This window comes from Mytilus trossulus, chromosome 11 (assembly GCF_036588685.1).
Source record: "Mytilus trossulus isolate FHL-02 chromosome 11, PNRI_Mtr1.1.1.hap1, whole genome shotgun sequence".
Classification (NCBI taxonomy): domain Eukaryota; kingdom Metazoa; phylum Mollusca; class Bivalvia; order Mytilida; family Mytilidae; genus Mytilus; species Mytilus trossulus.
Window position 1 is genome coordinate 40,978,137 of NC_086383.1, and position 144,179 is coordinate 41,122,315.

At 32.8% G+C, this 144,179-nt stretch overlaps 10 protein-coding genes across 19 annotated transcripts in view; 6 read left to right on the forward strand and 4 right to left on the reverse strand.

Moving 5' to 3' along the window:
* Nucleotides 1-2,066: 2,066 nt before the first annotated feature.
* On the reverse strand, nucleotides 2,067-8,597 carry LOC134690051 (uncharacterized). The gene is made up of 6 exons (XM_063550023.1): nucleotides 8,329-8,597; nucleotides 6,207-6,428; nucleotides 5,813-5,912; nucleotides 5,099-5,132; nucleotides 3,501-3,571; nucleotides 2,067-2,241 (listed from the first exon to the last, which is right to left on the reverse strand). Exons 1-6 carry the CDS (start codon nucleotides 8,488-8,490, stop codon nucleotides 2,069-2,071), a joined length of 762 nt encoding a protein of 253 aa, XP_063406093.1. The 5' UTR covers nucleotides 8,491-8,597; the 3' UTR covers nucleotides 2,067-2,068.
* A 2,530-nt stretch (nucleotides 8,598-11,127) lies between these two features.
* On the forward strand, nucleotides 11,128-14,731 carry LOC134690362 (uncharacterized). The gene is made up of 3 exons (XM_063550330.1): nucleotides 11,128-11,298; nucleotides 12,890-13,019; nucleotides 14,335-14,731. Exons 1-3 carry the CDS (start codon nucleotides 11,250-11,252, stop codon nucleotides 14,510-14,512), a joined length of 357 nt encoding a protein of 118 aa, XP_063406400.1. The 5' UTR covers nucleotides 11,128-11,249; the 3' UTR covers nucleotides 14,513-14,731.
* An 8,517-nt stretch (nucleotides 14,732-23,248) lies between these two features.
* Nucleotides 23,249-45,825, forward strand: LOC134691107 (cysteine sulfinic acid decarboxylase-like). 7 transcript variants are annotated; one of them, XM_063551351.1, is made up of 12 exons: nucleotides 23,249-23,351; nucleotides 37,022-37,356; nucleotides 38,144-38,234; nucleotides 38,641-38,747; nucleotides 39,749-39,864; nucleotides 40,916-41,050; nucleotides 41,828-42,009; nucleotides 42,462-42,540; nucleotides 43,329-43,528; nucleotides 44,115-44,166; nucleotides 44,438-44,527; nucleotides 45,441-45,825. In XM_063551351.1, the coding sequence occupies exons 2-12, from the start codon at nucleotides 37,035-37,037 to the stop codon at nucleotides 45,612-45,614; spliced, it is 1,548 nt and encodes a 515-aa protein (XP_063407421.1). In that variant the 5' UTR covers nucleotides 23,249-23,351; nucleotides 37,022-37,034; the 3' UTR covers nucleotides 45,615-45,825. The 7 variants fall into 7 exon arrangements, with proteins under 7 accessions (XP_063407421.1, XP_063407422.1, XP_063407420.1 ...); XM_063551352.1 differs by lacking the exon at nucleotides 23,249-23,351 and adding an exon at nucleotides 23,775-23,906; XM_063551350.1 differs by lacking the exon at nucleotides 23,249-23,351 and adding an exon at nucleotides 23,801-24,143.
* A 6,930-nt stretch (nucleotides 45,826-52,755) lies between these two features.
* On the reverse strand, nucleotides 52,756-53,556 carry LOC134690052 (transcription intermediary factor 1-beta-like). Its single transcript, XM_063550024.1, has one exon. It carries the CDS (start codon nucleotides 53,554-53,556, stop codon nucleotides 52,756-52,758), a length of 801 nt encoding a protein of 266 aa, XP_063406094.1.
* A 4,680-nt stretch (nucleotides 53,557-58,236) lies between these two features.
* On the forward strand, nucleotides 58,237-59,949 carry LOC134690053 (uncharacterized). Its single transcript, XM_063550025.1, has one exon. It carries the CDS (start codon nucleotides 58,237-58,239, stop codon nucleotides 59,947-59,949), a length of 1,713 nt encoding a protein of 570 aa, XP_063406095.1.
* A 9,327-nt stretch (nucleotides 59,950-69,276) lies between these two features.
* Nucleotides 69,277-71,624, forward strand: LOC134691109 (uncharacterized). Its single transcript, XM_063551357.1, has 2 exons — nucleotides 69,277-69,995; nucleotides 70,485-71,624. The coding sequence occupies exons 1-2, from the start codon at nucleotides 69,335-69,337 to the stop codon at nucleotides 70,685-70,687; spliced, it is 864 nt and encodes a 287-aa protein (XP_063407427.1). The 5' UTR covers nucleotides 69,277-69,334; the 3' UTR covers nucleotides 70,688-71,624.
* Nucleotides 71,625-75,252: 3,628 nt separating this feature from the next.
* On the forward strand, nucleotides 75,253-81,627 carry LOC134691111 (acireductone dioxygenase-like). The gene is made up of 4 exons (XM_063551362.1): nucleotides 75,253-75,463; nucleotides 77,639-77,749; nucleotides 79,537-79,716; nucleotides 81,364-81,627. The coding sequence occupies exons 1-4, from the start codon at nucleotides 75,344-75,346 to the stop codon at nucleotides 81,481-81,483; spliced, it is 531 nt and encodes a 176-aa protein (XP_063407432.1). The 5' UTR covers nucleotides 75,253-75,343; the 3' UTR covers nucleotides 81,484-81,627.
* Nucleotides 81,628-82,236: 609 nt separating this feature from the next.
* LOC134691110 (uncharacterized) lies at nucleotides 82,237-111,044 on the reverse strand. Of its 3 annotated transcripts, none has more exons than XM_063551359.1 (5): nucleotides 110,504-111,044; nucleotides 91,343-91,409; nucleotides 88,779-88,925; nucleotides 84,973-85,224; nucleotides 82,237-84,211 (listed from the first exon to the last, which is right to left on the reverse strand). In XM_063551359.1, the coding sequence occupies exons 1-5, from the start codon at nucleotides 110,579-110,581 to the stop codon at nucleotides 82,278-82,280; spliced, it is 2,478 nt and encodes an 825-aa protein (XP_063407429.1). In that variant the 5' UTR covers nucleotides 110,582-111,044; the 3' UTR covers nucleotides 82,237-82,277. The 3 variants fall into 3 exon arrangements, with proteins under 3 accessions (XP_063407429.1, XP_063407431.1, XP_063407430.1); XM_063551361.1 differs by lacking the exon at nucleotides 110,504-111,044 and adding an exon at nucleotides 104,259-105,313; XM_063551360.1 differs by lacking the exon at nucleotides 110,504-111,044 and adding an exon at nucleotides 99,481-99,591.
* A 6,843-nt stretch (nucleotides 111,045-117,887) lies between these two features.
* LOC134690363 (DNA ligase 1-like) lies at nucleotides 117,888-122,720 on the forward strand. The gene is made up of 5 exons (XM_063550332.1): nucleotides 117,888-117,985; nucleotides 118,471-118,610; nucleotides 119,755-119,828; nucleotides 121,866-122,085; nucleotides 122,457-122,720. Exons 2-5 carry the CDS (start codon nucleotides 118,478-118,480, stop codon nucleotides 122,639-122,641), a joined length of 612 nt encoding a protein of 203 aa, XP_063406402.1. The 5' UTR covers nucleotides 117,888-117,985; nucleotides 118,471-118,477; the 3' UTR covers nucleotides 122,642-122,720.
* Nucleotides 122,721-139,178: 16,458 nt separating this feature from the next.
* The window catches only part of LOC134691112 (zinc finger and BTB domain-containing protein 17-like), a 17,792-nt gene continuing 12,791 nt past the window's right edge, over nucleotides 139,179-144,179 (reverse strand). For both annotated transcript variants that reach the window (XM_063551363.1, XM_063551364.1), the window contains exon 5: nucleotides 139,179-140,542. In XM_063551363.1, the coding sequence (XP_063407433.1) occupies nucleotides 139,182-140,542 (1,361 nt within the window). In that variant the 3' untranslated portion in view covers nucleotides 139,179-139,181. The remainder of the gene's footprint in view (nucleotides 140,543-144,179) is intronic.

Below are 144,179 nucleotides of genomic sequence, written 5' to 3' on the forward strand. Positions count from 1 at the left end.
TATCTAATATATATGTTCCTGATATCAGATACATGGTCATTACTTCATATCCAGGGAGAAAAAATGTAGTATGAATCCCACGCAGTTTTATTGTAAAAAAACATCCAAAGTGTGATTTGTACTTATAAAGTTAGTTGTAACGGATTCAATACCTTCCCATTATTATTTGAATACTAAAGTGGAGTTGGTTAGTACGGTAAACAATTAAGATGTCCAGCAATGTGCAGTTGAAATACTGGGGTTTGTACAGTTAATGCAATACATTTTGCCAGTTTCTTGCTTATGGTATTGAACAGTTAGTTTTCTGGGTTTTTTTTCTTGATCTTAAGGCCCATGCAAGCTGATGTCATCAATTTACACCCTTCTGTCTATTATCTGTGTTCTGTATTTTAAAAAAAATTATAATATTCTTTTGAGACTTAATAAAAACGTTAAGTAACAAAAATACCGAACATACAGGAAAATTCAAAACAGTAAATGACAAATCAGAGCTCAAACAAAAAAATGATAAAAAAAAATGGAAAACAACTGACACATTCAATCCTGGACATTATATAGTTGCCCCTCCTTTTTAATCCTAGATTGGGATCCCCACCCTTTTTCAAAAAAAATTTACAGGTCAAAGAATGGTCTTCAACACTGAGCCTTTGCTCACACTGAACAGCAAGCTATAAAGGTCCCCAAAAATAAAAAATACTTTTCTTTGAGGAAAATTCATTATTTTGGGACAATCTAACGTTGTTAATACACCAAAACCCATTATGGAATTAGAAGAAACTTCTACGACAGCTTATCAAGAACGATTTGTGAAAAAATAAAACCCGAAAACTAATCTTCAAGACATTTTACAAAACTTTAACAGATACTTCCTTGTATGAACCAATAGATAGTTAGCTTCCTTAGTAATGTTGTTTGATTTAATTTTTTAGAAGATTTGGGTGGTGTTTTTTTTGCAGTTCACAGTACGCATTTACAATGACAGTGCTCAGCGAATACTTTCAGATCATTTCTTATGTGCTATTTGCTGTTGGATGTATAGATGGCTGTCACATTCAGTCTGTATTTTCGTTAGATGTTTTCAGCTTTGTATTGATCGGAAGGAGTTGAGCCCCGTTTTCAACTGATTTTTGTCGAAAGCTCGACAAAGTGATCCGGAGGCGGCGTTAGCTTACCTCTTTAAACGCTTAAAATATTTCAGAAAGCATCTTCGCTAGCTAATGGTTACGATCCACTTCTCCACTGTGTGGGGAGGGGAGTGTATCGTAACCCTTGGATAGCAGAGATGACTAAAATGATGCAATTCTATCCTTTGGTGTAAGTCCCCAACTTTGGCACCAACTTTGAACAAGACAAAATTATGTATGGACCTGCATTAAATGATTGGTTGAGTTAACATATATACGGATTCTTAACGAATTATTTCCTATTTCAAACAAATTTCAAACTATTGGCAAACAGTTGCTGCACAACAGATGTATAATGCTAGCTAACATTTGGAGGGAGAAGAGGGAAGTGGATAGTAACACTTGGCTACCCCCCCCCCCCCACCACCACCAAAGCCCAAGATAATATATATTACTGTATCACATGATTTATATCACATGGGAAGTTACATCATAATAAACTTAGTACCGAATTAAAGTACAATTAAAACCGTTATGTTCAGCACTAATTTTCCTAAAATATAAATAAAACAAAGTCTGAAGGCACCTAGAAGAAAAAAGAAAATTCTTGTGTTGCAAAGGGTATGGGATGGGGGTATTATCTCAGTGTCCAAAATATACATGAAATATTTGCCACTGCACCATGTCTGTTCTATGAATTTTAACCCTGAACCTTTTATAATATATCCTGTGGCAAATCCAGAAATTTTCCAGAAAGTGAGGGTTCGCTCCAGTCATGATTTAGTGATTCCCAATATCATCAACCAAACTTTTCACGGAAAGAGAGGGACCGTGGCCCTAAAAAATTTGTAACGGTCAGAAAGGATAAAATGACAAGATGTTAAAACAATAACCATTTATTACATAAATATATAAAACTCAAACGATCGATCACATGATCATATCTACTTTGACTTTTTGCCGCCTTTCTTTTCTCTGATTTTTTCACATCCCAATGCAATAGCGCCTGCAGCAAAGCAGATCCCACAAACGATCTGCAATCCTTCCACGTACCAGTCGGCCCATGATTGTCCTTGTATTTTTACTAATTCAATATCAAATCTGGCCATAGCATTTGCTGTAAAGATATGAATAAACTCATCATAGATACCATGAAGGACTAAAATTGTGAACGCCTTTTATATACACGCTTTCCGTCTACAAAAGACGCTTAAAAACAGACTTTAAAATTGAAAGCCAAAATAAGTACGAAGTTGGAGAACATTGAAGGAAGGGTGATTGCAAACAAATCTATCATCTTTTGACCTAAAAAAAAATAAAAATAAGTTCGGATTTTGCACTTGGTTGACACTTTATGTTCATTGGCAAATATGACACACAGACATGAATCATACTTCTGCAATTGAAATCGTTTTTAAAATATGTGTATTTTAAAACAAGTGAGAAAATATATGTTAATTTGCTTTTATAACTCTTAATTATTACACCTCTTTTTTTTTTATTGAAAATGATACCATTTATGATTGTTTTTAATGTGAACTTTAGTAGCGATCATAGTTTACTTGTAACCATGGAACTGTAGCTTTTTTATATGATCTTTGTGATATTGTTTGACAATTTTTTTTATCTTTAGAGTTTATTCAAAATGAAGTTTTTACCAAATATTTTCCGCTGGAGTAATCTAAGTGACATGGCTCCTGTTGGAACTGACAATAATCCATATATGTATTTGTCTGATTTGTTTTCTGTTTTATAAATCAATTTTCTCGCATGTTGAATCAACAAATTGTTAATTAAATATCACAAGAGCCACACTACTCTCCGTGCAGCAGCTCTCTTGTGAAGAACTGTGATTTTGAAATGAAGAACAGCAATACAACCGCTGTTCTTTTGCTATTTGTGTGTGTTTTTTTTTAAATTTTTAATATTTATTTTGTGCCTGAACTGATTTTTTGTCAAATAATTCCCGCAGAAACTATATTTGAAAAAAAAATCATTTTAAACAAACACTGTTGCTTCAGAAAAGGGAGAGATTTGGTAGTAATAAAACATTTAATCCTACTGCAACAGTTTGCACCTGTCCTGAGTCAGGAATCTGATGTACAGTTTTTTTCGGTTTTTTTTTGTAATTTATACGTGTTTCTCGTTTCTTTTTTTTTTATAAAGATTTGACCGCTGGTATTCCCGTTTGAATGTTTTTACACTAGCAATTCCTGTGCCTTTTATAGCTTGTTGTTCGGTGTGAGCCAAGGCTCCGTGTTATAGGCCTTACATTGACCTATAATGGTTTATTTTAATAAATTGTTATTTGGATATCTTTCTAATGGTTCGCAAATTTTCAAAAATTATCTATTATCATACCGAAGATGAAATTACCTGGTATTATTCCTGGGATACCCTTTTCTCCCCAGGCCAGCTGTGGAGGTATTTTTATGGACCTCTTCTCCCTGAAACAGACAATAATATAATGTTTTATTAAATGACCAGCTGATACACGTCTCGAGGTGCGGGAGTTTCTTGCTGCATTGAAGACCCTTTGGTGGCCTTCGGCTGTTGTCTGCTCTTTGGTCGGGTTGTTGTCTCTGACAAGATCCCCATTTCCATTCTCAATTTTAATAATGTATTTTAATCTCAGACTGGATTAAAATTGGTGTTATGTCTTTCATGTCCATCATTTATGCAGTATACAGGTCTATTCAGTATTAAAAAGTCATTCTCACTGAGGCGAGTGAATTCAACAACTGCGTGACAAGTACACACATATGAATTCTGGTCTTTTAATTATATTTGTGGTGTAATAATTATAAGTCATGTGTTATTTTGTTTTCACGTGTGCTATCAGCCCCATTGGGATATAATAGTTATAGCGCAAACGTAGTACTAATTCGTGCAACCGTAACGCGCGAAATAGTGTATTATTTAAAAAAATATTATTAATAATTTCTTTAAAAAAGCGTATTACGCCCATATGGGCCACTGGCTTACAAACATATATACATGGGGTATGTGTTGCCCAAACTATAATTTACAGTGAAGTGTTTTTGTAAAGTTGTTTTTCTGTTCTTTTTAATTGTTTGATCATAGTGTTGTTGGCATCTCTTTCCCTTTATTTGTTAGTTTGAAATGTCATTTCATGAAAGCAAACCACACTAATTTTTACGAGTGGCACATGTGGAGCAGGAACTGCTTACCCTTCCTGAGCACTTGAGATCACCCCAAGTTTTAGGTGGGGTTCGTGTTGTGATATCTATAGTTTTCAATGTTGTATCATGTGTACTATCATTTATCTTTCTGCCTTTTTTCTTTTTAGCCATGGCATTGTCAGTTGATTTTCTATCTATAAGTTTGACTGTCCCTCTGGTATCTTTCGTCCCTCCCACAAGGACTACAGAGATGAATCTTGAATCCTCACATGCATGGACTCGGTTAGTAGCTTTATTGTGTTTTCGTATTTTCTGTCTACTGTACACGTATTAAGTTTATCAACGTTTTGTATTTTCTGTCTATTTGTGCCAAAATTTGTATTTTATATAGCAATGTGCAGTTTAGGGAGCTACCATTTGATTTTTATGGGCGGGCTAGGATGAAAAATTTTGTCCTGCATTTTTTTTTAGTTGTAATCTCTGTCCTGCCTTTTTATTTTTCACTCCAAATGGTCCTGCTTTTTTTTTTTTAGTTTATCCTGACTTTTTTTACATAAATTGTCATCCTGACTTTTTTTTTTTTGCAAGTGTCTCATCCTGCCTTTTTTTTTTTAACTCAAAACTGCTGTCCTGCCTATTTTTTTTCAAATTTCATCCTAGCCCCCCCATAAAAATCAAATGGTAGCTCCCTTACTATATTCATTTCTTAATACTGAACCAAATCATCAAACGGCAACCACTGAACTTGTTTGAAAATAGTCTTAAAAAAATAACATGTTTCGATATTAAAACAATGAAAAATTGTATTAATTATTGTCTAAAATAACTTACCCAGGACACATTCCAACAACTCCTATATCAAGACCTACAAAATATCAAGTATAGATGAATAAATGAATATTAAACAATAAGAAAAAGGCAAGCAGTTTACAGTTCAATCATGTAGCATGGTTGACGGTAGTTTCAAAATGGCGAATAAATGAACAAAGAACAGTAAATGAGCTGTTATAGATTTTGGTAAAATTTTGCATACAATTTTTTTGCTATTTAAACTTTAACTGAATTAGAAAAAGAAATGAATTTATCTCTTTTATTTGTTGAAATATTACTGATTGAATTATTTCAAAATGACATGCATGTAATATTTACCACTGGACGTTAAGCAATCAAAAACCAATCAATCAAAATAGATGAATATTGGTATAGAATGCACATTAAATCACCAGGAAATGTTCTCAATTTATAAAAAAGAAGATGTGGTATGATTGCCAATGAGACAACTATCCCCTAAAGACCAAAATGACACAGACATTAACATTTATAGGTCACCGTACGGCCTTCAACAAAGCCCATACCGCAAAGTCAGCTATAAAATTTGTTTTAAAATCCTCAAATATCGAATTAATAATGGTTACATAAGAATTTAGTTTATACATTTATTAGTCTTATGGAGAGTTGTCTCATTGACACTCATACAATGTACCACATCTTCGCATATCTATTCTAGGTGGTAAATAGAAATATACAAAAAATATCTAGACAAACCTGAAACAACCATTCTTTTACCAATAGTAAATTCGAGCAGTCCAGCAGGCATGCCCTCTGTTTCTTTAGATGTTTCTTTATGCTCGTCGTTCACGTAAGCCTGAGAATAAAAAAAATATGTGTCTAACTTCTATATTGACTTTAAAATTTACAGATTTAACTTGATATCTAAGAGCTCAATTAAGTCCCTTAACTCGTTAAACAAACTAGAATATTTTCAAAATCAAAAGGGATCTTCCTTAAAACAATCTCAAAATTTGAGCAAATCAGTTATAGTTCAAGATAGAGTTTAGAAATTAGTTTTAGAAAGGGGGAAATCATGAGGAATGCGAATGGATATATTTTTTCGCATAAGTATAGGTCACAACGTACATGCGAGTTAAAACATAATTGCTATCAGGAAATTGAGAATAAAACTACAGATTTTCCGTTTTAAAAAATCAGTTTTTAAACGTAGAAAACTGAAAAGGTAAATAAGAAAACTTATACAACGTACGTCATATGCTGACGTAACGTTTGGAGATACAGTAACACTAAATAAAAAGGAGCATACATCATACTCTAATGTGATTGTGTCACCTGTCTTGGTCACTAAGGTACAATCTTCTGGCAAATACTGAAATGGAAATAAAACATATTAAATAACTGTATTACTATGATGATGTAAATTCATATTCGAAATTTTATTGTCATTTACACTGAATAAGTTTGATGCTGTTTTAAATATACTAATAAAGATCAATAAACTAACCGGTGCCAACCTTCACCCTAACCTGTAACAATAGCGTAACCGCATCACACCATTGATAGACACACAATAATTATCACCATAAAACATGAAATTAAAACATAATGACATTTTTTAAATAAATGTAGTATTTATATTAGAGTTCATGAGTTACTGTTTCACCTTTTACCACGGAACGTGTGCTCTGCATGAAGTAACACAAATTTAAGACTGCGTTAAGAAAATGAAAGGTCAGTGAACCCCGGTGTTCGAAAGACATACTAATTATTCTCTTAGACACGAATTTAATATTTCAATTTTGGATCCATGAAAAAGAAAGTGGAATGTTATTTATAAATGTTAATATGCAATAGTATTTTTATTATTTATCAGGCATTTTTGTCTAAGGGCGATACAACAAAATATGTGTAAACAACCGAGAACCCTTCGGCAATGACGTACTTCCGGGAGAGATAATAAACAAATCACATGTAATTTTCTTAAATAAGAGTTGATCATTCAGTCGGAAAATAACACAAGATCATTGAGAATGATAACAATGTCAATCTGCATTCCATTTCTATTTATAAAAAGCGGGGTCAATATTCAGTTCGAACTTTGAACTTAAGCGTAAATATTAAATTAGGTCACAACTCCTTCGTTATGTTGAACGTGACATATAAAGTAAATATGGTTGGGGGAAGAGATATATCTTCCATAAACTTAATTTCTGTCAATTACTCAGTCTAAATATAAAAAATGCGAAAAATTTCATATGATTATAATATCAAATGGTGTATAAAAAAGAAGATGTGGTAGGATTGTCAATGAAACAACTATCCACAAAAGACCGATATGACACAGACATTAACAACTATAGGTCACCGTACGGCCTTCAATAATGAGCAAAGCCCATACCGCATAGTCAGCTATAAAAGGCCCTGATAAGACAATGTAAAACTATTCAAACGAGAAAACTAACAGCCTTATTTATGTAAAAACAAAATGAACGAAAAACAAATATGTAACCAATAAACAAACGACAACCACTGAATTTACAGGCTCCTGACTTGGGACAGGCACATACATAAATAATGTTGCGGGGTTAAACATGTTAGCGGGACCCCCCCCCCCCTAACCTGGGACAGTGGTATATCTTCCATAAACTTAATTTCTGTCAATTACTCAGTCTAAATATAAAAAATGCGAAAAATTTCATATGATTATAATATCAAATGGTGTATAAAAAAGAAGATGTGGTAGGATTGTCAATGAAACAACTATCCACAAAAGACCGATATGACACAGACATTAACAACTATAGGTCACCGTACGGCCTTCAATAATGAGCAAAGCCCATACCGCATAGTCAGCTATAAAAGGCCCTGATAAGACAATGTAAAACTATTCAAACGAGAAAACTAACAGCCTTATTTATGTAAAAACAAAATGAACGAAAAACAAATATGTAACCAATAAACAAACGACAACCACTGAATTTACAGGCTCCTGACTTGGGACAGGCACATACATAAATAATGTTGCGGGGTTAAACATGTTAGCGGGACCCCCCCCCCCCCCCCCCCCATAACCTGGGACAGTGGTATAAAAGTACAACATAAAAGCGAACTACAAATTGAAAAAGGCTCATTTTTTTTAAAAACAAAAATTCTGCCTTTTATATTTATTTTTATCTATGATTTATTGAAAATTTCAGGGGTGAAAATGGGTTTAGATTTTGAAACTAAAAGGATACCAAAACTAGAATGCAAAGAGAAATTCTACTTACAGTGGTTTTGATATCTAGCTCCGATTTTATTAGTATTTTGCCGTCACTAGCTCCCGGATGTCCATCTAGCACAGTTTGTTGTCCAAACATTTTCTGAAATTGTCCATTTGAAACAGAAAAACTGAACAACAGTAAAGCTAATGTAAATTGTAAACAGGTCATTATTAAAGCCTAAAACTAACAAAAGGAAGATCGGAATATCAAGCCTGGTTTTATGTTTTCAAAATTTCCGGGTACACGTAGATTTCAGTACCCATCAATCAAAAAATCACGCAACTGGAACATTTGACATCCAAGCCAAAAATCGCTTCCTATTTTGAATGAATGAATGCATCACTATTTATTTGCAAAATCTTGCAACAATTACAGCATTGGACATATATAGTATATGCATATACATGTATACTCTTGAATTAATTAAAACGAATCTATAATTAAATTAAAAGACTTCGAGAAACCTTCAAGACGAAACACCTCAATAAAAGTGCTAAACTGCTAATTACATATGGTTTCTTTGTTCATCCAAAATGCAGGCCTAAAAAGAGTACGTTACTAAATCATTTTCAAAATTTATTTGTTCGAGGAATTAGCAACAATAAAAATTGAAATGTTTACTTGTCAATGCCATGTAAAGTTAACTATAAATTTATGACAAGTAAGACGTTATGAAAATAGAACACTACTGAATTTTGTTCTATATTTGAAACAAAATCAAATCATATACTGGTTTATTGTAAAATCGAATAGAAAAGATTTATCAAACCAAATATACGCAAACTAATAGCATGCTTAGGGAGCTACCATTTGATTTTTAGGGGGGGGGGGGGGGGGCTAGGATGAAATTTGAAAAAAATAGGCAGGACAGGAGTTTTGAGTAAAAAAAAGGCAGGATGAGACACTTGCATAAAAAAAGTCAGGATGACAATTTCTGTAAAAAAGGCAGGATAAACTAAAAAAAAAAAGCAGGACCGGTTAGAGTGAAAAATAAAAAGGCAGGACAGAGATTACAACTAAAAAATCAAATGGAAGCTCTCTTACATATAACTTTGAGTTTTTTTGTTTTTTTTAAATAACTATACAGCATTTTGTTGTCTTTGTAGGGGCGTATGACATTTGCGCCGATTTTGAAATTTTTCATTCTTTCATTTGCGCCGATTTCATTTTTTCATTTGCGCCGATTTTATATTTTTTCCTAATTGGATTTACAGGTAAGTTACAGGTAAGTTCATACTTTTACATTAGCTGAGCACAGAGTATACAGACAAATCAAGTGACATTGCAATTGGCAAATGGCTATCCCAATGTTTCGGGTTACCCTAAATGAAATCGATGACTGCTTGTCATACATTCTTAAACAACATACAAGTACACATTCCATAACAGTCATCCAATTTGTGATGGCGTCCAGAAAATTAACGAAGGGATGAATTCAACTTCACCATTTGGAACTCTTGGTTTAATAGCTTACTTGTGAGAAAATGCGAGCCCCCACAAGAACGTATGCCAGACAAAGAAAAGATGACCTTCGTTATTGACAATAAAACAAAATATAGAAAAGACGAAAGCATAAGAAAGGAATATATTAGATGTGTTGCCTATACATACTCGGCAAGAACAGATTTATGATTTGAATGTATTCCGTTTTTATGGATTTGAATGCTGTACATATATTTTTAATTCGTCATTTAAGTATAAACAAAGTGCTTTTATCTTAGGGTTTTACTTCTTTCTTGATTTTAAGCAGGAGACCACCGTTATATACATGTTATGATTGACAATTCATAACATGTACAACTGGCTAACAGAGGAGGTCTTTAATGATAAATGAAAATAACATTACTGGGATGGAGAGTTGTCCCATTGGCACTCATACCACACTTTCTTTTACCATTTCACCTGTATTTACCTGTTATTTACCTGTATAAAAATCGGCGCAAATGAAAGAAAAAATCGGCGCAAATGCAAAACGCCGCTTTGAAACAAGAACAAACCTACTGGGTTTATTCCAGAATAATAAAAAAAAGAAGATTGACTACGACCCTTGAATCAAACAAGAAAAAATGTAACTGGGCAGAGTACAATAAATTACAAAGATTGTTTAAACAATTAAGAGACCATTTAGGGAATAGTAAAAAAAGATGTGGTATGACTGACAATGAGACAATTCTCCACAACAGACCAAACGACACAGACATTAACAGATATAGGTCACCGTATGTCCCTCAACAATGAACAAAGCGCATACCGCATAGTCAGCTATTCATGTAAAAGGCCCCGAAATCACAAATGTAAAAATAATTCAAACGAGAAACTTTCTAACTAGGTTATTTTATTGTTGTTGTTGTTGTTTTTATTCAAATCAGTCGCGTGATTGTTCGTCAATATATCTGTTAAAACTCAAATAAATATTTTATAACTTATAACACTAAAATATTTTCAAAATGTTTACAAATTTAATAAACCATAAACAAATAATCATTTTTTATCTCTAGGTGTTAAATTACATTGTAAAATATTAACGAAAATCTTTTTAAGACGTAAAAATGTACAAGCTGTTTAGAAGCTCCGTGACCTGATAGCAATCTTGAACTTCGTAGATTGTCATCGTAGCTATTGGCTAAAGACATTCAAAGCACGAAATTGACGAATGGGCCAATTTAAGGGTATCGAAACATTTCGATAAGTTTTTTGAACTTTTCTTTACACTCTTTTTTCCTGTTCCGATATAAAGGAACATGCTAGGTTAATTTTCATTGGAATTATTTTCTATACGTTTCGCAAAATTGTGTTTTTGTTATTAGTTATACAAACCCCGTGGAGGTACCCCTAAAAGAATCCAGATGTTTAGGTCTAATTTACTATATAAAAAGAAACTATTTTGAATAAGAGAAAGTATCGGTAAAGACAAGGAAAAAACGAAAATGATGCAAAGTTTAAGTTTATCTTTTTTGGTGCTTTTTTCCATCTCTGGTAAGTACAGATAGATGTTTAGACCAAATTACTATTTTAATAAGCTACACTTTTTTTATTACTTTTCACAGGTGAAACAATCGGTATGGGTTTTGCTCATTTTTGAAGGCCGTACGGTGACCAATAGTTGTTAATGTTTGTGTCATTTTGGTCTTTTGTGGATAGTTGTCTCATTGGCAATCATACCACATCTTCTTTTTTATTATTTATGCATATATAAAACGGATAGTGAAAGATTTGTTTTTGGACAAGTTTGAATATCTTTTTGTCCGAAATATATTTGTACGATTTGACCTCAGATGAACTAACTTGTGGTCCAATTTACAGATTTTAAAATTTTAAAATTTATTTAAAATATTTCAAAAAATCCGTTGTGAATTCCTGAAAGTTTCAATAGTTATTTTAAATTCCCAAAATACCAATAATAAATTTAAAATACTCCACTAGCATATTTTTGAAGCAGCAACCTTGGATAGGAAAACATAGTGATTCGAAATATTCAAACATTATATAAACGGTAAATTTACATAAAATGAACGCACCAATAATATTTCAAGTCGGTAATTAAATGCGTTCATTGTGCAAATTATGCATGGCTACGAACATATTTGGTCTGGTATATCAACCTCATCGGTTTGCAATTTTTTAATGAACAGTAAATGTCATTAAGGGCATACAATACAGTTTTGATCCCATATTGAAATTTTGATGAACATTTGCATATAGACTATTTTTTACCTGATTAAATCAAATATGTAATTAAATATATACCTTCATGTGCTACTTTTTTTAGAAAATGAGGTCGAAATTTCAGATATTTGCACAAAATTCGGATTTGTGGACGTATTTTTCCTTTCGAATGAAAAACATAACTTTTTTCATTTTAAAAGATAAACACAAGCTGTTTTTTGTTAAATTATCTGTAATTTATATAAAAAAATGTTCTTCAAATCTATGCATTATATTTTTACAAATAACTCATCTTAATCAAATATTCATGAATGTAGAAAAAACGTAATTTTTTGTGTATATTTATCAAATTAAAAAAAAAATGCATGCTGACACTTTCTTGAAAATTGGTACAAATAATCTTCATACGTGATCAAACCAAAGTCATTTTAAAAAAGAGGGGTTCATGAACTCAAATTAAATTAGCTTGAATGATAAAAAAAAAACTGTCGAAAAATGCATCTTTTCCCGATATGCACACAGGTATGTTCATATCATATACTAGTACACGAAGCACTCATAGTACGTTGGTCAATATAGCCTGAGGCTTTGATATTAAAAGCAATGTCTAGCTAAATAAAATCTATGAACGGTCGGCACTGATGTAAAGTAGTGTCTTCTCAATGTCAGACAGTCTTGAACATTAAAATTCAATATTAAATAAAAGACACTGCTATTTTCTGTGTTTGGTAAAGGTTGGCTATCACTGTGCACAACAGTGGAACAAAGAACCCTATTGGGGAAAACATAAAACTCTTTTTGTCAGAAAACACTGTCAAACATCCAAACATACTTTCCACACTGATCTGTGTCCACACTTGTAATTTATGTAAATTAATGTGTAACAGTTGTTTACTTTCAGCAATACATGGCGCTTCTGTGCGTTCAAAAGAAACGCTCGGACTGTTACGCTTACTTGATGATTTGAAAGACTATAGTCGCAGGGATATGATCAACACTAAATTAAAAGAAGAACGTAACACAGAATCACGGTAGGAATTACTCCGCGTTTACAAGTACCCGGTTTTGAAATATTGTCGTTTGATTACCAACTTCGCTAGCCAAGGGTAACTATCCAATCCCCTCCTCTCAATCCTAGCGAAGATTTGTGATAAAAGACCAGCGCATTTTGGCACTGGAAAATGAAATGTAAGCAGAGTGTCTGTGGGGGAGGCAGCCATTTAGAAGCTGAACGATTATATAATGTAGTAAAATTCTTATTGTAAAAAATGTTTTATAAATTATTTGTAAGCACATGCGTACTATGCTACACTGAAGTGTTGCTGACTCTTTTTCATGACAAGATTAGACGAAATATTTACCGCAAGGTCATCATAAAAAAATCTTAATTATCATCATTATCGCATTCAGAAGGCTAATTTCTGACTTTTTCACAAAAATATAGTTCATGAATTGATTTTTGCCCTTCCGCCCCAATATGGAAAAAAATATGAGTTTGTTTTTATGATGGCCTTATTATTTAGCAGACGGTTTGTCGAATCCAGCTAAATGACCAATACAGGCCAATATTAAATTATTTCTAAATATGTAGGGTTTTATGTTGACCCTTTCTTTGTTTTCTGTGTTGTGTTTAGTTGACTGTTGTTTGTCCTTTAACGTGAGCCTCATTGTGGGTATTTTATTACCAGACCAAATATTTCATGATTACTTAATTATTTGATAATCTTGGACTCTATTTTTAATTATTTGATGATCTTGGACTCTATTTTTGATTATTTGATGATCTTGTTTAATGATTATGTGATTTTATATTCGCAAAAAAATGTGATTATCAGTATGTGAATATATATATGTATATAGTTAACATGTCCCTTTGGGATCTTTTGTGGCGGCCAGTTTATATAGGCAGAGGAAGCCGGATTGCCTGGATAAAACCATCAATCTCCGGCAGAAAAACTGTCAATCCTAGTCAATTAATAATGCAGTGGAATACACCTGCAACATACAGGGTTTGAACACACAATCTCAGTATTACTTATATGAGCACTGTACACAACTTATGGTATAATTAACGTGCGCAAAACTACTTTTTTCAGAAATAACATATATCTATTAATTCGAGACCAAACAATAACGATTTGGGAAGCCAAAATAATTATTGGATAGCAGCAAATATACCTATAAAATGTGAGCGTTAGTATCGACCTTAGCTTTATCCGACAAGAACATAATTTTGCCGGTGGACATGGAATATGCAAAAAAAAACCAACTGTATAACATGTACTATGTTTACCAGCATATAACACGTTTATTTATAAATCTAATTGCATGAAAATATATTTTTAGGAAAATGGACGATTTACTGATGGATATCTTCAAGAAATCATCTCATTGCAAAAACACAGGGGACAGCTGTAATTATGACTGGCAATGCTGTTCAAATGGGGACTGTGAAACTAGCAACTATGACGCTTGTTATAGCGGAGCAGCATGCAGATGCAGAGGTGCTAATATTTCCAAGTGAACTTCCGAGGTTTCCTACATATATACTTTCAGAAATGTAAGCAGAACAGAAGAGTAATTCTATTTTAATTGAAAATTGACATTTTAAAAAAGTCACTACAAACTGAAACGCGAGTTTATAACATTTGTGTTTAAACATGACCAAAAAAATATTATTGTATATTGATTCATGTAACAGTGGTAATTGGAATTCAATTAAAATAAGATGTGTTTTTTTAAAGATGTTTTTTCATTCGCATGTAACTTTTGATTATATGCAACACTGACTGGCTGCCAAAGAGGGGAAATGCTCCAGTCATGATTCAGTGATTCCCTATATTTCCCACATAAGAGGGGGGTCGGGCACCCTATCCCCCTTAATCCGCCTCTGTGTGTGTAACCAATATTTTGACTATTTTATTTATTGTGTCTTGTTATTTAACGCAACAATGTAAATATAACGGAATTTGATGAGACTGTCATTAAAGTGAAAGGGTTAGCGCTATAGAACCAGGTTTAATCCACCATTTTTCTACATTTGAAAATGCCTGTACCAAGTCAGGAATATGTCAGTTCTTGTCCATTCGTTTTTTATACGTTTTGTTATTTGATTTTGCCATGTGATTATGGACTTTCCGAATTGATTTCCCTCTTAGTTCAGTATTTTTGTGATTTTACTTTGTATACATGTATATATATGCCGGAATTTTCAAATTCAGAATTGTAAATACTATTCGATCATTTTTCCAATGAGTATATTTATGAAAAACATGGCTTCGGTGACGGAGTTAAACTACTATCTCATTAGCCTGTAAAACCTAAGTGAGTTCGAATAGAATTAAGACTGGAAACGAAGTCTGTTAGAGACAACAACCCGAACAGAGAGCAGAAAACAGCACAACGCCACCAAAAACAGAAAATCCAGCACCCGAAAGCGGGCTTCAGCTGGCCCCTAAGCAAAAATGTGAACTATTTCATCGAAAATGGGCGTCATACAAAACTACGAAACATGTAAATGAACCAAGATTGCTAAAAACATATGGTTACCTATGAGCTGTTTCAATGGCAATAATACCGAATCTTGACTTCTAACTTGTATTTTATACACAAGACTAACAAAGGGCAGTTGCTCCTGACCTGGGACAGGCTTAAATATTTCGGCTGGTTTAAACACGTTTTGTAAGATTTCAATCCTCAGTCCCTCTATACATCTAGATAATGTACAAGATTAAACAAACATACAGCGTGAAAACGTGTATGAATAAAGTGTGCTCGGTTCCAATCTTATTGGTCAGGGTTGCCGGTTTTCTTGTCGACAACTACGAATTCTCACATGTGGAGCAGGATCTCACCCCAGTGTTTGGTGGGATTCGTGTTGCCTTAGTCTTTAGTTTTCAATGTTGTGTCTAGCTTGTGTACTATAATATTAATTGTCTGTTCGGCTTTTGATTTTTTGGCCATGAGGTTGTCAGTTTATTTTCGATCTATGAGTTTGTCGGTCCTTCTGGACAGTGGTATCTTTCGCCCCTCTCCTTTATATGAATGGGTACTTACTAGTAGTATCTCTTTTCTTTTTATTTTTCTGTTAGATGCATGTTTGTGTTCTCTGTTTCGATGAGACAAACCCTATATATACACCATCTTCGCTACCTAAGGGTTACGATTCACTCCCGCTCTCTCTTCAAGCGAAGATGTATATACAACTGATGTTTCTATTTTCTTCGATAATGTTGAGCTGTATATATCACTGTCCAGAATATGTGGGTTTGAACACATACAGAAAAAAACAGTCTGTGTGTTTTACTTTTCATTCTTCTTGTTCAGACATATAAATAATCATGGATTTTTGATTATGTGATTACTTAGCCATTTTTAAAGTGATTATGTGATTACCTAGCCGTTTTTAAAGTGATTATGTGATTACTTATCCATTTTTAAAGTGATTATGTAATTACCTAGCCATTTTTAAAGTGATTATTTGATTACTTAGCCATTTTTAAAGTGATTATGTAATTACCTAGCCATTTTTAAAGTGATTATTTGATTACTTAGCCATTTTTAAAGTGATTATGTAATTACCAGACCAAATATATCATGATTATTTGATAATCTGAGACTGTGGTTTTAATCATTTGATTATCTTGTTTTAAAAAACAATCAATGATTATGTGAGTATATTCATTTGGAAAAACAAATGTGATTTTGTGATTACTTGGACACCCCATGAGGGGCCTCATCACTTAGTTTACCCAAAAATATATGTTTACAAAAATAAGTTTTTAAAAGCTTTTTACTAAATGAGGAAATAGAAGTCATATCTTGAATTACGGAAAAGTGGTCCACTGTCTGGTTAAATTTTCTGTTTTAAAAGCTTCTTATATAATCATACTGCATATTCTCGAATCCGCTTACACTGTTCAACAAAGTGTTGTAGTCAGCCAAGAACCAGCTTATACATATATTGCCTTGCCGCAAGTTAGTCTTGAATGAGGCGGGTGTTTTAAATTGTTCCGGGGTCGACAAACTTCAGACTTAGCGGGTGTTTATTTCAGGCATGAGCACCCGTTGCTAATATTATTAGATATTACTATGTTAGGGCGGAAAATTTGAAGATCTTTGAAAGTTTAGTGAAAATTATCAAATGCAACGTGTCCAATTAAATGAATGGATAATATAAAAAAAATAGCATTAAGTATAGAAAAAAAAACCGCTTAATTTTATCATGGATTAATTTATAATCTTTACTATTTTACAATTTTACAAATAACACTTGTTAAAAGTAAAGAAAGATCATATTTTTCCAACTCATTTACCTTAACTATAAGATGCGTTATCGGTTGATGGAATCATGGGAAATACAGAGTAAAAACAATTTAAAAAAAAAAATTATTACGGGGTTGGTGGGGGGGTTGAAGTAAGATGATATTTTTCCAATTCATTTACTTTAACTATAAGATGCGTTATCGATTGATGGGATCATTGGATATACAGAGTAAAAAACAATTTTCAAAAAAAAATATTAAGGGGTTGGGGGGGGGGGGGGGGGGGGTCCATGAATATGTTTAGTTACCTCCTATACATTAATGTCCTAGGAATGTAATTGGTCAAACGTGCCCTGTCATGGAGACCGTGTATATTTAATATTAGGTTAGTAGGGAGGCGGGGCTTATCTCATACACGGTTAGTATTGGTGTTACGTCCCTTTATATTCCATATAAGGTAGTAGAGAGGCGGGGCTTATTTCATACACGATTAGTAGTGGTGTTGCGCCCCTATATAAAAACAAAACGGTACTAAGAAAAAAAACCGTGAAGGTTTCAACAGACGAAGAAATTGATGATTCAGATTGAAATAAATTCATAAAACACATTTATACCTAACAAGTTGTTATTGTTGGTATCTATTTTTGTAAGATTAATGGAAGTAGTTTCTTCAATGCTAACAGAATTGAAGACTTGCTAAGTTTGATAGGTCTAAATTTTAAAAGTTAAGATAGTCGGTAAGATAAATTCGTTACATATACTGTCCCAGATAGCAAACATGTGTTGGGCCCACGTTGGCATTCTGTTGGCAACATTGTTGGGCCAACGTTGGAAAACTATGTTGGGCCACCGTTGGAAAACTATGTTGGGCCACCGTTGGAAAACTATGTTGGGCCACCGTCATTTTGGTCATCGGCCCTTCGTTGGGCCAACATGTTGGGTCTTTGTTGGGCCAACATCAGTATGCCAACAAAGTAAACTATTTGCCAACAATCTGCCAACAATGTTAACTGTTTACCAACAGTCTACCAACGTAGTCTAGTTTTGGAATTATGTTGGGCCATAGTTGGTTGTATTACAGTTTGCCAACGTTTTATTATGCTTCCCTTATTATATTTACTAGAACACACCCGCGAAATCGCGGGCATTCAGAGCGTAGTTTAAAGTATGTAAAGTGTTGTTGGAAGAATTTTGTAAAATATTGAATGACTGGAGAATTTCAGCAAAAGTATCATAAGTCATAGGTTATTGGGGACGGAATTTTTTTCCCCTCCTCCTTTATTTCCAATATTCCCATTTTTGGGTTTCTATCAATTTCAATATGAACATACATTTAGTATGTTATGAACATTCAAGTAAGAAGCCTGTAATTCAGTGGTTGTTGTTTGTTTATGTGTTACATATTTGTTTTTCGATCATTTTTTTGTACATAAATAAGGCCGCTAGTTTTCTGGTTTGAATTGTTTTAAATTGTCAGTTCGGGGCCTTTAAAGCTGAGTATGCGGTATGGGCTTTGCTCGTTGTTGAAGGTCGTACGGTAACCTATAGTTGTTAATATCTGTGTCATATTGGTCTCTTGTGGAGAGTTGTCTCAACATGGCAATCATACCCCATCTTCTTTTTTTGTAATCAATGAATTTTGTAAAAGATTTATGACTGGAGAATTTAAGAAAAAGTATCAAAAGTTCACATGAACATTTTTAGCGCTTTTCTGTATATTATGAACATTCATTACTATATGAATATAGTGTATTTACTTTCCATTCGAAGTTTACTAATCATAGGCGGATCCAGGGGGGCATTGGGGGGCCCGCCCCCCCCCTTTTCGTAGGAAAAATTTGGTTGATTATATAGGAAATCATTGAAGCATGACTGGAGCGGGCCCCCTCTTAGGTCAGTCAGTGGGCATCCACCCTTAGGAAAAGTTCTGGATCCGCCACTGCTAATCGATCCATAGTGGTCATTGATATAGTATACAGACCCTCTCTATTTAATAAACTCTGTGACTGCCATGGATAGTAAACTTGAAAATGATAGCAGATAGAATTCTAAAAATACACTTTATTATTTGTATATATGGTCTATATATGTACAGAAAAACGCAAACCGGAAGTCTAATCTGACTTAAAATTTCGTCCAATGACGGGACAATATCCGGATGCCTTTTTTCTTGTTTTTCTCCAAAAATAACTCAATCTGATTAATCATATGAATGGATGACAAATGGCACTATGCACTGTACCTACAGGACACAGAGGCGTGTTGATTAATTTATTGTGGAAAGAAGAGAAGCGACAACCAAAATGAGGTCTTCTCGTTTAATAGCATAGATTAGTAATCAGTATATTATGGTCAATACTGTATTGTATATTGTATATTGATATAAAATATACATCCGCCTATCCACTCGTGTCAATTGATCAGAAGAATGTAATGGTTATTTTTCAAATGAAACTATGTTCAAATTTAATTTATTTGTTTGGGCTGGTTTTAAATATTTTTTATTTGCGCAAAAAAATATTCAAACATTAAGATAAATACATTTAAATGACTACACAGATTTGAAAATATTAGATAAAGAGAATGAAGAGCACATCTTTTTGTTTGCACTTTGGAATAATATTTAAAAAAAATAAAAAAATCTGTGGTATAAAATGGGGAGATAAGTACTTAATACGTTGGCATATTGTTGGCACAATGTTGGCTTATATTTCAATATTGTCATGAAATATATCCTAAGAATGAGCATTCAAATAGAGTTTGTTTAAAATTGGTTCAGTGGGATCAGTCAGAAGATCTTACACTGAACCAATGGACGACATAAGTCGAATATCATTGGACCAACTACTTAAATAACAGTTGGTAAGAAAATGTTGGGCCAACATTTGGCCAACGATACAAAAATGACAGTTGGTGCTATTTAAAGTTGTTGGGCCAACGAGGGGCCAACAGTGTCAAAATAACTGTTGGCTGAATGTTGTTGGACCAACACTGGTCTCTTGTTGTCCTGCCAACGCCAACTGTTTACCAACTGTGCCAACTAATCACCAATGTTGGCCCAACAAAGTATTGCTATCTGGGGTGCTAGTGACCAAATACGTTATATATGGGGTCACCCCATATGGAATTTACTTACCCCATATATACCGTATAAGGTCACTAGAACACTATATGTAACTAATAATAATAGAGAATAATTGGGAATAATGATATAGAAAACCTAAAATTAGTCTAAAATTGACAATCAAATCTGGTATTTCTCAGTTATGATAAAAAAAAAAGTGTACACAATCGTTTTACCTACACTGTCAGGTAGAAATGGTAGAGAAATGCATTAATTGTTATTCGACCTTTTTTCCTCAATTGATACTCTTCAATTATGCTGAACAGGCATTCTATTCTTTTCATTTACTAAACAAACGCAACCCATCTCCAGCTTATGGTCAATTTAAAAGGCCGCATTGAAACTGATTCATATAAACATAGTGGCGGATCCAGAAATTTACATAAGTGGGGACCCATTGACTGACCTAAGAGGGGGCCCGCTCCAGTCACGCTTCAATGATTCCCTATATAAGCAACCAAATTTTTTCCCAAAAAAGGGGGGGATTTTCCCAAAAAGAGGGGGGACCTGCCCCCCCCCCCAAAAAAAAAAAAATCCGCCTCTGATATCATAGAATTATTGTCATTGACTTGAATCAGGCAGCTTGTGAGTTTTGTGTTTTTTTTTCAAATTTGAACCAAACTAACTGTTAAAAGGGGGGGCAAGGGGTATAACTGTTATGCTGTTATGGGGCATTTTAATTCTTTGTTATCTGTTATTCTGAAAATATATTTACTGTTAGTTGTTATTGTCTTATTCTTTGTTAGCTGTTATAGGACTATTATCTATTTTGTTATCTGTTATTGTGAGAATCTATTTGCTGTTAACTGTTATTGGAAATTGGAATGTTAGCATTTTGACAGCCAATCTTCCGTAGAAATTGAAGATAATTGTAAATTGTGATTTGAACAGGATAAAAAAAGTGTGATTTGAACAGGATAAAAGTCTCATTGGCAGGCTTACCACATCTTCTTACAATGTATATCTATTGGGATCTTTCTACTGGTGATATCGGGAGGCCCTGTATTTGCAGGAGAATTTCGGTAACATAAATCACATAAACATATTAAAACCAATTGGACCCTGGACCATTCCAGTTTACATTATTATTATCCTTTGTAATAAAATCCGTTGTCTGTGAACATGTAGCATTTTGTACAAATCATAATTCACTTTTTACTTGTACAATAACTTATAGTATGAATTTTGTTATAAAAAAAAAGCATTAGTACACCCTATAGATTTTTTTTTCAATGACCACATAATAATCATTCTGTATGTGCCTATTTCAAAGTCAGGAGCCTGGATTCAGTGGTTGTAGTTTGTAACTGTGTTACTAAGGTTTCTCGTTCACTATTTTGTGGATGAAGTAGCCAGTTAGTTTTCTCCTTTGAATTGTTTTACATTACTATTAAAGTGGTATGGGTTTGAATTATGGCTTTGTGAATTATACAACATCTTTTTCTTTTAGCATTTATATTATAAGTGCTACTCCCTCTCTTTTCATTTACATGAAAGAGAACCCTGACCACCATATTTTTAAAGCTTTTTAATTTGTGACAAATACACTTTTAAAAATCCTACAGCTTCTCCAATGCTGTACCCAAATTTTCCATATTCTATAATTTCACATAAGATGCATGATTGGTGTTTCACCTGATGTCATCCAAATTTTCACTTGGTCCAATTTCTATTATACTATCAGAATTGTCACTTGAGTCAATTTATATTATCAGAATAACCATAACTGGCATCCGTGTGTCAGTTACATGTCCCGTCTCCACTGATCTGGGTATTTTTGTGTTTTACAAGTAAGTTTTATCTTGAGATCATTAAATACAAAATATACATTGTGCATCAATGTTTTTTTTTTATTACTTGTAAAAGTAGAAATAAAAAATCTAAAAATCAAATTAATATGAAAGTGTCACTGGCTGCACCTACTTTCAAAAATTAATTTAAAAAACTTAAATCATTAAAAAGTGATCCCTCAAATGCCCTAGATTAAAGATATCCCTATATCAAAAGCAGGAACTAGTAATTTCTTTCAGAAAAATTCAACATCCATACTATAACTTATTGCCACATGTGGAGCAGGATCTGCTTATCCTTCCAGAGCACCTGAGATCACCCCTAGTTTTTGGTGGGGTTCGTGTTGTTTATTCTTTAGTTTTCTATGTTGTGTCAGGTGTACTATTGTTTTTCTGTTTGTCTTTTTCATTTTTAGCCATGCCGTTGTCAGTTTGTTTTAGATTTATGAGTGTGACTGTCCCTTTGGTATCTTTCGTCCCTCTTTTATTGTACAAGTAGAAAAAAATCAACCATGGGAGAACTGCCCAAACGGCCGAAACGTCTTGTTTACACAATACAACTTTCTAGGTCCATACCACAAGTTATATATACTAAGATCTACGAGATATCTACTGGATTGGTCCTGGACAGACTTCTTTTCATATTTCATTTACTGTTATCTGTTATTGTCCCTTTTCAATTCCTTGTTATCTGTTTTTCACCAAATCAATTCACTGTTTTGCTGTTATGGGGACCCCTCTTGCCCCCCCCTCTTAAAATAGCGAAATATCATTTCAATATAACTATATTTGTTTGTCTACATCTTGCTTATGTCCCTATAAAACCTAGACCGAATTTTTCCGTCTCCTGTGTCCATTTTTCACCCTTCCAATATGTGTCTTCCCTCATTTGAACCTTTGATAAATTAAAAAAAAAAAAAATCGTTTTAAAAAAAAATGAAAAATCCAAATGATAAATAGCGATTTAGGAAATATAAAATGTCAAAAGACAGATTATTCGGTCTATATAAAACCCTGCTACTCTTTTTATGAACTCTGTGGTCACTAAGAAAATCTACAATATCCCAGTAAGTTTCCATCGTTAAATATAGAATATCTTGTCCTAAATCTAGACCATAAAAAAATCATTACTAAATCACGTGGAATCTCGAGAAGACCGGTGAGGAAGGTATCGCATTGTACTAGGTGAGTACATCATGCTAAAATATTTAAAAAATTAACAATTTATAACATATCATTTTTCTATATAATAAATGTAAAATAATGTCGTGTAGTCTTGTCCTAATGGTAGAACGGACTTGGTTATCAGGGAAAGCCACGTACTGGTGTGACCGGTTATTAGTTAAAGCCGACAAATTACTAAATTATTTTTGTGTGCCGAGTACCGAACTCAAAGTTGTATGTTTAGTATTATTTTAACAATATAATAATTAAAGTAATGAATATTCGGCTAAAGGGCATATTAAATAGAATAAGAACAATACATATAGTAATCGCTTTTGACAAAAGTGCCCTTAAAAAGAGCTTTAAATTACACTGCACTCATGCATTGCAGTTCAATAAATAAAATATATTACATAACTTAGCGACTAGTTTTAACCAGATTTAACTAACACCCAATATTTGTAACGTTCTGTGTGCTGTTTACAGTGAGTTCTTTGTAAAAACGGTCTTCACCGGTCGTTGCTGGAAATAGCGAGACGAAGAACCACAAAATATTTTACCGAGAACCAATGAAAGGTACATATATAGGAGACGAATATCAATTAGTATAATTACCATGGTTACTCATAAAGTTTACGGAGCTATTTGTATAAAAACATCGTTACATTACATAGGAAAAACCAGTAAAAACTCTTTCAGTAGAGTAAAAAGACTGTCAAATCTGTCTCTAATATCAAACCAGGGGACACCACTTCTTAGTTTAGATTGTGAAAAACTCTGTGGAAGTCTTGGATGAGCTACAATTCTTTGAAGGTTAGTTTGGCAATAGTGCTATCATTGGCAGTAATCATTACTCTTATAATTTACTAGTATACACAAACATATCTCATATTAGTCTATGCTCGTATTCTTATGTCCCTCTTATGTGAACTTGCTGTCTATGCCGTCCTTTCGATATTGTCGAAAATGTACTGATGTATTCCTATATTTGCTATGAATTACTAGTGACTGCAAAGCTTTATACCCCCTCCCTCCCCCAAATACCACTTGTAAAGTAATTTCAACAACACAAACGTATTAACATCGTATGTCTGTTAGTAATCAGTGTTTCTAAATATCGAATGAAAATCAGATCGGATGTACTCATTGATACTATAGTATTAATAGAATATTAACTTAGAAAAGCTGCTACTACTTCCTGTGTGCATGGTGAAGGTCAAGACACAAAAGCCGATAGATGGTGCTGTAAATGCTCTTATGTTGTTGTACTGAGATATCCTTAGCCCTGATGAATCCCAATCCTGCGCCAAAAATATTTAAAATGTTTAACCCAAGTACAGTGTACCATCACTCGGAAAAACTGTAGTACCAGGATGAACATGATGAAAAAGGCTGTCTAACACATAGAGACAGGTTAACTTGTGTCAAAAATATATTGACCTAAGAATCAGGAATATGATGTATCCACTAGAACTCATTATCCCTGAATCAAACGTAATTATAGTGATAGTGAATCATTGACCTTGACAAGTCAATAGATGTTCACATACCTAGTCTTTCCTGTTGTTAATTTTACCTTCCTTGAAAGGGATGTGCCATCGTCTCCTTTGATTGGGTTTGTATATTCCTTAGTTGATTGAATATGTGTGGGTTGTGGTGATGCCTCAGATTGTAATTAAAATGATATTTTTATAAGCATGTTAAGTACATAAACCTTTTACTGCAGGGATATAGATATTAAAGATTAGACAAAACGTATTCCTAATTTTATCACAAATACAGTATACTTAAAAGAGTGTTTGGTTGCAGTGGCGGATCCAGCCATTTTAAATAGGGGGTCCCAACCCAGAGTAAAGGTGGTTTCAATTATATGCTCTCATACAAATGCATTGATCGTCTAAAAAAAGGGGGGTTCCAACCCCCCGGACCCCCCCCCCCCCCCCCTTTGGATCCGCCATTGGATTGCATTAGGATTCCACATGAAAGAACTTAATTGGTATAAATAAATGACTATTATAGGTACATGTACGCCTATATATACATATACAATGTATATAAATAATTTCAATACTTTCAACTTGTAGTTATGAGAAAATACAATGTAGTTATTTATATCCTTCAGGCCATTTAAGTCTTTATATAGAATGATCGATTTCTACTTCATTGTTTTTTTTAAGAACGTCGGGTTTCAATTAAGGTCGCATGTACTTTTAAATGAGACGTCGGGTCCGAAGATCGCTCTTGAAAAAACCAAGATCAGAGGTCGTATAGATTTAATCATGTTTCAGTCTCAATGACCGGGAATAGCTTTAATGAAAGGTCTAACTATATCAATTTCTATAAACAGAGCTATTCTCATCACTTGGCGTCCATCGTCGTCCGTTGTCCGTTGTCCGTAGTTCGTCGTCGTCGTTAACTTTTTACATTTTGAACTTCTTCTAGAGAACCACTGAATGGAATGGAATCAAACATGGCATGAATGTTCCTTATGAGGTGCTGACCAAGTGTTGTTACTTTGTAGCCGATCATCATCCAAGAAGACTGCCAGCAGGGGGACTTAGTTTAGCATAGGACCCTGCGAAAAATACATTAAAATGTCTTCTTTTAGAGAACCATATAGAATGGAATGCAATAGTAAACCAAATTTGGCCTCAATCATTATTTAAGTATCTGTTATCTCTTTTTATAGGATTTCAAAAACCCAAGTAGAGTCAGGCGAGCGACACAGGCTCTTGAGAGTCTGTAGTTATATTAATTAGACCGTTGGTTTAGCTTTTCGATTTGTTTTACAGTAGTCATTTTCGGGCCGTTGTCTCTTGTTATTCGGTGTGAGTCCATGCTCTGTTTTGAAGGCCGTACTTAGTTATAGTTAACTATATTTGTTAACTTTTTAAACACTGGTGGAAAGTTGTCTGATTGGTACTCGTACTACATTTTCTTATTTAAATTTAACACGCTGTGCGCGTTCCTGCGACCTAAGAATCATATTGTGCGTTATGATGCCCAAGAGGAAAATAGCTATTTATGTATGAAAGATGAAAAAGCACATTGCGTTTAAAAATGTCATTGTAACGCAGGTATCATGCAACGAAACTATACCATGTTCTGTTCTTTGTAACGTTTAGAATAAGTACATTCGCGAAGTGCAGAAGTACAAAATCATGAAAATGTAATAAGCACTTCACATCGTTTTAACTCGGTGTGGTCTATTAAACTGAGATACCGATATATACATGTATGATATTAGTCCAAGATTCGACGAGCCGCTTTTAAAGATCTAACTATTTCAGGTACACCCAAACCAATTAAGTAGCACATTTCTAGATTTAGTTTTATCAGGATCGCTCAAACAATGTCAAACTAACAACAAAAACCAAAGCCAATCTTTTATATTATAAGTTCTCAAGTACGCAAGTAGTTTATTGACCAAATAAACTAAAGAGAATTAAAAGATTATGACTACTAGAACCACTGATAACCTTATCGATTAGACTTGTAGTTGTAAGGCAGCAACCATTTGATTTTCTGGGGGTGGGGGGGGGGGGGGGGCTATGATTTTTTTTTCTGTGCAAACTTTTTTTTTCGCCTTCGGCGAAGAACAATCTATTTTTTTAGCGACAAACCGTAAACAATTTTTTTCTTTCACTTTTAGCATTACATATAGTGGCGACTGAGGGTGAAACAAACATTTTTTTTCTCAGGGTCCAAAACAAATTATTTTTTTCACTTTAAACTGGAAACAAACTTTTTTTTCCAAAAAAAACCATAGCCCCCCCCCCTCTCCTCCATTTTGAAAATGATCACTACTAGATTAACCGCGCCTGAACAATACATGTAGTGAACTTTACAGATAGTTTTGCGTGCTATATTATAGTTGAATATATAGACATTTTCACTTATCGTATAATGTAAAACTATTCATTTATTATTCATTAAAACTTCCGTCAATATTGAATTCAGGTACACTATCTTACGCTCAGATCTCACGGATAGACTTACAACTTAATATGCTTCCGTGGTTTAATAACTTTCAACGGTTGTGCAATTTTCTCAAGCATAAAGGCCTTGACAAATCCCATATTTTCGAACTTGAGTTAATCTGCTTTGACTAATGACATTTTGAATAGTAATAAGATTTTTTTTAAACTTTAAAGTTGAAGAATTCGAAGGGGGAGGGGGGGGGGGGGGGTAATTAAATATTAAATGTTGTGCAAATATATTAATAATATATAGATTAGCTTTTGCATGTTATATTAGTTATATTATAATCTTTGTTGTCACTTAAACATATATTAAAACCTGTTTGTGACAAACTAAGGGGAAAACCCATTATATAGTGTGACAGTGACCCAATATGATACATTAGATAAGGGGTAGTAAATTCCATATAGGGTGAGTGCGAAGTCAGATAATGGCCTATTTACTGTGAAAGGTTGTGCAGAACAAAAGACGTACGTATAACAAAATATGTATCGGGGAAAACTTATAAAAGTTTTAAAGTAGCAGTTACAAAAGAACATAAGTGTTACACGTGAACGATTTCAAGGTTACAGTGTAACCTTGAGATCGGTCATGTTTTGATAATGAATTTATTCCAAGGCTGGTGAATAAATGATATAGATGTATTATTGAATTTTTTCACAATTAAATGTCACAAGAAAGTCAGCCATAAGTATACGTTCATTTATATGTAAATGCAGTTGAAGCATAGTTTAAGCATGTCAATTATGAAAGGGTATCAAAACGTAAAGGCACAGACATAAATAGAAATGAAAATATATGGTGAAGGTCACATATCAACCGTACTCCGTAGTATGCATACATACATTGCCAGAAAATACAAATATTTGTATTGATATACCGTATACACAGTTCACCACGCAAAAGAAAGTGGATTCCAATAAGGCAGGTATATTTTGAATTTATTATTTATTTTATTTTATTTATTATTCATTTAATTTTTTCATATGATACATTGTTTCCCTTGGTAAGACAGCAACCATTAGATTTTCGGGAGGGGGGAGGCTAATGATTTATTTCCCCGGACAAACTTTGTTTTCCGCCTTCGACGAAAAACAATCTATAACATGTTTTTTTTTCTCAATTTTAGCATTACATATAGTGACAGCTGATGAGGGTGAAGCAAACAAAAACAAATAATTTTGTTTCTCCAAAAACTGGGAACAAACTTTTTTTCCAAAAAAATCCATACCCCCCCCCCCCCCCTAAAATGAAATGGTTGATGCCTAATAAATCATGTAAACAGTATCGTCCATTTTACTTTTCCAGAAAACTCAAACGTTCATAATCGTTTAAAATTTTGGTTTTAATAAATACCTTTGCCGCCACTCTCTTTAGTGATTCGAATATGTGCCAGAGGGAGTAGCGCGATAAAAGTCACTAAGGAAAGGGTGGTTATCTCCGTAAAATATTCAGTATGCCTTCTGAATACACAAAATCACAATGTGTTATAAAAAGAACACAAAAAATCACAATGTGCAAAAGAAGGAATACAAACAAACACAATGTGCAAAAGAAAGAATACATAAAAACACAATGTGCAAAAGAAAAAATACATTAAAACACAATGTGCAAAAGAAAGACACACCGTGTGCAAAAGAAAGAATACAAACTTGAAACACAATGTGCAAATGAAAGAATACAAAAAGCACAATGTGTAATGAACATTAGCGGTATCAATTTTCCTGCAACAGATGCGCATTTCGACAATACATGTCTTTTCAGTGACGTGGCCAAAATATTTGTAAGTAGTAAATTAAGTACACCATGATTTTGAAGAATTGCAATAACGACCGGGTACCAGTCTATCACTAGTAGAACACGAATCTCTTTCCTTTCCGGAGCACCTTTAGACCAATCCTATTAGGTGGGGTTTACACTGATAAATCTTCAAACTTTATGTTCGTCTGTTCCGATGATCGAATGAGTAGAAAAAGTCGAACTTTACCCATGGTGAGCATCAATCTAATCAATATTTTAATTATAGATTGGGTGAGCATCTTCAATCTTCGACTAAATTGTCTCTACTTTGATCTTTCTTTAATAAAATTCCTCTTGAAAAATAGGTATCTTCTCAATCAAAATACGTCCTTATAGTGGAGTGACAAATCAGGAAAAGTCGCTTAGCTAAGGAGTTTAATGCACCGAAATACCTCACGGCTGAAAATGCACATGAAGATAGAGTTAACATTATACTTTTATTTTAGCCCTGTCGTAGAGTTTTCCCGCGGTGCAGTTTTTTGTAAAATTGCGATAAAGAGCGACTTTCCGATTTTTTTCTTTTTCATTTACAAAAACAGGAACGGTTATAACTAATTCCCGAATGAAGATATCATCATTAAAGTTGTTATAAGATGAAAGAGTAATGTATCAGCTTTAATTTGATATCAAACTTTCTTACCATATGAACATATAAAATACGTGAATTGGACAATTTTCCAATGTTTATGTCATTTTTTACAATGTCACCGTCTGACACAGTATATAATATTTCTTATATATATCATCAGTGGTACATTTCCACAAAAAGCAGTAAAATAAACAATATGCAAGAAGTTTTAATGCCTAAAATTTCGAAAAAGCATGCAAATTAAATTTTTCGTGCCGTTTTATAATACTTATCATTTAGCAGTTTTACTATTTGATTTTCACCTCTTTAAGTCTTGTTGCTTTCCCTTTTCCTATTTTCCTATTTTCCCCTGACTTATGATTTGCTGTTTTTCCCCAGAAAATAAAATGTGTATTTTCTTTATTTTCATCTATAGTAAGACATATTTATATCATTGTCAATGTCTAGCTTTGACTGAGTATACATATTTTATGTGTTAGTGTTTTTTAATTGTTTTATTTCTTGTTGATTTTGTTGAATAAACTAATTTTAAACCACATCCCCCGAAATAACCCGGAAAATAATGGACACGAGTCCTGTTAAGTTTGCTCACTCAGTTCCAAAAAGGAGCAGCCTTAAGAGTAATTGGGAGTTATGCGTTATTTGCCAAATATCGACTAATAAATATTTGTCAAATGCAACAGAAAAAGGGAAGACTACTCTTTTAGACGCAATAGATGTCAGACAGTGTATTTTTTATCGCCGCCTTTATGATGAATTTGAGTCAACGAAAGTGAACAAATTAAATATCATAGGTCGTGTTATAAAGCCTTTACAAGTAAAAAAACCCTTGGAAAAATTTCAAATAGGGAAAGAAGTATGCTCAACATCGAGTGCAAACCATTCGGTGTTTGATCAACTTATGTTAAAACACGCTCAACGGTATTACAATTAGACTGGTCTAAATGTTTATTCTGTAAACTAAAGTCCTACAAGCGAGATAAGCAGTTAGGGCGAGTCGAGTCTGTTGAACGTGCTTAAAATATATTAAATGCAGCAAAAGACAAGTTTGACTATCAAATGGTAAGTTTACTCTCTATGGAGAACTTCACGGACAAGGCACTGTATCATTCAACATGCATTGCTAACTATATGTTGAACTGGAAAAGGGAACCTTCTGATCATGTTTCAAATGAGTCGGAGCATTATATTGCTTTCAAGAACCTGACGGAAGTTCTACACAATGATCTGTTTTTAATAAGAAACTTATAAACTGCAACACAAACTGGAAAATCAATACGGTGATCGCATTGTTGTCCAGTCTCAAAGAGGACAGGGTAAATCAAATATGATTTTCAGTAGCTATATCAGTGTTTCTGAGGCTATTCGCGCTGCCAGTAGTTTAAAAGCGGGAAAAAAATATTCTAAGATGAAAACCAGTTTTGTTAATGATTCCATACATCAAGAAGATCAGACCCTACATGATGCGGCAAAAATTTTGAGAAGCAGTTTACAATCCTTCAAAATTTCGACTGAATTATATTCATCTCCTTCGGAAGTTTCTATCCCTACGGCTTTACAATTCATACCTACCTCTTTGAAAAAACTTCCTTGTCAGATTAATAGATGATAACTATTTTCATATGGAGAATGATTTCAATTCACTCTCAGGTGAAACAATACGGAAATGTATTGCTTTAGCCGAGTGTGTGATATATCTGCATTAACAGCAATTCACCCCCTTTTAGTTTATCATTGGCTCTTCAGTTGCATCATGAATATGGTTCTAAAAATCTTATGGAAACTTTACATTCACATGGCTTTTGTGCGTCTTATACTGAGGTTAGACAAAGTTTGACTAGTTCACCAAACCATGAAATTATAAGTTCCCAAAATGAAACATACATCCCCAATAGCATATATCCTAAAATTTCAAGAGAGGCTTCCACAAAAGAATTTCCGACCGAAAAAACATTCATGTCGTCGTTGCATATCATCCAATCATAGACGCAAACCCTGCTGACATGGCGACAGTGTATACGACAATGGCGAAATGTCTAGAAATGACAAAGGCTGCAGGTCAGAATAACCCAGTACAAACCTTCGACCAACAGCTTTATGCCATAGATCAACAAGTTAAGTGGTCTATGCCTCAGATATTTCACCCACACGTTGTTAGATTAGGTGGATGTCACGTGGTTTCGTGTTACATTTCAGCAATAGGCAAAATATGGGCATCAGCTGGGCTTCGGGATTTATTGGTCGATTCGGGTGCATACGCAGGATGTACTGTAGATCAGATTCTCCAAGGCAAGCAGTTTAATCGCGGTGTTAGAGCTTACACATTAGCATATAAAACTGCAATGTCACTATGGTTCAAGAAATTTTTTCAATGGTGTTCAAACCAACGAAAATTGCTAACATAGACGACAAGTTCTGGCAAACAATGCTTTCTTGTCATGATGCATTTAGTGACCTTAATACAAAGGTATTAGATCTCTCTGAATTTTTAATTCTTTTCCGGGAACAGTTATCCCCGTTGATTTTGGAGTTCAGAGAGTTTTCTTATAAAGCATCTCCAACTTTTAAATTTTGGGAAATGTTTTAGGAGCCGTTAATGTTATGCTTATGAATGTCAAAGCAGAAAGCGATGGAGATTGGACTTGACCGTGTCTTCTATGTTGCCATATTTCTTCATTGCAAACAAAACAAATTATGCTAAGTGGACACCTGGTAGGCTTGTAAACCAACTGGAGACGTTATAAAATCATCGGACGTGCATAATAATGTCAAATGTTATTGAAATATACACAAATATTTTCATTTGTATCAAAATTTCTGTAAATCGTGTTTGTGTGATATATATAGTGCTTTGAAACGGTAAAAGTCAAAAGTCTACTCTTGTTTTTGTTGTTGTTTGCGTTGTTTTATAAAAAAAAGGGGGATGCACATCGTCATGCATTTTCAAAATGATATTACTCTTGCACTGGTTGACCTATTGTCATCAATAAAACTTCTTATACTATCGTGTTCATGCTGACAATTTATGCATCAAGACTATTTTTCACTCTCCTTAGAAATTTTGGACTCCAAAAAAAAAAAAGAAAAAAAAAAAAAAAAAAAAGAGAAAAATATTAAAAATAAGTTCAAAATTTTTATCGCTTAAAATGCAAACAATTCTCTGGTCATTTAAAGATTATTTGTTATCACCAAAGTCAAATTGACGGTTTATTCCTTGAATGCCAACATCCTGTGTTCTACCGACAATTTACCTGTAAATTTATGTTGGCATTCAAGGAATATGTGCAAGTAGTTATCACTACAGAAGTGCATGCTTATCAAAACAACCATACTTATTAAACAAATAGGTACATACAGGTAACTAAATCTAGTTCATGTTTGTTAAGTTGTAAAAAAACATATTTTGTTGCTCCTGCTTGAACACATATGGATTCTCTTAAAATGAAACTTTCAAAAGTGTTGCATCACAATTAATTTTCTTTATTTCTTTAAATTCATAATAATTTTACCCCTAAAATCTTCTATTTTTCCTTAAGAGAAAGTGATAAAATTTAGCATTTCTATAAAGTTCATTAATTATTTTTAACAGGTTAAATACTTATGAAAACACCTATTGTTATTATATAAACATCTTTTAAAATATTTTTGTTGGCATTCAAGGAATAGGTACCATATAAAATGTTGGCATTCGAGGAAGACACCAAATTGACCTCTCTATTATATATGGAAAATTTACAATATTTGACCTGATTTCGGTATTTTCTAAGTAAATAGTAACAAAGAAAGCCACGTTGGCATAACATCAGTTAAATGATTGCTATATAAGTAGAAATTCTGCTTTGAGACGTCAAAGTTTGAATTTTGAAACTTATAGGTAAGTCATGATTTTAAAAGTATTAAGATTTAAAATAAATTATTTTTAAATATAAAGTTTAACTGAAATAAAGATAGTACATAGTTATCATAAATAAAGTTTATTCAAAATATTTATTGTTTTCTGTTAGGGAAATAATTGAAAATATTTGTTTTACTTTATTGTTGTTTGTAACTGTTTTGTATTATTTTTGTTTTTATTTATTTTATTAAAAAGTTTGAATTTTGAAACTTATAGGTGTCAGTCGATCCCGGCCTGCCTCTACATCGGCAACAGGCAGGGGCGGATTTAGGCGGGGGCGTGGCGGGCGTGCGCCCCCCCTAAAATTTGCAAAGCATGGGTTGTCTTCAACTTGATTCAGTATCAGAAGAAACTAATTAACATTCAAAGTATATAAAACAGTTAGTTTAACCAGGGACTTTCTATACTAAGTAACTAAGTAAAAGAATCAACGTGTTTACTAATCAACTATAAATAATAAAGGAAGGTGTCTGAAAAATAAAAAATAAATGTTTGAGCAGTAAAAGTACAAAAAAATGTTACATTGTATTTGCCGTTTTTATAATCAATTTCTTTGATAATCGAAGCGCCAAATTATGTATATCGTATTACATGCATGGCCGGGATCCCCACAAAATAAAAATAAATTTGTAAATGCATCTCATTCTGATTTTAGTGGTTTGTGGCGAACACAGTTTCTATGTCTGGCACAACCTCCGACAATCCAAAAAGTAAAAACAGATCATGATTAATTTATGAAAGGTCAATTAAAAATCACGGCGAAAAGTAGAAATTTTCGTTTGCAAAATCTAATACTAGTATCTAGTATTGATCATGTGAGCTGATGGGATCTGTTTTGTCTCACTTTGCTTCCGTCGATCCGCCCGTCTATCTGTCAACTCTTTACATTTCCATCGGCCTAACATTTACATAAATAAGGCCGTTAGTTTTCTCGTTTGACTTGTTTTACATTGTCTTATCGGGGCCTTTTATAGCTGACTATGCGGTATGGGCTTTGCTCATTGTTGAAGGCCGCACGGTGACCTATAGCTGTTAATGTTTGTGTCATTTTGGTCTTTTTGTGGGTAGTTGTCTCATTGGCAATCATACCACATCTTCTTTTTTTATATTGTCGGGGATGGTGTTAGGAGTGATAAAGTAATTCTGAAGTGAACCGGTTTCGTTTCACATAATTAAAACCATGTTGAATGGCTTAAACACATTGACGATCTGCAAACAAGGGCTTCTTACTTTTGTGATGTTTCGTTTTTTCTGTTTAACACAACTACTAGCACCAATGTCTTTCAAGGATTATCATTAGTTGACTGAGATATTTATTACCTGATATTGATATATAGATTATTTTAGAAGTGCTGGTGTCTTGATTGTATATAGATTGGTTTGCATAGGAACACAGAATCAAAATAAAATGTTCGCATGATCTTCAGCTTCTGTTTTGGGCTGCAGCTTTATAACTGTAGCTTTATAAACTCGATCATAGATATGCAATATGAATCTCAGACTCTTACATGTAATGTGTAAGTTATTGGTTTTAGAAGCTTGTTGAAGATTTTTCAAGTTTGTAGGAGACCTTGTTATCATAACTCAGAGTTTTTTCGCGGAACAGGAACATATTGTTTTACATCTTTTTGTCCATGATCTTTCAGTCAGTCACTAGTGATTGTAGATTGTTGTCAGGTTGGATGTAGGCGGTTTCTACTTGAAACTTTAATTTCTTGCTGACTGTATCTCACAATAGTTCGAAATACCTACATTGCAACCCTTTAGAAGAATATTTTTAAAAAAATAACCTAAAATTTTTTTTATATATGAAAATTGCGCCCCCCCCCCTAATCTGAAATCTGAAATCCTGGATCCGCCCCTGACAGGTACCGGGCATCGCCAACAAAGACCGATGGCTTGCTTTAAAAGCGGCATCTACGTCCGGCTAGTTTCCCCCAGCATGTAGCAACAAAATACCAACTCTCACAGAGTCATTCTTCTGTTGAGAGAAAATGGGGCTTCAAAGAACAACTAACTCCACAACCAACATACTACTTCATAACATCGACAAGACGAAAAACCATCTATTTTTTGTTATAATAATTTCATCATTATTTTTTATTTAAAAAAGGAATAATGAATTTGATCATTTTTTCATTGAATCATGGACCGGGTGTAAACTTCACAGTACTAACTTCTCCTTTATTCTTTATGTTATCTTAACAAAACTTTCCCAAAAATATCTTTATATATTGTAATACATTATTGCAAAGCTGAATATAAAATATAAATATTTTTTATCGATAACTTTTGTAAATAAAGATAATCTTTATCATTTTTTTCTATGTTGGCTGCGGGGGTGAACATCACTAATCTATGTCAATCTGGCATAAATATTAGACGCTGAATTTGTGCAACACCCCTAGAGCTTGCTTCCATTTATTTTTTTTCTCAGTTATCATGAGCGACTACCGAGAAATTGTCCAAAATGTCCAAAAAAATCGATTTTTTAAAATCCCCCCTTTTTACCTTTAATCGCTATTATCAAAAATCTGCACCACTTTGGCATTCTACGACATGTAATAGAAGGGTATTATATTTATCTTTAAAATAAGACCAAAATTAGCCGTGAGGTATTTCGGTGCATTAATTTTTTAAATTTACCTTAATTGTCACCGTACTATTATATGTCATGCAGCAGAGAACTTTAAAAACATCGAAATTATTTTGTCTATTATTTCGCGTTCGGGGACAGTTGGCGGGTGAAGAGATTTCTTAATATTACGTTGTAGGTGCAAATGATTTGAAACGAAAAAATATTTTTTTCTAAAACAAGACGATTATCGAAAGTAATGGAATATGAAAGAGAGAAAACTTTTTTTTTTCTGTCCGACTGTATGACGTACTAAAGTCTCGCAAAACGGAAAGGGGAATATTTCATTGTTAAAAGGCAACTTGCTGCGGTTACATTGAAATGTAACAATATTAATAAATCAAAGTACCGAAGTACAGAACATCGGTTGACCGCAAGTGTGGATGGTCCGACATGCACTTTTCTCAGTAAATAAATCAAATAACTATACCTGAAAGTGAGGTTAATGTACAGATATATTTTGTTCTGGTTTAATTAATAATTTAACAACAGTCATATATCTTTTTTTATTGGTTTGTTGCCCCGATTTTGTTTTTTGTCCATGGATTTATGAGTTTTGAACAGCGGTATACTACTGTTGCCTTTATACATGTTATATATAATTTCTCTGGTAAAAATGATATTTCCCAGATCTAATCATGGCCATTCCTAAGGAGATAATAATTTTAATTGTATAAGAAAAACAGGAACGAAATTTGTTTACAAATTCTTCTGTCGTACAACTTTAAAAGGTCAATAAACAGACTACAATAACTATTTACTCATTTCGACTTACTCTGTTTATTTCACAGGTAGAAAGTAAAAATGGAAAACGGCCAAACTACTTCAACCAGAAATGGTGTCAGTGATGTCAAAAAGTTAAAAATGGAACGTAATACAATGAATGGAGCTTCCAATGGAACAAATGGTGCTCCAGCAGAAGACAAGCACCATTTCCTGACAAAGCTGATGGACCTGATGATCACAGAGGGTATTGACAAAGCCAATGACAGGAAAAATAAACTTGTGGAATTCAAACACCCCAAAGAATTAGAGAAAATTATAGATCTGAAATTGAAGGACCCAACCAGTGACGACCGTCTACTGGATATATGTAATGATGTCATAAAATACAGTGTTAAAACAGGTTAGATTATTTTTATTAATGGTTTTGCTAGAATAAAGGTAATTTGCAACAAGTTAACCAGTTCCAATTTTAAAAAGTGCGACACAAATCGTGTTTTATTTTAGACTTGATTATTGCAATGAAAAAGAAGATACTAAAAATGCTAAAGGTATTTCAATTAGTATCTCATAATTTGAAGGAAAAAAACTAAACATTAACAAATCTAACACTACATATATAACAAATAAGTGCTGCATGGGTTTTTATCATTATTGAAGGCCATACTGTTGCCTATGATTGCTTACATCATCTTCTTTTGAACTTTGATGGTTAGTTGTCTCATTGCCAACCATACCACATCTCCTTATTTTAATATCAGACAAGGAACCCTGTAAAAAACAATGGTGAACTCAGTTGCCAGCCCTAGAGGACTCTAAGCAATCATTGAAAAGAGGATCTTAATTTTTTTAAATCCTATGATTTCAATCCTTAAATGACTTTTTTCTGACAGTTCCAAAATATTTATTTTTCAATTTATTGCTATGTTGTGCAATTTTCACATTTCTGTTCTCTTTTGAGACAGAAACACCAATTAGTTAGAGTGGACATTTACTTATTTACTGCAATACTTACTAACATATTTTCTTTCTCTGTCATTTTAGTTGACTAATTTACAATTTTGTATACTATAGCATGATGCTCTTCTGAGTGTATTAGTAATAAACTTGTAAACACTAGATGATGACTGTTTATAGTTTTCATTGTTTAATTTTAACACAAAAGTAAAAGTATTTTCTATTTTTTGTAGGTCATCCCAGGTTTTTCAATCAGTTATTTGGTGGTCTGGATGAGTATACCCTTGGTGGTGCATGGCTTACAGAAACATTGAATCCTAGCCAGTAAGTTGTATATTTTGTTATTCCATCTTTGAACGTGTTGAAAGGTTTGTCATTTAAACATGATATAAGAAGACAGTAATCAAAAAATGTTTTTCTCATATTCTAAAAATTTGTTGCTTTTCGTGTTTGTTTATAATGTTCTATAAATTTATGAGTTGTAGTTATGATGCAGCTGTGGATGCAGACAAAGGTGGCACCTGCATATACATTGCACCCCCTCTTAGACAATGGATTTTTTTTTATAATGGTATAAATGCAGCCAATTTTGTGTCTATAAACAATCCTTATATTTTAAAACGCTCATGATAAACCCATCCTCACATCTAATCAAGGCTCCATGTCTGCGATATTTGAAAATGAACTCATATAACATACTGAAATTTATGTGCTTTTTAAACTTTACCAGGTACACATATGAAGTTAGCCCAGTGTTTACTTTGATGGAGCAATGTGTTATCAGAAAAATGCTGAATTTTGCAGGAATTGAAAATGGTGATGGAATATTTTGTCCAGGTAAATTTTTATGCTGCATTCAGATGAAATTTATTTCCTTATTTTTTTTATTTTTAAATTGATTTGTAAAATTGACAAATTTGAATCATATTTAATTATCCATTTGAGGCGCAGTTTGGAAATTCTGACAAAGTCAATCTACCAAACTTCAATACTTTAATATGATCGAGGACTCTATAAAATGGATTGGTTGGCCAATGGGGTTCTAAGTTCAAAAGCTAATCATTTACCATTATACTTTAAAATCATACTAAAATGCAACAAAAAAAGATAAAAAACGATTATGATTAACATCTTTATAATCTTCAAGGTCAGAGGCATCAGTAGCCACTCAGACAAGTTTTAGGAATAAGAAATAACTGGTCTTTGTTTCTAAATAAAAAATCACAAAAGATAGTTCCTACCCCTCATCAGGAATTATAGCTCAAATCAATTCATACATTACAGCACAAAAAGTGGAGAGGAATTAATGAATTACTCAACAATTCACAGAAAAGAATTCATACATCACATCACAAAAAGAATTCATACATCACACCACTAAAAGAATTCATACATCACACCACTAAAAGAATTCATACATCACACCACTAAAAGAATTCATACATCACACCACTAAAAGATACATCACACCACTAAAAGAATTCATACATCACACCACTAAAAGAATTCATACATCACACCACTAAAAGAAATTCATACATCACATCACAAAAAGAATTCATAAATCAATGACAAACAGGGGAGACAAGTTCATAAAGCACTTTAATAATAACTGGATTAACTTATTCATAAACACCCCATGGATAGTGAATACCAATTTAGATAGAGCAAATGATCATGATAATGAATAGCAAACCCTCATTCAAGAATTACAAGAATTTGTTGTCATTTTTCTGCTTATTTCATTAATATCAAATTTCATACCTTCACATTATATTCCAATCAATATGTTTGCACTTAGACATTGCTTTTCCTGTACAAAATATGATTTATTCCAGGCGGCTCCATTTCCAACATGTATGCACTTAACGTAGCTCGGTATCAACGATTTCCGGATTGCAAAACGAAGGGGATGCAAGCCCTACCTAAAATTTGTGTATTGACCTCAGAGAAGGTAGTCCATAGCAACAGTTAAAAATTTTTTACCTGTTTTTCTCTATTCTGTATTCTCCTAACCCTTTCTATACCCTAATAATATGTCTGACATTTATCTATATAGAACATTCATATGAAAAACTATATAAGAAATTTATGTATGTGAAAATAGTTTTGAAGCTATATGTCTTATTTTGGTCTATTGATGTAGCCTGGTTTCCAGTAGTCAGACATACTACATTTTTGTCCTTTCGTTTGTTGTGCAAATTTGTTTCATTGAAAATAAAACATTTCGCCTTACTGTAGATACATTAATACTCATGGGATACGAAATTTCGTGGATTTCATGGTTAAAGGCAACCATAATTTAAAGAAATTTTTTTCTGTATATGCTGTAGCGTTGTACACAGACTTTTGAAAACCATGCAAACAAATATCCGAGAAAATAATTTTTTTTCTCATCCTCAAAAAAACCAAGACAGTGAAAAATAAATTAATCCACAGTATTTTTTATATCAACTTTTCAATAAAATAGAAGCTTATTCTAAATATTCATCAGACAGATAAAGCTTATGAAATAAAGATATTAACTAATTTGAATTCTGAGTGTGAAGAGCAAAACAATTTAATCTATTAATAGGATACTTTTTATGCTTTACATTAGTTGCTCATTTTATCAGATGGGCTTTTAATTTTTTTTCATTCTCTTTTAATAACAGAGTTTTAGTTTCACAATATTGAAATCTAAAATCAAATTTAGACAAAAAACATATAAGAAAACCAAAATGTACCGAAGGGACATTCAAACTCATTAGTTGAAATAAAACTGACCATGCCATGGAAAAAATCTATTTAATTTTTTGGATTACAAAAAAAGGATCAAAAGACATTCAACAGTATTCAAAAACCGACATTGAAAAAAAAAGCAGCAACACAACCTCCACCAAAATCGAGGGGTAATCTCTTTTGAAGGGTAGCAGATCCTGCTCAAAATGTGGCACCCATATTTTTATATGTATCACATTAAACATCAGATTTGTAATACTGAAGATATTTTATTTCTTTTACAGGGTCACTATTCAGTGAAGAAGGGAGCAGGATTTTTAGGTATTGGCATGGATAATGTTCTACCTATTCAAACTGATGATCAGGGTAGAATGTGTCCCAAAGCATTGGAAAAAACTATACAAGACTGTATATCCAAGGTATTTGTCCATATATAGATATAGGAAGATGTGGTGTGAGTGCCAATGAGACAACTTTCCATCCAAATAACAATTTAAAAATAGTAAACCATTATAGGTCAATGTACTGCCTTCAACAAGGAGCCTTGTCCATATGGTTTATTATAAATGTGTTCTGTATGTAAGATATATATGAAAAAAAATACTATATAATGTCAGAGATGTCGTAATTATAAAGAAAAGTTTATAAAAAATCTTATTTTTCATATGTGCTACTTCGAATAGAAATCATCCTAAATGCAAATGAATATCTGAACATCTATTTCTTTTTTGGGTGGGAAAAATCTCCATGCAAAGTCTTTATAAAAAAAGAAGATGTGGTATGATTGCCAATGACAGAACTCTCCACAAGAGACCAATATGACACAGAAATTAACAACTACAGGTCACCGTACGGCCTTCAACAATGATCAAAGCTCACACCGCATAGTCAGCTATAAAAGGCCCCCAAAATGAAAATGTACAACAATTCAAACGAGAAAATTAATGGCCTTATTTATGTACAAAAAATGAAAGAAAAACAACTTTATAACACATAAACAAACACTAACCACTGAATTACAGGCTCCTTACTTGGGACAGGCACATACATATAACTGTTTGAAAATGTAAGAGATATACATGATATAAGAACCCTGTACAAAATATACCACCAATCAGCTTTTAATTTCCTATTTGAATGTCCAAAATCATTCAAAGTCTTATCACTGTAGCATCATTAACCTATTTGATTTACAGGACATAGTACCATACATTGTCAACGCAACAGCAGGTTCTACTGTACTTGGAGCATATGACCCCCTGGAAGCTATAGCTGACATCTGTGAGAAATACAAAATCTGGATGCATGTAGATGGAGCATGGGGCGCAGGTTGTCTGTTGTCACGGAAATATAAAGGGTTCATGAAGGGAATTGAAAGGTAAATACTGTGCCTATAAGAGTTATGGGACTTTGTCATTATTGAAGTTTTAGGCAAGAGTTATGGGACTTTGACATTATTGAAGTTTTAGGCAAGAGTTATGGGACTTTGACATTAACGAAAGGTAATTAATGTGCTATTTTAAAAAGTTATGGGACTTTGGCATTATTGAAAAAACAACTTCTGTACTATTTTTAAGAGTTATGGGACTTTGACATTGTTGAAAGGTAATTACTGTTCTAATTTCAAGAGTTATGGGACTTTGACATTGTGAAAGGTAATTATCGTGCCATTTTAAAGAGTTATGAATTTTTTTTATTTTTTTAGAAATGATTCATTGGGGCTTGAATATATCGTGATTTTACCATTGGTTGTCCCTTTATAACAAATATTTTACCCTGTCAGAGCAATAACAGGTCTCACATAGTTTCATGTTTGTTTTTATTTTACAGGGCAGATTCTATAACATGGAATCCCCATAAAATGATGGGAACAAACTTACAAGCTGCAGTTTTCCTTACAAAACATAAGGTAAAAACACCATTGATATTCAATGAAATATCTTTTTAGCCAAAGGCAGATTTAGGAGGAGGTAGTGTTTCATCCAGGGCTCTCTGGCTTCCTCCACCAATAAAAAATTACTGCCATGAAATAGCACAGTAGCACTGAAAGTGGTGTTAATACACCAACCAATTATACAAATTGATCTGAGACTACTGAGCCCACTTGAAACTATCATGGCAGTCATCCTTAGGGTTAACGAAATGTGTTGAAAATATTATATTTATTTTCAAAAACAAAAATGAATTTCAACTTAAAACTTTGATCAAATGTGTGTACTTCTAATTTCACTTCATCTTTGACAACACATTTTCAGCTCAAACTACTAATGTTAGTACTCAAACTTTATGATTTAACTTGATCCACAAATTTTATATAAACATTGAATTATTTTAACCAAAACTTCAATTCAAACAAAATTGTGCAGACAGTGATTACATAAATCCAGTATTTATTGTAAATTATGAAATATTGAGTAAAAAGACCATAAAACAGGATTTTAATCATTATAGCATATTTATGCAGTTTTTCCTGAAAACATGGAAATAAATAAAATTGAGAATGGAAATAGGGAAAGTGTCAATGAGACATCAACCCGACCATAGAAAAAAACAACAGCAAAAGGTCACCAACAGGTCTTCAATGTAGCAAGAAATTCCTGCACCAAATAAAACATACATTTTTGTCTATTATCATAAAAATGCAAAAATAAATGCACAGAATTATTTCTATCATTTATATATCCTTTTGACTTTCAGACAGTCCTGTTAGATGCCCATTCAGCAAAGGCCAAGTATTTGTTTCAACAAGACAAATTCTACGATGTTTCCTACGACACGGGTGACAAATCTATACAGTGTGGACGTAAAGTGGATGCTCTGAAAGTGTGGACCATGTGGAAGGCTAAAGGTGACGCTGGACTAGAGGAAGATATTGATAATTTATTTTCCTGTTCAAGGTATGACATTTGTGAAGTAGGGGGTGTATGAATGCCCTTTTCAGTCAGACGTCATATGGTCAATTTCAGCTACTGTTAGCTTTAAATTGGTTCAAATTTTACCCTTTGTCAGAGATCGCAAATTATTATTGTAACTTTTTTTTGGGAAAAAATTAACTTGATTCTTCAAAATCAGTAGATTTTTTTCTTGTCTAAAAGAAGGTTTACATTTTGTTTAAATGCACCAAAAACTACCATTAAATTTAAAGATATAAATGTGCATTTCAACCATCTTGTTTTTCTGATCTTTTACTTGTGAAAATATTATTGACTCGTGTGTTTACCAAAATCAATAAAGAAAGGAGAGAATATGATATTGTTATTGATGCAATATTTTAATTCACTCAAAATGCTCTATTTTCTAGGTATATTTACAGAGGAATACTAGTCAAATATCAGCAAATGTTTGTTTTATTTACCCAAGAAATCTGCTTAAAATAATTGACATGTACCATATCCTCGTTATACTTATTTTTAAAGAACTTTTGTGAACACGAGTACAAAATAAATGTATTTTATGTGTAATTTTCAAAGTGTTGTTTTACAGGTACCTTACACAGTTAGCTAAGGCAAGAGATGGGTTTAAAATGGTACAAGAAGTGAGTTATTAATTTTAATAATTATTTAAACATATGAATGACAGATACTGTTATAAGAAAAATTAAAAAAAGTGTTACAGAAATACCTCTTTCAAGTCAAATCCAGAAGTTCATAAAACCTTACAAAATCAAATATTTTCATCCAATGGAAAGATTGAAAAATACATGGGAAATAAAAGTGAAAGAGTTATATACACTTCATTCTTTGGTACATAATTATTATTAAAATCTCTTGTTTATATATGTACACATGTATAAATACTTATTTCAGCCCCAGTGCACAAATGTGTGTTTTTGGTATATACCTGAGAGACTGAGAGGAAAACCTGAAACAGAAGAATGGTGGGAACAGGTCGGAAAGGTGAGTGTATCTTTCTTTTATCTAATCTGTCTAAAAATAGAACAGACTCAGATATGTATGAATGCTTTGGGGCCATGAAAAGGAAAGTAGCCCTTTAAAACTCGGGTACACTAGATATACTTTTCCTGATTTACCTTCATATATCAAAACCAAAATAAATTGAGAGGTATCTATAAATATTTGAGGATCTACATGCCCAATAGGGACCTAAACAGTACCAAAATGAGGGGGATAGGAGGGGTCCTGATCCCGAAATCACGGACTTAAAAACACGAAAGCCAGAGGACCTGAATTTAAATAAAGTAAATCCTGGCGTCCCAAAATCAGAAAAAAAGGATTCCCGGATCATGAAAGGGTCAATCCAAAATTCCGAGCGTAAAAAGATAATGATCCAGGAGTCCTGATAAAAGTCCTATCCCCCCTCTAAAATGGACCTTTTAAACTTAATAAACAGAATTGCCAAACATGTCTGAGTTATACTTTTAATACCTGAGAGAGTTGAAACTTTGAGATAAGGATTATTATTAAGTTTACATCATGTATAAGTGAAATGATTTTTCAATCTAATATTCATTAATGTAAACATTATTTAAATTCTATTTTGTATTTTTTGTGTAGAAAAAAAAATATTCAATTGTTTTAAATAAATATATATTGTTAGAAGTGAATAGCTTAATTTTCTGTCTGTCTGAATACGTCAGATCTGTTAATATATGATAGAGAGAAACGGTCTTGCACTTTTGAAAGAATTATAATAAATATATTAAAAATTTTAAATATATGAGTGGTTGGAGTCTTTAATTATCATTTTTAGTGCCTCCACCCCGAACCCCATGCTCTTTATTCTGTATTAGACCTATTGATACCTTTAGTATAATATATTTAAATAACTATTTTGTTTACATTTTTCCAGGTTGCTCCTGTAATCAAGCAAAGAATGGTGGAAAAAGGAACACTTTTGATTGGTTATCAGCCTGAAGGCGACCTTGTGAACTTTTTCAGAATGATTTTTTCCAATAATGCTGTAACTAAAAGTGATGTTGAATTCATTATTGATGAAATAGACAGATTAGGTTGTGATTTATAGTATTAACCATGAATCCTTTGTCTTAATTACATGATCGTGACCATCAAACAAATTAACTATAGAAAATTCAGAAATGAACTTGGTGAAGATTTAATAAAACCAAACTGTTAAATGCCTTGCCTTTTAATCATCAATAGATCATGCATATCATTATTTTGTCTATTCACTTTTGTTAGTACATAATATTTCAAACTGTGGAGTGCCTAGTCAACATATGTTCTCAGATGTCTATTTTTTCTTTCTTGCCATTTTAATTGATAACCCACTGAGCAGGCTTTATAATGTAAATAAGTTAAGTAGAAAATGGTTTAGTTTTTCTAGAAATTTTTTATTGCACATTATGATAGTTTCAGGAACATTTTTACAGAGGATGACCTTGAGGTCACTCCGATGTATTGTTATCGCTTAAATTTCCGTCATTCATAAATTCTAGTCAAATTAGTTTTGGGTTTTCAACACCAGTGAAAAAGTGCATTTTCATACCTGCGATTCCGGTTGTACGATGTTTCAACAAAATATGAAATCATTTCAGTTGTTGATTTAGAGGTGAAAATTTGACTGAATTATATCTTAATAAATACGATTTTATACGTTTAATTGGTGTTTCAGAAAGAGGTCAGGTGCTCTTGTTCATTCATAAAATTATCGTTCATTCATAAATTTATCGTAAAATAAAAATCACTACACGGGTTATACGTGTAGTGTAAATGACCACCTGTAATCTAAAAATAGCGGTCTCACTAATAACGACAAGAAGAACTTTTAGCGACAAGAAGCGTCAAGAACGGACAAGAAGAATAAATTAAGCGACAAGAAGACTATTTAGCGACATGAAAACTTCTCGTACCGCATGAGGATGACACATATCAAATGAACAATTATGTGTGGGACTTAGTTTTAAGAAATGATGTCAAAGTAACACTATGAGAATATTTTTAGTAAGCTGAAATATATATTTATTTTTTACATGTTTATGTCTTGTAAGTTATTTTATTTCTGTCCCATTTTTCAACATTAGCGTCTCGAAAGGTGAAATGTTTTAACTGAATGGTTAATTTAAATTAATTATGAAAATTGTTAAAATTAAATAAATAAAAGTAATTATTGCCCAGTTACAAACACTACCAGGGGATAATCCATAATTACCCCCAACTTTAGCCTGGTAAACTTATTGTCTCCTTGTGAAATATAAAACATATTAAAAATGATTTCCTGCTTAAGTCTTTTATTGATATAAAGTCAAAACCTTCTTGCTTTTCACTAGACAACCATGTCCTGTCAGGTTTAATTCTTATATATGTAGATGAAAAATAAAAGTGTCCCAACACATTAACATGGCAGCAATTGCTTTTATAGCCTTTAAGGCTTTGATTTTTTTACAGAAGAGTGTCCACCATGCACTTGCACTGCACTATAATAATATAAGAATAGAATTATCATATATACAAATAGATGAAAATGATATTTATTGGTCGTCCAACTGTCTATATCAATCTGCTCAGCTCTTAATAAAACTCCATATCACGGCTTTGTGACGTCAAATACGTTGACCTGGCCTTAATAACTTTGACCCGGACATATCAGCGACGTCATAATGTTTGAACCGACGTTGATAAGTTTGACCCGAACTTATCAAGTCAACTTCCGGTTGCTGGTGAAACTAAGACAATACTTCCAAAAGACGCAAATGCAGCCCGATAAATCGATTATCAGGTTATCGGCATATTAATATTGTAAAATATCAGCTGCTCGGCATAATATGAAGGCTTTTTGATCTCGTTCGCTGTGGCTTACTCGACAAAAAGCTTAATAATATGTCTCGCAGCTGATATTTTACGATATCAACATGCAGACAACCTGATAATCGGTACATTCATGCAATCGTAATATTAATAATATAAATAACAACAAACCAATGTAATCTCTACGACTATTATTATACAAGTATAATAGTCCAAGGTATACTGATTTCATGCACTACAATATAATAGTTATTACGGTGAGGTTGAATTTCCTGTCATTTATTCATCATCCAAGCACGAACTTGTATCAGAAAAAAATATCTCTGTAAATTAACCCAAGTTTCAGGTATAGAGATGTGATCTGTTTCTGTGACATGTGCTTTTGACCATCCACAAGAACCTGCGGTCATCCGATGTTCAGTACTTCAGTACTTTGATTTGTTTTTGAATGTATTAACTGTTTATGCTTTGAAACTAGATCAAGAGGTCTTGCCTTTTTTGTACTAAACTTATATCTTCTAAAACATAAAAGGTTCAATGTATAAGTTGTTATGTTTTATATTCTGTTCTTACATATTTTGCATTTGCCTTATTTGTTTACTTTTGTGTTCTTGTTATATTTTTTTGAATTTTGAATTTGTTTCTACTATTGACATTTTAAATGATTTATTGAATATCAGTACATATGAGACTTTAGTTTGGGCATGATGTCCCTTAAGGAGCTAAATATATGGTTATTGCATACACTTTTTACTAGTCAATCTTCATATTTTGTCTTTTTGGTAGCCCCTCCCCCTTTTTTCAAATCCATGGACATAAAAAAAATATCTATGCATTTGTACTATAAAGATTATTTTATCTGTACATAAGATTGGTTTAAATAATTATCCAATAAAAACCCATTGTACCAGATCATAGGATTGTTTCAAATAATTATTCATTCAATAAAATAAACTCATCATAGATACCAGGACTAAATTTAGTATTTACGCCAGACGTGAGTTTCAAACATTCTATCAGTCTTGATTCATATAATTGGTTAAAAAATCAATTATTCAATGAAAACCATTTTTCAGTACATATGATTGGTTTAAATTACGATCTATAAACGAAAACCATTGAAATGCCAACGAAAATAAATGAATCAACAGATTATATTCAAACATTCCAGACCAAGGGGAGATAACGATGTCTCTTTCTAACCTCATATCATTTTCAAGTGCTTTCTATATGAGCCTATAGTGAGCCTTCTTTTTACTTTTATTTTATATTTTACTTCTGTATAAATTGTATGCTCCCTTTTTTTCCCTGATATCATGATGTATGTTTCTATCATTGTTATATTTACAGCCTTTATCATGTTATACCAATACATCTAGGCTATATTTCTGTTAGCTTGATCTTTATATTTATGTCCATATCATTTTTATATTTCCAGGAGAAAAAAATTGTATGAAATAATATTAATACATTAGTCTGATCTCTTTTCTTTAAATGTGTTATACATATGCTGTGGATTCATTTATTTTCTTGGGTACCAATTTCGTGGATAAAGCAAAACTTGTATATTTGGTGATATTTAAATTTGTGGTTTTGCCGAGGTCTCCATACAACCCTTTAGAAAATTTGTCATTTGTGAAACATTTAATTTCTTGGTTTATCTATACCCACAAAATCCACGAAAATTGGTATCCAATGAATTATAATGAATCCACAGTATATGTTTATTCTTTATTCTTTATTCACAATCATTATGGTATCTTCAAACTTCATATCATTATCCAGAAAGACCTTGTATTTAAAGATTATTAAAACTGCTATTTTTTTTTTTAAATATTCATCATTATATAATAGACAGTATTTACACAAGAAAGGACTATGGCAATATATGATCAACTACATTATGTTATATATAATTAAAACCCAGTCTCTTGAACACGTCTTAATTAAAACAGTTCTTGGCTTACACCACACAGATATTCATTGAAGTATGTTACATAATGTGTTTAAGGGTACTTACAGATTCTAATTAGGTCACCATTGCTGTTTACATTTTTCAAAAACAAACAATAAAGTATTATATTAGGAGGTGAAAAACAAAACATGCAATTCTGCATGATAAACATAATAAGTAGCAATCTCATAGCATTTTATTGACATAATAAATTTTATACTTCTCAAATAAGTTTTTATTCCTGAAAAATTTGTGTTTGAAGCAATCAGGAAAGTATTGTTTCAATGTATTAAAACTTCATGGTGTAGCACAAAATGATACCAAAACCTAACAATTAATCTTCACTGAATGTCATAATAACAAAGACAAAAAAAATAGTATTTTTATATTTTAAAAATAGATCTGTCAAAAAAGTACAGAAATCATTTTTGATTTTTTTTATTCAATTCCACATGCTGAACAATTTTAGGTAAAGTAATTTTCAAAGGTATTTTTAAAGTGTTGTAAGTGTTGACCACATTTCACTTTTTGACTGTTTGTTATATTCACTTAAGAATAATATGACATATCCTCATTTGATTGGCTTAAATGATATTAATTGCATATAAACATTGATGTATACAGTTTTGATGATATAGTTTCTACTGTTTGTTGATTCAAATAAAAGAATAAGGAAGTTTTTATTTCATGTTTTATTGTATTGTTTGTCTCAATGATATTGTGATAGCATGCTCACTTTGAGTGCTGAAGGTTTAGGGGATTGAATGGGGGATAGGGATTTCAGAAAAGAGATTAATGAGTAAATTTTGCAGAATAACTGGTAAAAAATGTGAAAAAATAGGAAAACGCAAACATATAGAATAATTCAGAGCTGGGACAAGTGTCAAAATAAATAAAAAATATGGAAAAAAGCTCTAGAGATGCTCTAAATAATGAAGAAATGAGGGACACCTTAGTCAGATCTTCTTTAATCCCTACTCATGTCAAACCACAAACTTGCATGATGCATGTTGATATTTTTTCACTTAACAAGTAGTATGTAGAAGTCCCAACTATGATTGATCCACTCAGAGCCAGAACAATTTGCCTTTTTAATAGGACAACAGGACGAAATAACCTTCCAAATTTGCATGTGATATTCCTTACTGGATGGAAAATACTAAATCAGACATCCATTTTGATCTAAAGTTGCATATTTTCTATTGGGAATGATTAGACAAGAAGATGCAGTATATTTTGTAAAATACAACTTTAGGTAGACCCTCATTTACTGTTTCTGTAAAGATTCATAGCAAACATTCAATAAAACATGTGTCATTTTTACACTCATGTATATAACCGGAAAATGCGAGATAAAACTGTTTATTATTTTTTACATAAAAGACAATAACTTATTTTTTTCTGGCTTATCTAGATAAAAGTGTACAGAATTAATATTTACATTCGGCAATAATAAACGATCGGTCAAAACACATATTGGTCAACCTCGCCTGTATTATTCTTAACATTACACTAACAATTGTATCAAAAACTAGCGACGATTAAGTACATTTATGATTAGCAGAAGCAATGTCTAAGCATAAGTCATATCTCTATGATTATCCATATCATGCATGTACGAGTTACGGTATTGCATTCTGATGTTCTCGTGTCAAACTGAGACTAATATAGTCTCAGTGTCAAACAAGAGGCAAAAAAGTAATATTAGCTTGTATCAAAGGGTAATTAAAACTCTAAGTCAAAAACGAAAAGGATAAACAACATTTACAAAGCACAACAAGGAGAACTAATGACTGTATCGATATTGATATTGTAACTGGTACGTATATTTTATAGTGAGTAAACGATGTACCTCTTGATTCCTTAATACCGACAGGGGAACACAGTGTTTCTTGAATATCCATCTAAAACTTTAGAGCCTTGATCTTTTGAAAAACAGATTGCACTGAGGTATTTACTCCCCGTTTCATAACCATACGATGTTATTTATATGATAGATGTGTCCCCCTAGGTTTAAAGCAGGAGATGATTACCCTATCGAATCACCAAGTTCACCCTTTCTTGGGTTTTTTTTTGCGATTTCATAACTATTTTTTTTTTAGATTTGTCACTTCTTTATAAACGAAGTGACAATTGGTGAAACTACAGTTTGTGTGAGTGGTCGAATGAATGTTCCTATCAATATACATTTTGCCTTCCTATGATTGTATACCGGAATTTATTTATGCAGAGCACACTAAAACCTTTTTTCCTTTTTTTTCTTTATCTCAAAGTTCATATCGCTGTAATGATTGAAATAACAAATTAACCTGTTTTTGGTCTTGCCAATTATATAATTGTATGCTTTCCTTCTATTTGGCTTAGTAGCCAAATTCTCTGAATTGTCTTCGGTTTTATGCTGCCTATATATATACTAATGCTGATTTTTTTTTAACAGTTTTTGAATATAATTCTTGATGAAACAATGTGTAAGGTTTATTGTAAGTTTCGTCTATAGCATTGTTCTAATTGGTAGTGATATCCCCACTAAGCATTGCGTAAATATAAAAAAGAAGATGTGGAATGATTGCCAATGAGACAGCTATCCACCAAAGACCAAAAAGACACAGACATTAACAACTATAGGTCACCGTACGGCCTTCAACAATGAGCAAAGCCCATACCGCATAGTCAGCTGTAAAAGGCCCCGATAAGACAATGTAAAACAATTCAAACGAGAAAACTAACGGCCTTATTTATGTAAAAAAAAAATGAACGAAAAACGAATATGTAACACATACACAAACGACAACCACTTAATTACAGGCTCCTGAGGATCCCGACCCTCCCTTAACCTGGGACAGTGGTATAACAGTACAACAAAGAACGAACTATACAAATCTTATATATGAAAACTTATCTCATATTCAAATGTGTTATTCTTGCTTAGTTTAACATTTTACGCAACACATGCAGTTGTTTCAAGTCTCAAGTTTTGTTTCCCAAAACTTTGGGTATTTTGTATATTGGAGTAAAAGATGAATTTGTAGAGAAAGGTCATTGTCAATGATAGAGGCCCTTGTAGGTTAATTTGAAAACACAAATAATGTTTTTTCCCTTACCAGTCTATACTCCATACTTGTTTCCTTCACCATCTTGGATAATTCATTTGTAACAGCAGATATCCAAGCATTGATGGTTATAATATATGCACAATATACGCTTCGTATGTTAAAATATTTGTCAATTTTTTCAAGAGATTTACATTCCACTTGATATCAAGTTTTGAAATACATTTATGACAGTATAAAGCAAATAATTGTATATGTAAAGGATGTACATTTTCTTTTGAGTATTTTATTGTTTTTGGCACTATTAAATAGTAAGAAGTTTGCAAAGTTTCATATATTATATTTGTTTAATTTATACAAGCTCAAATTGTAGGTAACAATTTTCTAGTTCACTTTTATTTAGAACCACAATCAAACTTGTAGTCATCAAATAAAGCCACAGTCCGAACATAGATGCTAGGTTCATAATTAAGTATTGCAGCATGAATACGACCCAAAGATGGCATGACAGGTATTTCTAAGTCAAAATTTTCTTTTTGAAACTTTTCTAACGACTTTAGTAAGGCAACGCCACTTCTGTTTTCATGAATCTTCCGATGCTCAAGTTTCAGTTTGTTAAGATTTTCGTCAAGTAGTTCTACTGCATCAATATACGTCTTTGCTTTCTGTTTCTGGAATTGCTCGTTTTTCAAAATCCGTTTGGTTTGCGAATCTACTATTTTATCCACATTACATTTAAGCGTATCACCGCGACTTTTAGTTTGTTCTCTTGCCTTTTTACAATCCTTTTCAAAATTCTTCATCTGGCTTTGCACCAAAAGCGCATAACGATGTCCCTCGTGCATCGCTTTCGAACAACTCTCTAATTTTGCCGACACTTCAACTTGCAATTTTGATATTTTGGCAACATTTATATCCTCCAATTCGTGACCTTTATGGTTCTCAATTATACATGTCTTACATACGAACGAATTACATTTCTCACAGTATAAAATATATCCCAGATTATGTTCGTCACACAAGTTTAATTTTACTTCCTCATGATCTACCTCTTTAAAAGTGTGATTTCGAGATATTTTCATTCTTAGGTGCATCAATTTACAATTATTACAAAACAGTTGTTCGCACTCTTCGCAATTATCAATACCCAATGCTTGGTCGCATATTTCGCATGTTTCTAAAGCTGATTGTGCCATCTTTTTAAAATCATTTGCAAAGAGGAGTTTACGTTTAATTTACCTTAAACAAACAACGGATATGCGTCACTTCATGTGACCACATTATCTGAAAGGTTTTAAGCGGAATTTTCGAATAAACACATCAATTAAAATAAATATATATTTTAAAAGATTCTTTGGTCCATGCCAATCCCAAACTTTCGTAGATATGTATGAGGACGTTATTAAGGATGGTCTTAGGAAGGGTCTAGGATGTGTGGCCAAAACAAACAGACATAACGGGTAAAAATGTCAAAAATAGGAGTACAGTAGTCATATCTTAGAATATCCTACCTTTCATTATCAAATGATTAGCCAAACACATAAATTTGATAGATAAAACATTTAAAATGGTTCCGCTGTACCCAGTTTCTCGTCTTCTTAGTTTTTGATCGCAGGCTGAACAAAAAAGAGAGAGAAAAATAATAAGAATATTCTTATAAATGTTTAAAGTTTAACTACAGACTATTTTAATGTTAACTGGGAAAAAAACTAATATAAAAAAGAAGATATGGTAAGATTGCCGATGATCCACAAAAGACCAAAATGACACAGACATTAACAGTTCTAAGTCCATTTATAAGAACTATTTGTGCTGGCATGAATTGTCATTGATATGGTTATATTGATAAATTTACTGTTTACAATTTTTTTTTAAATTTTTGAAATACTAAGACTTCTCTACCTCATGCATAGATTACCTTATCTGTATTTGGCAAAACTTTTAGGAATTTTGGTTCTAAATGCTCTTCAACTGCGTACTTTATTTGCCATTTTTAATTTTTTTTCTTATTCGAGAGTCACTAATAAGTCTTTTGTAGACGAAACGCGCGTCTGGCGTATATACTAAATTTAGTCCTGGTATCTATGATGAGTTTATTTAAATACAGAAAAACAGGTACAAAATTTTTACAAAATTATTTCTAGATTAAAAAAAACAAACCCGCGCTTCTGTCAAACAATGGTACAAATCAAGGAAATTTATTAAAATTCTAAGAAAACTTTAAAAACAGTGAATGTAATTTTTCTTGGCAGAAATGTCCATTTATAAGTAAAATTACGAAAAAAATATAATTTTTTACCTAAATTTACTTCTGGATACTGTCTTATGATCATAAACAAGCTTCTGTCCAAGTTTGGTACACAACCCGGATATATTATTATAAATGAATAAATAAATACAATATTTATAGAGCACATTATATAATAACAACAATTACTCTAGGCGCTTCACATTTGAATAAGAATAAAATACAAAAATACATAAAACATAAATTACAAAACACTAACCTAACTTCGTTAGTCATGTGTTATTTTTAATTTTAGTTTCTGTGTATAATCAAAGTATGAAGCATTCAGGTCTTTCACCTTCTGAGATATAAAGCTTTTACTAAGTAAGCTAATGCCGCCGCCGCCGCCGCCGCCGCCGGATCACTATCCCTATGTTGAGCTTTCTGCAACAAAAGTTGCAGGCTCGACAAAAATTTAACTCCCATTTGATAATTATATTTAATATTTTTTAACATCTATTAAACCATATAACTTTTTTTTTAAAAATGATGTTTTTTTCCTGTTTTTGTGTTGTTTTTGCATATTTTGAAATGTATATGTATCTGCATTCTTTTTTTTAGGTGATAAAAAGAAGACATTTGTTATATTTCATATATGTGTCTCTACTGTATACACATTCAAATTGTAGTTAAAAATCTCTAGTTTTATCCGTGCGGAATACGATTACGAACCACTGTCAACACCTAAGTCATCAAATAAATTCTGAATTGCCTCAGAATAACTAGTTTTATATTTGCATTGATCAGCATATGCTTTTTTACCAAAAAATGGTGGGCAAGGTATTGATGGACTATTTCTGTTAACATCCTTTTGAACATTGCGTAACGATTTAAGTAAGGCAACACCACTTTTTTCGTTATGAATCATCCTGTACTCGTGTTTAAGTCTATCAAGAGTTTCGTCCCCGATATTGATCAATATATGTTTTTGCTTTCTCTTGCTGTTGTTTCACTTTTCTAAAATTTTGACTGGTTAAAGAAAATACGATTTCATCCACACAAGACTTTTACGTTTCACCACAACTATTAATCCTATCCTTCATCTTTGTACAGTCCTTTTCAAGCTTTTGTATCTTAATTTTCACTGCATGTACATGTGTCTCTAATTGCCCCGACACTTCAACTTTCAATTCTGATATTCTCGCAACGTGTATATCCCCTAAATCGTTACCTTTATGGTTCTTTGTTATACATGCATTGCAGCGCAAGAGATTCACATGTTTCACAGAATAAGATAAAATCCATATCATGTTCTTCACATACGGTCAGTTTGAATTGCTCATGATCGTCATTTCTAGAAGTATGATTTAGCGATACTTTCATCCTTAAATGCATTGATTTGCAATTGGTACAAAATAATTGTTCACAAAAATCTATACTTTTTACTTGATTGCATATCTCACATTTCCTCACAACTGCTTGAGCCAATATTTCATACAACGTGTTTCTGATAAATGTCACTTCCTGTTAAGATACCTGAAAGTTTGAGTGGGATCTTAAAATTAATACAATCTGATTAAATTTGCAATTTACTGTAAGTCACTCACATCGTAGTCAATATAATGGATTTTTATTCTTCTTACATACAAGTGAGAGGTTTAGCTATCCAAAAAAAGCAGGTTTAGTCTTTTACTTGAGAAAATGCCTGTACCAAGTCAGGAATATGACAAGTGTTGTCCATTCATTTGAGCTGATTGAACTTTTGATTTTGCCATTTGGTTTAAGACTTTCCGTTTTGAATTTTCCTCGGAGTTCATTATTTTTGCGATTTTACTGTTTACTCTGATATGAGCATCTAATAAGGAGTTTTGGAGAGGAATAATCTGGCTTGATAGGAACTGAAAATAAATAAGGATAGACTCAATATTCTGTAACAGTAAATAAAGTCATAAGCTAAGGCAGATATTGTCAAAGCTAACGGAAAGATAATTTGCCTCAAACGTAGAAATGGGTGTACAGAAATACGAGAATTCACCTATAACAATCGCATTATTTATCAACCACAAGCAACACTGCAGAAACTCTATATCGACGCCACTAACGTTTTTTTTGCTAATTACGTTTGAATTGTAAAAAAAAAATAAATCCGAGAAAAATTCAAAACGGAAAAAAGAGACAAAATGTACAGGTAAGTTTTCATAAGGCAAGCATAATTTGTATCTTAATCTGAAACCTGGCACAGTGACTTTCACAACAATCCTCATCTATACTTACCACCTGGATCTAAGTGATTTTTTGTTCAAATTGTACTGACATAATTCGCCTTTTCAGAACCTAAAGGACTATGGGTAATCTCATTGTTTGTACACTAAAATCAAAATAGTGATTAGATAAAGCATTTGCATTTCAAGTACTTTAAGTATACGAAAGACACAATCGTTTTGAAAGTATTGTTCCGTTTAAAAGGTAGTGTATGCTTACTCTATGCCTTTTACAGAACAATGTGAATGTTAAAACATTTCTGGATACTCAATTGCCTATAAAAATTAAGTTAAATAATCGGGACGACTTCTTTCAATGAAACACGTATTATAAGAATTTATTTAAACGTGTTATAGAACTAGACACATTTTTACACTTTTTCTATTAGAAATTTCATACTTGAGACTGTCGTACAAGTGAGATGTTTAGCGCTTTTAAACCAGACTCAGTTCATCATGTTCTACATTTGAAAATGCCTGTACCAAGTCAGGAATATGACAGTTGTTGTCCATTCGTTAGATGTGTTTTGTCATTTGATTTTGCCATGTGATTAGGGACTTTCCGATTGATTTTTTCTCTGATTTCTGTATTTTTTTCTTATACAGCTCACAAAAGCATCCCAATTTTTTGTCTGAATTGCTTTCTCTTAAGATCATGGAGAAAGCCAGATCTATTTGTAATGACATGTGTGGAATAATAAAGCTGGTGAAAAAAATATTCAAATTTCTGTCTCTATGAAGCCTTTTTGATATCTTGACTTATATTGTTTACATAAACTTAAAGTATATTATGTTGTATAACGCAATAATAACTATTGAAAACAAAATACTAATATGTGTGTTAAATAATAAGCCAAATTGTATGCTACAAACATACGTACAATAAATGTGGTCTGTTAAGATTAGATAACTTGATTTATAATGATTTTAGAATACGAAAACGTCAGTAAAAACACGTTGTTTGCATTTTATTTAAATGGATATTATGAGGACACCAAACAATTATATGTTTTTGTCAGGATTGAATTATCAAATTTAAAGTTCACAGGTGAAATATTATAAATATCCATATCAGTAGTGACATAATCAGGAAGTTTAAGGTACATGAGTATTATATATATATAGCCGTATCAAAAAACGTTTTGGTTCATTTTTGTTATACAGTGTGTTCTAAACCGTTAACATCGCCCAATGAACTGCCATCATTACATAAATTTTGTGAGCAATGTTTTAACGAATTTTGTCTACAGTTCGGAACAAGGACATTTTAAAAAAGGAGTTCGTTTGTCTCGTGCGTAAAATAGTGTTCAAACCAAAGATGTTGAAGCTAAACTAGTACAAGGGTTTCATCGCTATTTGAAAACTTTATCATGGAAACCGCGTTAACCATGGATAATGGCAGTGATAAATTATTCCAATGCAATCCTTGCAAGAGACATGAACAAAAATCCGAGTCGAAATACTGGTGTGAACAGTGTTCTGAGGCTTTTTGTGAGAAATGCAATTCAATGCATAGTTGGATGAAACTTCTAATGACTCATGATGTTGTTCCTATTGAGGACGTTGGGTCTAAAACAGATGGGTTAGATCTAATGGGTGTTTCAGAATACTGCCGTTTGCATCCATTAAAAATGGTCGAAGTTTTTTGTTTTCAACATAAAACTGCATGTTGCGGGTTATGTGCAGGCATTGATCATAGAAAATGTGATAACGTGAAGCAAATCGAAGAAATTGTTCACAGTAGCGAAATGTATACCGGTAACTCATTGCTTGGATCACTTAATGATATTAAAGAGTCAACGAAAACTGTTTTGCAGGCAAAAGAACAGGAAAAGGCCAATATCAATGTAATAGCAGAAAACACAGAAGAGGATGCAACAAATTTTATCCAAGTGATAAGATCTAAGTTGGATATTTGCTTCGAAGTGTTTAAGAAACAATTGACAGTGTTTCGTGATGAACAAAATACCAGACTCAACATACGAATACGTTTACTAGAACAGCTTATTCAAAGCATCGAACACTGGATTAAAGTTATCGAAGTTGTCCAAACATCTGGTAGCATAATAAAACTTTTCGTACATGTGGAAACCGTTAAACAACAAATCGAGACAAGCATAAAAGAGCTAGAACATCTCTGTAGCAGTGACACCGACATTCACGTTTGTTTCGAACAAAACGAGACACTTCAGAAGTTGGAGAGTGTTGACCAAATTGGTTCTTTCAGACTGCACGAAAAGGAGATAGAGATTAATCAGCTAAGTGATGTTTTCAAAAAGTGTTCAAAAATAGGGATATGCGTCCCCAAATTTGAAGACATAAGCATTCAGCATAGCAGAACAATGCACTTTCCAGGGTCAAAATTAACGTGTGGCGTATGTATCGCTGATAAATTCATTTTGCTGGGTGACGCTACTACCAACCAAAAAATGCTTCATTTGGTTGACAGAAAAACAGGTTTGACGATAAGTAAAACAGGGATAACTGGAGATGTCAAACGACTATATTTCGATAAAGACCTCAATCGAATTTTTATATCATGCTATAATAAGGGACTATTTAATGCTGATTTTAAAGGCGAATCTATTGCTAAGATAAATAAAATGTCGTTCAACGCAGACTTTGTCGGAGCCTTGTGTAGATTCGACAAGCATATCTATATAATAGTAAATAATGCAATAAAGAAATTCATTCCATCTGATTCACCAAAGGAAATGACGAAATGTTTTCTGACCAACACCAATTCTACAGAGCTGAATGGTATGACCATTTGGAAAGAGAAAGTATTTTACACAACAACTGACAAGGAAGTAAAATGTGCTTCTTTAGATGGCCGTCAAATATTCACACATAAGAGTGACAAGATGAGACAACCAGTTAGCATTGCTATGTTGTCTGCCGACGTGCTCATAATTCTTGACAGAAATTGTACTTTACATGCTTTATCTAGCGATGGCAAGAAACATTCTATTCTGTTGCAAAAGTTCCAAAAAGTGGCAGACCCATGTGACATGTGGATTAGCATTGACGATAACACAGTGTATGTAGCTGGAGGAGAGCATATAGATGTATATAAGATAGAACTAAATGTGAAATTTTAAAACAAAAAATTTTGTAAGGATTTATCCATTCTTATGTCAAAGTTATCTGATTATAAGATGAGTTATTTGTTATTATAACCATTTGAGTCAAGTCTTTGGGGTAGGATCTCTTGCTCTATAACTGTACAATATATATGTTACAAGTGTTTTCGTAATTTATGCACTAAAATGACTAAATTTTCGTCCAAAATTATAAAAATGCTTAACCTTTACAATCATTTATAAAATGTGTCAAATACCTTGTCATTTTTTTCGTTTTAATGAAACTATATTACGAATGTCCCCATTGCATTACAGAAAATAATCGTATATATGATATAAATGACAGAAGGAAACAATGTTATTGAAGAAAACAAAATTTACAAACCACAATTGTTCAAAGATCTAGATTAAAAATAAAAGTGTGTATGTAATATGAAGCAGAGATAGAGGACTACCTTTTCTGTTTGACTTATTGTTGATTGTTTACGTTTAGTATCACAACGTCATACGGGACGGGAAAAAATGATAATAAAATCAAAAAGGTATATTCTGCAATTGATCGACCCGGATAAAGGCCAGTAGTTTCAACCGTCGTTTGAATGAAGGTATGTAGGGCAATGGCGGATTCAGAGGGGGGTTCCGGGGGCTGGAACCCCCCTTTTTTGGCCGATCAATGCCATTCAATTTGAATGGGGACATATAGTTGAAATCCCCCCTTTATCCTGGGTTGGGACCCCCCCTTTTTTTTAAATGGCTGGATCCGCCCCTGTAGGGTATAGATAGAAAGGTTACCTTCCAACAAACTACCTACTGAACTGTCAAGGTTTCTTAGCGTGCAGTGACCGTTTCACTCTCATTACAAGCGGCATCACGTGTAGACAATAACACATATACTATAGGGCATAAATTGCTTGTTGTGCAAGGATATGAGTTTCTTTATCTTCACTGACTCAAGAGAATCCTTTGGTCCTATAAATCTGATGAACTAAGGCAACAGTAGAGTAGATTTCAAAATCCTGGAAATCGATCAAGAAAACGCAAATCAAAGTAAGACATTTGACCTGAGGGAATTGTATGAACTTCTTGATAGCAAGACTGGCTGCTTTGGCAGGGTAAGCAGCTCTTGCATTGCATTCGCCACCCGCTTTGCGTTGATCTGCTGCAGACAACATACATACATTCAAGCGGCGGAATGTACAAATGCACATCAATAATCACAGTAAGTTAAGGCAACAGTAGCATACCGCTGTTTAATAGTTATACATCAATCAAGCAAAACAAAATCCGAGTCACAAACTAAAACTGAGTTTTAAATCGAATTAAAAAAAAGAAATCGACCACGAAAAAAACCCTCTTGGTAAGACTTTGGAGTGAACCTTAGAGAATAGCATGAACTCATGAGAACCAAGAACGGGTGCGCCGGGAGGGTAGGCGTCTCCTTCTATGCATGGATTGCCTGCCCTGCGAAAATCTTCTCCAGGCAACATACCTGCATTCAATCGGCGGAGTTTTAGAAGCACACAACAATACGTGCAGTAAAACTAAGTTTAAAAGACGTATTGTGTTAATTTCATAGTAAAAGTAAATTTGCAAATCAATTACCAGTTTAAGTTTTAAAAAGGCAGTAAACATTGCACAAAAATCATGACAATATCCAATAGATGCATACATTTGTGTGTAAAAGTACTCAAAACTAATGAACATTAGGAACATCATGTTCAGTAGTTGTCGTTTGTTGATGTGGTTCATAAGTGTTTCTCGTTGATATATATATGCATCGCACCGCGGGTAAAATATCAGGCTATGATTGGTTTAACGTCGTCACGTGGTGACCCCTTATGTGACCGTATAGGGTTAGTAAGTTTCATAGAGGGTCCATGACGCGTTACTGGTGACGTCATATATTACTGTTGTTGTATTTCAATGTTTATTTTTTCAAAATAAACGCAGCAGAAAAATTCCAGCGTGCGATAAATTCCTTATACGGTTAACCCTACGGACCATAGGTAGCTATACACAGTTAGGAAAAAAACTTAAAATTGACACTCATAATTTTTAAACACCCTCTTTCCCCTCCTGTCTAATGTCTAACAAAGAAGGCTTTATATGTGTGTTATGCATGTATATACTTATAGAAAGAGAATCTTCCATAGAATTGATTTCTAATGGTCATAAGGGTGAAATATAATCCCTCTTGGGTGTAACCATGGCAACAATCTGCATTTCTTAGATACAAAATATGGCTAAAAGAAGGGGTGAACATGTCACAAAAGTCTCCAAAATTTGGTCTAATGGAAAATTGCAATCAATTACAGTGATACCTTTCCTGAATCCAAATGTTTATATCTATCAAGTTGTCCAAAAAACATCATATACGTTTCTGCTCGTTTTTCCATAAAATTGAATTGAAAAGATCGAACGCAAAATCTTTGTTGATAAACACTACAATAATTTATGAACCTGCGAACGGTACGGTAGGAAAATAAGGACTGTCAATCATATAAATGGCCTATAAAACATGTTAAAAACAATCTAAATGTTCATATAAACCCACTAAGAAGGCTATATAATTCTTCAATTATCTACAAAAATTTTCATATTTGAAAAATTCACAGGGGCCATAATGCGAAACTAAACTTCTAACTGTGTATTGCTACCATAGAGTGTGAATAAAATAAATAGGGGATTCGGCCTCCGCTCTCACCCCCTATGACTTTTACTAACCCTCTATGGATCCGAAGGGGGTCAGTAGCGAACCATATAACTTATAATACTAGATCGTTGTTTTTCCCGTTGTAATGGATTTACACTAGTCATTTTAGGGACCCTTATTATAGCTTGCTGTTCGATGTGCGCCAAGGCTCCTTGCTGAAGACCGAAATTTGACCTATCATGGCTTTCTTTTACAAATTGTGACTTGGATGGAGAGTTGTCCAATTGGCAGTCATGCGGTGGTCAAACCACATCTTTTTATACATATTAAATATACAGCAAGAATATATCTCATGAATTTAAAGTCAAATGGTAATTCAAATTTTAAAAAAAAAGAGGAAGATGTTGTACATACTTGAAAGTCACTTGATACATTGGATAATTTTATTAAAAAGTAGAAGATGTTTTATACGCTTAATAGTTATATGATACTTTAAATTTAAGGCGGATGACTATGTTTTAGATACTTGAATGGCTAAGTGTAAATAAAACACGTATGCAACGACTTTCTTTTTAAAGGAAATTATTGTTTATCTCAATCTTCAGAAATATACTGCTTTTAAATTGTCAATCTTATTAAAATAAGTTCTCATCAAAATCGAGGAGCAAGTGATGAGAACTTATTTTAATAAGATTAATAAATTGTTGTCTTCCCGTACTCAAATTCACCAACAGATTCTTCGTATGCAGTGACCTTAACCATGATACCTTAGAAATTCGCCCATCTCAGCGCAAGTACGAAGGGGAAATGCAAAGGAAGAAAGAGTTAGTAATCGTAAAAGAAATTTAGTACTATCCGATTAGACATAATTTGGAACAAGGACTTAACATTTGACCTTTACCTCATTTTCAAAGTTGGGACCAATGGACCTCTATTATAAATTCCCATGTCTATACGGCTTATTGGAACATACCGAAAAATGTAGTTGTGAGAAGTAGATATCTCCTATCAGATGTAAGTGGATTGCTTCGGTCTATGTCAGTCAAAATTTCAAAAGATGTGACGAACAATTAAGAAAAAAAAACCTTGTCGGTTATCTTTTTTTTGTTACGTGTGAAAATGTTAGAACAGTGTTTAAGGAGGTAGCTCTTATAAGGATACGTTTTCGTTTAACCAAGGAGTGTTTCAAATGAGCATCAACTGTACGATAGCATATATCAAACATCTAAGCGTTATCTTGTGATATAAAAGGGGCGGAAGATAAAAAAAATTATCAGGACCAAAAAACCATTAGGATTTTCTACGTAAAAGAGGAAAGACCTAATTAGTTGTTATAATGTTAACTCAACAATAACTTTAATTATTTATGTTGGTTATACGTAGTGGATTAATGCTGAATGTAACATTAAGTACACAAATGACTTAATTTGGTATATAATCATGGATATGTTCAATTATTTTCTTAACATTAAAAATCCCAGAAACCCATTTCATATCTCTTGAAGAATTGGATGCTTCTTTTTTTAAATGTTATTGAAAATATTAAATATAGGATTACGCCTGGTATTATCCAAAAACATTTAACATGTTATATAAAGGGTTGGCAAAGGGTTTACAAATATTGTCCTCCCTGGTTATTGTCTCTCGGCAGTATGGTATTCTAGAATGACAGCTTATGGTCAAACTTATTAAAAATAAATCCACAGTTAGGTCTGTATTGAATTATAATAAATAGAAAACATTAATTGAACTTTAAATTGTTGATTATCTCGCTTTGAATAATATATGATTTTCTCTCAGTGATTTAGTGTATTGGTTCATAAAATTACACGCAGAATTTTGTCTTCATGATGCATACGATTTAACGTCCCCATCAAAATTGATCATGATTATGTAGTTATACACCCGGAACAAACAAGTTGACGGTCTTCTTTACCATGGGGTTTACAATACAGAATACGAATTATCATCAGAACCTGCAAGTTCATTAGTCGGCTCTGAGTGTCCGTATTGTATAAAGAAGACTTTGTAATCAGAGGTACATGTAAATAAACGCACCTTGTGAATCAATATTATGCAGATATCCAAACAATTATTTAATTCATAATACGAAATCACAAAGTGCAAACGTCAGGTGAAATTCTATAAATATCCATATATTAATGGTGGATGACACAAACAGGAAGTGATATGAACAAGCGTAAAATGGCTTTATCAAAACGTTTTGATTCATTTTCTTGTCCAGTATGTTCAGAAACGTTAAAATCGCCAAAAATATTGCCATGCTTACATACATTTTGTGAGTAATGTATTCATGAACTCTTTTTCTCTACAGCTCGGAACAAGGATATTGCAATAAAGGACTTCAATTGCCCCGTGTGTAGAATAGTGGTTAAACCAAAAGATGCTGAAGCTAAACTAGACACATGCACTAAATCGTTACATGATAACGTTATCATGAACACCGTGTTAACTGTGGATCACGAAAATAAAGCTTTGGAATGCCATACTTGCAAAAGATATTAACAATCATCCGAGGCAAAATTCTGGTGTAAACAGTGCTATGAAGCTTTTTGTGAGAAATGCCTTTCAATGCATAATAGAATGAAACTTTTGATGACACACGATGTTGTTCCCATTGAAGACGTTGGGTGTAAAACGGGTGGGGTAGACCTTAAGGCAGTTTCAGAATACTGTCCTATGCATCCATTGAAAATAGTCGACGTTTTTTGTTTTCAACATAAAACTGCATGTTGCGGTTTATGTGCAGGCATCAATCATAGAAAATGCGATAATGTGAAGTCAATCGAAGAAATTGTTCACGGCAGTGGAATGTATAAAACATTGCTTGAAAACCTTAATGATATAAGAGAATCAACGAAATCGGTTTTGCAGGAAAAAGAACAAGAAAAGGCTAATATCAAAGTTATAGCAGAAAACACAGAAGATGATGCTGCAAATTTCATCCAAGGGATTAGATCTAAATTAGATAGTTGCTTCGAAACATTTAAGAAACAATTGACAGTGTTTCGTGATGAACAAAATACCAGACTCAACGTGCGTATACGGTTAATAGAACAACTTATTCAAAGCATCGAACACTGGACAAAGGTAACAAAAGTTGTTCAAACATCAGGGACCGTAACTCGGCTTTTCTTACACGTGGAAACAGTTAAACAACAAATCGAAACTAGCACCACAGAGCTTGAACAACTTTGTGGTGGTGATATCGACATAAACCTAAGTTTCAAGAAAAATGAGACACTTCAGAAGGTTGATAGTGTTGATCAAATTGAATTTTAAGTATTGAAGAAAAAGAAAAAGATACTAATCATATGGGTGATGTATACAAAATGTGTTCGAACTTTGGGATATGTATCCCGAGATTTGAAGGCATAAGCATTGACCATTTAAGAACAATACACATGCCTGGGACAACTTTAACATGTGGCGTATGCATTGCTGATGAATACATTTTGCTGGGTGACGCTTCTACTAACCCCAAAATACTTCATTTGATTGACAAAACAACAGGATTGATGATAAATAAAACAGAGATAACTGGAGATGTAAAACGGCTGTATTTCGATAAAGACCTCAATCAAATTTTTATATCCTGCTATACAAAAGAACTATTTTCTGCTGATTTCAAAGGCGCAACCATTGCTCAGATAAAAAGATTATCATTCAATACGGACTATGTCGGAGCTTTAAGTAGATTCGATCAACATATTTATATAATAGTCGATGATTCAGTAAAGAAGTTCTTTCCATCTGATCCACCAATGGAAATGACAAGAGGTTTTCCAACCAACACCGATTCCAGAGGACTGAATGGTATGACCATTTCCAAGGAGAAAATATATTACACTACAATTGAAAAAGAAATAAAATGTTCCTCCCTGAATGGTCAAAATATATTCACTTACAAGAGTGACAAGATACGAGATCCAGTTAGTATTGCTATGTTGTCCTTCAACGTGCTCATAAATCTTGACAGGAACGGCGCATTGCATGCTTTATCTAACGATGGAAAAAAGCAAGCTACTCTACTGGAAAAGTTCGAAAAAGTCGTTGATCCTTGTGACATGTGGATTAGCACTGACGATAAGACAGTTTATATAGCTGGAGGAAAGTATATTGATGTTTTTAAAATAAAATTTGACTAAAAGTGAAATGTTTAGACAATAATTCGAACTGTTATAAGAAAGCATCTTCTGTCAAAGTGATCTGATTATAAAATAAGTAATATTTTATTTTAACCATACCAGTCAAGTCTTAGGGATATGATCTCCTGCTCTATAACTGTAAAATATATCTACTACAGGCCTGATCTAGATTAGTGTACTTTGTAAAATGACTGACTTGTTGTGCAATTTAAAAAAATGCTTAACTGACAGGCATTAATAAAAAATATAAAAATACTAGTCATTACTATATTTCAGAAAGTTATTGCATGATATTCTTGTCATAATAATAGAAAGACAAAATGTTCATGATTTTTATAATTTATAACCCATATTTTTCAAATATCTAGATTGAAAATATAAGAGTGTAATAAGTATCAGACAGAGATAGACGATGAAAGAAGTTTTTGTTGACTTATTGTTGTTTGTTTGCGTTCAGTATCACATTATCACGAATAACTAGGACGAGAAAAAAAAAGATAACAAGTAAAAAAGGTATATTCTGCAATTGATAGACCTGGATAGAGGACAGTAGTGCCAATAAATGTATTTACACCTTTGGTATTTAGCTGTATTTTGCCTCCGAATGACCTTATATGATCTTATATCACCTCCGAAAAAACTTTTGACGTCAAGCAACAATCACTTTTTTGAATTATGAAGTCAAAGTTTACGGGAACCTGTGTGATGTTATGTAATGGCGGACAAATTTGCAAACAAGTGTAAATACGTTTATCGTCGTTTGAATGAAGTTATTTTGGGTATGGACAGAAAGGTCACCTTCCAACAAACTGACTATAGAACTGTCAAAAAGTTGTGTAATGTCCGTGTCCTTCTCCTTACAAGAAGCATCACATCTAGACAATAGAAGGACTTTCACCATACAGGTCATAACTTGCTTGTTGTGCAAGGATATGAAAAATATTGAAAGCAACACGGTTTTTTTTATTTCATGCATCCAAAGCGCTTTTCTGGATTTACCTTCGTTAAGAACGCTCTTGAAAAGCCAAATATTTGAAATCCGAGGGTGTATAAGTTTCGAAACAGTTGAAGAGCTATATGACAAAAAATGCCGAAAAAAAGTCAAATTCATTTAGGGTCAACTTTGCCTGAGAGAGTTGAAACCTAAGTTTATCTTCGCTTACTCAAGTGAATTCTTTGGTCCTATCAATCTGATGAATTAAGACAACAGTAGAGTAGTAAACCGATTTTAAAATCCGGGAAATCGATCAAGAAAACGGAAATCAAAGTAATACATTTAACCTGAGGCAAAATACATTCATTCAAGCAGAGGAATGAAAAATATACAGCAATACGCACGGTAAGTTAAGGCAAGAGCAGCATACCACTGTTTAATAGTCATACATCGTTTAAGCGAAAACAAATCTAGTCAAAACCTAAATCTTAGATTCAAACCGATTATAAATCTATGAAATCAACTAAGAAACCCTAAATTAAGGTGGGACTTTTGAGTGAACCATAGAGAATATCATGAACGCCATGAGCACCACTACCGGGTGGGTCGAGTGGTTATGAGTCTCTGGCAATGCATGCATTTATCGCCCTGCGAAAATCTGATTCAGGCGTCATACCTTCATTTGTGCGGCGGAATAACCTAGTATGCTACAATAAGCATTGTTAAACTCAGTTTGAAAAAAGAATTGTGTTAATTTTATTAATTATTGAAAAAGTACATATAAATTTGCAAAACAATTCTATGTTTAAGTAAACACAAAACCTGTTAACATTGCATCCAGGGCATAGTGAGGACAATATCCAACTGATGTATGTAAAATTAAAAGTATTCAAATACTTAACTAGAGCATTCATATGATAGTTACATGTACAATTTGATATATAAAAAAGAGGAAGATGTTGTTCATACTTGAAAGTCATTAAATACTTTAAATTGAATGGAAATAAGAAGAAAGATGGTTGCTATTAATAGTCATACGATACCTTAAATTAAAGAAGGATGAATAGGGTTTAGATACTTGAATGACTAAGTTGAATTATGCACTTGTACAAAATCTTCATTTAAAGGAAAATTGTTTATTTTATCGAAATCTTCAGAAACAAATTTCTCTTAAACTATTGTATTCCCGTATTCAAATTCACCAACAGGTTCTCAATGCGGTGACCTTAACCATGACACCTTAGAAACCAGAAGCACCTTTTGAATATATATTGTCAGACTTTTCATTCTACTAGATTTTACGACCCTGAAAATAAGAAAAGGGAGCATTTATGTTAATATGAAATTACAAAATATTTCAAGCTTTTTCTTTTACTTATACTAGACTCAAGGGCTAAAAAGATTTCATCGCATTGAAAATCTTTGAACATGTTTGTTAGGGTTTATTCCAGTTCATTTAATGGTTAAAACAAATAGGTAAAGAGATTCCATATCACTGTACTTTTAAATTATTTGAATATGTGACGGTCGATAAAATCAATATTATATTGTGTATAATTTGAGTATATATAAACAAATTGGAAGGGAGATAACTGTATATACACTTTAAAAGGAATTTTCTGTTTGTCAGACATATTTAATACAAACATGAAGCGTGTTAAAACTCTTCCATTCATTGTGAGTTCACAACCAACAAAATTTGAAATTCGTTGTTGTGGATGCAAATATTCAATTAATTCAGATCAACTCCGACTTGGTGTACGGGAATATAAATCTAGTTCCTGGTTTCATTATGTTTGTTTCTGGACTAACTGTTACTATAGAAACCATTTGCGGGGTGTTGATGGAAATACACTTGCTGAACTAGTGGACGGTTTCTCCAGTATTCCTCCGAGTGATAAAAGTAGACTTCTCACCGATGCCAGTTCCGCACCCTCAATTGGTCGACGAAAATCTGGATCTAAATTAGAAATCCCTTATGAAGGTTCAGAAGCGGATGGTGATTACGAACTGGATGACCACACTTTTGATTTGACGAATTTAGTATGTTGTGCTGTAACCAAAGTGCAGACGAACATGCACGTGAGCATCCGGAATTACTTTATTCCTAGAGGACGCACTTGCGCAAAACCAACGAAATACGGAATCAGTCTAAACTGTGAACAATGGAATAAATTAGAATTACAGGTAGATGAAATCAATAGTGCCATTGCTACTACACAGAAAACATTGAAAGATAAAGAAAAAGAGAAAGATAAAAAGGATTGCAAAGATAAGAATAAATTGCCGGGAAAAGAAGAATTTCCAGGTAAGGATTCTGTTTTCGTGCTTGCTTCTAATTGTAATGAATATACTCATCCGTTTTAAAATTTACAAAAAGTAAAATAAAAACACAAAATAAAATGTAATAAAAAAAAAGCGAAAAAAACAAACAAATTGATATCTAAACAAACCGAGAAACAAACAATACTCAAAATTAAATGGAAGAACCACTCCAGTTCCAGGCAACAAAAGACGAATCAGTGACGCTTCAACCAAAGAAAGTACGAATTTAGAGACTATTGATATGATTGAGGACCCAAAGTTCCAAAGGGTTTTGCCAAATTCAGCTAAGGATTTGTATACCATAGTATTTCGAAAAAATCGTAGGTTTGGATACAGATGATATATTATCATTATTGTAACTAATGATAATTCATGTCATTACTCAAGTGTTGATGTCTTTTTACAATTCGATACATTTCAAAGAAACGTTCATAGTCGTGATAATAAAAGACTCTTTTTTTCTTTTTTGTAGACTGGATTTTGTTTTCACTGTCATGGAAACGTCGTGTTGGTGTCTTTGCCTCCGGAGAAGAAGTGGTTGTTGATATTCGCGAGTTTTCGGAAGAAAAAACGTTTTCCGAGTCGGACCGAGGTATTAGGCTTAAACCAGATCAATGGAAACAGCTACAGGAAAATATAAACAATATAAACAAGTCATTACGCAAGTTGTCTTGATGAATATAAACTTCGACACTATTAAATCGTAATTAATTAATGACAACTAATGCTATTGTCAGCTGAATATAAAGTGTGGATTTTATGCTTGAATCAGGACTTCTTTTTTTTAGAATGCACAGGACAGTTTTGAATCGAGATACGCCTTCAGCACTGTAGCCATCGGCTTTAACCACTAGACCACACTAAACCGTCGGACCATCGAACCGTAGGACAAAAAAAGTCGTCGGACTATTGAACCATAGAACCGTCGGACCATTGGACCGTCAGTCTATTGAAAAGGTCGGACTACCACTACGGCCCAACAATACAATATACCGGACTCTTATAAGACAATTTGTCGTTTCAAGAATCGTCATGTGTTGCTAAATATGAAATAAATGTTGAAACTCAAGTCTAATCCCCCTCAGTCTGTAAGAATATCGCAATACACTATAGATATTGCTTGAAGTATCTTTTACAAAAACGGGTTAAACAGAGCATTCAAATGGTACAAAGCCAAGTTAAACAATAGAAATCATGCCCAAAAGAAAAGGAAAAATACAATCAATCTTCGTTTTCAAAACACAGTTATTCGGAATTAGACTAACGGTGCACTGAAATGTATGGAGTTCTTTCTCAAATGAAGCGTGGTAAGTACGTCAATTCGTGGGTTGGGGGTTTCAAAACTACCACGACCGTAACAACACACTACTGTGAATTATCTGTATAAATGAAAAATTTTCACAAGGAGTTCGATATCACAAACTAGTCAACCCATTTACTAAAATTTCATCATTATTTATCTATAGAAAATGGATTTCGCTCTTCAAGATATACTGTCGCGTATTTTTCTTAATGTCTCATTTTGGTCAAGGGTATCTACTAGAACACGTTGTTCGTGGGTTTTAATCAAAAACAGAAGTCAGTTCATTAAAATCCTTGGGAAAGGTGTTTTCACTGTAATTTCAGAGTCTTCAATACATGTATCAGTTTCGCTGATCATGTCAACCGAAGTATCCTCAAGAAATGAAACATGTTCTCATTTGCAATGTCCTTATCTTTCAAGACAACAGAAGATACCTGAAACTGTTCGCACATCAATAATGTAGTTAAAGCATAAGAAATGAGAAAATGACCGCATAGTGCGCTACCAACTGCGTTTCTGGTTAACATATGAGGTTAGTTGCGTACAGTTTCCTTGAGCTCAGCTCAGCCAATCGATCCCAGGAAGCTCATCTCGAGGAAAAACCTCCTGCTCTGGGAACTATTGATTTCAAATCGCTTTCCTTTGGTTCATTATCGATAATTGTGAGTGCTTTACAGTAAAGCGGTTGTAGGCATTGGATAAGCTCTCTACTTGAACCCTTCATTACATACGAACTGCATGGTCGAAAAGATACATGAAAGGTTTCCCGGCTCAACGTCCATCATAGGCAAACAATTAATTGTCGATTTACCAGGGTATGATCCATCTTGCACTAAACTACACATCGCTGACCACCAATGTTTTTCTTTGGTCAAATAGTACTACAGAGAAGACTGATCAAGGTTATCGGGTTACGACAATACCAATCAAAACCAAGGAGTAAACAAAGACTCACAAAACCAAAGGACATTTACATCAACAGTTATAAATAATAAATAGAAACAACACGAACTCCACTGAAAACCGAGAGTGAAAGCAGGTGCTCCGGAAGAGCAAGCATTTCCTGCATTGTATACGGTACCCCTCATGTCATTTCTTTGTTCAGTTCGGTAATGATGGAAGGTTATTATGACTAAGGAAGAATATCAGAAATGATTTCTGACACACTTTTGTCATAATGGCCAATCAGCTCATGACGGTGACCGTAAAATTTCTTCAGTGATGACCTTAATTTCATTGTTTCAAAGCCTTGTCTTGGCAACTTTTGAGAAAGCAGTTTTTTTCGACATTCTCGGTGTAGAATTTGTCCGGCTACATTGAACACATACGCTTTGTTGTCTATGTTGGCTTACTTCATTGATTGTTTTGTCTCTTATCGTTAACAGAACTGTCAACTCCTCAAAGGTTCTTTGCATATCACACAGCTACTTCCGGACATATATGATGAATATAATTCAGTTTCAATGCAGTCTGGCGAAGAATATCTTTTTACGTTCACGTTCTACAAATTAATTGATTTAATGCTCCAGAAATCGAAATCCGGACGGACAAACATGAATAATAGAACACTTAAAATCCCGATGCCTGCGGCGGGCCATTAGAAGATACTTAAAAACAACAAACAATTACTACAGAAGCATTTATAGGAATGAAAATACAAATACTTGTATTCACCCGTTCATTCCTTTTGTCAGCAATGGCGTTCCATGACAATTATTTTTTACTCAAACCCATTTACAAGCCTAAGAAATAGGATTTCTTTGAATATATCAAAGTAAAATATGTTGGAATCGAAAATTTCAAGTTTAGGGGATACGGCGAAATATAGCTATATACTCGGGGAACAATACTTTTACGGAGTCAAAACACGATAAATGTATTTATATTTACTCACCAATCTTCAGTTACAATGGGTCAAATCCAAGTCCAAAATAAATGCCGCTTGTTGACATTGAAGTTGCATTAGAAAAGTTATTTCCCTTTTGAAATATGGCCTGCAAGACGTTGCATGACATTCAGTAAAATTTAAACTTTTTATTTTACAAAATTATGCAACTTTGCCGGGGTTCGATTTTTGCCGATGTTTGATATGTTAATTCTATAATTATAACCTTCGTTTTTTCATATAAAAAAAAGAATTCTGTTGGAATTTGTTTAGGGTAAAAACCCAGATTCACTGGACCACATCGATACAAGGATAGCATTCAATCTTTGAAGGTTATATTTTTTACAAAGGCGCACAAAAATGTCGGCATTAATTCTAAAACTAGTTGTTGGCATGCAACGGGTTATGCACTTCTTATATATGTTATGGTAGTATGATACTGAACCCCTAAAACAAACACATAGCAATCCGTACAGTAGAACTTAGTTTAAAAGAAGTCCGAGTTCGATGTTAGAATGTGTAATAAAAAAACTCAGGAAATTGACAATAGTACATAAATTAACAAAGGATTTATAGCAGTTACTGACATGCCAGCTCCACACATCGATTAAACTGATTTAGGGTCCGTTAGGGTTTTAGTATCATAACATCATAAATATATAAGATGAAAATAACCCGCATCATGCCAACACCTGGTTTCAGAATAAATATGATTCCCGATGGAAAGACCCAAGTGGGAACCGATTTAATACTAAAATATGCAATCTTTAATGAACTAGGTGACAACAGTATCGTAACAATCTGTTTAAAGGTATTGTTAGCATTTGAGGGGAATGTCGACATTTTTGTGCTTTGTAAAGAATATTACCATAAATTATTGGAGAAATAAAATTGAGAATGGAAATGGGGAATGTGTCAAAGAGACAACAACCCGACCAAATAAAAAACAACAGCAGAAGGTCACCAACTGGTCTTCAATGTAGCGAGAAATTCCTGCACCCGGAGGCGTCCTTCAGCTGGCCCGTAAACAAATATATACTAGTTCAGTGATAATGAACGCCATACTAATTTCCAAATTGTACACAAGAAACTAATATAAAAATAATACAAGACTAACAAAGGCCAGAGGCTCCTGACTTGGGACAGGCGCAAAAATGCGGCGGGGTTAAACATGTTTGTGAGATCTCAACCCTCCCCCTATACCTCTAATCAATGTAGAAAAATAAACGCATAACAATACGCACATTAAAATTCAGTTCAAGAGAAGTCCGAGTCTGATGTCAGAAGATGTAACCAAAGAAAATAAACAAAATGACAACAGACCTGAATTAATAAGATGTTATCTGTGTACCGATGATAAAATTTAGTTAATGTTTTGTTTAATTTGTGATATAGAAAATCCTAGTGTAATAATTGTTCGGTTTTTCTGCAAGGATCATTCATAGGGAAAAAATGTAAAAAATGGTTTTCGATTTGACATGTTTACGATCGATGTCAGTCACCAGTGCAACTGCCTTCATGTTTCTCATAATTTGCACCCCTAGCTGTTTTTCCAAAGCAATAAAGGGTACATATAATATTCATAGAAGGATCCTTGAGGGGGCAACCCCCCCCCCCTTATCGGGGGGGGGGGGGAATTTTGTTGATTATATAGAATCACTGAAGCATGACTGGAGTGGGCCCGGCCCCTTCCCCTTATGAAAAGTTTTTGATCCGCCACTGATATTTGCTGTGACGACCAGAATTCCACAAGAATTTTTACATCTGCTACTAGGGCGATCAAATATCTATTGACAATATTTTATTCAACTATACAAAATTGTACAAAGTTGACGACACCTTTCAATTATTTAAAAGTTGAGCATGCGATATGTGCATGCACATCATATTAAATCTATAAATATATATATGATATAAAACGGATAGGTCAATTTGTAAATTATGATAACTTGTTTATCTTTATAAAACTTTTAAAGAATATTTTTAAAAACACTATCACAACATTAAAATACTATCTTTCAAATAATCCGGAAAGCTTGTTCGGCTCCGTTTTGACATACTATTATATAAACTTGACCTATTTTTTGATATACATATTGACCCAAATAAACAGCTGATTAAAGATAGAACAAAATAGGTAAACATGGTGCAAGCGTGGTTGATGGACTCCTCTGAAGAGGACCAAAGAGCCCCACATCACAGGGTCCCTCCTCAGTACCTCACGTTAGATGACTTAAAAAGTTTGGGAGTTTTGTACTGGAAGGTAAGTCGTACGTAGTAAAATTTTGACAATGTAGGATTTAAAACTATCTAAATACTGATTGCCAATCAAGGACAATATGATACAAATTAGTGGTTACCTGAGAGGGGATATCTCAAAGATATCTCCCAACTTCAGTTTATTTTACACGTTTGCCAGGAACGAAAAAAAACCCATCACAATTAAATTATTTTTAAAATGTATCTTTCTGAAATGCAAAATCTTTTAACTTTTATATATTTTAGTGGATGCCAGTTCTAAAACTTAAATAGTATGTGCCTTCTTGTAATTTTTAACGTACATGTAAATTATGTAAGACTTTTCCTAATGGACAGGTTACGTAAGTGACTCATTCTGTACACATAGTAATTTTTGATTTGTAACTATACAACATTTTTTTGTTCATTTGTTATGAACTGCTTACTGACCCCCTATTACTGGATTAGTAACGTTTATTTGGATTTAAATCAGAAAGTGTTTTTATTGAGTGTTTTTTTTTACACGCATACTTGACAGCATCTTTTGCACTGTTGGCATGGTTACTGTCGTGTAAAATCGTTTCGTTGAGCATGACAATATGGGCAGAATCAATTTGCGCCAATTGCAGTTTTGAAAAGGTATTAATTGCGCCACTCTCTTTTATTTTGATGGTATAAATTGCGCCAATAAATGAAATGAAATTGCGCCACATTTACCTGTAAATATTTTTTTACCTATATCTTAAATGTAACTTTTCATCTTAAGATTTAACTGAACATTCATAACATTAAAGAAAACTCACCAAAATATAAGTTACTTAGCAATAGAATATTTTTTCACGAGTCAAGATGTCAGATATACCAATCAAGACAATAGAGTCTGAAAGAGGAAAACCGGTCATCATTGTTGAAGAACACAAATTTGGTCGGGCATTTATAAGGAATACTGAAGAAATAAGGTTGAGATGTACAGTTAAGTCGTGTTGTGCTAGGTTATTTACAGATGAATCGTGTACAATTATTTTGAATGGAGAATTATATTATATTCATGAAACAAATGTCCAGAAATAAGAACGTAAAATTTTGAAAACTGTGTGCACAAGAAAGCAACCGATATGTTGTCAGAGCGACCTTCAAAAATAATAAATTCAGAGCTCTTCAAAATTATACAATACGTCGACTTTTAAATATTATATAATAGTGTCAATTGTATGGAAATATAACTTTGAGACTAGGTAATGGATAAAACAACCTTGACATTCTTATACACACTAACATGACTGATTTTGACATGCTATGCTAAATATATTTTATGACATGAATATCTATAATGTGGTCATTTTTATTAATTTCCTGTTTACAAAACTTTGATTTTTTCGAAAAACTAAGGATTTTCTTATCCCAAGCATAGATTACTTTAGCCGTATTAAGCACAATTTTTTGGAATGTTTGGATCAGCAATGCTCTTCAACTTTGAACTTGTTTGGCTTTATAAAGATATTGATAAGAGCGTCACTTATGAGTCTTTTAAAATGTGCGCCTGGCGTACTAAATTATAATCCTGGTACCTTTGATAACGATATTTTCAAAAGTCTTGTTGAGAAAATCAAACTTTTTTTTTCATATTTTAAGTTAACGTCTTTGTTGGCATTTGTAGCCACTGCCCAGAGGATTTTTTTGTTTGTTTGTCAAACTGCATTTATCGCAGAAAAAAATAATTTATAGAGGACACTTTACTATTAAACGTACGGTTGTTTTTTTAGCTAGTCACTTTTATAAGTGTGTACATGATGCGAGCTAATTTTCATTGTGCAGTTCTTATTCTGAATATTCAATTTGAATAAAATGTTGTTGGAAAAATTTATATTAACTTTCCAGTTACATAACCTTAAACTTGACAACCTTAAAGCCTCTTAAGCGTAAAAGTCAACGAAGTGGTTTCTTTGTTGTGCGTTGGCGATTGTTATTCCAAATTCTTATTAGGCCAAACCAGACTCTGTTAAGCATGTGACATTGGTGTTGAAGGAAGGATGCTAGTATGCTGAAAAATTGACAGCATTGGGTCCCAGTCGGTTTGATACAGTGCAGCAACTATGCGTGTTTCTAAATAAATCCCCCTACTTAGTGTTGGATTGTAGGCGACTTGATAAGTTAAAGTAATCAACTTTAATTTTTTTTTTTTTTTTATGTCATCTTAAAGATACCAGTTCAAAATGTTGACGAATTAGACAAATTACGAAAAGAAAGAGGATACTCATATGAAGATCTTATTGAGTGCAGTCGAGAAAAGTTGCCGAACTATGACGAAAAGGTAGGCAAAAAGAATTTTGACAAATTTAATAACTTGCTCATTTGGAGTTGTAATTGAGTTTAGATGAGAAATTAAAGTTGCATAACTACGATGAAAAGGTAGGCAAACAAAAAAAGAAACATTAATTACTCTGGTGAAGTTGTCTAGAAAAGTTGCCGAACTACAACGAAAAGGTAGGCAAATGTAAAAGACAACATTAACTTGCTCACGAGAAATTGTAATTGTGTGTTTTTTAGACATAACAATTGCGTTACTACGGTGAAAAGGTAGGCAAAAAGTTAAAAAAAAAAAAAAAAAAAAAAAAAAAAAAAAGCAACATTAACTTGCTCTGGTGAAGATGTCGAGAAAAGTTGCAGAACTACGACAAAACTGTAGGCAAAAATAAAAGATAACATTAACTTACTCATGAAAAAATGTTATTAAGTGTAGACGAGAAAAGTTGCCTAAGTTCGTCGAAAAGGTAGGCAAAAGTAAAATACAACATAACCCCACCCATGTGAAGATATTATTTAGTGTTGTCAAGAAAATTGAAGAACTACGACGAAAAGGTAAGCAAAAGTAAAAGACGTTCCTTAGTGTAGACGAGAAAAATTTGTCGAAGAGGTAGCCAAATATAACAGACAACCTTTTTCTTACTCTTGTGAAGCAATAACGGTTCTCTAACTGCGAATAAAAGTCAGACACAAGAATAGGAAACAAGCCCCGAAATGACAAAAGTGAAACAATTCATACGAGAAAACTAACGGCCTAATTCATTTACAAAAAATGAACGAAAAACAAGTATATAACACATCAACAAAAGACAACCACTAGTTTGCAGGCTCCAGACCTGGGATAGGCACACACATATATAATGCTGGGTTTAAACATGCCAGCGGGACCCTAACCCTTCCCAAACGTTGGACAGCGATACAAACGTACAAAATTAGAACAAACTATAAAAATCAGTTGAAAAAGTATTAACTCATCAGATGGATAGAAACAGAAATACTACACACAGTGGATGTGGTCGGGCATCTGCATACCCCAACAACAAAAAGACACTTAGTACAGATCTGAGAGTACTCGCAGTTACTTACAGCTAGTTCAAAGTCACTAAGAACTAATAAAAAATATCATGCATCTAAGACTAAATTATCAATCAGTGCACATACAACATCCAATGGATTTAGTGTAAAGACGTCATAAACAGTCGAGAGAAAAACACGACCTTAAATGCAATGCCAAGATACGGGTATCGACAGATTGTAGATCCATGAATGTATATGTATTTTTGTTAGGTTGCTGTACGTCTCATTGACTTAAACACTACGTCTACTGTTATTCGAACAGACTATCTTTAACTACTATATGATCAGCAATCATAGTTTAAAATAATTCTAACATATATTAATGAAGTGCAAAATATAAGTGGCCATGTATTTAATGACTTTGTTTAATAGTACGACATAATTGTTTTAAGGAATGCTTAGAAGATGTATCACTACATAACTTATATTCAGCGTTTCATTACCTGATTTTGTTCAAGTTTTTCTACTTGAAGGAAACTTGGTCAATTTTATAAGACTGACATTTTATATAGTCTAATGTTTCAGTTAAAACACGCCAATTTTTTTTGTCTGACGCACATTATGTTTTATATATATAAAAAAAAGAAGATGTGGTATAATTGCCAATGAAACAACTCTCCACAAGAGACCAAATGAAACAGAAATTAAAAACTATATAGGTCATCGTACGTTGTTGAATTTTCAGCCGAAAATCATTGTTTTGTTTTGATCTTTTAGTTGAAGGACTTCTTTCGGGAGCACCTCCATTCTGACGAAGAGATCCGATACATTGTAGACGGAAGTGGATATTTTGACGTCCGAAACAAAAAGGACGAGTGGATCCGAATTAGTTTGGCACCAGCTGATCTTCTCATATTACCTGCCGGTATTTACCACCGCTTTACACTTGATCAAAATGTAAGAAGACATAGGAAAGTACCGAATTGTAATTTAAACTAATAGACAGAGGGGGTTTAGGGGACGTATAGGGAATCACTAAAGCATGACTGTCTGGAACAGGTACCTCTCAGGCATCCGGACAATGCATTTCTGGATCCGTAGCTAAAATGGGACTTCCGGAAGCCATAAACTCCGAATATTTGATGTGGTCTCTGTCTACCAATTAATTGATTCTTCTTTGATTATTTAACCTTGAATGACAAACATGTCATGCATTTTTCAGGACCGGGCTCTCGGTGATGAAGTTTTCGAAATTATCGAAGAACCTGATCGACTCGTTCGGATAAGACGATAAAATAAATCATTCAATATCTAAAATTTCTACAACTCACGAGGGGTGAAATTCTATGACGAGAGTTGGTTACTTAACGTTGCTTAATATTATAATGATGGAGTTAAGTTTGAAAAGTAAATGCTTTGCCCAATATATCATGAAAGTTAAGGAAACACGCCCTCGTCCCTTCTCCGAAAACTTTTATTTTTTTTTATTTTTTGAAGAGTTCGAATGTTACTTTTAATATGGTAGATCTAGAAAGGTTATATGTTAATTTTTCCTCACACTGTTCTAGGTTTTTGTTACTAGTAATTAAAATAATCCTATTAAAACAATTGAGTTTATAAAGTTTAAATAAAAAAATGGAGTATGATTTTCAATGAAATAACTCCTTCTGAGACCAACTGATATAGAAGTTAGCAACCTTCATAATTCGCTTTATCATTTTGTTCTCATCATGAATATACGTGTAATACTTGTCACTGGCCATGAACCAATGAAACAACATTAAATTCATATCATTGTTACTTGGCCAAAACATTAAGAGTTATTGCCCTTTTCCCAGTTTTCCTTGTTGAAATTTCTTGTTTAAAGTCGGTTTTTTCAATCAGAAACCAAAAACAGATATTCAGGGAACCGTATTCAGTAGCAATTTTTATACAGACTTCATAGGAATTAGAAGAACATATTTGATTTACCATGTCTTTCCGGAAGTTCTGATTTTAGTTGTTTTACTTCCGAGAAACTGGTGATATTATATCAAGGGCTATTAATCAATATAGTGCTCATGAATATCGACGCTATTCGTGAAAATTTATGTCATTTTTATCAACGGAAAACTGTTTGCCAATAACTGGGTTGCTATGACCTATTTTTGGTGCCAGTTACTGTGTTTATTTTGTATTTCTAAAACAAACCTGTTGTAATTTGACATGCAAACGGCAATTGTCAGTAATCTTTATAAGTCAATTCATTTGATATGACATAGACCTCTACTGTGGATTCATTTATTTTCATTGGTACCGATTTTCGTGGATTGAGGAAAACTTGCATATTCGTGTATATTTGTCGCTAGTAAAGAGTTTTCTCATTGATAATCGTACCACATCTCATATTTATTGGACGACTGAAATAACTACACTTATTAGCTGAGGTACCGCAAATATACTACTACTACATGTACTAGTAAGCATATTTATGTCAACATTTTCACTTAATTGTTCTAGTTGCTCATCTTTTTCTTATTCACTCCTCCTTCAAAGTCGGTGCAATTTTTTGGAAATGAATTCGATTATACTATGATCTTTATTTTTTATTTCATAACGTTTCAGAACTACATCAAGGCAAGACGATTTTTTGTTGGAGAGCCCGTGTGGACCCCTATTAATAGACCAGCAGACGAGCATCCTGCCAGGAAGGAGTATATGACCGCCTTGACAGTTGAAGCATAGTACTGATATCAACCATCCATGAAGTTATATTAGTCATCCCCTAGAGAAATATTTCAGCTTTTTTAAAACAGCTGCCTTTTGTATTGAAATCGTTGTGATCATTGATTTAACTAAGGACGTTGCAATAAAGATTTATGAAGTTGATTTATATTCTAATTTTACACGCTAGTATATCGCTGTGAATACTCAAACATCGATTAATCCGAAACGAATTCGGGTCTCAAACGAAAACGGAGAGTAGCACATAAACTGTTAGAGGAAAATAAGCCCGAACCAAAAACTAAAGAAGTAAAGGCAAAATTAAATTCTCTTAGCTAGAATGAGATATAAAATTGGGAACATGTCTCGGACAGAAAACAATATTTATTATTAAGTACAGATTAAAATTGATGTATGGGTATTTTGTAAAATTCTTGTTCCTTTATTTTTGTAAATGTATTAGTTGTTAGCTGTGTTGTGCATTACTCATGATTTTTCCATTTAACCATAGAAAAGTGTGACTTTCTGCGACTTCTGGGTTTAGACGGTTCCATTGGCATCTGTTTCGTGATGCTTATTCTTTAATTTTCTATATTGTGTCATGTGTACTATTGTTTGTCTGTTTGTATTTTTCATTTTTAGCCATGGCGTTGTCAGTTTATTTTCGATTTATGAGTTTGAATGTCCCTCTAGTATCTCCCATACCTCTTTTTTCGTAACAACAAAAACTGCCGCGTTTTCAGAAATTGTTTTCCGCAGCATTAATCAATTCACTTAAAAAACTTAACATTTTATTTCAGATAAATTAATGGCTATCATGTTCGTATAAGCGGTTTTGATGTAAACCTTGTATATTGTGTTTGTCGTCTGCATGACAAACGCGCACCTTCCGGTATTTCTAAATTTATAACTGATTGTCTCTGTGGTACCTGTTGTGTCGATATGCTTCGAGAAAATTGTTTATTTGATGATACTTGTTTTGTCGACATGCTCTGAGAAAATGGCGGCGTTGTTGGCCTTCCATTTCCTAAATTTGTAAAATAGTCAATTCGCTCAAGCTTTCTCGATATTGAATTTAAAATTATGCCATTTCCTTGGTTTATTTTACTCTTATATCCTGACAGTACGCGTCCTAACGGTAAAACGCTTTTATAACCATGATGGTGATGTGCTAATCCCGGTCGTTCAATACTACCTGTATCTATAGTTACACATTTTGCTAAATCGACAATTTTCATTTCCCCGCCGAAGTTACTTCTCGGTGAATTTAAGTCATAGTTTTTCCCATACACAATGTTTAATTTTTCGGCTTCTCTATACGTCATAGCAGTCTGTGGTCTTTTCAACAACATTCGTAAAGAGGTCTGTTGTGATGAAACTTTCGTGTTTAATGGCACAGCGTTTTTACTATTATATCTTGGGTTCATTTTTGGTTTAGGAGATTTCTGACTTTCTTCTTTTTCAACGTTCAAATCAAGACTTATATGCGTACAATAAAGTCCATTCGTGTTTGTTTTTTGTTGTTTTGTCTTTTGTTCTCGCACAAATCTCTCGTTAGCTGCTCTTATGTGTTCAACATTCATTCTAGGATCTGTGTTTTGTCTGACTAAAATGGCCTTTTGAATTTTCTTAAATGTTCTCAAACGTGTAGCAGATCTGCTTCGTTCTAGAATTGGGACTGCCTTTTTGTGTTTTGTTTTTAAAAGAGATAAATTCACTCGCGGAGTAATTTCATTTGGGTCATACTGACTAACTGATTCCAAATCTAAAGAATCTTCATCACTACTTAAGTCACGTGGTTCAATATTTTCTACCTTTCTTTCAATCCCCAATTCACAATATATTTGTTGTTCTTCCCTTTGCTTTAAAAACACTAGTTGCCTTTCCGTCAAAGGAGTATCAAACTCACAGTCGTCTGCAATTGCACTTTCTTCGTCGGACTCGTTTTCGACATCTACAATAGTGCTCCGAGAAGATCTGCGTCCTAATTGATCACTTCCGTTTGGGAAAAGTTCATTACTTTGTTCACTATCCTGAAAACTTTCTTCAGCAATACTTTTAGCTGTGGACGGCCTGCTAGAATAATGGCTTTTAGCAGACGATATTCGGCTTTTATCGTGTGTTAATCTGGATCTTGCCGATGTAGCTCGGGAACAAAATCCGTCGTCGGTAACGCTTTCTGATTGGTCATTTACATGTGACTGTATGTCTTCAGCATCCGTCCCATCGAATCCCGAATCCACACTTGTCATAGCTGAAAATGACTGTCTTCGTAAAGCGGCATTACGCTGGTTCTGATTTATTCCCACGTGTTCGACGATGTCCGTTTCTTTCACTGATTCTAAATAATTGACAGTGACTGATGTCACGGGTTTTGGTTCTGATTCAATTTCGTTGTCATTATCAACGTCCTTCTTGTCTTCCTCTTCAATTATATCGTGTTTCTCTTCTTTTTTTATTTCCTTTATTAAATCTGGTATTTTAGTTTCCACTGGTTTTTCGTATTTCTGAGAAGCAAATGCCCATAACAAACTTTTACGCTTCGTCACTTCTTTCTGCGCACGCGTCTCCTCTTCCTCTTTTGTTAATTCCTCGGGCTTTTCCTCTTCTTCAGGTTTCACTTCATCAGCTGTATTGTCGGCTTCAACTTCCGGTTCTGGTTCGACGTTTTCAGTTTCATCTTCAACATCTTCGTTTTCTGGTTCAATGTCCTCTTCGAGTACTTCACCGGTCAAGAAAAAACGAAAATCTGAAATTATAAAACTTCCATTAGTCTGGTTTAAAAAAAGAACATGTTCGTTTAATCAGAGTGTAAAATGACCTTTTCTCCCGAGTGTTTGATTACATCAAAGATTGCAGAATTTATTCAAATTACAAAGTAACTCAATACCAGAAGGAAGTGATGAAGTGGTGAAAGAGTACTAGAGATGTATATGTATACTAAATGTTAAACAGATGACTTCTATATAAGACTCATTAGTAACGCTCAAATCAAAATAGTTATAAAGCCAAGCAAGTTCAAAGTTGAAGAATACTGAGGACCATTGAGGAAGGTTCATAAGATGAGTATACGTTTTTCGTTTTAAAGTAAATAAACTCATCATAGATACCAGGACTAAATTTTGTATATACGCAAGACGAGCGTTTCGTCTACAAAAGACTCATCAGTGACGCTCGAATCCAAAAAGTTAAAAAGGCCAAATAAAGTACGAAGTTGAAGAGCATTGAGGACCAAAATTCCTAAAAGTTTTGCCAAATACAGCTAAGGTAAGTTATGTCTGAGGTAGAAACGCCTTAGTATTTCAAAAAATCAAGACCACTGAAAACCTTGTAAGGATAGTGTTGACTTGGGATCTGTACTTAATTGTCATTGTCAGATGAGCATACTTCGATTAGTTCAATCCACCACCTAGCGTTTTATCCGAACATTCTATTATATGTAAGGGGCATTACTGTAAGCAACTCTTCTTCTTTTTTTTAAGGAGGAAAAAAAAACATCTGATTCATTACCTTTATAACTAACTTCTCCATCTCCGTCAGCATCGGCCCCTTTGAGGAGTTCCGAAAGTTCGTCGTCTGTTAACATTTCACCAATACCCATCATTAGTTGGTACAAATCCTGGACCGATATGACACCATCACCATCTATGTCAATCAATCTGAAGGCGGACCTAAAGTCATCGTCAAACTCCTCCCCTGTGGTACGCCTCCTTTGTTCCATTATAGTTTCATCAAACTCATTTATGTTGATGTTTCCAAAACCTGTAAGAATAGCATTTTTTCGTGAATTTTATGGTAAAATCTTAATTAAACACTCACTTTTCTAGATCAACTGTAGACTCGTAAAACAAATAGTTTGAAATTTAATCGGGAGAAGCTACATTAGCCAGTAGATTGTATTTAAAAAGGAAGGGGTTACCATAACTATTTAGGACGGACATTTTACCTCTGATTTGGCAGGTAAACCTTTATTTCGTTATTAGATATGCAATCTATAAATGGAGAGAACAAAATATAGCAACTCGAACTTGCAAAAAGATGAGATGAAAAACCAACAAAGAAGTTATCTTAAATTCTATACAGCAGATTCAAAATATAACACAGGATCTGCTTACCCTCCTAGTATTTGGTGTCGTTACTGTTGCTCATTCTTCAGTTTTCTATGTTGTGTCATCATGATAAGTGTACTATTGCTTGTTTGGTGTTTTTTTTTTTCATTTTTAGCCATGGCGTTGTCAGTTTATTTTCGATGTATGAGTTTAACTGATTGAAATGTCAGCCTTAAAATTAAAGTGATAGCGTACATAATCGATTTTGTGTCCTCTGGTATCTTTCGTCCCTCTTACTCAATATATTCTGCACAAGAGTGCAAAATCCATTATGTCCGCTTTCCCTTTCTTTTTAGGGGTGACATTTCGAAGAAAAAGGCAGGGCAAGAGTTTTGATTAAAAGCAGAACGACGATTTATGTCAGGATAAACTAATAAAAAGGCAGCACCGAATTGAGTGAAAATGGTAGCTCACTTATATTGCAATGGCTATCTGAATCGTGGACAAAAATCTACGGACACGATAGTCAAAACAATCGTCTTAAATAGCAATCGGTGACACACTGACAGATCCTATATAGGATATATGAAGATTGTCGGAAAATATTAATTCATTTGTAAGAGCTTTTATAATTAGATTCATGAGAGAAAAATTACTAATACAAGAAGGGTCCTAGAGACATTACATTATGGGGCTAGCTGAAGCCTGCTTATGGATGCCAGATTTTCCCGCCTTTTTGAAAACCCATTGTAGGTGGTAGTCTCTTTTTTTCTTATTGGTCGAGTTGTTGTCTCTTTTACACATTCCCCATTTGAATTCTTAATTTTATAAAGTGTCACCTGTTGACCTCTACATGCCAGATTGTAGATTATTTGTACCAAACATTTAATATAGTGGTCATTTATTAAATCCTAAATTCAATAGAGTAAATGAGACTTAATCCTTCAATGGGGGATATTGTCTGTCCAGTTGAAATTTCAAATATTAAATGTATCGGTCAGTAAAAAGGCCTGAGAGATCAGATGTACTTAAACGCGAGTTTTATAATAAATTGGATTGCACTTAGATTTATGCTTTGCCTGATAACCACTGGTCAATATTATAAAATATACTTGACCAGACCTTTGTTCGGACGTAGCAAAAAACGGGATGGGAAGGGGTATTTGAGATCGACAAGAACTACACAAATTACTTTTTACGCGTCGAGTATGTATCAAATAAATAGACTAGTACATACAAAAAATAAAGTTTCATTTATTGTGACTCTGTTTCCTTCCTTGAAACAATTTATCTTATGATATCAGTATGCTTATTGTACAAATATAACAGAAAATGGCGAAAAGGAGATGAAAATTAAATAAATTTCAATTTAAACAGCGTTTCCTTGTAGATGCCGGGTAAATCTTCTATTACATAACTTCTTAAATATTTATACATATATCATCGCCCACGAAAAAGACTTCTAAACACTTTGTGATTTAAAGTCTATTTGTTTACATTAACAACCAGTATGTGTGTACTTAGTCTTTACGCGAATGAGAACTTCATTTGATTTAGATCAAAGCATCTCTTTAATTTTTATTCGCATATTATTTATTTTTTAATTTATATAAACTATTTAAATGCGCAGTCACTGTTTCTTTTTTATCCACAGAGTAAACTTCAAAAAGATATTATGCATTTGAAATACTATTACTTCAAATATGAGTGAGGGAAAACTGTTACCAAACAATACAGGTCAACTACAATAAAATAATGAGCAGGAACCAAAGTCATGTTTATCAACAACTGGCAAACATTTAAAACACATATATAAAAAAAACAATCATGCAACCAAAATTACCTTTATTTGATGCAAACATCAAATTATCAACAGACAATATCAAAGGGTGAGGGGTTAATAGATCTTTAAAAATGTGACGCTCGAATCCAAAAATGTTAAAAGGGCCAACAAAAGTACGAAGTTGAAGAGCATTGAGGACCAAAATTCCTAAAAGTTTTGCCAAATACAGCCAAGGTAATCTAGGCCTGAGGTAGTAAAGCCTTAGTATTTTAAAAAATTCAAAAACATTTTGTAAACAGTATTTATAAATATAACCAAATCAATGACAATTCATGTCAAAACAAAAAGTGCTGACTACTGGGCTTGTGATACCCTCGCATATGTATGTGCCTGTCCCGTGCCCAGGACACTCCTCTGTGGCTGTCTTGTGAAACATCATGTTAGGGAAAAGAACATACGATCTCTGTTCATGCCAATTTCTTATGCAAACATGTTCAATAGAGAATAGGCACACATGCAGAGAACAATTTATTGATAAAGAGGATAACGTAACGTCCAGTGACAAGTATTTCACGCTTATTCGATCTGGACTATGAAAACAATGAAATGATTCCGTTTCGCTTAACATTTATGTTGTAATTGATATCTATAAATTGAAAAATAAAGATAAAATAGTATACACAGAAGTTATACAGTAAATGTTGTTACATTAGTAGTACTAGAGTTCTTTAAGACTTTGGCACTATTTTAACGCGGTGTTTGGTTTAAACATCATTTGCAAGTCGGGAAGCTTGTTGTGCACTTTTAGCGGAAGTACAAGTATCACCATATACACAAAAAATAGAAACATTTTGACATTAGGATATTAAGGTCATCTTATGAAAAGCGTAGTAAATTTGTGGACCATGGTAGTTTTAACAACTTTTACTGCTCAGTTTTCAGTACAAGGCTTACAATGACATGCTTTATTTTGACAAATCAAATTTATTTTATATTACGTTTAGGTTTAAATAAACTTTTTCAATAAAATTATTTAAATTTCAGGAAGTGGTATATTAAAGATCACTGAAAAATAAACAAAATTAGATAATGTAAATATAAGTTATATTCAGCCATTGTACGCGTTTGTCATTATACTGTGGTCTAATTGAGAAGAAAACCGCAAAAAAGTTAATAACAAGAAAAAAAAATGCGAACTATGAAAGCATAAAATACAGGATGTGTGTTTTTAAGACTTAATTTAACTCAATTTAGTCTATAATTTAACTAAATTTAGTCTATATTTTCCACAATATAGATTGGTTGAAGGGTATGCATCTTCAAAATAATATATCGATCTTCAAGAAGACTACATCTTCTGCCCAGAGTTAACACTTGCCTCCTTTGAATTTCTAGAAATATCATTGGTTAAAAAGAGATCACGTGGGAACCATGTATATTCAATATAAGTTTAATGGGCGTGTTTTATTTTAAATATTACTCACTCTCTATGCAGGCTTCGTGCACCATGTCTATGTAGGCCTCATCTTTGGTGTCCAGTTCCAGAGCCTTCATCAGTGGAGTGACGTTATCTATATTCACGTTTATGTCGCCATCATCACGTGCTGTAAGGCTGAACACGTTCTTCAGTGCTGCAAGACAAAACAAAGTAATGCATTATGGGAAAACCATGTAAAAAGCAAAATGCATATTTGACATTAGATGCATGCAATATGAAATTTATAATCATTTTTTGTCTTAAAATTATTAGTCGCGTATGTCAGATTAGACTGAAAAGGGGGGACTTCTAAAAGGTACACAACAGAAAAAGTGGAAATGGGGGATTGATAATTTAATTTTATTGCTTTGTGTTGTTTATTTTGTGTTGATTTTCACTTTTTATTCTGGAATTTACGAAATATAACAACAACCCTATAAAGAATATAACGACAAAACTCAGGACGGGGGAGGGGACAATGAGAATCTAAAAATTAACTAGCATTGCCTAATTACAATAGCAATAATTGATTGCCCTTATTTTGATGGAAGCTATTCCATTGCAAAATTATTGTAATAAATTATTTCATGACCTTGCACAAACGTGATTTTTGTTATGTGAAATGATCTAATGATTTATTTATTGGTCATCTGATACAAACAGCATTAAAAGTTACCATCAGATATAACGAGGGAAACTGCTGTCTTTTTTTTTTATCAAGACCGAATTTCTCTTATGTGCAAGCTAGAAGTCGCTTAGATCGGCCTTTAATTTCTTTGGTCAAACCGTTTTCAACAGATTTTCAACGATTGTTTTTATGTTGTGCTGTTAAACCAGTGTTCCGTGTCAGGGGATCATTGAGCTCTCACAAACATGTTTAACCACCTTACATTCTGTATGTGCCTGCCCAAAGCACGAGCCTGTAATTCGTCAATTTTCGTTGGTTGATGTCTGTTATATCTGTTTTCGTTTGTTGTTTTGATAAAAAAATTGCCGTTGTGTTTTTTCTTTTGAAAAAGTTCACATGCTGGCATGTGAGTGACTTATATAGCTGACAATCAGACCGGTGTGGGTTTTGCTCATTGTTGAATTATGTTTGGTGACCTACAGTTGCTTAAATCTACGTTATTGGCCCAGTTGGTTAGTTATGATTGATGTCTCATTGGCAATCATATTACACCTTTCATTTTAAAATTAATGCATTTGTTGGAAATAAACTCATTGTGACTTTAAGATGAAAAACAACAATAAACGCGCAGTTCCATTGCTTTTTGTATAATGTTTGCTGTCCATTAGCTGATTTTGCGTCATGGATGAATACCCATATATTTTGTTTTTCTATCATCACAAAAGACTCATCAGTGACGCTCGAACCAAAAAAGTTGAACAGACAGGAACAGATCATTGAACTGACTTGACACAGTTAGACTGTGCTGTTTCTCATTTTTTACATAAGCTTAGTTTATTTCGTTCAAAAGAATTATACTATAACTTGTAACCCCCGTAATGATTAGCTTTATCGAATTATTGATATATTTTAACCTTTTATCAAAAATTCCTTTTCATCTATGTAAAAATTGAAAAGATCAGTATGTCAGTTATTAAATCCATTTATTAACATTTTAATATCAAAAAGACGTAAAATCGAGGCTTGCTCATAATAAATGATTTCTAGTCTTTGTTGAAGTGTTTGAATGTATAACTATATACTTCTCAACGACAAACCACACACGATAGAGTTACACTATGCGCTTAACAACAGAAATAATCATTAATATTTTCTTTTGTGAAAAGGCATTCCCCATTTTGGTACATTATGAAAGCTGTGTAGCAAGCAAATGGTACAATTAAACTCTAATGAGAAGGACGTTCAACCGAAAGTTACTTTTATTTAGAGCAGTTATTAAAAGAATATCTCAAAACCAGATATTGTTTGCAATAGAATGATTGAAACAGTCAATGTAAATGTATTGATTGATTGATTGATTGATTGATTGAGTTACTACTTCACTGAGGGAGTATCTAACTGATTAAAGAATATCATAATTAATTCAATGACGTATTAATTTCGTAATTGAATAATTAAATTGAGTGCATGCATAACTTACTGTCTAGTTAAAAAAATTGAAGAATTGAGTAAATAACTGGCTTTCTTACAGCTGGATAACATATTTAACATCTTTGTAAATTGCGTAATTGAATAGTTAGCGGACTTTCTAATTGCTTAATTGACTAATTAGCGGACTTTTAATTGCCTAATTAAATAATTGAATAATTTACTACTATTCTAATTACTTGATTGAATGATAAGCTGAATGACTAGTTGACTTAATAATTTTCTGAATTTCTTATTCCTTTATTGAATAATTTCTGACTTTCTAAGTCTTTGGTTGAATAATAAATGACTGATTAAATGATTTACAGATTAATAAGTTGACTGATGTAATAATTATATGACTTTCTTGTTACTTGATTGAAATTCTAACTGATTGACTGCATTAATGGATTGATGTTCAGTTGCCAATATTACAAGACGAGAATACAAACTATCAATATATAAAGGATACTTACTGTCATACACAAATGCTCTAAAGGCCTCCTTAGCAGATAATTTTGGAGCGTCATCTTTAACTTTCTCCTGCAAGAAATAACGAAAAGACATTCTAAAATCACGTCAGTTTGAACACTAGCATGGACTTCATTAGAGACTCCCAAACCGGTTAAGAATCTTCGTTTAAGGACACTGCCTATATCCTCTGTTTAAATCCAAAACGCTGAAGGATATACCAATTGTTAACGGTGTTGATCAATTTCATTAACTTTTATATTGACATAACACACACTTGACAAAAATCCATCTTCTGCTTAACACAGTATTTTAAAGTTAAATTTCACGTGTTTGTGTGCATTTCCAGCAGCTGAATGTCTCGTCAAAATGCATAATCAATGTACATTTCACTTTTCTTTGTATAATTATGACAATTAAGCAGTGTCATTGTCACTTTCAATTTAAAAGTTGAGTAAACTACTTTCGTCAAGTGACTACGTCAACCTTCCGCAAACATTTTTCTATTTAAAAGCTGTAAAAATCATTTGTATATAATTAGGTATACAAATGTTTCCCCTCCTTTATAGTGTATTCATAAAAATCAGTTTAAATTTCACACGTCAGGGAGAGCCCTACTTGTGAATGAATACTGTTTGAATCATTTTAATTCCTCAGTTTTTAAATTGTCCATTTTAAGGGCCTGTCATTTTTGCATTGATCGATATATAGGATGTATATTGTCAAATTTATGATAAAGATAAACTTTTCAATTGAATTCCTGATATATGTTCATCCAGTTATAATACGTTATTAAGGCCAAACAAATAAATATGACATTGTGAATGTGACGGAATTGCTTCCCTTGAAGCGAACAAGTTTTAAGCTCAGACGGTTAGCGCGAAGAGTATACCCCGGAGTAAAAAATGGGCTTTTCCAAAAAGAACGTGGCATTCAGGTTATACTCAGAACGTCAAAGCAAACTCTTATCTTTGGTATTTTAAGTTGACATTAAAATAAGGTATAACTGATTAACTGTTGGATTATTGTTGTTTAATGCCACTTTCAGCCCATTGGTTTGATTTTGGCGGTCAGTTTCATATGAACGGAGGTAACCGGAGTACCGAGAGAGCCTGGATACCTTTGACAAGTAACCTCAATCCTAGTCAATTTGGATTGATATCGAACGCACCGCACCCATTACGTTATAATACAGTAGTTTTTTTCCGGCCAAGATGCTTCAAACGGGCAGGGGGATAAGAACAGTAACAATCTCTTACATCGTAAGGTTTGTTTTCTTTTCATTTTAGAAGCTGACGACGAAAAAGACATTCTTTCAGACAAAAAACTCATTTAGTTCAAAGAAAAAAAACCAGTTTGAACATACTTGGTCAATAAACATATGCTGTGTATGCCTCCACCGCGGGCACACCTCAGTAAAACAAGTAAACTAAATAATTTGTCAATTACGTCAGTGGCCAATATGAATTAACAAGTCGTCCATAATTTGACGTGATTATGAGAGCGTTCAATAATTCCCATAACTTAAACATGCTTGATTAATAAATATATGTTTTGCATGCCTCCTTCTCGGGCACATATCAACAAAAAAGGGATATCATACATTGGCAAATACTTCATTCGCAAATATAACCTAATAAGTTATCATAAGATGCCGTGATTAATGAGAGCATTCAACAATTTCCCTAACTTGGTACACTACAAAGATGTAACAGCCCTATGTGGAGTAGGATCTCAGCGTACCCTTCCGGAGCACTTGAGATCAACCCCAGTTTTTGGTGGGGTTCGTGTTGCTTAGTCTTAAGTTTTCTATGTTGTGTCATGTGTACTAGTGTTTGTCTGTTTGTCCTTTTCATTTTTTAACCATGTCATTGTCAGTTTATTTTAGATCAATAAGTTTGAATGTCCCTCTATTATCTTTTTTTTCCCTCTTTTATAGAAATAGAAGATGGTTATATTCTCAAAAACCACAGCTATCAACAAGAGACCGAATAGCGAGGACGCAAGCAATTTTAGGTTGACCACAAGGTCTTCAACAATGAGCAAAACTCATATTGTGTAAGATATTATAAAAGGCCCCGCATTGACAAAATGTGAAATATATCAAAATAATATATATCTCTTACATGGTGTGGATCTTGCTTATTGTTGAAGACCTTGTGGTGCCTTATAATAGCTTAACAAACGTTCTTACTCTTTGGTTTCTCAGTAGTGGGTAACTGTGGCGTTTGAGAATATAACCATCTTTTTATTTTTTTAAATAAGAAAGGAGGACGACAGATGCCAGAGAGACATTCTTACTCATAGATCGAAAATAAAGTGACAACGCCATTGCCAAAATAGGGAAAAGACAAACCAACATCGTTTAAAGAGTTTGAAATAATTTACTTGGCCTTCCATTTAAAATTCTATCATCTCAATGATCAACTTTGAATTAAAATTAAACTCATAATTTTGACATCAAAATTTTAAAAGTTAAATTTATTCATGTACAAAGTAAACGATAAGTGAAGCGGTGTTCCCATTACAAATAGTTTTATTTCACTTCAATATCAATTTTTAAAAGTCTTTTTATTTCCATATTAAATCTCGCCACCTTTGTAAACTTGTGTACAAAAGATTTAATAGACGAAATCCGAGTTTTTAATTTCAATTAAAAGAAAAGTTGGAACATTTAAAGTGAAAGTGCACATTAAATAACATGAAATAACATTTATTCAAGAAAAAATAGTCAAAATTTTCTTGTGAAAATAAATATTATATAAAATTTTGATATATATGCGTGCAATAATTAAAATTATCAGCATCGTAAATCTAATTCAAATCTAATTTTTATAAAAGATATAAGAATAAGCAAAAAAGACTTTGGTTTCGTAAGCTATACAATTATTTATGATCTAAAATTGAAATTAAAAGTGAAATAAAAAAAAGTGATTGAGAGAACTGAAACGAAACAAAGAAAAGAGAAGTTGTTTGAAGATGAACGAGACTTCATGTATTGCAGCAGTAGTAGTCACTTCCGAACGGACGACACGATCAGTTAAACGTTTTTTAAAAAGTTCTATAAATTTGATAATAATAGTCTTTTCAAAAGCAATACAGCTTAGAGAATTTACACATAGAAATATATTACGAGTGCGTCGAAAATGGCATTTTCTCCTTTAAACTGCTATTTCTCTTTAATATAGGAAAACATAGAACTCCCTTTTGTCATAAGACACTGTCAAACATCCAAACATACCATCCACACTCATCTGTGTCCACACTTGTTCTCTTTAAAAACAATAACTGTCCACTAAAATGGGTCATACAAAAAAGAAAAAAACATGGCAAACAATCAATAGGCATTACGACACCATCATTTCGAAGCGTCACAAAAAGTATTATCAATATTTTTTTAATGAAAAAAATAAATGATTGTAAAACATTTGAATTTGTAGGAACGCCTTATTTAAATGGTACTTTTAAAAAGTGTCTGACAAGTTTACATGGTAAAATCAGAGATGAATTTGGGGCACGTCAAGTCATCGACACCAAAACAGTAACACTTAATTAAAATTCAAAACATGAAATCTCTTTTGAATTAAAATAATAATAGCGCGTTTTCGTCACCTGTAATTGTATCATAAAAATCTTAGCTGCACAAAAAGCTTGTCTGTTGAAGCAATAATAAAACATTTAATCCCTAATGAATTAAACGAATCATTGCGTTTTTTATCACTTGTTATTGTATCATAAAAATCATAGCTTTACAAACAGCTTGTCTGTAGAAGCATTAACCAACATCGGCGGGTAAAATAAAATCTTTCAACAAATACAGCAATGTATAAGTCGTTACATACTAATAGTATTTATGTATGGACTTTTTTATATTGGCCCTGTAACATGCCCGAAGCCATCAATTGGTCTTCTTTTATTGGCCCTGTAACATGCCCGAGATAATGGCCATGAACTGACATAATGAATAGAAATGCGTGCATTAAAAAAAATGATACTAGCAAATGAAACATTCTGGGAAAGCGACCAACGACAAGAAAACCACGATATGTAAAGTCAATAATGAATCATCATCCATACCAGATACTTGATAGATATGAAGCTGTAGTTATACCAAATGAGTTAGTTCAGTTCTAGTTATACCAAATGAGTTAGTTCAGTTCTAGTTATACCAAATGAGTTATTTCAGTTCTAGTTATACCAAATGAGTTAGTTCAGTTCTAGTTATACCAAATGAGTTATTTCAGTTCTAGTTATACCAAATGAGTTAGTTCAGTTCTAGTTATACCAAATGAGTTAGTTCAGTTCTTCAATTTTGTACTATTCAAGAAAGAACTAAGATAAACGCACTTTTGGTCAATTAAATAACTCAATTACACTAAATCAGTTTTGTAAATGCATTAGTCTTCTAGAAAAAAAATCTCACTGGAATCGACTTAATATACAGAACGTAGTCAACTAATAGTATATATATTTTGTCTTTAGAATCTGGCTATACAATAAAGGTTAAAGTATTTATTAAATGTGGTCTCCTGGTTTCTTTTAATTCATTTAAGAATGCTTTCTTATTCATTATACAGTCATCTCGATTTGGTGACAGTTTCAGTAAAACATGACATTATGCAAATAGTCTTATTCCTCATCTGAAAATATGCAAAGGATTTCACAATATACTACAAAGGCTTATGTTAGTGATTCTTCCTCGTCTAAGCAAGTTCCAATCATTTAAAAACAAAAGACAACAGCAAGCGAGGATGTTTTGATATTTAAGCTGCAATTTTATTGACCTGATATATTGTTTTGTGCCAGTGTCCTCTGCGAGATCCGCGATCATGCATTGCCGATTTCTATTAAAAAAAATGCTGCATAAAAGTTGTTACTGGGAAACTTTAGATACATGTTCGAGAGCTTTACAGAATATTTTTAAAAAACCTTTGACATATGAAAGCCATTTTATGACACTAAGACTGCTAGATTGGTTTCTTTATATTTATTTATTGTTTGGTGCTTATGTTTAAGGCAACAATCAATACTTTTCTTGTGAACTATTTACGTTGTATACTATCATCTTCTATCATTTTATTCTTTGTACCAATAATATATCAACAATGGTTTTAAAAGATAATCATTGTCTTGTGTATCTGTCAATCAAGCAGCTGAAAAGCATCATCCCGAGTAAGAGTCTGTCAGTTTTTGTTCTTATTTTTTTTCTTTTTCTTTATGGCTTATTTCTAAATACCACACGTCGCTAACTCATTATGAAAACATGAAATACCAGTTTCAAAGTATTTACTTTTATAAAAAAAAGTTCCCGGGTCTAAGTGTAGAAAAATTCTGTTTGTTAAAACAAGTTTTATGCGTCTTTCGATGTCAAAGCTATTAAATTATACCAATTATAAAGTTATTCTATATTTTAAAAAAAACCACACACAGAAGATTGGAGCCCCCAGCAAAGAATACGTAACACATAATAAATATGTTTATGCCAGTTTTTGCTTTTTTTCTAAATGCCATATCGCTAACTTGTAGAAGAAGCATCAATTTCAGGTTCAAAGTGTTCAGTTTGACAAAGTTTCTGCGCCTGATTATCGAAAAATCATGCCTGTTCAAAAATAATTGTACTATAATGTGCGTTTATTCAAAAAACTATTATATGAAAATAAACCCAGAAAATTACTCTAATAATAATGTACCTTTTAAACAATCAAAAAACATGTTAAAATGTTATATAAAAAAGTGTGTTTCAGAGGAATATGAAACAAATACTTTAATTAAACTTTCAAAAATGGATTCCTCATCCAAACTTTGTCTTTATGGGAAATTAAAAAATAATTGTCAGTCTGAGGAATATTTAAATTGCAATAATTTTATACATAGGCAGTTACTCTCAAAATTTAGACTAAGTGATCATTCCCTAGGCATTGAATTAGGAAGGTACAGAAACATTCCAAGAGCACAAAGATTATGTAAAAAATGTGAAGTCCTAGATGATGAATATCATTTCTTTTTGTAATGTGACATTAACATATCTTTGCGTTCTAATGTTTTTGCTTATCTAAAAGACTATGTACCATTATTTCAGCATATTGATGCATTAAATAAACTTAAACACATTCTAAACCCCATCCCTAAACTTGTTTGTCATATTGGAGTCTTCATTAAACAGTCTTTAGAACTGAGGGAGTCAGAACCGTGTCAGGCAAGGTTATGATGGTGTTTTTAACATACATTTATAATTGAACTCTAATGTTCTATTATTTTGTATTTCATTGTATAACATTGTATTTCATTGTATTGCATTGTATAGTATAAAATTATTGTTTCATTGTATTGCTTGACCCTCATGGGTGTAATTTTGCAATAAAGATATATATAGGTATATAAAAAAAAAGTATTCGGTGTCAAGATTATTTAATTATACAAATTATAAAGTTATACTAAATTTTAAAAAAATGGAGTCCTCTGCAAAGAATACGTAACATATAATACACATGTCTATGCCAGTTGTTGTCCTTTTACCTAAATGTCATGTCGATAAATTATTGCAGAAGCGCCAAATACAAGTTTTAAAGTGTTCAATTTGACAAACTTCCCGCGTCTGAGTATCAAAAAATCATGCCTATTCAAAAATAGTTAAATTCGATGTCAAGATCATTCAATTGTACCAATTATAAAGTTATAATTAATTTTAAAAAAAGACTACTGGAGTCCTTTGCAAAGAATACGAAAAATAACATAAAAGTCTATATTTTTCATCTCATCTCACGCGACTACTTTATTATATAATTTAAATGTAATCACATTTTTGTAATTAAATCTTAACTTTTAAATGTAGTTTAGAAGTTATAAATCAGATAAATGACAACAAAGTTGTTTATTAAAGCACGAAGAAGGATTTAAACATCTGTTGGAATGACGAAGCTAAAATCTTATCTTAGTAGGCATCAAATGAAATAAAATTATCGCGGTCATTTCAGTTAAAGAGTACTAATCTTTGGTTTGTAGTACTACAGTCCAGCCTAAGATCCTCCAAAGAAGAAACTAGCAGAGTACTTACTACGATTATAGGTTTATAGTAATACAGTTCGGTCTTAGTTCTACCAAAGTAGTAAATAGTAGACTACTTTATGTATGGTTTACACATTTAGTGCCACAGTTCAGGCACGGTTCTACTAAAGTATAAACTAGTAGAATAATTAATTATAAGATTTATAGTACTTCATTTCAGTCTTAGTTCTACCAAAATAGGAATTCGAAGAGTTTCTTAGTTCTATCAATGTAGGAACTAGTAGAATACCTAATGTATGGTTTATAATACTTCAGTTCAGTCTACGTTTTACTGAAGTGGGATCTAGTAGAGTACCCAATGTTTGGTTTATAGAACTACAGTTCAGTCTAAGTTATACCAAAGTAGAAACTAGTAGAGTACTCAATATATGGTTTACAGTACCACAGTTCAGGCACAGTTCTATCAATGTATGAACTGGTAGAATACTTTTAAAATGTTTAGGTTAGAGTACTACATTTCGGTCTAAGTTCTTCCAAAGTTCTACCAAGGTAGTAACTTGACGAGCACTTAATGATAAGTTTTATAGAACTATAGTTCGGTCTAAGTTCTACCAAAGTAGGAACTAGTAGAGAACTCATTTCTGGTTTATAACATTATAGAACTATATATATATTTCAGCCTCAGTTCTACCAAAATAGGAATTCGAAGAGTTTCTTAGTTCTATCAAATTGAATGTAGGAACTCGTGGTTCAGTAGTACTAAATGTTTGGTTTATAGTATTACAGTTCAGTCATAAAGTATGAAATAGTAGAGCACTAAACGATAGGTTTTGTAGTACTACAGTTCAGTGGAGGTTCTACCGAAGTGAGAACTAGTATAGTACTCAATGTTTGATTTATAGTAATACATTTCGTTATAAGTTCTACCAAAGTAGAAACTAGTAGAGCACTTAATGTTTGATTTATAGCACTATTGTTCAGCCTAAGTTTTACCAAAGTAGGAACTTGTTTTAAATGTACTCTTTTCTTTGGTTACTAGTAGTTCCTATAACTTGCATCTAGTTTTCGCAGAATTAAAAAGACATTTTTTTTTAAGGTTATACATTTTGCGCGAAAATTGAAATCACAGTTGTCTTACCTGCGCTGGTCCTTTTGTAGTAAATTTCAATTTAATTCTTGAATCCTTCCTTAAAATTTTATTTCTATGCATCATTAGTGTAGTAAATATAATATAGCATGAGTCCGTCAGATTCCGTTCATTAGCGACGTAAAAACAAATTGTAAATGAATCTGCTTTTAATGTGCGTGTTGTGTTTTATACAGAATTTATTGGATGCAATATAACCATGAAAGTTGTATTATTTGTTACACAATAGCTTCGATGTGAGTTGCGTAAAATTCAATGTTTATATTATATTATAATTGTGTTACGGAGTTTTTCGAAAAGGACTATTGATTGGAGATCTCGAAGGATACAAAATACAAACACTGCATAAAGTTTTTTGTTTAAAATCAATTTTTAACTAAAATCTCATGTGTTTGTTTGTGAGTATAAGTACTGAGACTATTGTTACACCGTTTTATGTTAAAATGGGATTAAAAATTAATATTTCATAAAAGTATTTGGTCTCTAATAGTGCACTTATTAACGTATTGACTTTCAACATGTGATAGTGTTGTAACATTGATGAATGCATGCTGTCATTTGAAATTACAGCTGATTGCATTGAGCGTGTAGGGAAAGGTGAAATCCTGGGTTAGCTTGTTTGTTAGCTGAACCGTAAATGCATTATTATGTAAGGTATACTACGCTCATTTCGAAGTAGTCTGTTCCTACAGACAGATAGATTGGTCGGACTGGTCTACTCTTAAAGGAGGGTAGTTTATCTAACCTAAAAATGACGTCACGGTCTAGATAACATTACAAGCATGCTAGCCAAGGATTTTACCTTTCCCTACACACTCAATGAAATCAGCTGTAAGTAATTTCAGAAGGTGATGAAGCGGTTTTAGTATATGATGTAAATAATATATAATAAATAACCATAGGGGGTATTTCTTTGAAGGAGACAGATAATGTTAAACTAAGCATAGTCAGGAATCGCCATATTTTTTTTAACTGTAGGATTTTTTTTTTATTTTCAAACTTTTAAACAAAACTGAGAATTTTTTATTATCCTGTTTGATTTCAACTTTGGTATTGCTTTCAAAATTTCATTGTAAGTATGTGCATACAAATATATACTTAATTTTCATGAATCTAAATTATCTAACAATATAAATTTAAATCGATATTTTTTTTCTTCACCAAAGAATGATTTTCTCCCACAAAATCTATATAAAAAGATAAAAGAACACGGTGTGATAGGAACTTATTTGGCCTAGTTTTTCATTTAACTTTTTAACTTTTGGTCATCGCTTTTACATGTATATCTATTTCAAGGTTGAACTAATGGAAATTTAAGCTAGAAAGATGGTCAGTCTTTAACCTTCTCGAACTTTGTACTGGTCAAGGTGGTCAAGATTTTTACTTCAGATGGTACCAAACACCTTGACTATAATTTATTTGGCTTATTAAATTTTCACAAAATTTTGACACAATATTTACTTTTACCCTTTGACAAAAATATGAAAAGTTTTAACAATTTGAACCACACACTTCATCGGAAAAATTTCATTGGATATATGCAGTTTGACAAACACTTATTTTGATCATTGAGAAGCTGGCAAAAGAATGTGATTAAAACGTTCAGCTGATTTTCATAGAGTTATCTCCCTGTACTCTTATGTACCACTTTAAATTACCATGTATTGAGGAAAAGGGTTTTTCATATATAGACAGACAGACAAATATTTTGTTATATATTCACAAACCAATACAGAACAATATTATACATCATTATGGAAGTTGTCGTTTAAATAAGTAAGTCGTATAATTCTAATTTTTTTTTCTCGACAAATACAGCAACCGTTTTTACTGATGACAAAACATATTGCTTCATAAGATCTTATAAGGGATAATTTTGTTTTATTAAGTGAATGTACAGCAAAAGCATATATTTCCTAAAAAAAATAATGACCCCAGTTTTATTTATGTTTCTCCCATTTTTCCTTCTGAAAGCATTTCAAAAGAGCAATCTTCTCATTTTTTTTTATTTCAAAATATTAACCTTTTTACTTTGGTTTCTAGTCCCTTTTAAAATTACGTATATTGTGATGTAATAGGCATTTTAAGCTAAACAACTATTAAATCACTGTAAATATGACTGTGACGTCAATGAATATACATTTCTTAGCTTTTGCGTGGAATTACGTTGATTTTGATCGGATTATAAATAGTTTGGGGAACTGCAAAGGTCAATATGCCGACACAGAAAGAAATATATAAAATAAAAGACGACAGACCGTCACGTGAGCGAGTTTTGCCTAAGTGGTTTCAACCAGTAATTGTGGTTTCAACCAGTAATTGTCAGTATGAGCAAAACTTGAATCTGATATGCATATACATGTTCGCTTGAATAAGAATTGGTTGCGTAACGTCTTAATTACTACAATTATGTATTTGTTTTTATATATATGTATATATATTAATGTAAGTACAAATGTACTTGAAGGACATTTAAATATGTGCCATCTTTTTCGACTTTAAAATCTCTGTGAATATCATACTTATTATCTGTTTGAGACATCATCTTTTTGTGACCTCGCAGTTTAAACATCGAAAAAAGTCAATTAATCTTTTATGGAGCTTCCATTGGAATTGAGGGGGGAAGGGATGAAAAAAGGACAAAAGTTTTGAGTAAAAAAAATGAAGGATGAGCAACTTTGCATTAAAATCACAAGGCTGGATGTCAATTTATGTAACAAACATAGTCGGAATAAACTATAAGGAGGCTTTGTGAATGTGGGTGTCCATTAGAAGATTCGATTCATTTTTTCTTAGAATGCCCACTCTACATAAACTTTAGAAATCAGCTCTTTAAAAACATTCAACACTTAGCTGATATATCTATAGAACACATTTTATTTGGAACAGACGAAATTACTGTTGAACAAAACACAATCCTTTTCAGAAATGTACATAGTTATATACGCCATACAAAAAGATTCTTTGATTAATATTGCTGTATCTTAAAATGTACTCGTATCCAACTGTTATACTGTTTAAACATAATATAAAATTGTATATATTTTTCATATTGTACTGAAATATTTAATTGCTGTCATCTTGAAATTTTGTATATTGTACTTATATGGAGAGGATTATCTTAAGTTGTTATAACTTGTATCCAATCCTATTGTATATTTAGACAATAAAATATGTTTAAACTAATGAGGCTTTAGCGCATATCCTTCTTTCAACTACACGCTTCTCCAGAGATCATTTAAGTATTCCGGGTGACCAGAGTCAGATTTTTTTTCAGGGGGGGGGGGGGCGAGGTACTAGAAAAATTTGGTTGATTATTAATGGAATCACTGAAGCATGACTTGAGCGGGTTCCCTTTGCGGCAGGCAGTAACCCACCCATCCTTTTTTCCCCCAGTCCCTTTATGAGAATTTCGTAATCGGCCACTAGGGCTCATGTGTGTGTATTTATCAATTTAACGAGTCGGATGGAAACAAAACACGCTGCTGGTCACAAGCCGACAAACATCGTAACTTATATGAACACCACTGATATCCGATCGAGTCAGATTTTTTTTCAGGGGGGGGGGGGGGCGAGGTACTAGAAAAATTTGGTTGATTATTAATGGAATCACTGAAGCATGACTTCAGCGGGTTCCCTTTGCGGCAGGCAGTAACCCACCCATCCTTTTTTTCCCCAGTCCCTTTATGAGAATTTCGTAATCGGCCACTAGGGCTCATGTGTGTGTATTTATCAATTTAACGAGTCGGATGGAAACAAAACACGCTGCTGGTCACAAGCCGACAAACATCGTAACTTATATGAACACCACTGATATCCGATCGAGTCAGATTTTTTTTCAGGGGGGGGGGGGGGCGAGGTACTAGAAAAATTTGGTTGATTATTAATGGAATCACTGAAGCATGACTTCAGCGGGTTCCCTTTGCGGCAGGCAGTAACCCACCCATCCTTTTTTTCCCCAGTCCCTTTATGAGAATTTCGTAATCGGCCACTAGGGCTCATGTGTGTGTATTTATCAATTTAACGAGTCGGATGGAAACAAAACACGCTGCTGGTCACAAGCCGACAAACATCGTAACTTATATGAACACCACTGATATCCGATCGAAAATGCTTTGAAATATTTGCGCTCGCTTTACCCCAATGTACATGTAACCGTATAATGAATAGATGAGGTTATTTGACATTCACATATCTATACATGACTATCAAATGACAGATTTACCCTTGCACCTGATATAATAAGTTTAAACTTTTAATTTTTATGAAAGTCGTTCATATAAAAATAAGATCTGTTATGATTGCCAATGACTATGGATCCCAATAGATCGGTACGGCCTTCAACAACGACGAAATTCTTACCGCATAGCAAGTTTTTTTTATGAAATGCCAATCTGACAGAGCAACCAAGCAATCAAGACGCCAATTAAATTAAAGCAATTAAATATATTATGTAATAATTGGCATACAACTTTATAATGATCAACTTTTGTATCGAAGAAATGATACATGTATATCATTATTTTCCGTTGCAGGGGCGGATCAAGTCATTTTTGAATTTTGGGGCATCCGAACTTTAGATAAAACGGGGGTTTCAAACAATATGTCCCAATTCAAATGCATTGAACGTACAATAAAGGGGACGAGAGGTTCGGTTTAAACTGGTTTCACTGTAGTTTGTGATGCGATGCAAGATTTTTAAACAGAGGTTTTCATAAGAGCATCAAGCAAATACAATGCATCATAGAATTGTAATAAAAGAAACTCACCTTTCCCCTTCTTTTTAATATATAGTTAGACGACTGCGGAACTTCAGAACAATCGGTTAAAACCATTTTAGATTTGGTTGCTCTTCTCAAAGTAAAACTCCAAGCAACTCTGATAGGAAATACATATGGTACGTTTTCTTTTTTTAAGCAGAACACTACACGTCAGCTTCAATGCATATTTGGTGATACAGCAGGTAAAAATCCAGGAAATCGTTTAACTTTTGGTGAATATTTATATCCAATGGCACATTTAACAAAACTTCTGGTTAGCACTTAATCGAAACCTCTGAGCTCGGAATACACGGTAACCTTTTATACAACCCGAAAAACGCTTATAAAACTTTAACGTTCGGATCCAAGTCCGTCATCGCTTTCGATAATTTACACAACGAAAATGAAAAGTAAACTTCAATCTCGTAAAGTAATAAATATCTAATAAATATCTTATTAACCAAATATAAACAAAGGCGACGGTAACAATTGTGTCAATATTGTATTCATAAAATATTAAGTTATGGAAAGCATAAATAGTTCCATTGTTTGCAGAAGGCAGCGCAAATTCCAAAACGTCGATCGTTCAATGTGTGCAAAACATTTCACTAATTTCTTGATATTTGTATTTCTTTTTCAGAAGTCTTCACTTGTATAAATCCAATAAAACTTCATATGTTCAGTTTTGTCATTTTCCTTTGAAAAATTACATTTATTTAGATGTTTAATCTATAGGCAAATATAGCACTTTTTGGATTAGAAAAAAATACACGTGAAATTTTGTAACAATCAAATTTAATCACACGACGAAATTATCCACTAGTTTCCCAATCCTTGAAGTGATTTTTATTTTTTATACATGTATCTGGTTGCAAATTAAAAAAAAATTACACTAAGCGCACAACGATTTCGGTTGCATGTGTCTCCCTTTCCGTCTTACACGTTTAACACGAGTTTATTTTAAATTAAAATATCTTTGCAAACATCATATTATTAAGTTCCTATGGGCATCAAGCAAACGTAAACAAATAAATAAAATAGAAAACACATTCCGGTAATTATTCAATTGTGTATAATTTTTATATAAACCCGTTAACTGAATTTCGATTAATTACAATACAATACAATACAATATTTTATTTACGTCTCACCATTTATAAACAAACATATAACAAGTTACATAATGTTTCAAATCGAATTGAAAAGAAAAGCTTTTAATTTCATTTGTCGGAACTACACATTTACCTTTAAAACAAGGTTCTATACCCATTCATAAAGATAAGATAATATTTAATTATTGAAAATGACGTTGTTTCTCGTTAAATCAGTGTTAATCCGCTTTTATTTCAAAGAATTTTAAATAGTTTTGATATATATGTCAAAAATTAGGGCGACATTTCAATGACGCTAATGCCTTGCAGTGGCACGCTACTAGTTCGAATGCTTCTTTGCGATAATTTTGAAAAACGTTTTTGTTAATTTGGTGCATGGACGCATGGAATAGGTTTTCAGTTAAAAGGAAAGAAAGTCCTATCTGTTATGGGATATTGTACCCTTTGTTAAATTTAAATGTTGTCAAATGATTTAGATCATGGTACCAAACACTTTCACTAAAATCAATTTGGCTCGTTCAATTTTTATAATTTTTTTACAAAGTATTTACTTTGACCCTTTAACCAAAAGATATAAATTTCAAAAATTTTGAACCAAGCATTATATCAAAAAAAATTACACTGGTTATATAGCAGTTTGACAAACACCGATTTGACCATTGAGAAGCCTAATATTCTCTTTACAACACAACGTAAACTAATTAAAACGTTTAGCTGATTTTACAGAGTTATCTCCCTGTAGTGTAAGGTACCACCTTTATCCGCTTTTATTTCAAAGAAATAGTTTTGATATAGTTTATGTCAAAAAATAGGGTGACATTTCAATGCCGCTAATGCCTCTACTTGTCGGGATGCTACTTTGCGACAACATTGTTTGAGAATTAGAACAAAAAGTTTTCATTAATTGGTGCATCGATGCATGGAATTTTTACTAGTCTTTCCAATAGTCTCCTAACCTGTCTACAGTCTCAAAGGTCTGGCTATGTGTCAACAAGTCTGTCTACATTCTCAAAAGTCTGGTTATGTGTCAACAAGTCTGTCAACATTCTCAACAGTCTGACTATGTGTCAACAAGTCTGTCTACATTCTCAAAAGTCTGACTATGTGTCAACAAGTCTGTCTACATTCTCAAAAGTCTGGCTATGTGTCAACAAGTCTGTCAACATTCTTAACAGTCTGACTATGTGTCAACAAGTCTGCTTACATTCTCAAAAGTCTGACTATGTGTCAACAAGTCTGTCTACATGTTTACCAGTCTGTATATGTCCACTTGTCTCCATTTTTACCGGTCTGTCTGCGTGTCTATACTAGTCTGTCTCCATGTTCTATGGTCTGGCTTCATATACCATAAAATAGACAAAAAATAAAAACAATAGGGATTATTGGGGTGCTCCAAATAGTGGGTCTCTTTAGAGTCTAAGCGTGACGCGGGATTGCCGATTTTTTTGTAAGCGTGACACCTGAAAGTCAAATCATTGTGTCGTGAAAGGGGAAATGAGGTCTAGCGGGACCCGGGAAATGACAAAAAAGTGAGAATTGCTTACGTAAATAGTGTAAGCGGGATACGGGAATCTGATAAAACAGTTAGCGGAATCCGGAATCGGAACCCACTAAATATAAAGAATAGAGATCAATGTGCAAAATACATATTAAAAAAAGAAATGAAGGACTCTCTCCGTCCATCCAGGATTCTCTCCGTCCATCCAGGATTCTCTCCGTCCATCCAGGATCATCTCCGTCCATCCAGGATTCTCTCCGTCCATCCATACTATCATCGGTTCTTACATCAAAATCTAGTTATGTTCATGAGGTACATTTTACGATCAACAACAATAAAAAAAAAAAGAATGAAGAAAACTGTGCTTAAGTTAAAAAAAAACGAAATAGTAATCTTTGCTATAAAAAAAAATAGAAAAAAGTGCCAGAAAATAAGAAAGAGAAAAACCAAGGAACATAGAAAATAAATAATAGATAAAAACTGTGCAAAAACAATAAAGAATGAAAAGAAAATGGATTAAAAGAAAAATAAAAGAATTGTGTCAAAAATAAATAATAGAGAAAACTGTGCAAAAAACAATTAAGAATAATAAGAAAATGAATTAAAAGAAAATTAAAAGAAAAGTGTCAAAAAAAAGAATAGAGAAAACTGTGCCACAAAATTAGAATCGAGAATGTACCAAATATTAAGAAGAGAGAAAACTGTACCGAAAACAAAGAATAATGAAAACTGTGACAAAAAATAATAATCAATAAATCAAGAATAGAGAAAACTGAGCCAAAAAAAAAGAATTCAGAAAACTGCAAAACTAAAAATTAAGAAAACTGTGCTTGAAATAAAGAATAAATAAAACTACACAAAAAAAAGGAATAGTGTAAACTTTCCCCAAAAAAATGGAGATAACTGTGCCAACAGAAAAGAACAGAGAAAACTGAAATGAAATGATTAGAGAATAAGGGACAACCATAACAAATAAAATGGTCTAAAAATTGAAGAATAGAGAAACAAACACCTCCTTTCTGGTCCTGCTGATAACATTTATAGTTAAATGCATATTTTTGAAATATCAAGAAAAAAACCAAAAACATCGGCTATATTCTGTTTTGAATTTTTTGTCTCTTTGCGTTAATAGTCAGACTAGTCAACTATAATATTCAACTTCCAATGACCAAGATCATAAACTCCGACAATCAACGATGGACTTCGGAAAAATTCAGAGACCCGACGACCTCACTTCCGGAAGGTGGATTAGTAGTTTCATTGTGAATATGAATTTACGTGTATCTGTCTAATTTGTAACCAAAACAAAATGTACTTTCTTAATCCAATTTTAACGATAATCTTGTTAAACCTTTTTAGGGTTAAAAATAAATTCAATTATCCGAATTAAAAACTAGATTAATCCTGTTTATTAACTATAATTTTAATAACAGTCGAAAATAAGAACGATAGAATTTTGTACTATTGCGCTCAGATGCTTATGATATCACACCAATACAGAAACTCAGCTAGAATCTAAAAAAAATTGGAGACCACGAATCCAAAAAGTCCCGCAATAACGGATTAAAATCGCTACCACTACGACACAATTTGCCATCGCAAACTATAAATCGAAATCGCGGATTAAATTCGTGATAAAGAACATGTAGAATTAAACGTTACATTCATAAATAATTCGCGTCAAAGGATCAAATTCGTTATCACATATTTGTATAATTGAATTTGGATAATAAATTTCAAAAATTCGAAAAAAAAAGTTACTGCGTTATATATAAAAAAAACAACCTCAAGATGACGGATTTGATCTGTATTCCCTTTACATCACAGATTTGTTATCATGAATTAGAGAAATCTGTGATAGCTCGAATCTCCAAATTTATTTGACCGATCTACACAAACTCTTTTAAAAAGAGATGTAAACCGGAATAACGTCAGTCGTTATATTCCGCCAATCTCCGACTAATTCCGCGATTGCTACATCATCGATGGGCTAAAGGCCGCTAGTGGGTGACGAATTATTCGAGTTACCCCAAAGATTGATCACGATTTTTCTAATTCGCATTCTCGTCTTTAAAAAAATATACACAACCATGAATAGACAATACTTTATCTTACCTTACACGCATGCGTACAAGAGGACGAAGACTATATAAAAGAGGGACGAAAGATACCAAAAGGACACATAAATAATGTCGGAAAATAACCGACCGTGCAAGGGCTGTATAGCCAGTCAAGGTCGTTAAAAACTTCCATTTGTCAAAAGGACAGTCAAACTCATCAATCTAAAATAAACTAACAACGCCAAGGCTAAAATTAAAAAAGAAAAATAGACAAATAGACAAACAATAGTACACATGCATGACACAACATAGTAAACTAAAGAATAAACAACACGAACCCTACCAATATGTAATAACAAATCCGGTAAATAGTCTTTTTCGGTAGGTCCCTTTCATGAAAGGGAAGGGGATTGTAGTTACGTTTGCAAGGTTCATTTTGATAAGACAACGCCAAATTCAGAACATCTGATGATCTTAAATTATACGCGCAAGATTTGAAGGTACATGTATTACTGACCCCCCCCCCCCCCCCTGAATATACTGTATTATGTTGCCACAAAACTCAATTTGTGATAATCAAATCTCTAAAAAAAAAAAATTAAAAAAAATAAAAAAAATTGATTCGCACAAATCTTCACACTCAAATACTGTTTGATAATATCATCTAAATATGCTTTATCAAAAACTTGAAAATTAAATCAACAATCGAAAACGAGTCTAAACATCAGCCCAACAATGTTAGATCTGTAAATTTGGTGTCGCAAATATATATATACAAGTCTAAACTAAAAACTACGTTCAATCCTATGATTGCGTTGGATAAAAACCGCAATTTCTATACGTGTGCATGTAAAACTCGTTGTAGAAGGGCTAAATACAGCACACACAGTTCAGTTTCCAAAAAGATCAAAAAAGTGAAAAAGCATATTTGAACAAAACGCATTTGACTAAACAGATTGAACAACTTATGTTCTTAACCCCTGCTGGCTGCCATTGGCGATTGATTATTACATTGATCACAAGATGTAGCAAAATGGATCTTAATATTAATTTGATACGTTTAATCAGAAAACAATACACTTGCGGGAAAGTTGTCATACCAAAAACTGATGTTTCAATTTTTGTAGGTACACCAGATCCGGATTTCGCCGGACAATAAATGTCTCTTCGGCAATGTTAAGGATTGAAATAGTGTTTGGAAGGCCATATAATTTACCTCAATTTAGGATAGACTCTTATTTAAAGAGTCAAAATAGGATGAACGAATCATATAAACCGGAGGGAAAATATGATACAAGCCCAAACGAAAAAATACACTTTAGTAAACAAGTCTAAATTGAAAACTACGTTCAATCCTATGATTGCGTTAGATAAAAACCGCAATTTTTATACGTGTGCATGTAAAACAAATTTCATATATACCAGACTATCACGGTCCAGAGGCTCATGACTTAGGACAGGCGCTAAAATGGGGCAAGGCTAAACACGTTTTGTGATATATTAACCCCTACCCCTCACCCTCCAAGACATCTGTGATAATAAAGATCACGTGACTGAATAACTTATGGATGTACTTCTACTTACAGCAGCTTTTTTCTTCGCCACTGGCTTCTTCGACACCGCTTTCTTGACATTTTTCAGTGCTTTCCATGGACCAGACATACTGATATTATGTCGATATTGTGTATTTACGTTCGACTCGAAAAAAAATCCTAATACCACTCGCACTTTCCTTACTTCTATATTTTTTTTATATACTTTCTCTTGTGTAATTTGTTTTGTTTGGTTTTATTTGTATCCTTTCAATTATCAGAGACAACTGAATGTTATGCCGTCTTTTATCGCAGAATGTTTTCACTTTATATCCCTTTTCACTAATGAAAGTATGATTTAAAACATATGAGCTTTCTTTATTTCGATCAATGCATATCGTACGGTTTTGATACATACAAAAATCAATTTAGTATTAAATAGGATTTGTTTCAGTAAAAATCAAGTTGATCCTCAAAGCCCAGATCAAAGAAAAAGATTTAACTTCAAACAGTTGAAGATGGCATAATAAATAGAAAATTGCATTGTTTCCATGGAAATATGCATCAAATATGGTAGTTTCCACCACTGAATCTATAACAAATTCATATCCGCAAAAAACATAAATCGTTTTTCGGATATTCAAAATATTGAACATACGTAAAATATCCGTTGCTATTTTTCTTGAAAAAAAACGTTGCTTATAGAATTCATACTCCGTGTATTGATCGATTCCATTACGGAGTTATTTCCTTTCTTTCATCGTAGAGTAGAGTAGCATGCGGATTGGAGCTAGAATTGCCGGATAGCTTACATAAAGCTGTGTTCTTTACAGAAGAATAAAATTAAAGTACCACAAATTGGCGCCAGTCTTTGATATCATAAAGCTTCAACGGTGCTTTTGAATTGGTCAGTGTGCCATGTGATGACACACATGCGTCACAATTCCAATTTGTTCTTTTGAACTCGAAAATAATTATTCCATGTAATTGATTTCTTCAAGTTTAACTTATTTAATTGATTAACTGGAATAGCTGTTCACTATACAAATTCAATCCTCGTATCATTTATAATTTCGACTTCGATCTCTTTAAATAAATCTCCCCCACAGACGAGATAGTTCATAATTAGTTCTAATAATATTTAATTGCTGTAAACATTGCATGTCAACTACAAAACGTCCTTCTAGCAAAAATAACTATGCAGGAGAAGTATATGATTTAAATTTAAATAAAAAAAATAATTAATCTGTAAAGAGCATTACATAAAAGTAAATGGTTTCATTAAGAATGTGTATTCAATATTTCTTTGACTTTTGACCTCCGAGGAACTTAAATTTGGTCTCTGATTATTTTTTTGGCAAAAGCAAAACAAAGAAGATTTACCGTAGGTATAAAGACTTAAATATCCTAACTGAAACGCTTTTAAAAAGATAAAACAACATTTACAGATTTAATTTTCACTGTTAAAATTTTTGAAATTTTAATCAAATAAAGATCGATTTATTGATTTAAACTATCTTTCAATATCATGAATATTAAAAGATTCGTTTTCTTGTCACCGAGTGTCCAAAGCGAAGGATTAACTATTCACTGTTTTAAACTTACGTCAAATGAATGAGTTAGCGTTACTGTGATTTGAATTTGCGGAAGAACATGCATTTAAACCTTGTCAATAGAAAAAAGGTATCAAGGAGCAAATGAAATGGACAAGAAGACAAGCGAAATTGACAACAACTATTTCCACTCGGAAGAGGTTTCATTCTGTTTCTCCATAAGCGTCTAGGGCTGATATACAAAAGATCTTAGTGAAGATTTGTTCCGAACGAATATGTACAATAAAGTGGTTTTATCTATAGCAGCCCTGGCTGTATTACAGAAATACTACATATATCCCGCTCGCAGCTGTAGATAATGAAATGAACTCGATAGATGATCTGCTTAATGTGGTACCCAATACTTTCACTAAAATTAATTTGGCTCGTTTAATTTTCATAAAATTTTGCCAAAGTATTTACTTTGACCCTTTAATATAACAAAAGTATTAAAATATAATTTTTTAAGAACCAAACGTTTTGTCAGAAAAATTACACTGGTTTTATTTCACAAACACCAATTTTGACCATTGAGAAGCTTAATATTCCTTTTACAACACAACGTAATTAAAACGCTTAGCTGACTTTACAGAGTTATCTCCCTGTGGTGTTAGGTACCACCTTGAGAAAAAAAAATAGTCCGAATCTACAATCTACTGTAGGCGCATTGGACAACAGCCTCCCTTTTTATGTTTTAGTTTATTATCATCATTTAATTAGCAATGTTCCCCTCATTGAACAAGTTCTTGTTATTGTCCATACAATGTACGAATTACGTAATATAAAAACAGGATGTGGGTTATTTTTAAATGACACAAAATCAGTAAATGCACAGAGAGAAAAAAACCACAAAAATGCACAAAAAAGCACAAAAAGCAAAGGAACAACTCTTTGATACAAACTGTCCCAAAATTGAGATGATGTGGCATGCATAAGAAAAGTACAATAACAGTATACATGTATACTCATTACTACCTGTTGGTGACCTTCTGCTGTTGTTTTTTTATTTGGTCGGGTTGTTGTCTCTTTGACACATTCCCCATTTCCATTCTCAATTTTATCATTACTACCTGCAGCCTTTATTCTCTAAATAAACTCATCATAAATACCAGGACTAAATTTAGTATATACGCCAGACGCGCGTTTCGTCTACAAAAGACTCATCAGTGACGCTCGAATCCAAAAAAGTTAAAAAGGCTCTAAATTTCTTAAACATCTTAGATGCACAACAAAAGGGTTTTACTTCGGAAGAACTGTTGTTAGGTTTGTTTCTAGTACCTGGGGCTTCTCAAATTCAGTTACCTATCAATTCAACGTTATATAACTAAAGGATTTATGGTTTCACTCATGACATTGCTCGAACCGACATGTAAATACATTTTTAATAACGCAAATGCAATATTTGCTTAAGTGCACGTAAAGCAACAAAGTTGAAACAACCATCAAATCAAAATCTTCCTCAATATAAATAAGCAGATGTGGTAAGACTGTCAAAGTATGTTTTATTAATCAAAATAGTATAACCCGAATAATCCAGTCGTTATATTACATTTACGATCACTTCGATCACTCCATTAACGCTCTGGAGGACGATGACCGTAAGGGGGCGTTGTAATCATTCGAGTTAAGCAGAATTGTGACAAAACCCAATAAATATCCATCAAGTTTAATGCCGGAAATCTGTAAAGTCTTAAAATCAGTATGTATTCGTAATATTCAACTAATGCAAAGCGACCGGCAGTCAGGCACATTATTTTGCTTGAAAAACTTAAGTTTCAGCATAAATTCGACCGTAAACATTTTCGTCTTGCTCTGCTAATCGTTACTTTTTTTTCCGGCAATTGTGTTCCATTAAAATAAATCCTAGATCTGACTCTGAGTATACTCTATAATTCCCTTTTTCGGTATCTAGAGCATGCTTACACTGGAATAATTTCGATTGAAAAGCCGACCTCTGTGACTGTCGGACTATCGACTGTAATGCAATGAATATATTTTCTTTCTCTCAATTTTAATATTCGGTCATATTAAGTCAACGGTCAGGGGTGTTAGGTAAGCATAAGTGCATCTCATTTCTATGTAGATAATTTGGGTTTGCACTTTCAGTCATGGTTTATTGACTTTTTAAAAATGTTTTGCAAAGTTTACAGTTTAAGGTAATGCCAATTTTATTTCAAACAGCAATCAAAATTACTACAGGCGAGACATTTCTCTGTGTCAGTAGTTTGTTTAGTAATTATCAATTTCTATTAATAATAATAACGATTTAGCGATATATATAATGATTTTATAATATGTTAAAACTGACTTTGAAATATTGAAATTAAAGAAATTGATCTATTCCAATATATGTTTCTAAATCTAAAGGGTATTAATTTATTTATGAAAACATATTTTTTTTACAAGTAAGCGTGAAAGTATGATAATTTTTAAGATTAATTTAGTTTTCACTGAACCGTAAGATATATAAAGTTACATTACAAATATGATACATTGGTACTTACAACCACTAGATCTCTTAATTCAATAAAATAATATTGGCACAGTGAAACCTTACTAAACCGAATCCTGTATAAACCGAAACCTGTTTAAACCAAACATGTTGGTAAGCACCGTCATATCAAATTATGTGCGTTGTGAACCTGATAAAACCAAATATCGGCCAAAACTGAACAAAATCTAAAGTCCCGAAGAGGTTCGGTTTAAACAGTTTTCACTGTGTTTGATTTGATAAAAGCTAGCGTCAAAATCAGCTAACAAACAACAATAAACACATTTCGATTTCAGCATCGGGGAAAAAAGAAGTAAGCTTTCGATTTTTTTCAGCCTGGAACTGGTTATGAGGGTCAGTATAGGGATTATTCATTTCTGTATTCTTTATTTTTTAATGTCATTTTCCCCCTTTTCTTAAAGCAATTATACATACTTGTAACTCTAAAAACCGACATTTTGGTTACATGTCAGCTGACGAAAATCATAAAGTGAAATATGTGACTAACTTCCTATTCCCGAGATAAATACTCACAACATATATCATGTTCAGCAGTGGTAACTGTTTAAAAAAAACTCCAATAGAGAGAAGGACAAAATTTAGGCGAAGGAATTTCTTCTAAAACCTGGCATCACCTTAAAATACGCTTACTGAACATCCTCTTTCTGTTATATATGTTGAATAAAATTCAGAATGGAAATAGGGAATGTGTCAAAGAGACAACAACCCGACCAAATAAAAAAACAACAGCAGAAGGTCACCAACAGGTCTTCAATGCAGCGAGAAATTCCCGCACCCGGAGGCGTCCTTCAGCTGGCCCCTAAACAAATATATACTAGTTCAGTGATAATGAACGCCATACTAATTTCCAAATTGTACACAAGAACTAAAACTAAAATAATACAAGACTAACAAAGGCCAGAGGCTCCTGACTTGGGACAGGCGCAAAAATGCGGCGGGGTGAAACATGTTTGTGAGATCTCAACCCTCCCCCTAACCAATGTAGAAAAGTAAACGCATAACAATACGCACATTAAAATTCAGTTCAAGAGAAGTCCGAGTCTGATGTCAAAAGATGAAACCAAAGAAAATAAACAAAATGACAATAATACATAAATAACAACATACTACTAGCAGTTAACTGACATGCCAGCTCCAGACTTCAATTAAACTGACTGAAAGATTATGATTTCATCTTATGAACACCAGGCACACTCCTTCCCGTTAGGGGTTTTGTATCATACCATCATAACATATATGAGAAGAACATAACCCGTGTCATGCCAACAACTGATTTTAGAATAAATGTGTTTAGTTCCGACGCCAAGACCTTATCAGTGACTCAATATTAACGCCAAAATATGTAATCTTTAATGACAACAGTATCGTAATTATATCCCTTCTTAATAAGTCTATTCAAAGGTTTTGTAAGTTTCTGCGGTGAATACTGACACCTTTGTGCTGTATAAAGAATATTTCCATAAAAAATTGGATGTGAAATACCTAAACGTATAAGAAGTCTGCATGTTGAGCTGTATTTACGAATGATGTCTTTATACCGATGATAAAATTTAGTAAATGTTTTGACTAGTTTGTGATATCGAAAACCCTGGTGTAATAATTTTTCAGTAATACATAAATTTCTCTCGTTAAAACCTAAAACATTGTTACATACACGAGCGAATCGTACAAGTTGAGATATATAAACACCGTAAGATGGTGACAAGGGAACGTCACCATCTAAAAACGGATAATTAACGATAGGAAATGAACAATCATCCCTTTTATCATAAATTTTAGTATTCAGCTTTCCGTTAGTGATATAGATATCAATATCGAGGAAAGGAAAGGGCAGTGGTCATTGTTATTATCCTGATTTAGAGTAATTTCTCGCAATTTGATTGGCTGATATTGTTCTTATAAATTTCAGTACAATTTTTTATTTCGTCAAAAGGAATTATCTCCCTTATTTATTACGTCAATTGGGATTATCTCCCTTCTACCATTGACCTAATATTTTTTTTCTTAAATGAGTTGCTTCATAGTCCTAATATTTTAATTTTTCACAGTTTTAGATTAAATTTCTAAAATATATTTGGTTGATGTTGTCATTATATTGAATTCAAATATAATAATATGTAATATAACAAAATCAGGATAAATTCGTTACACAGTGTTCAATTGTCCTAATACGGAATTTATCGGGTCAATAAAATTCTTATCGGGTTTGGCTTCGCCTCACCCGATATGAATTTTATTGACCCGATAAATTCTCGTATAAGGACAATTACACACTGTGTAACTAATAGTATTAGCTTTATTTAAAGTAAGTTCAGCAAGATAAATTTCACTAATATACATACTGAAGTCGTCATTATTGAGAGCCAACATATCATCCAAATATCCAAAAGTATTATTAAATTTGTTTATCAGATGTTGTTTTGATGGGTTGTTGAAGTATACCGAATACAAATAGACATACAGTGAAACCTGACTAAACCGAATCCTGTATAAATTTAAAACAAGTAAAACCCAAACATATTCGTAAGCACCGTCCTATCAAATCATGTGCGTTGTGAACCCGATTAAACCGAACATCGGCCAAAACCGAACGAAATCTTAAGTCCGGGAGAGGTTCGGTTTAAACAGGTTTCACTGTATTGGTATTCCTTGTCAAATGGTGAATCATCTAATTGTTGAAGGTTGTACGGTTGTCTTTTATTGCTTACATCCACTTCATTTGAACTTTGGTGGCTAGTTGTATCATTGGCAGTTATATTACATCTCCTTATTGTTACATATGTTATAAAAAAGAAGATGTGGTATGATTGCCTATGAGACACCTATCCACAATAGACCAAAATGACACAAACATTAACAACTATAGGTCACCGTACGGCCTTCAACAATGAACAAAGCCCACACCGCATAGTCAGCTATAAAAGGCCCCGATAAGACAATATAAAACAATTCAAACGAGAAAACTAACGGCCTTATTTATGTAAAAAAATGAACCAAAAATAACGTTTTGGCAAACAAAGGTAACAAAGGCATATTCTTGTGTTTATGCTCCGGCAATGATGAAATATGATTAATAAACATATTTGAGAAGAAAATACATGAAAAATACACCAGCTTTTAAAACCAATGAAAATGCAGTAAAAAAAAGGAAAAATGAATGGGTTAAACATTAATAATTCAAGGAATTCCCGACTGCGCCGAAGACCAACATCATCGACGCCCAATTGGAATTACTCGGTCTTTCTAGTTTGGCGAAGAATGTATTGTACTGCGTAGCGAGACTGACCGAGTAGCAACAATGACATCGACGTCATAAATATCTCCGTAGACAACGTTAACGTCGAGTCGATACAGCTCAGCAAAATACGTTGTCATCAACACACGTTAATTCGCAGCTTTATAAAAATTGAAGTAACGGAAATTTCTTGTGGTAAGTAAACTTTTGTTGTTGATATATTTTTCAATATTGATGGAATATTACTCGGTTAAATATGATAGTATCATTTATCTTGTTTTTCATTCGGCGATATAGTATATTTCTATACGTATGGAATTTTAGTTGTCCTATAGAAATTAAATGATAATAGAACTTCAAATTTACATGCAATCTACATTTTTCTAATGCATAATTTTTATTTTACTCAATATTTCTTTGATTTACAAAATATTTTTATCATCTATTTCATATATATATTTCATATTTGAACTGAAACTGAACAAACAATTTGTCCAATCTCATAAGAAATATCCGGCAATTTTAGGCATTTTGGAAATTGCCTAAAAATTTAGTTATTTTTCAAAAAAATACTTGATAAAAAAAATGCATATAACATTTATATTCTCAATGGAAATCATTATTGATCTATAAGTCACGGAGACTGATAATTTTACTTCAAAATGTTTTTTTTTTTATAGACTAAATATGGAGATCCCGCCAAAAGAAGAAGAGAACGAACAGCAGACGCATTCTGAGTATTGTGATGCACTTCTAAGTGAAACAATAATCGCAATAACCCATGACGAATATAAAAATACAGCTTTAAAAAAGAAACTTGGTATGTATACGACAAAAATGAATCATAACATTCTCGTGTTAATTGTTTTACATTTGTCATTTCAAAGTCTTTTAAGGGTAACTATGCGGTATGGGTTTTCTCATTGTTGAAGACCGTATGTTGGCTTTATAAATATCAACTTCTACGTCATTTTGTCTCGGGTGGAAAGTTGTCTCATTGGCAATCATACTAGATTCGTGTATTTGGTTTTGATGTTATATTTGTTATTCTCGTTGGATTTTGTCTGATGCTCGGTCCGTTTCTGTGTGTGTTACATTTTAAAGTTATGTCGTTGTTCTCCTCTTATATTTAATCCGTTTCCCTCGGTTTTAGTTTGTTACCCTTATTTTGTTTTTTGTCCATGGATTTATGAGTTTTGAACAGCGGTATACTACTGTTGCCTTTGATTATATACTACATCTTCTTATTTTTAATCATAACCAGAATATACCTTTGGTTTGTTTATGTTGTTTTTATGTGATTGACAAATTGATGTCTACACGGTCACGTGATTCAATGCTTTGAAGCTTTGTATCAGCCACAGATAGAAAACAGTTCATTCAAATTAGATTGTTATATTAAAACTCAGCCTTCCTTATCATAAAAGTGCGAAAAGTCTTCAAGCTGGATGTCACGTATGAAACATTTGCCACTGGACATTAGGCAATCAACAATTATTCAATCAATGGATGTATAAAACAATAATAGAAATCGGTCAATCGATAATTGTATTATTAAATAAGCGATTCACAATATATTATATACATATATACATATTTATATTACAGATCTATTTTAAATGATAATTTCACAATTAACATATTAAAACCACCACTTATGCAATGATGTAAAAGAACAATTTAAACACTAAAAAAGAGAGAAATATTTTTATAAAAACTTAAAACAACCTCAGATCTCAGAATGAATAATTGAGTTAATATATATTCTTTGTATGTTTATAATCTTGTATGAATATTGTTAGTGCTTCATAAGCCTCTAAGGCTGGCTGATATGGTATACTATTGCTAATGTATTGAAATGTAATTGTAATTTCATGTATATTGTATCAGGTTGCACTTTAAATAAAATAAAATCTAAATCTAAATCTATACATTACGTTTAAGTCCTTTTTTTAATTTTTCAGGAGAATCAGAAGTTCAAAAGACATTTGAGCAAAAAGGGGCAGAAAATTCACTTGATGATGCTGTCGGACCTAAGGTAAAATACACAAGAGGGTTACGAGGGGGTGTCCTTCATTTCGTTACTCTTTATTTTTTCAACCCCTTTTCTCCTATGTTCTATGTTCTATGTTCTATGTCCTATGTTCTATGTTCTATGTTCTATGTCCTATGTCCTATGTTCTATGTTCTATGTCCTATGTTCTATGTTCTATGTTCTATGTCATATGTTCTATGTCCTATGTTCTATGTTCTATGTCCTATGTTCTATGTTCTATGTTCTATGTCCTATGTCCTATGTTCTATGTTCTATGTCCTATGTTCCATGTTCTATGACCTATGTCCTATGTTCCATGTGCTATGTCCTATGTTCTATGTTCTATGTTCTATGTCATATGTTCTATGTTTTATGTTCTATGTCCTATGTTCTATGTTCTATGTCCTATGTTCTATGTCCTATGTTCTATGTCCTATGTTCTATGTCCTATGTTCTATGTCCTATGTTCTATGTTCTATGTTCTTGTTCTATGTTCTATGTTCTATGTCATATGTTCTATGTCCTATGTTCTATGTTCTATGTTCTATGTACTATGTTCTATGTTCTATGTTCTATGTTCTATGTCCTATGTTCTATGTTCTATGTCCTATGTCCTATGTCCTATGTTCTATGTCCTATGTTCTATGTTCTATGTTCTATGTTCTATGTCCTATGTCCTATGTTCTATGTTCTATGTTCTATGTCCTATGTTCTATGTCCTATGTCCTATGTTCTATGTTCTATGTTCTATGTCCTATGTTCTATGTTTTATGTTTTATGTTCTATGTTCTATGTTCTATGTTCTATGTTCTATGTTCTATGTTCTATGTCCTATGTTCTATGTTCTATGTACTATTCATTTTAACCATTATTCTATATTCTTTAATTTCAAGCTTATTTCTCTATTCTTTTATTTCAAGCTTATTTTCTCTATTCTTTAATTTCAAGCTTATTTTCTCTATTCTTTTATTTCAAGCTTATTTTCTCTATTCTTTAATTTCAAGCTTATTTTCTCTATTCTTTAATTTCAAGCTTATTTTCTCTATTCTTTTATTTCAAGCTTATTTTCTCTATTCTTTTATTTCAAGCCTATTTTCTCTATTTTTTTTTGTTCTGTCCTTTATTGACGATTCTATAAATCCTTTCAAGACCCCGATATAAGCATTGATACTCAACTTTCATAAACTATAAGCATGCAAAATATTTCCGATAAATCAAAGGTGATATGCCATACAGCACAAGAAGAAAAACTTACATATTGTGCATTATTTCACAGTAATCATGAAAGGGTCAAAGGCAGATTGTCGCCGACTTCCGCGATCGTGTCACATTTTCAGAAATTCGTATTAATTAATCTTAAGTTGTCTATGTTCTATTTTGTCGACTGATTTTGTTTTTCTTTGTTGTCTGTTTTGTCTTGAAGTTGTCTGTTTTGTCTTGCTGTTGTCTGTTTTATTTTGTCTTGGTGTTGTCTATTTTTAATCGGTGTTGTCTGATTTGTCTTGCTGTTGTCCGTTTTAATTTGGTGTTGTCTGTTTGTCTTGCTGTTGTCTGTTTTGTCTTAAAGTTGTTTGTTTTTCCTTGGTGTTGTCTGTTTTATTTTGGTGTTTAGATATAGGAAGATGTGGTGTGAGTGCCAATGAGACAACTCTCCATCCAAATTGTTGTCTGTTTTGTCTTGCTGTTGACCTTTTTGTCTTGCTGTTGTCTGTTTTATTTTGGTGGTGTCTGTTTTGTCTTATTGTTATCCGTTTTGTCTTCCTCCTGTTTTTTCTTGATGTTGTCTGTAATTTATAATGGTATGGTTTTGTCTGTTTTATTTGACAAATGGTTGGTGTGGAAATTTTTTATCTAATAAATGGCGTTATACATACTCGTGAGCTGTTTCTAGCTTGTAATAATTCATTGTTGTGAAACTGTTTCCCTTAAGCTCGTAAATATTTGCTCCATATTCATTTCTTTTTAGGAGTAATATTTGTTTATAACAAGCTTTAAACTTTATTCATTTGACATACGAAATACCTAATTTTTTATTTGTAGAATCCTGTCCAGAGTTCTGAACGGGATAGGATAGCCAGTGTAAAGAAAACGAGGGAAAACAATGCTAGAAAAGAAAAGATGATAAATAAAAATTACAAAGCAGTAGACGAAATAATGAAAAGATATACTAAGGATTTAAAAATACAGCGAGAAAAGGAACTAAAGTTGAAAAAACAGATGGCAAAGAGTGAGAGGAAAGAGAAAAGGAAATTAGAAAAAGGTATTAACTTGTCATTTTTTCTTTGTTTCTCCTTGCATTTTTTGTGTTGATGATATATCTGTCTTATTACCTGCTTCTTTATAACCTCACCATTGGAGACTTCATGCAAATCAGAGCATGATATATTGTAGGAGTGGATCACACATTGTATTCTATAGACACTTATCTATTTTCAAAGGCTGTTAGTGCCCCTTTTTGTTTTGATATCTAATGATTGTGTAAGTGCTGTCGGCAAAGTTATACCCGAAAGGATGGTCAGTAACCCCACCCCCAGGATATGATATACTAAATATGTTAATCAATCAAAGCAACATGATATTTTCATTTATATTTAAAGCAACCAACAATCAACAATATATTTATATTTACAGAGATGAAGAAAAAAGAAAAGATCATGATGAAAAACTTGAAAGTTTTTGATATTGAAAAGAAGGATAAACAAGACCATGCCAAAGTTGGTGAAAACGAAAAAGAAAATAAGAACACAGTTGGTTTAAGGATTTATAATTTCTTTAGAAATCTGTCCTGTTTAACAGGACAGAGAAAAGATGTTTAGTGACGAACCGTCAATTAGTGTTTAGTGACGAACCGTCAATTAGTGTTAAGTGACGAACCGCCAATTACTGTTTAATGACGAACCGCCAATTACTGTTTAATAAATGTTTATATTTAGATATGTGTTTTTTCTATAATTTTGCGTGTTTTCTTCTCAATAAGAAAAAAATATCAGAACATCCAGATAATTACTCCCTGTAGGGTAAAAAGATGACCAAAAGAAAGAACCCTCCGTGTTTGATCGTAGAAGATTTGAGATTAAATATTATGGAACTATTGTTCACGATTGTTCAATATAAACTAATTGTTGATATCTATTATAGTTGTATTAGAACATGGTATTTATGGTAATTAAAACATGGCAGTTTATTCAAACCTGGAACTTTTATAATAGACTAGTCTCGATTCAAACAATGGTCATTTGGTTTGTTAAAGACTGTGACGTTAATCAGGGTATCCTATCTATCAGGTTCTCTCAGGAAAATCCGATTAAGTTGGCAACATTTGGTCCAGTTGTTTCAAAGAAGATTTTATTGTTTCAGTTTATGATGCTAGATGGGCGGACGACGTACGGTCGATGCCACTGGTGGTGGACGTGTCGTCCCCGAGGGTATCACCAGCCCAGTAGTCAACACTCCGGTGTTGACATGCATATCAATAATGTGGTCATTTTTATAAATTATCCCAGGCATAGATTACCTTAGACGTATTTGGCACACCTTTTTTGGAATATTGGATCCTCAATGCTCTTCAACTTTGTACTTGTTTGGCTTTATAAATATTTTGATATGAGCGTCACTAATGAGTCTTTTAAAATGCGCGCCTGGCGTACTAAATTATATAAATCCTGGTACCTTATGTAGACGAAACGCGCGTCGTGCGTACTAAATTATATTATTTCATATCGGTTGAGAATAAGATTCTCTTATTGGATTATAAGAGGTCACATGACATTCATTATTCTTCAGTAATAAATTTCATCGGTCTGATAATGACCGTTGGGGCGTGGTTTCCGTCTGATAATGACCGTTGGGACGTGATTTCGGGCTCTGTTAATGACCGCCCGGTGGGGCGTGGTTTCTCTGTTTAGAGAGATGTACCTTTTATAAAATATGTTCAGTTTTTAATATTATATTGAAGTTGTTGAATTGTTTATTATATGTTTCGTTAATTATGAACTTAAAGATAACTTGATTAGGTATTTATATACTGAAAAATTGCACTAAAATGAATGGCATTACTACGACTGGTCTTCACTCTTTGCTATAGAAATCGTACAACTACTCGAGTTCGCTGTAGGCATTTTGAACTTCGGCTCACTCGTTATCACTATCTTAGTCAATACCACTGTCCTGAGGGCAGTCCATATATCACGATAATGACCAGTTTTTTCAGGAACTATTATATAAATCCTGGTACCTTTGATAATTTTTAAACGATGATGGACCCCAATTGATGTCAAGAACATTTTTTTTGTTGGTAAGTCTTCTCTGTTTTTTAAGGCCGTTTTTCACTAATCTTTATTTCTGATCCTGTACATTTTTTGGTGTTTTGGTGAGGTATTTATCTTTTGGTGGAATTTCATCGCTGAAGCTAAAACTTTGATGCAAGTACTGTTAAATTCATAAATTATTGTGCACATTTATCATTGCGATTTTGTCATTTTTTGAAACACTGAGAAAAATTAAACAAATTCTAAATTCAAGTTTAAATTATTGCGATTACAACTCTGTCACATGGTTTGCAATAATTAAACATTCTCAATAATTTCCGAATTTTCAGTAAGTCAAATGAAGTAATTCTTTTTACTTTTTAATACTCAAGAAGATGCATGGCTTAACATTTTGTGCAGACCATTGTCTAATACTTGACAATATAGAAAAGAAGATGTGGTATGATTGCCAATGAGACAACTATCCACAAATCACACAGACATTAACATTTATATGTCACTGTACGGCCTTCAACAATGAGCAAACCCCATACCGCATAGTCAGCTATAAAAGGCCCCGATATTACAGACAATGTAAAACAATAAGTCTTCTTTTCTGTATTTTCAAGGCCTTTTTCGCTAATCTTTTTTTCTAATCCATTATCTTTTGGTAGAATTTCATTGCTGAAGCTAAAACTTTGATGCAAGTACTGTTAAATGCATACATTATTGTGCACATTTATTATTTCGATGTATAAACCACGGCTGTCAAATTTGGAGTAGGGTGTGCTTAACATTGCGGAGCACCTGAGATCACCCCCAGTTTTGGTGGGGTTTTAATTCAGTGTTTGTCGTTTGTTTATGTTACATATTTGTTTTTCGTTCATTTTTTCACATAAAATAAGGCCGTTAGTTTTCTCGTTTGAATTGTTTATATAGTCACTTCGTTGCCTTTTATAGCGGACTATGCGGTATGGACTTTGCTCATTGTTGAAGGCCGTACGGTAACCTACAGTTGTTAATGTCCGTTTCATTTTTGTCTTTTGTGGATAGTTGTCTCATTGGCAATCATACCACATCTTCTTTTTTATATTTCGTGTTGCTTCGTCTTTAGTTTTCTTTGTTGTGCCTTTTGTACTATTTTTTTGTCTTTGTTTTTGTTTGGTTTTTTTTTGTTTTTTTAGCCATGTCGTTGTCAGTTTATTTTCGATCTATGAGTTTGACTGTCTCTCTGATATCTTTTGCCTCTCTTTTTTTAACAATATACTGAGAAAAATCCTGCTTCAATCATGTAAAGTAAAACAAATTCTTATTCCAATTTAGATTATTGCGGATGTCACAATTTTCGCAATAAAATATTCTAATAAATTCCGAATCAGTTTCAGTCAGTGAAAGAAGATGCATGGATTGGTTGTATAGATCATTGTCTAATATTTGACAAGACCATCTACTGTAAAAGTTTACCTCTAGATATCTTTTTTTGAGTATTTATATCATCTGTTAGCAGGTTAACTGGTAATATCTGGGAACATTATATCTAATATATATGTTTCTGCTGTTATATTTTCAATATTGCCTTTTACTTTACTTTCTAATTAAGGAAAAACCTGTACCAAGTCAGGAATATGACAGTTGTTCATTCGTTTGATGTGTTTGAGCTTTTGATTTTGCCATTTGAATAGGGACATTCTGTTTTGAATTTCCCTGGGAGTTCAGTGTTTTTGTAATTTTTCTTTTTAATTAACTTTTACTCCTCTTCACTTGCCAAGGGTAATGACCCAAAACACCTCTCTTAGATTTCATTTAGGTAGTCTTCTGCAGCCTGGTAATGTGATGCTATATTGCTGGAATGTAATGACAAGGCCATCTGCTGTAAAAACAAATTACCTCTAGATATCTTTTTGGGGGTATTTATGTCATCTGTTAGCAGGTTATATGTTATATATTCAATATTGCCTTTTACTTTACTTTCTACTCAGAAAATGTCTGTACCAAGTCAGGAATATGACAGTTGTTCATTCGTTTGAAGTGTTTGAGCTTTTGATTTTGCCATTTGAATAGGGACATTCTGTTTTGAATTTCCCTGGGAGTTCAGTGTTTTTGTGATTTTTCTTTTTAATTAACTTTTACTCCTCTTCACTTGCCAAGGGTAATGACCCAAAACACCTCTCTTAGATTTCATTTAGGTAGTCTTCTGCAGCCTGGTAATGTGATGCTATATTGCTGGAATGTAATGACAAGGCCATCTGCTGTAAAAACAAATTACCTCTAGATATCTTTTTGGGGGTATTTATGTCATCTGTTAGCAGGTTATATGTTATATATTCAATATTGCCTTTTACTTTACTTTCTACTCAGAAAATGTCTGTACCAAGTCAGGAATATGACAGTTGTTCATTCGTTTGAAGTGTTTGAGCTTTTGATTTTGCCATTTGAATAGGGACATTCTGTTTTGAATTTCCCTGGGAGTTCAGTGTTTTTGTGATTTTTCTTTTTAATTAACTTTTACTCCTCTTCACTTGCCAAGGGTAATGACCCAAAACACCTCTCTTAGATTTCATTTAGGTAGTCTTCTGCAGCCTGGTAATGTGATGCTATATTGCTAGAATGTAATGCTATCCAAGGATTTGTATAGTGTCACTATACAAATCCTTTTACTATCTGAATCTATTTTCTGAGATGTGATGCAATCGGCAATTCTCTCTACTATTCTTCTATGAAGGTACGGAATCGGCCGAGTTGTGTGGAATGGGATGTGATGCTTTTATGCTAGAATGTAATGATTTTATGCTAGAATGTACTGCTTTCATATGCTAGAATGTAATGCTATCTGAAATTGTTTTCTTATAGATAAGTGTATTGGATGTGATGTCATTGGCAATACTCGGGTGAATCCTCTGCTCTTCTACTGTCAAGGTACGGAATTGGACGAGTATTGACAAATGGGATGTGATGCCATAAGATCTAGAAGCAAGATGGTATTTCATAATTTCCTGTTTAGCAGGATGATACAAGGGAAATACTGTTAACTCTTAAGAGAGGGGGGTATACAATTTTTTTTTATCCCTAATTTGATGTGAAAAAATTATTGACGCCAAGATGATGAAAAAAAATATTCTAAATCCAGATTTTTCCTAGAACTTATAGTGTTAAAATTTCAGGGGGGGGGGGGGAGTTTATTGATAATGTCCATAAAATTAACAAAATTTGTCAAGGCTTTAGGCAAAAAATATTTTCTGACTCAGACGAAAAACCCATAATCCTCCTTGAAGTTAAAAGGTTGCTCCCTAAGATATTTCTGAGGAGAACACTGTTTATACTATAAAATATGAAATCATTTGCATCAGTAAAAGAAACACCATTAATTAGTTGGCCCTTTATTATCCTCAACAAGCAACTTTAACAATGATCATATTTTCATTTTAGGTAAACAAAATTACAAATCAATTCAGAAATTTTGTCAAATTCTTCAACTTGACAATAACATAATTAATCGAATAATAAATTCATTACAAGTACATGTATCTCCACAAGAAGATCTAGTCCTGATTCCTATTAATATTTTGCTCTGATGTTCAGGTTAAATTTAGCATGGTGACACATAAAGCTTTTCTTTAATAAATAAAAGATTGGCTTAAATTTGAGTTGGGGGAAAGGAGAAATTCCTTCTGTGTTATTTTTCAATTTTCTGCCATTTTTATTTTCTATTTTTGACCATCAGATTTCTCACAAAAAAAATAACTAGAGCCAAAAACTGTAAACTGAAATGCCCAAGATGAACTTACAAGAATTAGCTCCTTTGTGTATTGTGGGTTCAAAATCTGCACTTAATTTAAAATTTTCACCAAAAATGTTATAATGGTAAATTTAAAACATCACATACAACTTTACATATTTTGCATTTAACCTGATTACAACAACAAATCTTGTATGTATATTTTAGAAATAATCCTGCAAGTAAACATGTGTCATCTGCTCCTCAGGGTATATACAATTTTTTCATTGTGGATTTATCAAGAAATTTTACTATTGAATATCTAGTTGGAATGACTCCCATGACAATTTTTTTTATTTAAGGTATGACTGTATTATTTTTTCTGTCTATGAAGAAATAACGTAGCGGGTTATTTTCAAGTGTGCACCACATTTTTTATGTTATTTTGAATAGACAGAAAATATATTACAGTCATTTCTTATAATTAAATTCAAAATTCCATTTTAAACCGGCGTAAACCATGAAAAAAGGTTGAACACGTCATGGTGACATGACAAAATTGTGTCTATGAGCTGATAAACAAAACAATGTCAGCCAATCAAAAGATGTGTTACACTAAAATTGAATTATAACAATGTGAAACCAATCTTCAAATCCACACTAACTTCATTAGAGAATCCAATAATTCACAATGGTGGTGGTGGGCAGTATTTTCAATATTTTCATTGTGGATTTATCATGAAATTTTACAACTGAATATCTAATTGGAATGCCTCCACAAGGCACATTATTTTTTTTTTATCTCAAAGTACAATCGATCATCAAGTTTCAATTGACTACAGTGGAGGATTCAGACAATCAAAATGGTACAGCAATCACCTAAACATTTTCAAAATCCTGGATTGGCACCTGACAATGTTTTTAATATAAGTATAATGTAGCAATCATTTTAGTATGTAAACCTTGTGGAAAAGTATTCTTTTAACCAAACATAATGTAACAATTGTAATAATGGCCTCCAACAAACACTACTTATCACCATTGATCCCCATGAAAATTTGGATGGAAGAAGAATTAGATTACCCAAATACATTTCTGAATCACTCCAGTGGCGATGGGCACAAAAAATCAATATAGTGTGACTATTTTCTTTTCAAATTGATAAAAACAAATCAGAAATCACAACTTACAAAGAATATAATTGTGTAACAATATCTAAACAAAAACAAACAATTTAACATAACACAATAAAATAATTATTCAATTCTGTTAACACAGAAATATTCCAATCTGCTTTGCAGAAAACAGCAATGCAATGAACGTTGCTAAAATATGTACATATATAGTCATATTTCTCAGCACTTTGGATTATCAAGTATCTATATACCTTAACATGAGCAAAATATTTGACAAAGAGTTACATGTTCATGCATAATGGTTTGGTGATATCGTAATCTGTCCTGAAAATAACCAAGGCAAGATACAACAGTATACTGTAAATTCAGGAATTATTGCGATGTTTTTATTATTGCGTAAAAATGCGACAGGGTTATAATTGCAATACCCGGTAATTCAAACTCGCACTTTGAAATATTTATATGAATAAAACAGGATTTTTCTCAATATCGCAAAGATTTAAATTGCATTTTAGTCTTAAATTACAAAATCGCAACGATAAGTACACGCAATAATTTCTGAATTAACAGTACTTTGGATACAGAAAACACTCAATTCAATGCAAAAAACAAAAATTAGAGATACCATGAAAGGACCCAAACAGGTAGTACTATCATTTTTTATGTTCAGAAGACTCTGAAATTGGGGTCAAAACTCTTAATTTAGCCTTAAAATTAGAAAGATCATATCATAGGGAACATATGTTCTATGTTTCAAGTTGATTGGACTTCAACTTCATCAAAAGTTACCTTGACAAAAAACTTAAACCTGAAGCAGGACAGATGGACAGACAAACAGAGCAGACATAGAAAAACTCAACTGAAATCAAAAGAGGAATATTGCCAAACAAATACATGTTACCATAAATGTTTAAAAAACAGTGAAACCTGACTAAACGGAATCCTGCATAAACCGAAAACCTGTCTAAACCAAACATGTTCGTAAGCACCGTTATATCAAAGTATGTGTGTTGTGAACCTGATAAAACCAAACATCGGCCAAAACCGAACAAAATCTTCAGTCCAGAAGAAGTTCAGTCGTCAAAACAGGTTTCACTGTATTAAGAAATTAGCAGATGAAAAGCTGTTGTACATTTGTAAGTAGCATAGTTGATGACAGGAACAGTAATATCACAAATATAAGGGAAACAACTCTGCACAAATACAAGGAGAACAACTCCACTAGGATTAAAGTAGGAATTTTGAATCCCTGTTACATTGGTAACTAAAGAATCAAATTAAAATGTTAACATTAATTTTTAAAATAAACATATGATAATAATTTAAATGCAAGTTAGAGTAATTTCCACATGGTATCACATTTTTGAAGAAAATCAAATCATAATATTTTCTACAATAATTACAGATGAGGATATAAATATACAATTACAAGAATGAAGGCATTATGTTTTTATTCTGAATTATTGCATGCATTTATTATTTTGACTGCTGAACAATGAATATACATGTAAATGTCATTTAGAAAATGCTGTATATAAATAATGCAAATATTAACTTTGAATTAATGTTTAACATGTCAATAAATATTTTACACAAAAACATCACAACTTTACCAAAATTTATGAATTTGACAAAACGTGATGTTTCATCACATTATCATAGCAAGATAGATAACTCTACAAAAATTACATAAGATTAAAAAGATAAAAGATTGAAAAATTTTCCATTGGTGAAAATGTTCATTTACTATTTTACTATCTGACAGCATTTTTGGGGGACTTGCTTATGCTGTGGTCCCATGCCCAAAGCAAGTCCCTGATTTCAGAGGTCTGACCCTTAGTTCAGGTGGATTTTGTCGTTATATCTCATCATCGGTGGGTTAGGTAAAATTTCATTATACACCTTTAATACATGTATCTCTAGACTTTTTATCCTCCATTACTGGACATCACAATTAATTCCCTTAAATTTTTTATGTCAAGAAAGCATAAAGTCCAAAACGACAAAGGAGCAGGTTAAAAATTTCTAGCAGTTTTTATTGAAAATTGTTTTGTATGAATCTAAATCAACAACATGAAAATTAAGAAAGCTGGCTTGTCATGTTTTGGATTTTTTTGTCAGATTTTCGGAATCCTTTGGTTTTATCCATTTGAATGCCTTAAAAAAAATTGCCCGGTGACCCCCATTTTTCTTTTTGTAAATCGTTTAAATGTATAAGGATAAACCATTTGAAAAAGTCTTATAAAATTTAATTACTTTTTAACAATTTTTGAGCACTTCAACTTGTCAATGATAAAACTATGAAAAGTCAAGAGAAAATATTTCCCCGCCAAAATTTCAATGGATAATATCTCAAAAATAAGCAAGGTGACCTATATATTTTTTTTGCTTTTTGAATTCCTTTATTAATCCCCTATCAATATCAACTAGCGATTTGAAAAGTTAATTACTTTGAAACTGAGAAGTGAACTCCCTTAATGGTATAATGGAAGATCTTTACATTTTTTCATGCCCTCATAGTTACGAAGAATGGACAAGACTAAAGAATTTTAAATCCTCTTCTCAGCCTGGCATTAAACATATGAACATTTGTAACATAACTATTTCATATTAGCTTTTCTCTATGTATTATGTGTATATAGTATACATTTATGAACACAAAAATCTTACAAGACTTATAAAAATTTGTGTTGGTTTACAGATTTCCATTAAATATGTCAGGAATGTGGTAAAAAACTTATCTTTAGTCATCTTCTCTTCTAAGTGGATCTCATTGGGGTCTAAGCGTTACGCCGGATTACCGATTTTTCGTAAGCGTCACACAGGAAAGTCAAATTAATGTGCCATGAAAACGGGAATTAAGGTCTAGCGGGACATGGGAAATTACAAAAAAATGAGAATGGCTTAGGTACATAGTATAAGCAGACTAGGGGAATCAGACAAAACAGTAAGTGGGATCCGGGATCAGAACCCCAAATGAGACCCCCCTTCTAATGTACCAAAAGTAAACATTTGGCTGTTAGTTTACTCAATAGAAATGGTTCATATTTCATGTCAGAGCCATTTATAGCTGTCTATACAGGTTTTTATAATTGAAGGCCATACAGTTGCCTATAATTGCATATATCCACTTCATTTGAACTTTGGTGGATAGTTTAATGCCTCATTGGTAATACATGTAATACCACACCTGATTCTCCTTTTATTTGTAAATAGAGAATCATTTCATTCACTGAATGACATAAAAGGTTGTAGGTTGAGTCGATACTGCTAGTTTAATCCACCACACAATAAAATAGTATTCATTATTATTTATCTCCCCTTTTTTAAATCTTTTATTGAAGATAGGAAGAAACACACAATTTCATCCTTATTTACCACTACCAAAAGTCTCAATGAAAACTGCTGCCCTGGGTAGCTATTTTGAGAAATGAAAAGTAACACATAAATTTTTCATTCTGGCTATACATAATGGAAGTAATAAAAATATATATAAAAAATGAAAAATAATAAAAACCAGGTACTATTTTTATTTCCAAAATTTCAATGACTGTATCTGTAAACCAACAAAGATATAAAAAAAAAAAAAGACCCAGAAGCACTAACAACAATACGGAATGATCTGAAGCAATTTAAACAAAGCACTCAAACAATGTAATGATAAAACAAAAATAATAATTACACAACATTTAAAAATAGCATTGAAATTCAATATCTGATTCCAGATTAAAAATCAAATAATAAATAGGTTCACATCGAAGCAAAATTATTTTCATTACCTATAATTTATACCTCAATTCTGAGTTTTAGTACTTAACTTCAACTGATCTCAAATCTGTGTCAATTGACCTCATGAAGTTTGCATAATTATCACTTTTGGGCTGTGACATGAAACAGTTTCCATCAATGGTCAAGCAAAAACTTGGTCACATGTCTATAGAAAGGTGGTCTAGTCTGATCTTCAATTATATAACTATAACTTATTGCCAATTCATAACCTGATGCATAATATACATTATTGCTTTCTGATTAGTACACTGAAAAATTGATGATGGTGAACATTTTCCTTATTTTAAAATCCTAAACTCATGGACTTTCAACCAATGATCATGAAGATGTTATCTTATTTTTCCTTTAAAGGAAAAAAATGGAATCACCGATTATCTTTAAAATTTTGAAGGGCAAAATTCATTGGCGCATGTTCAATCAAATAATCATACAGGAATGGTATACCGGGAGTAATATGTACATTGGCGGACCCAGGAGGGGGGGGGTTCCAGGGTTTGAAACCCCCCCTTTTTTTTGGACGCTCAATGCATTTGAATCGGGACATATAGTTGGACCCTGGACCCCCCCCCTTTTGTCCTGGGTTGGGAACTCCCTCCTTTTTAAAATGGCTGGATCCACCCCTGATGTAATTGACTAATTCACATTCAATGGTATTTTTAAATGTAGTATAAGAAAACAAATATAGCCACTAAATGATGCAAACATATAACATTAATAACAAAAATCATCAACAACATCAATTTAAAAATAGTATAAACCCATAAAAAACATTTTCAATATTCAGCAACAAATCATTTGGTTTTATTACAGTGTTTAAAAATTCCATGTTAACATCAACAAATCAAGTAGACCTGAATATGAAATGATAAAACTGCCAATCAAGTTGACCTTAAAATCAACTTCTTCCATGTCAAAGAACTAATTTATCAATTGAATTTGCAAAGCTCTTATAACATGTATAAAAATTGTATCTAAAAATTATATTTATTGCTCTTCCAAAACACGCACATATTATAGACTCATGTCACTAGACGTCAAACTAGACAGTTTTTTACTGATCTGATTCTTGGTTTCGAAAGATTTGACCATCTTGAAGCTTCCTTATTCTACTCCAAAAATATTGCATGAATTAAGGTTTGAAAAATAATTGACAGCAGTTTTTTTTTCAATCGTAACCAACATGATCAACAGAACCTGATAAAACCAAACATCGGCCAAAACCGAACAAAATCTTCAGTCCAGAAGAAGTTCAGTCGTCAAAACAGGTTTCACTGTATTAAGAAATTAGCAGATGAAAAGCTGTTGTACATTTGTAAGTAGCATAGTTGATGACAGGAACAGTAATATCACAAATATAAGGGAAACAACTCTGCACAAATACAAGGAGAACAACTCCACTAGGATTAAAGTAGGAATTTTGAATCCCTGTTACATTGGTAACTAAAGAATCAAATTAAAATGTTAACATTAATTTTTAAAATAAACATATGATAATAATTTAAATGCAAGTTAGAGTAATTTCCACATGGTATCACATTTTTGAAGAAAATCAAATCATAATATTTTCTACAATAATTACAGATGAGGATATAAATATACAATTACAAGAATGAAGGCATTATGTTTTTATTCTGAATTATTGCATGCATTTATTATTTTGACTGCTGAACAATGAATATACATGTAAATGTCATTTAGAAAATGCTGTATATAAATAATGCAAATATTAACTTTGAATTAATGTTTAACATGTCAATAAATATTTTACACAAAAACATCACAACTTTACCAAAATTTATGAATTTGACAAAACGTGATGTTTCATCACATTATCATAGCAAGATAGATAACTCTACAAAAATTACATAAGATTAAAAAGATAAAAGATTGAAAAATTTTCCATTGGTGAAAATGTTCATTTACTATTTTACTATCTGACAGCATTTTTGGGGGACTTGCTTATGCTGTGGTCCCATGCCCAAAGCAAGTCCCTGATTTCAGAGGTCTGACCCTTAGTTCAGGTGGATTTTGTCGTTATATCTCATCATCGGTGGGTTAGGTAAAATTTCATTATACACCTTTAATACATGTATCTCTAGACTTTTTATCCTCCATTACTGGACATCACAATTAATTCCCTTAAATTTTTTATGTCAAGAAAGCATAAAGTCCAAAACGACAAAGGAGCAGGTTAAAAATTTCTAGCAGTTTTTATTGAAAATTGTTTTGTATGAATCTAAATCAACAACATGAAAATTAAGAAAGCTGGCTTGTCATGTTTTGGATTTTTTTGTCAGATTTTCGGAATCCTTTGGTTTTATCCATTTGAATGCCTTAAAAAAAATTGCCCGGTGACCCCCATTTTTCTTTTTGTAAATCGTTTAAATGTATAAGGATAAACCATTTGAAAAAGTCTTATAAAATTTAATTACTTTTTAACAATTTTTGAGCACTTCAACTTGTCAATGATAAAACTATGAAAAGTCAAGAGAAAATATTTCCCCGCCAAAATTTCAATGGATAATATCTCAAAAATAAGCAAGGTGACCTATATATTTTTTTTGCTTTTTGAATTCCTTTATTAATCCCCTATCAATATCAACTAGCGATTTGAAAAGTTAATTACTTTGAAACTGAGAAGTGAACTCCCTTAATGGTATAATGGAAGATCTTTACATTTTTTCATGCCCTCATAGTTACGAAGAATGGACAAGACTAAAGAATTTTAAATCCTCTTCTCAGCCTGGCATTAAACATATGAACATTTGTAACATAACTATTTCATATTAGCTTTTCTCTATGTATTATGTGTATATAGTATACATTTATGAACACAAAAATCTTACAAGACTTATAAAAATTTGTGTTGGTTTACAGATTTCCATTAAATATGTCAGGAATGTGGTAAAAAACTTATCTTTAGTCATCTTCTCTTCTAAGTGGATCTCATTGGGGTCTAAGCGTTACGCCGGATTACCGATTTTTCGTAAGCGTCACACAGGAAAGTCAAATTAATGTGCCATGAAAACGGGAATTAAGGTCTAGCGGGACATGGGAAATTACAAAAAAATGAGAATGGCTTAGGTACATAGTATAAGCAGACTAGGGGAATCAGACAAAACAGTAAGTGGGATCCGGGATCAGAACCCCAAATGAGACCCCCCTTCTAATGTACCAAAAGTAAACATTTGGCTGTTAGTTTACTCAATAGAAATGGTTCATATTTCATGTCAGAGCCATTTATAGCTGTCTATACAGGTTTTTATAATTGAAGGCCATACAGTTGCCTATAATTGCATATATCCACTTCATTTGAACTTTGGTGGATAGTTTAATGCCTCATTGGTAATACATGTAATACCACACCTGATTCTCCTTTTATTTGTAAATAGAGAATCATTTCATTCACTGAATGACATAAAAGGTTGTAGGTTGAGTCGATACTGCTAGTTTAATCCACCACACAATAAAATAGTATTCATTATTATTTATCTCCCCTTTTTTAAATCTTTTATTGAAGATAGGAAGAAACACACAATTTCATCCTTATTTACCACTACCAAAAGTCTCAATGAAAACTGCTGCCCTGGGTAGCTATTTTGAGAAATGAAAAGTAACACATAAATTTTTCATTCTGGCTATACATAATGGAAGTAATAAAAATATATATAAAAAATGAAAAATAATAAAAACCAGGTACTATTTTTATTTCCAAAATTTCAATGACTGTATCTGTAAACCAACAAAGATATAAAAAAAAAAAAAGACCCAGAAGCACTAACAACAATACGGAATGATCTGAAGCAATTTAAACAAAGCACTCAAACAATGTAATGATAAAACAAAAATAATAATTACACAACATTTAAAAATAGCATTGAAATTCAATATCTGATTCCAGATTAAAAATCAAATAATAAATAGGTTCACATCGAAGCAAAATTATTTTCATTACCTATAATTTATACCTCAATTCTGAGTTTTAGTACTTAACTTCAACTGATCTCAAATCTGTGTCAATTGACCTCATGAAGTTTGCATAATTATCACTTTTGGGCTGTGACATGAAACAGTTTCCATCAATGGTCAAGCAAAAACTTGGTCACATGTCTATAGAAAGGTGGTCTAGTCTGATCTTCAATTATATAACTATAACTTATTGCCAATTCATAACCTGATGCATAATATACATTATTGCTTTCTGATTAGTACACTGAAAAATTGATGATGGTGAACATTTTCCTTATTTTAAAATCCTAAACTCATGGACTTTCAACCAATGATCATGAAGATGTTATCTTATTTTTCCTTTAAAGGAAAAAAATGGAATCACCGATTATCTTTAAAATTTTGAAGGGCAAAATTCATTGGCGCATGTTCAATCAAATAATCATACAGGAATGGTATACCGGGAGTAATATGTACATTGGCGGACCCAGGAGGGGGGGGGTTCCAGGGTTTGAAACCCCCCCTTTTTTTTGGACGCTCAATGCATTTGAATCGGGACATATAGTTGGACCCTGGACCCCCCCCCTTTTGTCCTGGGTTGGGAACTCCCTCCTTTTTAAAATGGCTGGATCCACCCCTGATGTAATTGACTAATTCACATTCAATGGTATTTTTAAATGTAGTATAAGAAAACAAATATAGCCACTAAATGATGCAAACATATAACATTAATAACAAAAATCATCAACAACATCAATTTAAAAATAGTATAAACCCATAAAAAACATTTTCAATATTCAGCAACAAATCATTTGGTTTTATTACAGTGTTTAAAAATTCCATGTTAACATCAACAAATCAAGTAGACCTGAATATGAAATGATAAAACTGCCAATCAAGTTGACCTTAAAATCAACTTCTTCCATGTCAAAGAACTAATTTATCAATTGAATTTGCAAAGCTCTTATAACATGTATAAAAATTGTATCTAAAAATTATATTTATTGCTCTTCCAAAACACGCACATATTATAGACTCATGTCACTAGACGTCAAACTAGACAGTTTTTTACTGATCTGATTCTTGGTTTCGAAAGATTTGACCATCTTGAAGCTTCCTTATTCTACTCCAAAAATATTGCATGAATTAAGGTTTGAAAAATAATTGACAGCAGTTTTTTTTTCAATCGTAACCAACATGATCAACAGTTTGAATATTCATTACCAAAAATGATTACAAACAATTCATCAATAAAACAGTAATAACAAATATAAATATGCACAAACAAAACTTATATAAAAATACATTAGTATTCAAATTACAACAGGTTAACAGGTCAACCAGTGAAAGACAATTTTTTTTATTTTTCACAAATTATTGGCATATCAAATGTAATGAAATATTTCTATAAGCTTAAGCTCTACCAAAATTAAACTTTTGTTTGCATTTTTTGCAACAAAATAAATATACATACATTCTATATATCGTAAGAACAAAATGCATGCAATTCAATTATTTTTCTCAAGATTATGAAATACTTCATTTGTACTTGTATATGAAATTTTCATTTTTCATTTAAATTTTGGATTAATTTCCATGTTTTCCAAAAAATTTACTTCACCATTTCACTAAAAAACAAATTATTTGCTAAAATTTAGAAAGATACATACTCAAAGACTATTTTAATTCTCATATACATTATTATTTTATAACTTCTCAAAATGGTTGTTGTGTACACATACATACATAAAACATAACAAACAGAAACTTAAAAAACATGATAACAATTCAGTAATTTTTTAACATAGCATAAAACAATAATTGCCAAATTTAAAATAAATTTGATGTCCTTTATCATTTTTGAAAGACGCAACTTGGTTGAAATCTCATTCTTTGACAATCATGATCACAGTATTCTAAACATGCATTCATACTTCAATAATTATTTAAGATGTATGTTTCATTAAAATGCATCATTCTGATTGGCTAACAGCAATTTTGCCTCATTCTTAGATTAATCTCATTTCAAAATGAATTGTAACATTCATGATTACACAAGGTTCCACAATAAAGTGCACAGGTGAATATCATAAAAACTTGATAGTAGATGTTTTATGATAATAGCATAAAAATGTAATTATAAGTATTGAATGCTTCTTTTAGTAATTTCATAGGTTTATAAAAGTGTTGACCATGCACACATTTTTAGAATGAAGCACTTTAGCACTTCAAACAAAATGTACTTCGATCAACGTTTTTTTCACTCCAATGAATTTACAAAAAGAAGCATTCACACTTCAATCCGAGATCTACATAAGTAAATAAGAATTTAAGTCATTTCTTCACCGCTGTATTAATAAATGCAGATGTAAATTTAAAAATCAACTGTACTTTCAGAAAATGTCAAAATAGCATTGAAACATTTTCACTTCAAAATGTGAAAACTAAAACTTTTTCACTGCTTATTGTAAATACAGTTCAAAATTTTCTCTGTTAAATGTGAAAAGAATTAAAAGTGTTTTCACTGTGAAATAGAGTAGCCATCTGGATCCCTTTTAATGACTATAGACAAACTTTGACCTTTGGAACTTTCAAGGCCATTAGTTTCATTTTCACTTTTCGTACCATTTTCTGCCTTTTTTAATGCACTTTGACCTTTTGAACTTGCGAGTCCATTAGTTCCATTTTCACATTGAACATCATTTTCCTCTTTCATTAATGCACTTTGACCTGTGACCTCTTCCTGTTTGATGCTGACCCCTTGATCTTTACTCTCGTCCATGTTGTTATTATCTCCCATGACAAAAGCACCCTGTAATTGTTGCATACCTTTATAAACGTCACTGATAAAAGAAGTATCCATGGCCGTTTCATTTTGGTTTTGAGAAAAGCTAGTGTCAGTGGATCCCTCATTTCCATTTTGACCTACAGTAAAACCCCAATGCATCTGTTTCATGTGTTTATTGAGCTCATACTTCCTGACGAAATCTTTTCCACACAATGAGCAGATGTGAGGACGATCCTGAGTGTGAATGCTTTGAACGTGTCTTTTCAGGTGGTCTGAGCGACTGAATCTCTTATGACAAATCTCACATTCGTGGGGTTTAATACCTGTATGAATTGATAGGTGGCGTTTAAGGTGGATATTTTTGGCAAATCCAACACCACATGTCTCACAGGCAAATGGTTTTTCGCCAGTATGGGACCTAATATGAACTTTGAGTACAGCTGGACTTGTAAAAGACTTATTGCAGTATGTACATAGGACAGATTTATCGCCATTGTGTTTTTTCATGTGAGTTTGTAAATTGCCCCTTGTAGAGTATGACTTTCCACAGATATTGCAATTAAAACTTGAGTGACTTTCCATGTGGCTGCCTAACTCATCAGTACTTGGGCAAGTTTTGCCGCAGACTGGGCAAATAAATTTAAGTTCTCGTCCATCGCCAGTGGTACTGGTCACCGTGATTGTAACTTGCTTCTGTGGCACACCTGGACTTTTTGTAGATTCCCGTTCCCTTTTCAATCCTCCAAATGATGGGGTATCAAGCCCCCTAGCCTTCATGTAAGTATCAAAATAACTGTTCCCAGACTTGGAATCGTCTGATGTACTATTTTTAGAATCGTTAAACATTTGGTTATAGGAGTTTACGTCAAACGGTAATTTATTTTTCTCTGTACTTGGTAAGTCCTTTCCATACATAGAGGCCAGATGAGTTTGAACATGTTTCTTCAATTCTTCGGCACTGTCGAAGACCTCGGCACATTCAAAACACATGAGGGGATCAACATTATCTATGTTTGACAAGTCAGAAGTTTTAGGGTTTTCATTACTCGATTGGCTGACACTATTCGAAGCTTCCTCCATCATTTCTGCCAAATCTACAATAGAGAATCAACATTTGAAATGAAACATGAAATAAGGTATGATTGCCTAGGATGCTTCTATCCACCAAGGACCTAAGCGAGCTACTATTTGATTTTTATTGGGGTGATAAACAAAAATGTCCTTTAATTTTTTTTTAGATGTAATCACTGTTCTTCCTTTTATTCAGTCTTCAGCTCCCATTGTTTTTTTTAAAGTTTATTCTGACTTTTTTTTTAACAAAAAAATTGTCATACATGTACAGCTTTTGGTTTTTTTTTGCAAAATGTCTCATCCTGCCCTCTTTTTTTTACTCAAAACTCCTGTCCTGCCTTTCTTTCAAATGTTATTCTTTAACACATGTTAATAACATATTTGTATTTCTTTTATATTTAGTACATAAATTAGTTTTCTCCTTTTGATTGGTTTTAATTTCTCATTTCAGGGTCATTAATAGCTGACAAATTCAGAAAATGCAGTATTGGCTTTGTTCCTTATTGTGCAACCAGAGAGCATGATTATCATTTCAAAATTGCTTGTCCCCACAGGGACTTGAACTTATGACCTCCTCTGTGTTACATGGTTGTGTGTTAACTGACTGAGCTGAAAAAAATACTTTCTTAGCTCAACCCTTACCACTAACTAAATATCTACCACACTTTCTAAGGGAAGCAATCCTGTCACAATTGAAAGCCTTACAGTGATCTAAAGTTGTTAATATCTGTGTCCTTTGGTTTCTTGTGGAGATAGATTTGTCTCATTAGCAATCATACCACATCTTCATTGTATATATTTGATTTTGGCCTGAAGAAGGAACTTACTACATGTATAAGAAACATTTGCCATGCATTTTGAATTTTCTTGTGATAAATATTTCAGCTAAATAAAAATAAACAAGAGCTGGTTCCAAAAAAAAATTAACTTTCATCTAAAGGGACATAACTCTTGTCTTGTACATTTGTATAATTTCATGACCTTCATTTTAAATAACGTAATATAAGAGTGGTGCAATAGTTCAATGAGGTCATCAACACCAATTGATCTTTAGTCAACCAGTGTTACTAGGATTTCCACTAAGTAAGTCCACGAGTTCAGGACTCTTGAAAATATGTCCATCAAGATTGTGAAATTTTGTATAAACTGAAAACAGATATCATCATATAGTTAACTATACAAATAAGGTCAAGGTCAAATTAACCAGCGTAGCTGACATGTATTCCATACCCTTTATAAAATTGATCAATTATTAATTGATCTAAGTGCTTGAGAAATTAATCATACAACAACTCTTAATAATGACAAATGAACCGTGAAAATGAGATCAAGATCGTATAACCCTGCCTGATAAAACATTATACAACCTACAATTATTCATTACACCAAATATATTTGATCAATAGCTTAAAGTATCTCTAAGATGGATGAACCATGAAAAACCGGTCAATGAAAAGAGGGCAAGATCATTAAAACCATATATCATATATAAATCTCCATATAGCCTATTAATTGCTATTTTTAAATTTCTAGCCAAGAAACTAGGTGACCATCCTGGCATTATTTTATTCATTTTGTTTATTCTTTAAAATATAGGGTAGTATGGGTTGATGGCAGAATATGTTTTTCTTTTGCCATGCAAGGAATCTGATGTTCAGTGGTTGTTGTTTGTTGATGTAGTTCATAAGTGTTTCTCATTTCTTGTTTGTAAGTAGATTAGACTGTTGGTTTTCCTGATTGAATGGTTTTAGTCCTCATTTAAACTAGTCATGTTTGGGGCCCTTTATATCTTGCTGGTTGGTGTGAGCCAAGGCTCCGTGTTGAAATGTGCTATGACCTAAAAATGGTTTACTTTTATAAATTGTTATTTGGAAGGATAGTTGTCTCATTGGCACTCATACCACACATCTTTTTATATCCATATATAGCTGCTAATAGCTACAGTTAATACATGGAGAATGTGTCCAATAACTGTCCATGAGACACAGATGATGCCTCTGATTGCATATTTCGGTATAAACATGAAACTAGAGGCTCTAAAGAGCCTGTGTCGCTCACCTTGGTCTATGTGAATATTTAACAAAGGACACAGATGGATTCATGACAAAATTGTTTTTTGGTGATGGTGATGTGTTTGTAGATCTTACTTTACTGAACATTCTTGCTGTGTACAATTATCCCTATCTATAATGATTGGCCCAGTAGTTTCAGTAGGAAATGATAGTAAAAATTGTAAAAATTTACTATAAAGGGCAATAACTCCAAGGGGGGTCAATTGACCATTTTGGTAATATCGACTTATTTTTAGGTCTTACTTTGCTGTAAATTATTGCTGTTTCCAGTTTATCTCTATCTATAATAATATTCAAGATAATAACAAAAAACGGCACAATTTCCTTAAAATTACCAATTCAGGGGCTGCAACGTAACAACCAGTTGTGCAATTCATCTGAAAATTTTGGAGCAGATAGATCTTGACCTGATAAACAATATCAACCCCCCTATCAGATTTGCTCTTAATGTTTGGTTTTTGAGTTATAAGCGGAAAACTGCATTTTACCCCTATGTTCTATTTTTAGCCATGGTGGCCATTTTGGTTGGTTGGCCGAGACACTGGACACAATTTATAAACAAGATACCCCAATGATGATTGTGGCCAAGTTTGATTTTATTTGGCCCAGTAGTTTCAGAGAAGATTTTTGTAAAGGATAACTAAGATTTATGAACTAAAGGCTCTAAAGAGCCTGTGTCGCTCACCTTGGTCTATGTGCATATTAAACAAAGGACACAAATGGATTCATGACAAAATTGTATTTTGGTGATGGTGATGTGTTTGAAGTTCTTGCTTTACTGAACGTTCTTGCTTCTTACAATTATATCTATAATGAACCTTGCCCATTAGTAACAGAGAAAAATATTTGGTAAAAATTTACATAAATTTACTGAATTAATGAAAATTGTTAAAAATTGACTATAAAGGGCAATAACTCCTTAAGGGGTCAATTGACCATTTAGGTCATGTTGACTTATTTGTAGATCTTACTTTGCTGAACATTATTGCTGTTTACAGTTTATCTCTATCTATAATAGTATTCAAGATAATAACCAAAAACGGCAAAATTTCTTTAAAAATTACCAATTGGAGGGCAGCAAGCCAACAACCGATTGTCCAATTCATCTAAAAATTTCAGGGCAGATAGATATTGACCTGATAAACATATTTATCCCGTGTCAAATTTCCTCAAAATGCTTTGGTTTTTGAGTTATAAGCCAAAAACTGCATTTTACCCTATGTTCTATTTTTAACCGTGGCGGCCATCTTGGTTGGTTGACCGGGTCACGCCACACATTTTTAAACTAAATACCCCAAAGATGATTGTGGCCAAGTTTGGATTAATTTGGCTCAGTAGTTTCAGAGGAGAAGATTTTTGTAAAAGATTACTTAGATTTATGAAAAATGGTTAAAAATTGACTATAAAGGGCAATAACTCCTAAAGGGGTCAACTGACCATTTCGGTCATGTTGACTTATTTGTAAATCTAACTTTGCTGAACATTATTACTGTTTACAGTTTATCTCTATCTATAATAATATTCAAAATAATAACCAAAAACAGCAAAATTTCCTCAAAATTACCAATTCAGGGGCAGCAACCCAACA

What these genes read in the sequence shown, in the direction of transcription:
- LOC134691107 (XM_063551351.1), top strand. Translation starts at nt 37,035, where the DNA reads ATGGAAAACGGCCAAACTACTTCAACCAGAAATGGTGTCAGTGATGTC. An exon ending in GTGTATTGACCTCAGAGAAG is followed by an intron (nt 39,865 to 40,915) that starts GTAGTCCATAGC and finishes TTTCTTTTACAG; the next exon opens with GGTCACTATTCAGTGAAGAA. An exon ending in GGTGGGAACAGGTCGGAAAG is followed by an intron (nt 44,528 to 45,440) that starts GTGAGTGTATCT and finishes ACATTTTTCCAG; the next exon opens with GTTGCTCCTGTAATCAAGCA.
- LOC134691109 (XM_063551357.1), top strand. Translation starts at nt 69,335, where the DNA reads ATGAAGCGTGTTAAAACTCTTCCATTCATTGTGAGTTCACAACCAACA. An exon ending in GGGAAAAGAAGAATTTCCAG is followed by an intron (nt 69,996 to 70,484) that starts GTAAGGATTCTG and finishes TCTTTTTTGTAG; the next exon opens with ACTGGATTTTGTTTTCACTG.
- LOC134690051 (XM_063550023.1), bottom strand. Translation starts at nt 8,490, where the DNA reads ATGACCTGTTTACAATTTACATTAGCTTTACTGTTGTTCAGTTTTTCT. An exon ending in AGCTAGATATCAAAACCACT is followed by an intron (nt 6,429 to 8,328) that starts GTAAGTAGAATT and finishes TTTCCATTTCAG; the next exon opens with TATTTGCCAGAAGATTGTAC. An exon ending in GTTGTTGGAATGTGTCCTGG is followed by an intron (nt 3,572 to 5,098) that starts GTAAGTTATTTT and finishes TGTCTGTTTCAG; the next exon opens with GGAGAAGAGGTCCATAAAAA.
- LOC134690052 (XM_063550024.1), bottom strand. Translation starts at nt 53,556, where the DNA reads ATGGCACAATCAGCTTTAGAAACATGCGAAATATGCGACCAAGCATTG.
- LOC134691110 (XM_063551359.1), bottom strand. Translation starts at nt 110,581, where the DNA reads ATGTCTGGTCCATGGAAAGCACTGAAAAATGTCAAGAAAGCGGTGTCG. An exon ending in TGGCGAAGAAAAAAGCTGCT is followed by an intron (nt 91,410 to 110,503) that starts GTAAGTAGAAGT and finishes TATTTCTTGCAG; the next exon opens with GAGAAAGTTAAAGATGACGC. An exon ending in TAGAGCATTTGTGTATGACA is followed by an intron (nt 88,926 to 91,342) that starts GTAAGTATCCTT and finishes TTTGTCTTGCAG; the next exon opens with CACTGAAGAACGTGTTCAGC.
- LOC134690363 (XM_063550332.1), top strand. Translation starts at nt 118,478, where the DNA reads ATGGAGATCCCGCCAAAAGAAGAAGAGAACGAACAGCAGACGCATTCT. An exon ending in AGCTTTAAAAAAGAAACTTG is followed by an intron (nt 118,611 to 119,754) that starts GTATGTATACGA and finishes TTAATTTTTCAG; the next exon opens with GAGAATCAGAAGTTCAAAAG. An exon ending in ATGATGCTGTCGGACCTAAG is followed by an intron (nt 119,829 to 121,865) that starts GTAAAATACACA and finishes TTTTATTTGTAG; the next exon opens with AATCCTGTCCAGAGTTCTGA.
- LOC134690053 (XM_063550025.1), top strand. Translation starts at nt 58,237, where the DNA reads ATGGATAATGGCAGTGATAAATTATTCCAATGCAATCCTTGCAAGAGA.
- LOC134690362 (XM_063550330.1), top strand. Translation starts at nt 11,250, where the DNA reads ATGATGCAAAGTTTAAGTTTATCTTTTTTGGTGCTTTTTTCCATCTCT. An exon ending in GGTGCTTTTTTCCATCTCTG is followed by an intron (nt 11,299 to 12,889) that starts GTAAGTACAGAT and finishes GTTTACTTTCAG; the next exon opens with CAATACATGGCGCTTCTGTG. An exon ending in GAACGTAACACAGAATCACG is followed by an intron (nt 13,020 to 14,334) that starts GTAGGAATTACT and finishes ATATATTTTTAG; the next exon opens with GAAAATGGACGATTTACTGA.
- LOC134691111 (XM_063551362.1), top strand. Translation starts at nt 75,344, where the DNA reads ATGGTGCAAGCGTGGTTGATGGACTCCTCTGAAGAGGACCAAAGAGCC. An exon ending in TGGGAGTTTTGTACTGGAAG is followed by an intron (nt 75,464 to 77,638) that starts GTAAGTCGTACG and finishes GTCATCTTAAAG; the next exon opens with ATACCAGTTCAAAATGTTGA. An exon ending in GCTTTACACTTGATCAAAAT is followed by an intron (nt 79,717 to 81,363) that starts GTAAGAAGACAT and finishes ATAACGTTTCAG; the next exon opens with AACTACATCAAGGCAAGACG.